This window comes from Diabrotica virgifera, chromosome 8 (genome assembly GCF_917563875.1).
Source record: "Diabrotica virgifera virgifera chromosome 8, PGI_DIABVI_V3a".
In the NCBI taxonomy this organism is placed as follows: Eukaryota; Metazoa; Arthropoda; class Insecta; order Coleoptera; family Chrysomelidae; genus Diabrotica; species Diabrotica virgifera.
The window spans coordinates 30,698,614-30,842,792 of NC_065450.1; the positions used below are offsets into that span (position 1 = coordinate 30,698,614).

Here is a 144,179-nt window from a genome sequence, read left to right on the forward strand (position 1 = left end):
ATACATTCGAGTCATTACTCCAGTGGAACTTAAATGGGTACTATACCCGTTTAAATATGCTACAGCATATCATAGCCCTCCATTCTCTGGACATATTGTGTCTACAAGAAACTCACTTCCGAGACGAAAATGTCCACAAAATGAGGGGATACAATGAATTCGTTAAAAACCGAAATGTACAAGTTGCGAGTGGCGGCGTAGCCATTTACGTCTCAAAGAATCTACAAGCAACACAAATTAGAATAAATACAAACCTAGAAGCGATAGCCGTAAAAATTAAAGCACAACTAAATTACACCATCTGCAACATATACATTCCTCCTGACCATTATTTAATTGAGGATGAACTGGAGTCTCTAGTTAATCAACTTCCAACTCCTTTCATTCTTCTAGGAGATTTTAATGCCCACAATTACTCCTGGGGTTCTCAAAAAACAGACAGAAGGGGACGAATTCTATCAAACATATTTAACACCATGAACATAAGTTTACTGAATGATGGCAGCAATACTAGATTCAATATAGCTACTGGCAATTCTTCTTGCATCGATCTTTGATTATGTAGCCCAACTATTAGTCCTTACCTTGAATGGAGAGTTATGGATGACTTACTAGGCAGTGACCACTTTCCTATAAAATTAACGAATTCAACTATAAAAGACAAAATATCAAACGGAAATAGTATCCATCAGAAATGGAAAATAAAGAAAGCCGACTGGAGCTCTTTCTCAAAAACCATTGAGAATAACATATACAAAATTAATGAGTGGAAGGACGCAAATACAGCAGTAACTCAACTTAACGAAATAATCATAAAAGCCGCTGAATTTTCAATAGGAAAAACAAAACATATCAAGAAATTTAAACCTGTGCCTTGGTGGAATGACGAATGTGCCGAAGCAATACAAAACAGCAAATCTGCTCTAAATAGATGTAGGAGGGAGAAAACCGCAACAAGTATAATTGAATACAAAAAACATAGGGCAAAAGCAAGATATATTACTAACAAAAGTAAAAAAGAGTCATGGAAGAAGTTCGTAGGAAGCATAAACAGAAACACTACAATATCATCGGCATGGAGGAAGATACAAGGTATTTATGGAAACAAAACTTACCATGTCATTAAAGCATTAGATTATGACGGCAAACGAGTAAACCAAACAAAAGAAATAGGTGAAGCATTCGCAGACTATTATCATAAGCTTTCCATAAACAGAAATATAACTAATGATAACATTGCCCTCCCTACGGAATTCAAAGAGCTGGAAAACCTTAATTCTCTAAACAAGCCACTGACAAAAGAAGAAATGGAGGAATCTCTCTCATCACTAAAAGACAGTTCTTCTGGTCCCGATGACATCCCTCCAGTTTTTCTAAAAAATCTCCCAGAAACGGCGAAACAAATCCTGCTTAATATCTTTAATCACATGTGGAATAATAGTGACTTCCCCTTAATCTGGAAGAAAGCAACAATCATCCCCATACTTAAATCTAACAAATCTTCACTCTTGCCTGAATCTTACAGGCCAATCTCCCTAACCTGCTCCATGAGTAAATTGCTAGAAAAAATAATCAACAAGAGACTAATATGGTTTTTGGAAACTCACAAATGATTAATTCCCGAACAATCCGGATTTCGACCATCTAGAAGCACACTTGATAACATTATTGACCTAGAAAGTCATATTCACGAAGCATTTGCTACTAAAGATAAATGTCTAGCAATTTATTTTGACATTAATAAAGCCTTTGATTCTACATGCCATAAAATCATCCTAAATAAACTACATCACTGGGGATTGAAAGGCAATATAATAAATTTCATACGCAATTTTTTATCTCAAAGAGAATTCCAAGTCCGAATTTCTGGAACAATATCATCAACCAAGAAACAATTAAACGGCACACCACAAGGATCAATTCTCAGCCCAACTTTATTTTTAATTGCTATGAATGATGTCTTAAAAGATTTAAAGAAACCAGTTGTAGCCAGACTTTACGCAGATGACATGATCGTGTTTATCAAGGGAAGATGTCTTAGCACCATGGCTCAAAGCCTTCAGCAATGCATAACATCCTTCGAACGTTGGTCTATAATGTCTGGGTACAATTTCTCCCCAAACAAAACAAATTGCGTATTATTCTCAAAAAGAAACATACCAGAGCAGCATCGACCATCAATATTCCTATACAACCAGAAACTAAGCTATACTCCACACATAAATTTTCTGGGCATGATATTCGACGAACGTCTGTCGTGGAAAAATCATATTAAAACACTAACTCTTTCTTGTCAAAAGGGCTTAAATTTATTAAGATGCTTAGCAAACAAGTCTTGGGGATCTGATGGTCTAATGCTGCTAAAAATATACAGAAGCCTTATTCGATCAAAAATTGATTATGGATGTATTGCATACACATCTGCTCGCCCTTCAATATTAAAATGCTTAGATACTATACACAACACCGCAATAAGAATAATTCTAGGGGCTTACAGGACAACGCCTGTAGAAAGCCTATACTGCGAACTGGGCGAACCAGCTCTATCTTTCAGACGACAAATTCTTAGTTTATCCTATGCCTCCAGAATAGCATCAATACCATCAATTCCTGCTCACAAAAACACGTTCTGTAATCGTTTCAAATCAACTTTTCAACATAGCACCTCTCCACCACCCTTTTATGTTAGAATTCACCGGTATATATCAACGTTAAATCTCCAAAATTTCCCTAGAACGTGGTTAATGAATGAACACAGCATTCCTCCATGGATTGTCAGAACCCCACATGTAAACACCCAATTGACGAAATATAATAAATACGATACCAATCCACGTCTTATATATCAAAATTATAAACAAATAGTCGCAAAATATAAAAATTATACCCACTTATTCACTGATTCGTCTAAGTCTTCCCAAGGTGTAGGAGCAGCAGTATACATAAACAATGAAACCAAATATTTATTTAAGCTTCCCAGCTCCTACAGCATCTTAAATGGTGAACTTTATGCCATATTACAAGCGTTGAAGCACATTTCCAATGCACAATCCAAACACTCCTTAATAATATCTGACTCACTCAATTCACTGAGACTCATACAAAAAACCTTCACGAAAAATCCTATAGTCATATTAATCAAAGAAATATTACACAGTCTGCATCAAACAGACTCAAAAATAGTTTTTCTATGGGTTCCCTCTCATTCTGGAATCGAGGGAAATGAAAACGCTGATCGTTGGGCTTACACAGCTGCGCAATTACCAACATTGGCAGAACAATCAATTCCAGCCGCAGATACAAAACAATTACTAAAATCAATGACTCTCAATTTATGGAGTGAAAAATGGAAAACATCCACGAGCAAGTTAAGAGACGTTAAAGAAGATACTGGTCCATGGAATCCACATACAACCAAGAGATCGAACCAAGTCATCTTATCTCGTCTTCGGTTAGGACACTGTAAACTTACTCATGAGCATCTCATTACCCATACCGAAGCACCAAAATGCAGAAGGTGTAATATACCAGTATCAGTAAAACATGTGCTAACAGAATGTGATGAATTTGCCGCTTACAAACAATCTATATCTGGTTATTCAAACAATATGAAAGACATTCTTAACCTGCAAACCGACTGTAAACCTCTTTTTCAATTCCTTAATAAATGTAACCTAGCAAGTAAGATTTAATTGTACACAATTTCATACTTTTGTAAACTTATTAATTGTATTCTCGTTACCCCGCTGATGACCTTCGTGGTTAATGCGGTTATTTCTAAATAAAAAAAAAAAAAGAACAGAAAGCTACATATTTTTTCCAGTTGTAGGCTTTTTTTAGATAAACTTACTACAAGTGTACCTTTTAAAGTTAAAAACATAAATATTCTCATTTGAAAGCTGTATAATTATTTAAACAATTTTTATTTAAACAAATTAAAATTTTGTGTTATAATAAATAAATTAATTTATTATAACAAAACAAAAGCAAGTCTGACATTTAATAATGCATTAGTTCGATGGCTCTACTCGAGTTACTTGGGAACAAAAAAAGAATGAAGGAAATTGCTCCATGGGAAGCCGACAAAATGCATTTTTTTAACGTATACCGATTTTGAACTTTGAGGGTTACATTTTCTCCAACCTAATTTTTGATTGGCATTTTGCTATTTTTGGCAATTTATCACACGTATTATCGATTTGGCACACGTATTATCGATAGTTTTTATTATAATAATATATGTTATGAGCATTTTAAGGATATGAAAATTGGTGTGGAGAAAGAGGACAAAAATAGAAAGGTGATGGTTTGAAAATTATGATCCTATTGTTTATATCTTTGCCGTAAATTCCGGTCAAATTTCACCGGTTGTATCTAAGGAACCACTCGTCGTAATCAATCGTTTTTCTTTTAAAAGAAGCGTCCTGCCGCTGTTTTTCGAATACCGTTTACACGATTTAATTTAGTTTAATAATTCCCGAGATATTTTATTTGTTTATAAGCCAAAAAATTGTTTATAATTTTAAAATATTCCTGAGGCCGCCTAAATAGTCCAATTTCAATTTTGTAAAGTATATTAGATAGGTATAGTGTCTTTTTATGAAAACTTTGTACAGAATATTTATTGAACACGTGTAAATATTTGTACTAAATTTAAATATAAATTTATTTGACTTCTTTTGGATAATTCTTTAAATCTTAATGAATAAATGGTAACAGCACTTCTTAGTAATTCTTTCAGATGCTGGTTAGTTCGTACTGATGAGTATTTGAATTTCAGGAAATTTAAAGGGGAATAAAATTATTCACACATGTCTTCTTCTTCATGTGCCGTGCTCGATTATCGAGTGTTGGCTATCAAAATTGGCTATAGTAATTTTGTTGGCGGCAGCTCGGAAAATGGAAGCTGGAGTTTCTCAAACCACTCTCTTAGGTTTCTAAGCCATGACGTTTTTCTTCGACCTGGCCCTTTTCTTCCGTCTCCTTTGCCTTTTATTATTAAATGGAGTATATTATAACTCTCTGGGTGGCGCATTCTTCTCTAGGTGCCGTCTCCGCTTCGAAGGTTGGCAATCATCAAAGCGATTTTTACTTTTGAGAGTGCGGCTCTAAATAATTCGTTGTTACTACTTCCAAACCATGCCCTAAGATTCTTCAGCCATGAGTTAAATCAGCTATCAGCTTCCTATAAATTTTTTTCCTGGATTTTCCTTACATAATGAACTGGAGTATTAGATATTTATCTCCTCTCATCACATGTCCCATATATCTCAGTTTTCTTCTCTTAATTGTTAGAAGTACTTCTCTTTCCTTATGCATAGGTCTGTCTCATTACCTCTACGTTGGTTATTCTATTTACCCATGAGATCTTCAGCACTCTTCGGTACATCCATATCTCGAATGTCTCCGGTCTTCTCACGTCAATTTTCTTCAGTGTCCACGCTTTCATCCCGTAGTATAATACGGATAGCACATAGCACCTAGCACTTTAGCACATAGCTAAAACGACCCTCAGTTCTAACTGCAAGACGCAAGAGTCTCGCAGGCTTAGTCTTGTTCTTGCTTAAGTCTTTCACGGTAAGTCTTGGTCTTGGTCTTGCTAAAATTAGGCGGTCTTGGTCTTGGTCTTGCGAAAACGCAAGAACAAGACCAAGACTGCAAGACCAAGACCGATTTTGGGCAACACTACACCGGAGGAACCGCAGACGTTCGGATACAATTAGCATCTCTTTGCAAAGACAATGACGTAGACTTTGCAAAGTAACAAGACACTTACTCAACACACACACTACACATGACACTAGGTACCTAACTGCAAAAATTCACCGTACCTACCATGTCAGTGGTCATTAGTTGTCGAAAATAAAAAAAAAATTAACAATCGACCTATGACGGGGTTTTTCCTTAAAGTCGCCGGTTTAGAAAATAAATTTATTGCTTTCATTTGCATCATACCATATAACTAAAAACAATTTATATTTTCTTGCAACTAGGTACCAACTTATAGTATGCCTAGCCAAATATTTACAATCAAGCAATCATATTTATTAAATCTGAGTACGGAACTACGTACACCAATAAAATATAGCACCTATTAAAAAAAGCGTGCGTCACACCGTACAAGCGGTAATTAATATTTATTTAGTTGTACCGTCTCTACCATCTATAAATCTTTATACTAATTAATTTTAAAAGACTGATTTACTACAGCGGAAGGCTTACATGCAAAAAATAATTTCGTATAAACAATTTTGCCGATAATTTTTGGTAAACATTAATTTATTTTATGGTATGCTACGAGAGGCTATTTACACCTTAGTCTTAAAAAGATGGAGTTAAGCTTTTAGTACTGGACTTAATTTATAGTGTTTATGCTGTCAAAACAATTATTAACAAGATTATACATCAAATATCGGTGGCACCCAAAATCCCGACAGCCAAAATCCCGACAGCCCAAATTCGACGGCCAAAATCCCGACACGCCAGAATTCCGACACGCCAGAATCTCGACACGCCAGAATCTCGACACGCCAAAATCCTTGCATAAGTAAAAATTTTGACCACTACATTTTGAATATCTATTGTTTTCTTTTCAAATGCAGTACCAAAACATATATAGAGTATTGACGATATTGAAAACATAATTACTTACTTACTAAAAACTACGGGTACTAATTATTATGTATTTTAAAAGAGAAAATTATTAAACACTTCATTTTATAATGTAAAAGCTGTACTTACTGAAATGGACGGTTGTAAGTGACTTGATGAAAGTAAACTTGAATTGTGGATTTGATTATAATATTAAACTATATTTGGCAAAAAAAGAAAAATAATTTAATTCATGTGCCTATGTTAAAAATTTTATTTAGAAAATTACTTCATATTAAATGGTAAACTAAATAAAATAATAACGTAACAAAAATAGATAACGATAAAATAGTAACGATTCTTCCATTAAATCTAAAATTGCCTCTTTTTGTATCTGGTTATTGTCAGAATTTCGTTTTGACTTTGATCTACTTTTGTTTCTACTACGTATAGGTCTGGATCCCGCGTATGAAAAGAAGTTGATTAAAATAGCAAGCTGAAAATTTGTTATTATCTTAAGGGTGTCTAATCGGACAAACTTTGATATATTGGAACACTGGAACAGCGGAAGTTTTAGTTGTGGAACAGGTTAAAAATTTGGAACGGTCAGAAGACGAAAACGGCACATGTATTTTGTCCGACAGAACAGACTTAAACTCTTTGAACAGAGATTAAACTCTCATGCAAAAATCAGACTGCTATTTATCACCAAATGGGCGTTTTAATGGGTGGAACATGTAGAATAAGTCAAGTGACACGAATTATGACAGGTGATAAATAGCAGTCTGATTTTTGCATGAGAGTTTAATCTCTGTTCGGAGAGTTTAAGTCTGTTCTGTCGGACAAAATAAATGTGCCGTTTTCATGGTGTGACCGTTCCAAATTTTTAACCTGTTCCACAATTAAAACTGCCCCTGTTCTAGTGTTCTTATACATCAAAGTTTATCCGACTAGACACCCTTAAGCTATTAACAAATTTTCAGCTTGCTATTAATCAACTTTTTTTTCATACGCGGGATCCAGACCTAGTACTCATTTGAGTATTATGCAAAATAATTTCTGTAACATTCGTTAATCGATTATCAATTTCAGGTGTCAAGCGTTGAATTATGTGTGCTCTCCATAGTTTACTTGTATCGATTTATGCTTCTGTTATTCTTCGTTTTATTATTTTCATTGTAATTTTGGTCACTACTGCGTGTTCAATTTGTCACACGCAAAAAATAATCATATTTTTTGTTGTATGAGTTCAATAATTTTAAACTTTTCCTTAATCCAGTCCTTAGTAATAACAAAATCAATGGGAAAATCCCAGTAGCTGGTTGTATACCATCATAGTTTAAAAACTCATACAGAAGTAAAAAACTTTAATTTGTATATTGGTATAAAATAGTTTATTAAAAAACTTCTTAAAACGCCATCCAAATGGATTGCAAAACGTTTTCGATCTAAATTAGACCATCATCAGTGCATTCTGCTGAGAAGATGAAACTAGCACGCTATTAAAAGTGGTAACCTCAAAATATATGGTTTACACAATATTATTTAACAAAATATAGTGACTCCAAGTCGATGTTAATATGGAATAAATTGTATATAATGGATTAAATTGTCATATAAATGCTCAAAGGCCAACATTGTTCCCTGCTCGAACAAATGCTAGGTACCTGCCAGTTCAATGGGCACAGACCAACTATTTTATACCAATATACAAATTGAAGTTTTCTACTTCTGTATGAGTTCTTAGTCATAACCTACTCGTAATTTTACCCCACTCCCTATCTCACTACAGACATTATGATCAGAGATAGCAGCGAGCTTTCTTTGGCAACCCATTTCGGCAAAATCAGACAGTAATTCGATATAAAATATCCGTTAAAACGTTAAGAACATTAAAACTCGTGCACGGAACAGTTGTGAAACCGCGTGAAAAACGGCATATGTGTTTGATCAAAACGCAAACAGTAAACAGTGACACAAAACTTGGTAAGATTTTTAAAACGTTACTGTTTATTATAACCCTCTCTTAATTTCACTTGAACCAGGAACTCATACAGTCCACAAAAACTGAAATTATATTAATAATTTCATACATTGCCTTTATTGTATACTGGATGATCTGAGCCTATGTCGGCACTCGGGTGCACTTTAGTGTGCAGGTACATCTTTATTATTAGTATCTATGTAGGATTTTAAGGTGTGAGTGGGAGATAGGTAAGTAGGAGGAGTTGATATTTTACAGTTGATGAGGTAATAAATAAAACAACGTATAATAAAAGTCAATATGACTAAGGGAAGAATGTAGTCGGCCCTTTTGTTTATTTAATTGAAAATATAAAGTGATAGACACAAATAATATAATATAATCGGTTCCATACAAATCTAGAAATTTTGTTTTTAATGCTCATATTATATAATACAAATATGTTTGCACAAGTTACAAACACTACGTCATTTTTAATTATAGAGATTGAACAAGGCACGCAAAAATAGTTTAGAAAAACTTCTTTTTTAAAAATTTATAAGAACGTTATAGCTAGACATTTAAATTTCTCAAAATCAACTAAAATACGATTTTTAATTTTTAATAACTTATCTACAAACGAAAATCTCCTGCCTGCAAAAGAAAAATAACAACAATAATTAATCAAAGTTCAGTAATTTTAGTTCACTACTTAGTTTACCCCTAAAGTTGTATTCGTGATTCCGTAATAAATCACGAGGAAAAAACAGGAAAAACCTCATGATACTATCCGGACATTCTAAGTATTTGGTGTTATATTCAGTTTACTCTCAAAACTACCACCAAACTCTCATTTTATATGTATGTTATTTTAAAATAAAAATAATATTAATAAAATCCACAAGGAAAAGAAAAAGTTTTCCTGTAGTTGGCTGTATACCATCAATCACAAAATTGGAAAGAAATCCTTTGTAAAAGGTATAAATTTTTTTTTATTAAAAATCCCTTAAAAGGGCTACATCACAACAAAACGTTTTCGATTTTTATAAAAAATCATCATCAGTGTTCGATAAACTGGATGCTAGCTGAGCCACAAAAGAAAAATATCTGGGTAAAAACCCTTTACATAAAATATAGATGCCTTAAAAGTGCATACTTCAATAAAAAGGCCTGTGATGGTCACATGGCAAACAGTTTGCTCCTGTTTGCCATGTGACCATCACAGGCCTTTTTATTGAAGTATGCACTTTTAAGGCATCTATATTTTATGTAAAGGGTTTTTACCCAGATATTTTTCTTTTGTGGCTCAGCTAGCATCCAGTTTATCGAACACTGATGATGATTTTTTATAAAAATCGAAAACGTTTTGTTGTGATGTAGCCCTTTTAAGGGATTTTTAATAAAACAAATTTATACCTTTTACAAAGGATTTCTTTCCAATTTTTTAATATTAATAATACATACATAAATATATAAATATTAATATTAAAATATAAATGATGTATCCTCGAAATGTTATTGACTTATTAATCGTGGTATTTCATTTCTATTGATTTCCTCTTTCAGTATGGTAACCACATCCTACTGCATTCTGCCGAGGAATTTGCGACACAATTGGTTTCATTAAACATAATTAGAGCCGCTTCTTTGATTTTCTTCCACTTTCCACTGATTGATTTTTCCACTTTCCACATATTTGAGATCTATTAAGTTCTCTATTTTTGATTTTCACTTATTTTAATATTTAATGGTCTTGATGTTTCACCTAAATAAAATTGTTCGCATTCAGAATGTATTTTATAAATACAATCCTTTGCTCTTCCTTGTTCATTGTTAGGTTTAGTTTTAGATAAAATATATCTCAATGTGAACATAGAATTCAGTGATGAATCAGATGGTAAAAAGAGAAAAATTAAAGAAGCTGCTAAAAATGTTAAATAAAACAAATTGTGTCGCAAATTCCTCGGAAGAATGCAGTAGGATGTGGTTACTCATATTAAACGAGGATAGTACGAAAATACTACGATTGGTAAGTCAATAACTTATCGTAGATACATAATTTATACTTTAAAATAACATACATATAAACTCATACAGTTTGGTGTTAATTTTGAGAGTAAACATAATCTAAGACCAAATGCTTTCCATGTAGGGATATTATCATAACGTTTTTTTCCCTGGTTTTTCTTCGTGATTTACTATGGAATCACTAACACGAGAATTTTACTGCACTAAAGTTGTGTTCGGTGTAATATCCCTAAGAATATTTCATCAAATTTAATTTAAATCCCTTAGTTTAAGGATTCAGTCCGTGTATTTTAACATAATGACAATAACTCAAATCAAACTCTTCAAATATGGGGCTAAAAGTATAGACCTGGATCCCGCGTACCAAAAAAAAGTTTATTAATGCTGAAAATTTGTTAATAGCTTAACGGTATCTAGTGGAGCAAACTTTGATGTACGAGAACACTGGAACAGGGGAAGTTTTAATTGTGGAACAGGTTACAGGTTTCGAACGTCAGACTACGAAAACCTTCCATGTATTTGGTCGGACAGTACTTCCAATTGATTTGTTACCCTTTCATTAAACTCCCATGAAAAATCAGACTGCTATTTATCACCAACATAATTCCTGTCATTTGACATGTTGTACGTGTCGGACTTATTACAATGCCCAACATATTTGTCCGACAAACATTTTTTCATATATTACACAGTATGTTCCTCTAAGTTGGGACCATATGGAAAACTTACTTATTATTATTTTACGAAAAAAAGTTATTCTTCATAAAAAGTTCTACATGATCTAAAACCTAAGATTCAACCATCAGATATCATATTTTATGAATATTATACGAGGTATGTCAAAAATTTTAAATTTCGCTCAAGAGTAAAGTCACGAGTTCACGAGTCTGCTGTCCTCCATTCTCTTTATATGTTGATTCCAATACCTTAGTCTCTGTCTGACCCACCTTCCTATGTCCTGTATTCCACACTTTTGTCTGATGTCCTCACTTCTTATTCTGTCACGTAGATTTTTGCCTTGTATACTTCTTAGTGTTCTCATCATTTGCAACGTTCTATTTTTGTCTGGTCTTGTTTCTGCTGCATATGTTAAAATAGGTCTTATTGTTGTTTTTTATATTTTAACTTTCCTTTCAGTATTTAGATATTTGTTCTTCCATACGATTTCTTTCAGGTATCCCGAGATTCAAGCTGCTTTCATTGTTTGTTCTCTGACCTCTTTCGAGAGATTTCCATAGCTTGTTATTGCCGCACCAAGATGTTTGAAGTGTTTCTCTCTTTTCCATGTATTTAAAGTCACCAGTCTTGTATTTTTGGGCTTTGACTATTGTTTTGCTTCAAGCGTTGACTTTTGTTTTAGACTATTCTGTTCAGCTTCACTGAAGTTCCGTTGGGTTGTACTAATTATCAAAAATAATTATTTTCACAGTATTTTGTATTTGAAGCTATATTTAAGGTGATAAATCTAGGAATTAACTACAAAGATTAGATGAAAATGTACCTTTTATGTGCCAATAAAATCTATTTAAAAGCAGAGAAAGAAAAATATATGAGCAGATATGCTCAGAACCTAATTTCAGAATAGCCTATTGTGTGGATAAAAAAAAGGACAAGAAAATTATATAACAATTGTAATCCTGAGACATGTATCCTTGTGGTACAGAAGTATGTTTAAAAACAATGTTTAAATTTTGAATATACAGTCGAACCCGCTTATTAGAGTACCGCTTATAGGAATATCCCGGTTTAAGGAATAGAATTTTGAGGTCCCGGAACGTTTCCATTTACTCCTTAATAAATTTAACTGCTTATAGGAATACGTGTTTGTAAAATGGTACCGCTTATTAGAATATATTTTTCAAGTAACCAAAAACTTTTTATGTTAAAAAATTTTTCCTAAAAAAATGTGTCCTGCAAGTTTAAATGATCTCTGGTTTATAGGACCTGTCGATAATAAACACTTTATTACTTACTTTATTATGGGCACCCTAATTCTACCCTCCGCCAAACATTTACCGATTATAAAATAGGTACGTTTTCATTTGTATAAATATTCGTATTGCTCACCCACCACCCACGTGGCTTTCTGTTTAGATTTTTAGAAACAGTTAATTTAGAAGTCATAACCGCTTGTATATATAATAACCGCTTTATAATATGTATTATAAGAAGTTTTCTGGAGGGTAAAACCAATGTCAACTTTTTAATTATGATATTTTAAAGCAACAAGGACTAATATTTTAGCTAACAAAAAAAAATTAGTCTCAGATTACGAATTATTTTTCCAGAAAAAAAGTAAGTCTGTTATAATATGTATGTTAATAAGAAAATATGTATTGTATACCTATATCTACATATTATTGAATACATTTCATACTAATTTGTGTATATATGCACAGATACTGTAGTCTGGTGTTTTAATAAAATAAGCAGTAGTTATACTAGGTACTGTATTATTGACATAAAAAGAAATAAAACCATATACATATGTACATCACGTATGTATGTACAGGTACAAAGTGGGTTGTACTATTATGACGTACATTCAGTACATTTATTTATACTAGCCACCACTGATCGGTTATTAGAATATCCCGGTTATAGGAATATTTTTGCTTGGCACGAAGGCTATTCCAATAAGCGGGTTCGACTGAAATGATCAAAATGTAGCGGTTAACTGAATTCTTAAGACAATCTACTTCTACTGACAACTAATGCAATGTGTTAAGCTATTAAACACATCTGGAAGACCTTGTCGATACATGTCAAAAGTCAAGCATTTTTCTTAAGAATCCATAATTCAAATTTGCTATTTGAATAATTTCTAGAATATCCATAAGATGGAACGTTCAAGGGAAATTGGACAGCAAATATAAAAAGACTATAACGAATCTGAAAAGTACCTAAATATGTAATATTTTATCCCAATGTAACTATAAAATTAGACTTTTTTTCACATTTTTTGGTCTGCTTCGAAAATACTATGAAAAATTACATTACAATAATATACAATTACATTATATATAATTACATTATATATAATTACATTATGTATAATTACATTACAATGTACATAATCTTAATATTTCAAAGTAGGTAATGTAAATGATTTAGGAAGAGTTTGATTTGTAATGCCATTGAAACCATATATGATCTAAAGAGGAATATTTGTTCAATTTTGCAAATTATTTGATTATTGGTTGCGTTTTCATTAACCTTACCAATTTTCGTAAAAAAACTACGTTAATATAAATTGTGCATCTTAAAAATTGTTGATTACATTCAACAGCAATGTACACGGGCACAATGTTATACTCATTAAAGCTTAGTAAAGCATCTCTAGTTGCTTTAGTTATGAGCGTAGGCGCAAAATTTCGGTTCAATGCTTTTTAAATGCAGTAATTTTTTTTGGAATCCTGAAAAAACTAATATATATTTTTGACAACGCAGACTGAAAGAATACATTATTACCGAGGGCCGAAAGTCCGTTAGAATAAACCAAAAGTTTATTTTGAATGAGATATTTGAAATTAAAAATCACACTAAATTTTCTATTTTTTTTTAACGTCTATAACTTATTAAACTAAACATTATAAGGGCTTTCAGGGACTTCTGGCTCTCGTTAATAATGTAATATTTCATTCTGCATTTAAATTTTTCAAAAATTCTTATTAGTTCTCTCAGAATTCTAAAAAAATGAATGCATTTAAAAAGCATTAGCCCGAAATTTTGAGCATACGCTCTTATGACGTAAGTACTGAAATTTAATTTAAATTACGAATAATGTACAGTCTACAAATATGACAAATGACAAGGTCTCGCTTATCCTCTTGTTTACTCTTTTACTTTGTGCTTTCCTGATTCAGCGAATAACTTGAAAACCTTTTCTACTTTTAAAATATGGCGCTTCAATAATAAGCACCAGGATTACCACCAAAAATCTTATACACATAGATTTGGCCAACTCCGAAAGATAGCGTAACGCGGAGCAGTTCGGGTCGGTGGTCTATCTATCTATCTCTACTGGCGCTTAGCTTTCTCTCTCTAGCATATGATGGCTTCCGCCTCTGTGTAACTGTCGTTCCATTACTCCCACCTCTTGGTAGATACGCTCACACTCGCACGACAGACAAAGATAGCTGGACCACCGTACTTGATATCGTCGTTACACCCCGATGCATTGTTTAGCATATCCCTAGCCAGATCTATTCTTGACATATCTCTGGTTACCACTTATGTGTATATTTTTCGTAAATGTTTCAGTAAGTACATTTAATCAAATAAAAATAAATTAGTTACTTTACACAGTTTCAGGAAACAAATTACACATTTTTAGCAAAAGCAACAACCAAAGATAATCTTTCAAACAAAAAATGGAAAATATACTCTTTTAGATATTAAATAACTATGTAGTTTTTGAAAAATTGTAAACATAACAATATCAGTGTATTTCTTCAATCCTATTCTGCAAATAGTGTTTATATAGTGTTATATATAGCAACCTTTTTTTGCTAGCATCTGATTTGGAAAGTCTCCAGATATACCCATTCTCTTTTTTGGCTTACTTTTTATTTAATGTAGTTGCCTTTTGATGTTACTTTGGTAGATCATGATATGTTTGCTACCCTTTCTTTATTCTCAGAAGTGGCCTAATCACTGTAATGGTTTTGAGTCTATTTCCCGTTATATTTATCACCTCATGGTCAGGACACACTGTCTTGAATTATAGTCGAAATATTGACATAAAATAAGACAAATGAGAACAGACGCTAGTGCAGACAATATCAATAGATTTGGAAAGGTCTTTGATAATACAAAAACGATAAGTTAATGAGACTAATGGAAAAGAGATGGAGATAGATAAAAACAGTGGAGCAATAAAAGTCTTTCAGATGAGTTAGAAGAAACGGATAAAATGAGAGCTAGAATGACAGAAAAAGTGGCATAAAGATATATGTTAAAGAAGACCGATGATTCCTTATGATGTTGATTGAACGGAGCGCTTACTAATGAAGAAACAGTTGATACACGGAAAATTTTAAGTTCAGTAGAGGAACTAAGATATAGCATTAATATTTCACTACTGTCTTTTCGCGAAACTCTTTATACCCTTCAGGGAAATAATATCAGTAATATTAATTAAAAACTAAATGAAAGCTTTCAAAATGAATTGTACAAAAACTGCAGTATCTAAGAAAGAAATAGATTTAACCAATTTGGAATGATCTTATCGAATTATCCAATGTTTTAAGATCCAAAAACTTCATAATTGCCTTCCTTCCATGAAAATGTAGCATTTATTAATACTCTGTAGGTACCTTTAAATTATTCCCTGAAACTGTTCCTTACAAAAATTTATAAATAAACATTTAAGTAGATATAAAAATAAATACATAGTAGTGTTATTGGTCATCAAGATTGCTGATGTATCTTAGATTTACAAGTAGATAAAAATTGTAAGTGAAATCATGTCCTAAGATATTGAAAATCATTGGCTATCTCCGATATCTATTGACATACTAAGTGCGTATGTATAAATATGTAAAATACAGTTGAGTCCGGGAATCTTTACCCGTTCGTCATCATTTAAAGCATACGAAATAAGTCGATGATTAGTCGGAAATTGAAATTTACCAAGTTCAACAGCAAGTCACTTACTGTCACTTGCTGTTGCGTTTAGTAAATTTCAGTTAGAAAGCCGACTTATTATCGACTTATTTCATATGCTTTAAATGATGACGCGCGGGTAAAGATTCCCGGACTCAACTGTATATAAAATTTTAAAGTAGCTAAAATTTTACCCTCATTGCTAATGTTGTTTACTATATTTACCTTCAATCTAGTTGTTTCACACTCGAGAGCTTTTCTCAGTATCTCTTCTGAGTAGGCATTAAACAGAATTGGCGATAACACATTGTCTTACACCACGTCTAATTTCAATTCCCTCTGTTCATTAACAAATACTATTGCTCGCTGCTTATAGTATGAATTCGATTTGATCCTGAGGTCATTGTAATGTATCTTCGTTGATTTCAGGACATTAATTGATAATTGTTTATGTCGTATTTTATCGAACGCTTTATTATAATCAATAAAATACGCATATACAACTTGATTGACGTCCACGCACCCTTGTAGCACGCGTTCGTAGGTCTTTGCTAAACCCAAATTGTGCATCATTAATGTCTATGTCCAGTTTATGTTATATTCGGTTGTTGATGACTTTTAACCTTCCGATGACCAACCTTTTTTTGTTACACGGATGACCAACTGGGGTAAAAAATGACCCCAGGTCAAAAATGACCATTAACAAAAAAATGAAGTTGTTTTAAGAAATAAAATAAGGTAATCATAATTTTAATGTTGGATTGTGTCAATAAATGATTAATAAACTTTAATAAAAAATATTTTTAATTAAAACTGATCAAAAATAGGAAACATCATTTTTATAATAATGACTTCAGAATATATTTTTTATTCGTAAAATATAGGGAATTTTTTTTATTTCAAAATATGAGGATATCTAGAATGATATTAAAGTCAAATAAAAAAATAATGAGTTAAAAATTGAAAATACTTTTGAATTTATTAAAGAAAAACATATGCTGGGGTCCAAATTTACCCCCCTTGGTCATCCGAAGGTATAATTGTAACTTTAGCACATGGGACATTCCCTTGTAATGTCCTTATGCATAGACAAATAAAGATCGACATTTACCAGTCTTTGCGTAATATATCTGAGCTATAAATTTGGTGTTTCAAGAGTCTAACTAAATCATCAATGTGCATGTCTGGTACAGAGCTCTTCCCGCCCTCTATTGTTTTTAATGCGTGTAAATCTTCTTAATCTGAGAAAGTGGTATAATTGCAGTTAAACCGACTTGTTCACAGCTGCAATCTCAAAAGTGAAAATAGCTCTGATGATTACCAACCTCTTTAGAGGAGACGTTACCAAAAGAAGAAGAAGAATACTTCTTCTTTTGGAATATCTGGATCTATTTCTTCTAAAGTAAATTCTATGTGTTCAAAGTCCCTTCATTCATCGTCGAACACTTCGTCGATGTATTTGTCGATTATTATTTATAGATTACCATATTATAAACTCTTCTATGCGATTGGCGTAGTGAACCTATTCTATATTCTGCGTTGACTATATTAATAAATTCATTGATACATTTGGTCCACGAACATGTTTAATTTAATAGCAGTAAGAACAACTTCTCCTCGTATTCCCGCAGTAATTTACAATCTCGTATGCCCGTAGTAATCAGATAGTCGTTTTTCTTCCGATAGTTACTTCACTTAAAAATCTGCTATTTTTGGAGTTACTATTCAATATTTTACATTATTTTAAATTTTAAAACTACATATACCTTTCTCAAATTTATTTGCTTTGTGCAAGTTCGGAAGTCACCACTTTTTAGCATATTTAATATGTTAGTTAAGTATAGTTCTTACTATTTAATAAAATCTGCAAATCAAATTACTTAAACTTGTTTATTTAATAATGGTTACTTGTCTAACTAGTGCGGAAAGTGATACTTTCACGCACGAGACTGCCGTTAATCCGAACGACGCGATAGCGGAGTTCGGGCACAGTATAAAGAGGGAACTCTATATAATATATTATATTATACATATACCTACTGGGGTTCGGGCAAGCAGTCGAGTGCGGGGAAGACACTTTCCGCATGAGTTAGGAACAATATTTTTTCTAGGGCCGTACGTTTGGAAAAAAGCCACAAAAAATAATTATTGTAATTTATATCAATAATTAACTTTGAAAAAAAATTAGTGAATTTTTTGACTGCAAAAATAGGTAAGTAAATTTTTTACGGTTAGATTACATCATTTGAACATTAAAGATAGTGGTTATTAAAAAAAAACAAACAATGTTTACATAAACGTAAATAAACCATGCTTATTATCATATCCACTGTGAGATACAACTAATTAATTAAATTCACTTTAATTGCATATTATATGAATATTTTGGAGCAATATTAAGAATGCAGAATTTAGGTTACCTATATTACTTCTTCTACGTTATCATTATATAAATCCACTTTTTTCTTTGCATTAATTTGTATTTATAATTTGGAAACGAATAGAACTTAGATTACTTCTTGTTGTATTTTTACATAATACTTATAAAATGTGCTAAACAATGTAAGGGTTCATCGTTTCACGCGCACGATCGTTTCTCGTATCTACTCCAAGTACTTGCATACAGCTAATAGACGCAATCTTCAAGACCAAAATTTTGCACTACGCTGTATGTTTTTTTCTAAAGGTTTTAAAGTAAGCTCAGAAATGTGGTGGTCGAAATAAGTTCAAATAGATCGCTTATATCAAATGTTAATAGGAAAGGTAAAAAATATTTTATTTTGTATAATTACTTGGACTTTCTTCGTAGGTAATACGTAAAAGTTTACATGTAAATGTAAAATTGCATACCTTAAAGATCTATATGAGAAAAACCGTTAATAGTATTCTATGTTTGACCGTACAGACTGAGTCATGAAAAACTTTATACATATTATGGCAAAAGAGATTTTAGCATTTTACAATGTATATTTACAACAATAGCTTGAAAGTGAAGTTTATGGAGTTGGTAGAATTTTGTCTATCTTTCACAGCCTCTATAACCAATCTATTCATTTTATCACATAGAGGTTGGCATTATACAATGAGGCGGTATGAAATCAATATTGGTAATAGAGTAACAATAGTTATTAAATAATTGGACAATAAAAAGAACACTAAAAATACACAGGTCTTCACAGATATTTGCAAAAATGTTTTGTTCTCTATTTATGAATGTTCCGGCTACTTTATGGAAATGTATGTTCAATGAAACAACATAATACATAAATCTATTTAATTTACATAATTATAAACAACTTAACAATGTCAAAGCATGTCATGTTTTTCTAAAACATCAGCTTCATCCGAATTAATTTAAAGTCAGTATTTTGTTTGCTCACAATCCATATACACCATACTTACATAGTGAAGAAGTTTACAATTTACCCAACTAAATACCGGTGGTATTTTCCAATATATATTTCTTCTTTGACAATCAATTCTGTTATTTCGTCTTCTCCTTACAGTGCCTATCCGTGTCTTCTTCTCTCTTGTCCTATCTTTCCAAATACCTTGCCATGAAGGATGGGTTGCAACAAGCCAGATCTCTGTTCATTTCACATATCATTTCCAAGATATTCCAATGTTGGCTCTTTGATTGTGTTATTAATATCGTATTAGTTGACCACTCTACGTAGGAACTCAACATTAATCACACAATCCATCCATAAAACTTAAGATATGTCTGTAACACCACATCTCGAAAGCTTCGAGCTTTCCTAAAAAGCTGCAGAAAGTGTCCAAGCCTCTATTCTTTATATGAAACGTTTCATAAATTTTCTGAAGATAATAGTAAATGGTAGAATAAATTCCATTTTAATGTATAAGAGGGTAAGACATTAACATATTAGTTTCAAACCCAAACGATACGTTTATTTTATCCTGAAGTACTATTGTTAAATCTTCTTCTTCTTCTAATGACGCTACAACTCTATGTGAGTCTTGGCCTGCTTCACAATGTTTTCCATTCTGCCTGTCGGATACTTTCCTTTGCTACAGCATGATGTTCATTGTTTTAAGATTCCCCTCTGCGTCTTCTATCTATCTATTACGGGGCCTTTCTCTTGTTCTATTTACTTGTAGCTTCCATCTTTGGATTACTTTCACAGCTCGATTATCTGTCATTCTTTCTGGTGACCAAGCCAGTTTAGTCTTTGTGACGTTAAAAATCTAAAAATATCTGTGCTCTACATTAGTTCATCCAGCTTACTAATAATTTTAATTCTCCACGAACCATCGCTGCAATGTGTTGGTCCATATCTCTTCTTAGTATTTTGCGCTCAAATATTCTTGGTTGATTTTCATCAGTGGTTAAGAGGGTCCACGTTTCACATCCATATGTGGTCACATACTGTCACATCCATATGTCACTGGTCTAATTACTCTTTTGTAGATTCTAAGCTTACACTCACGATTCACTAACTTACTTATTAAGCCTTTCTATGCATAAAAACACTTATTACCGCTAAGAATCCGTGTTTCTATTTCTTGACTGGTGTTGTTGTTGTCGTTTATGATTAAGCCTAGGTAGGGAAAACTGGAGGCATATTCGTAGGTATGGTTGTCTACTTTCAGATTCTCATGTTGATTTGACTTTGTGAACTCCATATTATACTTTGTTTTGCTTTCATTTATAGACCAAACGTAGCAGCTTTCCGTTTCAGCTCTGTAGCTTTTTCGCTCAACACCCATTTGTTGCGGTTTTTTATGGCAACATCATCCACATATGCGCATATTTCCATCCTACGCTATCTGTTCTCCTTCGTAAGGATGTCGTGGCGTCATGTAAGTCGTTTGACTATTTCTGTCCAATTCTCTCTCTCCTGTGCGTGTTGTTTTACTTCGGAGAATGAGTAACCAGTCATGTCCTTTATTTGGTCCGACCATCGTAATGGAGATCTTCCTCTGGATCTTCTGCCCTCTACGTTGCCTTCAACTATCATTCATTCCATGCCTTCTCTTCTTCTAGTTATATGTCCAAAATATCTCAGTATATTTTGGTTGATAGTTGTGCTGAGTCTAGTTTTTATGTTAAGTTCGGCTAATATTGAATTATTTGTGCGATGTGCTGTCCATGGTATGCGCAACATTCTCCGGTAGACCCACATTTCAAATGCCATTATACGTTTTGAATCTGCTTTTTTAATGGTCCAAGTCTCTGAAGCGTAGGTGGCAATAGGAAAATATTAACGCTCGAACAAGGCGTAATTTTGTGTTTTTTGTAATGTCAGTATTCTTCCATATTTTTATGAGTTTGGCTGTTGCCGATCTGGCCATTATGATGCGCCTACGGATCTCGTCTTCGCATGCTCCACTGTTAGTAATAACGGAGCCTAAGTAATTAAATTTTCTGACCACTTCGTAACCTGCCAAGTCTCTTATCTCCAGTTGGTTGTTTCTGATTCTATCGATAATCATTACTATGGTTTTCTGAAGAAGACGCCAATATAACAGTGTCATCAGCATAACGTAGGTTTTTTATTTTTCTTCCTCCTATAGTTGCTCCATCTTGCCATTCCTCAAAAACTTGACGCATAATGTGTTCACTATAAATATTGAATAGAATGGGGGATATTATACATCCCGGCCGCACTCCAGACTAATTTTAAGTTTTTCGAAACCACATTATTAACTCTTACATTAGCGGTGTTATTTACATAAAGTGCTTGTAATAGATTAGATGTTCTGGCGTACCCATTTCTCTAAGTATATGCCACATTTTATCCCATTTTACTTTATCGAAGGCCTTGGAGTAGTCAACAAAGCACAAATATGTTTCTATGTTAAACTCTCAAGATTTTTCGATAATTTGACGAATATTAAGAATGTGTTCTCTTGTTCCCCTACCTGGGACAAATTCGCATTGTTCTTGGGGAATTTGCGGTAAGAGAATTTATTTTAATCTTTCATTGATTATTGTTAGAAGTAATTTGCTCGCGTGAGATATCAACGCTACTGTACGGTAATTGCTGCAATCTGTCGGAGAACCTTTTTTGTATATGGGAATAAACGTGAGTTTACCCCAGTCATTTGGCCACTTTCCGGTATTCCAGATCTCATTGCAAATTTTAAGCATTACTTCCGTCCCTAATAGTATTTCCACTTTTATCTTTGATGTTCTGTGTCTGTGGTTTGAATTCTCTCGCTATATATGTGCCTTTTGAGAAAAGTTCTCTAGATTCTTGGCGGTCAGCATGTTCCTCTAGTTGTTCACATATGCTTTTTATATAATTATTTTTGTCCCTTCTGCACAAGTGTTTTATAGTTGTATTTATGGTGCTTATCTCTATTTCTTTTTGTATTGAATTTGACGTGCCGTTTCTAAGTGTTCGTCTTTCTTCTACAAGGTTGAGAGTTTCTTCAGTCATCCAATGTTTTTTCCTATCTATTTTTTTCTTTGGGGTTTGTGTTGTTGATGGCTTCAGTGATCAACTTATTTGTGTATTCCTACGTTTTGTCAGGATCTCCCCTGTATTGCATAGATATTGGTAAATAGGCATTTAAAATTTCCAAATTTTAATGAATTGAATACAACCAGATATACAGAGAGAGTCTGTAAAGTGGAATAAATTCAATATCTCAAATACTAATTGTTTTTTTGGAAAATGCTCAGACCCGTCGATTAGTATTTCAAATTGTCCTTTTTGACATTCAATAAAAATGTATACAGGGTGTCCCAATTTAGAGATATGACGTCATCGTCGATTTTCTTAAATGGCAACACTGTCATTTTGATAGCTAATTTGATAGGGTTTGTAAAGTTATACATAACTGCAAAATATCAAATTTTTATTCTCTACCATTTACAAGATAATAGAAAATAACAAAGTTATATCTGTAATTTGGAATATATTCCATAATTAAAATACTAACTGTTTTTTTGAAAAATGCTCAGACCCGTCGATTAGTATATCAAATTGTCATTTTTGACATATAATAATAATGTATACAGGGTGTCCCAATTTAGAGATATGACGTCATCGTTGATTTTCTTAAATGGCAACACTATCATTTTGATAGCTATTTTGATAGCGTGTGTAAAGTTATACACATCTGAAAAATTTCAAAATTTTATTCCCTACCATTTACAAGATAATAAAAAATAACAAAGTTATGAAGAACAAGAAGTAATCAAATAATAATTGAATTTATTTATTTCAATTAAGCAAATGCTCATAACGTTGCCCATTGACAATTTGACAATAATTGAGGGCAACATTATGAGTTTTTGCTTAATTTATTGAAATAATTAAATTCAATTATTAGTTGATTACTTCTTTTTCATAACTTTGTTATTTTTTAATATCATCTAAATGGTAGAGAATTCAAATTTGAAATTTTGCAGTTGTGTATAACTTTACACACCCTATCAAAATAGCTATCAAAATGACAGTGTTGCCATTTAAGAAAATCAACGATGACGTCATATCTCTAAATTGGGACACCCTGTATACATTATTATTATATGTCAAAAAGGACAATTTGATATACTAATCGACGGGTCTGAGCATTTTTCAAAAAAACAGTTAGTATTTTAATTATTGAATATACTCCAAATTACAGATATAACTTTGTTATTTTCTATTATCTTGTAAATGGTAGAGAATAAAAATTTGATATTTTGCAGTTATGTATAACTTTACAAACCCTATCAAATTAGCTATCAAAATGACAGTGTTGCCATTTAAGAAAATCGACGATGACGTCATATCTCTAAATTGGGACACCCTGTATACATTATTATTGAATGTCAAAAAGGACAATTTGAAATACTAATCGACGGGTCTGAGCATTTTCCAAAAAAACAATTAGTATTTGAGATATTGAATTTATTCCACTTTACAGACTCTCTCTGTATAGTAATTATTTTGCAAAATATTGATTCATATAAACAATATGTCTGTACATACAAAGAAATCACTCAATATTTTATAGCAACGGTGGCAACCCTGTAATGAAAGACACGAACGAGTTGTGCATCGTTGCTCTGGTTTGTGCACAGCTCAGGTCTATTGATATCTTGGGCGTACAGTATAAGATACATACTGCAAAAGATTGGGTATAATCGCTAACCAATTTCTAGGTACATTATCGCCATATAATTTGATCCAGATTTTATTTAAATAATAATTAAGTACACATTCTAAATATCACCAACCCCATAAACTTTAGTCTCAAATATTAAAGTACAATGATTTCCAAAAGTAAATTGTTATTATTAGATATGTTCCCTACAATTACAAAATTTATACAATTCTTAAGGAAGTTTATTTGTGCGACCAATTTTATCATCAAATTCTTCTTGCTGAATCCTTTCATTTGCAAGAATTGTCAAAAATTTGGAAATTTCTAACTTGCGAGTTGAAATGATGTTCTTTTCTTGTTTAGTTGTAAATATTTAGGCTTAGACTGAAAATGACAAAATTTACACTAATTGACGATTATTCAAACCATTTGTTATAGTTGAAATTATCTTAGGTTATTTTATGAATTTTAGTATAAAAAGTAATAAAACACAAATAATGGAAAGAAAACAATGAAAACTTACCATGTAGGTACTTTAGAGAATGAAAAAGAAAATCTTTTAACCGTATTATTTATTATAAAAAAAATAGAAATTAACCATCTTAAATACTTTTCGAATTCATCATCTTTCAATTTTTGCTCGTCCACTGTTGGACATTGATCTCCCTCATAATTTTCCATCTGTTTTGATCTTGTGAATCCTGCATCCAATTCCCATGGTAACGTTTTAGATCGTCAGTCCAATGTGTAGATGGAGGAGCTCTGCTTCAGTAGGCATCATCTCCTGGTCTCCATTCCAGTATCCGCTTTGTCCATCTACTACCTGTCATTCGAGCCACGTGACCTGTCCAGTTCCATTTCAGTGTTGTTTCTCTCTCTACTCCATCAGCCACTCCTGTTCTTTGTCGTAGCTGGAGGTTTGGGATCATAGCCTTTTGAGCTACACAGATCTTTTGTACTATTCTCCTTGTCATGGTTAGTTTACGATATATAAATATATACAAATAATCAGTACCAAAAATTAAGAAAGGTTTTTCATTTTTAAACGAATTATTTAAGTACATGGCAAAGTACTTAGCTGTGTTCCAGCATGGGATCACTTTGTTGTTTATTACTATATCTAACTGCTCATTTTTGAAATACATTAAATCGACATCAACTGATTTGACTTGATTAATCTTTATTTTTCACTTTCCGTTCTTTTGTTCATCTTGTTTCATGACTGTTGAAATTTTTCTCTAGTGTGACACTGTTATGCTCCGTCTGTCTATAGAGATCTCAGCATTACCACACTAGCTTAGAGTTTACTTCCTAAAGGAACTATGGAGGTTCCAGCACTTCACAATGTACAAGTTGTCATTGGTATGCTGAGACCAACGTTCAGTTTTTTTTAATCAAGAATATATTAATACACCTCTTGGGGCCGACGCACAAAGCTTTTGATACAAAGGTTTAAGTAGAATGAGCACTTGATCTAAGACAGCCTAATCCGCTCGTTAGTCACATATTGAAGAAGTTCCTATTTAGTGTAGAATATTGCAGAATAATATAGTAGTATTCCCATTTCACAATGAGATGGAACCTGGATAATGAGATGATAATTAACCTTCCTTTATTACATATATGGATGGAGAAGTAGGCGATGGTAGGAGTATACAGAAGGTGAATAAAACTCCAGGAAGCAGGACAAAAAGATACAGTATAGTATAGTATAGTATAGTATAGTATATGGCTTAAAACCCCATGTGGGATTTCGCCGCTTTCGCTTTCTAGATCCATTTTACGTGGTGGATCAGTCCCCATGATCATTGTATTTGTTCACTAATATGTGTCCATTTCATCCGGTCTATTGCCTTCTCTTTCCATTTACTAATTCCTGCCCCTCTTAGGTCCTCCTCTACTTCAGTCAACCATTTCGATCTGGGTAGACCACGTCTCCTTTTTCCTCCTGGTTGCCACAATACCATAGCTTTTGATACGTATTCTGGTCCTTGTCTCCATATATGACCCAGCCATTTGGTTCTTTGTACTTTTATTTTCTTTACTATATCTTCACCATTTAATTCTTCTAAAATTTCTTTATTCGTTCTCCTTCTATACTCTTTTTCTTAGATTCTCACTGGACCCAGTATTGTCCTTATTATCTTTCGTTCATTTATCCTTAATTTCTCTTCTTCTTTTTTTATCATAGTCATCGTTTCTGCTGCATATAGGACAAAAGGATACCGGAATCAAATCTGGAGAAAGAAAAGATCATCCAGAGTTAGAAATAGTACCAGATGTAACGCAACACCATTTCATATTAGATCAATAAAATTGCTTTAAAACAAATGAAGGTGTCTGATATGGAGTATACAAAGGGAAACCTAGGCTTGGCCTTAGTGCTAGACTAGGTAATCACTCCACTATCTTCCAAGTAGAAATGTATGCTACAGAGATACGTCTGCAGGAGCTAATACAGCGCCCGGGCGCATTAGTAATAATAATACTATCGTAAGCTATTTTTGGCACGGAAATCCTTTCAGATTGTTCTGGCATCAATTGCATTTTAACTCTGTTTCGGATAACCAAAGTCGAGCACACTATAACGAAAAAGGGGACCTACTTGTCAGGGGGAGGACAAAAGAAACATTCATAGACCCAGAATCGGTGGAACGGATAAAACATAGGTAACCAGTGACACGAACAAAGTGTCACCAAAAGCCATAATCGGCTTTGTTAGATAGGCTGAAGGAACAATTTGAATAGGCCACGACAGACCTTTTAAGTCTAGTGGAAAGGTGGTTAAGCGCTTACTCATCTGGAACATAACCTAATTCCATGCAGAATATTGGCTAGGTCGGAACTACGAGAAAGGACAATAATATATTTTCAGCAATCACCAAAATACTTATATCTAATCTACAGTCTGCTAAATTCTTTTATAATTTTCGGTAGTAGGTATACCGTATGTGACAAATACTCTGTACATTACAGAATTGAAGGTGCCTGGTAACATGATGATTGCAGCTACTAAACTTCTTTCTATTCTTCTTTTTTCAACAGCCCTATTTCATTGAATCTGCCTTTGTCTTATCTTATAATTGGGTTCATTCATGTTGTAAAAATATATCCAAAATGTTTTATATGATATTGAAGAACGTATTATGCACCTGCTACAGTATCACTACTTGCAAAATGTTGTTTTATACAGTGTTTAATTCACAAGTTAAACATAAAACAAACATAGAAGAGAACCAATATATTGGCAAATTAAAAATTTCCACAAAGATAACAAGAATAGACTAAAAAGTCTAATATAAATATTTATAAGCTAAAACTAAAATATACTTTGCTTTAAAATCTTACAATAACAAGTCAATTATAATAAAGTATTTTAATAATTGAAGTCTCGCTTTTTTACTAGAAGAAACCATTTTGTTGTGGTGATAGACCTTTTTGAAGATTCCAGATATGAAAGTCAGAAAAGGCTAGCGTAAATACGATTATGATCGTAGTTTAGCGTAAATGTATAAATATTTTGATATTACTACGTAAATTCCCAATGATTCTTTGTTACTTCTTTATAAATATAAAAAACTAGCTGTACACTTATTAAATTGTAACTCCAGACAAAACCACAATATTTCCATTGCTTTTGGAGTGTAGTTAGTTGAAGCTTTCAAAAGCTTTGGTTTCTACAGGTCTTCACATGCGCACTAGACCTTTCGTTTATCAATGAATCGTTAATTATGTTTCTTGTCATCTTATTATTTTATCTTGAAATACAAAAAAAGTAACTCTATATTATTACTTGGTTGTGTTAATTATAGTCCGTAGTACATCGTCCTTTTTGGAAGATGATTACAAAAGTCTTAAAAATGGTCTTAACTGTTTCGTTTGAGCGAGTCTTACCACTTTCTGAAAAATTTCAGGATGCAGATTAGACGCGTTTTCGCGTCCCGAGTCATTAACACATTTACGTTGTCGGACTAACGAACGCGGCTGTAAATTTGTCGGACAAGAGATCGACAATCTTTATTAATTAAATATAAGTACTTTAAATTGAAAAAACAAAATCGAGTGCGACACCCGTAAGATGTCACTCTAGCGCGGAAGTTTTGTTAAGTATTACAAAACTCTTAATTTTCAATTGAAAGTACTTATATTTAATTAATAAAGATTGTCGATCTCTTGTTCGACAAATTTACAGCCGCATTTCGTTAATCCGACAACGTAAATATGTTAATGACGCGGGACGCAAAAACGCGTCCAACCTGCACTATTAAATTTTTCAGAAAGTGGTAGACTCGCTCGAACGAAGCAGTTAAGACCATTTTTAAGACTTTTAAGGAATATGTACTATGGACTATTAGATTTTTATTCACTGTATAAGAAAATATCTAAATAAAAATTTAGATAATAAATAACGGTTTTGGCACTTTGGGAATGAAAATTTTCAGTTATTACTAGCATAATAATTATTATTTACATCCGCACTATATTGTTATTAGTCAATTTAACGTAGAATTGGTGCCTTGCTCCAATTTGCTACTAGTTTTCAAAAAAGTAGAACTTGTTAAGGACCTAACTAATTAATTTTTAATAATTAAAATTATATTTTAAGATGGTATTCAAAGTACTAGGAACCCAGATTTTTACTGAGTTATATGGTGTCTTCGATGGGTGCTAACTTTTGTGCTACAAAGTCTTGTTTATTGAATGTTGAAACTTTATTGACTTAATAGTCCAGTCATCAGAAACAAAAATGCCACTGCACCTCTCAAAACTATACGAGCAAACTGAATTTTGCTGGGAATATTAATTTTGGTACTCCTAAAAAAGCTGCCTTCGTATCCCCGAGTATTCCGCTAAAACTCCTACTTAATGGAAGAAATCAGAAAACATGGATTTACCAAGAATATGTAGGCCGTAGATAAAATATTTTAAATAAAAAATTGAGTTAATTTTGAATAAAAATATTTACTAACAGTGTTTGTATAGAAACAACGTTTTGTATAGATTCTCTCATAAACAACGCTTTAAGCCACTGGCTATATTGAATGTCAATTATGTGCGCGAAATCAATTTTTTAAATAAAACATATCAACTCGACGGTAAAAATGCGATATTCTTTTATTAAAGTGTCCTATGGACAAAAATAAAACTGCATTTTATAAGATAAAAAGTGCAGCTTTTGTATGTAATTTTGTATTTTTTGTGCATTTTCGGAAAAATTCAAAAATTTTATATGAAAACTGCACTTTTTACCTTTAAAACGCACTTTGTTTTTGTCATAGGACACTCTCATATCAATAGATAATACATTTTTACGTTTGAATTGATATGAATTTTATATAAAAAATTGATTTCGTGCACGTAACTGATATTCAAAATTGCCGGCCGCGTCAAGCGTTGTTTCTGAGAGAACGGTTCATTCTACACAAAATGTACTAACAAACATTTTTGCTTAAAATTATCTCAGCTATATTTCTTGTTTGAAATATTTTTTTCTAAGGCATAGATTCTTTTTAAATCAATGTTTATCATTCCCCTTCTACGAGGGGGTTTAGGGGGGAACCGGAGGTAGGGGTGGTAAACTTTTTTGCATCTTTTGAGGGCCTCAAAATTCACATTCTCAGCAAAATACAGCTGATTAGTATGATTTTTAAAGATCAAATTTCTGACGATTGGACTAAAAACCAATAATTTTTCTCTAAAAATAACAAAATGTTGGACAAAATACACAAAATTTTCGATTTATTCCTTTATTATAGACTGTATGAAAAATTCATTCTATAACAAATTTGAATACATTTACTTTCTGTCACAATATATTTCAATATTTGCGAGATATGGAAATATTTTTATAAAAATTTATAAAGTATTCTAATGCAAGAAGTTTTATAAAACTTTTCGTCTAAGAAAATATTTATAAAAATTGGTAGATACCTAAAATTGATGTACAAAAATTTAGACTAATAAAATCAATTTATATTTATACAATGTGTCTACTTAAATTAATAGGCAATATCAAACATTGTTAAATAATTAATATAAAACATAATTTGGTTTTGTCCACTTTGTCCAACTTTGTACGCAAAATATATTTGATAAATTTATATAAAAATTTTATAATCTCATAAGAATTTTATAAGAATTTTATAAGAGTTTCATAAATAGTTTATAAGAGTTTTATAAGAATTTTATAAGAATTTTATAAGAATTTTATAAGAATTTTATAAGAATTTTATAAGAATATTATAAGAATTTTATAAGAATTTTATAAAAATATAAGTTTGTTAGAAACTTGGTACAATCAACCAAAAAACCACAGGTAGATGTCGAACTCTCTTCAACAAAATTCTATCACCAACAACAACCAATAGTTTGTGAATAAATATTTGAAACAAAGAGTAAAAAAACGCGACTACCAGAAACATTTTTATAAAATCTGACAAAAAATCCAACAGCAAAAAATGTTCCCAAAACGGCACAGCATTTTTCTTATCCATAAAATATCACGCAATGGTTAACTAGACGTGACAGATCTGTACAACGAAAACCATAAACCAAATATACAGCATGTTTAGTTTTAAATTAGATATATGGGCTATAAATGTCAACAACGCGCGCTGTGGAGTATCAGACGGTCCCACTTCCCACGCTACTCGCCGATTCTAACTCCGTCGTTCGATTTTCCGCGGACAACGAGAGTGGACTGAGCAATGTTGCCAATTTTAGCGCTTCCTTCAGTCGCCTATACCTAATCGAAAACTAAACGTATAGTAGCTTGAAATATTTAACTAGGAGAAATATTGTGTGTGCTTGAAACCTTAAGATTATAATATTATATAGTGCCTGTATGCATTAAAATTTTTATAATTGATAAATCTTATTTAATTGATTGGTTCAAACCGAAAAGTTAATTACAGCATTTTTACCGAGTGGTGGCAATTGCCACCAAAATTCGAAACAATTTCGCTGTACAGATCTGCAACTGCCCACCGAAGCATGGCCCAAAATTGATGCTGTAAAAAATGTCTTTATTTGGTATATTGAAAACGTTTTAAACATGTTTTGTTCTCTAACTTGTCCCCTTGCGTCCATCGACGCTCAGCCTGTACTATGTCAGCAGCTTGAAGAACATAATGGCCAGGGAGATGTTGATGAAAAGAACTACAAGGACCAACTGTTGCCGCGAGAACCAGTCCTGCAAAATACGAGAGTTTTAATGTATAATTATGATAATTATGATAATTTAATATGTATATTTAATATAAATAAAAAAAAAACGAAATATGTACAGTTAATATTTCATTTTGTTTCAGAGGTAGACCTTATCCTCTTAGGTACGTTTCACTCTTTTGAGCTCTTCAGAGAGACTTATGGTCGGATCTGAATCAAAAAGAAAACGAACTGTCTTAATAAGCAAATGATAAATAATAATTAGCTCTTAGACGTTGTAGCGACATTTCATTAAAACAATTGGAAGTTATAAACCCGAAAATCTAAGGACTTCTCCTGAAACCATGTTCTGGTAACCATGATAACCCAAATTTGCGACTTCTAAAATTTTCAATGCAAACGAACGATAAATAAGAAGAAGACTAGAGGGAATATAAGACTGCATTCCACAACCTAGATAAATAGACGAATTCTAGAGTGCAATCCTAGATCCCCCTCGTATTATTTTTATTTATGGATATTTATCGATTGCCTTGCAAATTTTGCAAGGCACGAATTTGGGTTGTCACTAGAACTTGGTTCGAGTAGGAGCCTTTAAATTTTGGGATCTAAAACTTCGAATTATTTTAATATCAATAACTTGAGAATGAACTCAAAAATATCCTTTAATGCCAATTGTGTTTTTAAACTATGATTTAATGGTGACCAGCTAGAAAGAACCAACATTTTACGTCTTTCTAACCTCGGGAAATGAGTAAAAATACAGTTCTGAAACTACTTTCTTGTAGCAATTCTAGCTTAAATATTATGCTTATGTGGGATTGAGTTACAGTTATTGGTGTAATGAGCGGCCGTGGGTAACGGCATAAACGCTGGCCTCATACGCCAGTAGACGTGGGTTCGATCCCTGCCAAAGACAAACCATTTTCATTTCCAATAATGACACGAGCCGTCTCACCGTGCCTCGGAGAGTACGTTAAGCCGTCGGTCCCCCTGGGCTAGTGTACATCGACACTAGTTACTTGAAACAGGGTTAAAGATGTAATTGGCGCTGGAACTATCCGAAAGGATCTCCCCGGCAAAAATGCCATACGATATTATTATTATTATTATTGGTGTAATGAAAATTAAATTTTTAATTAATTATTATGAGGGCCAAACCAGACAAACCACTATGCAGCGCTACTCTGTGGATCCACAGAGTGGCTGACACAGGCGATATTCTCGCGCCGGCGACTACGCTGCGAAGTGGATCGTTTGGAAGGGTGCGGCGTTTAATGTAATGAGTGAGAGAAAAAAGTAAGTTTGTTCAAATGATTAAAAACGGCGAAGAATTTTTTTAAAAAGTGTGTTCGTCAAAGTCAGTGTTTGTAATGTCCATAGTTTTAAATATTTTATAAAATTTCAACCGTTTTAAAAAAATACCAATAAACTCTATAAATGGAATTAAGAAGAACCAGACAAAAACAGCTATATCACAGAAAGAAGCACATAAAAAATCAACCAGTACATCTAATATCCTACAGCCGTAAAATAGTTTGATACAATTTTTAACACAAAAAACACACACAAATAGTAAGATTCCCAACCTTACAACTAGGGTAACGAGGTCCAGTTTAAGGAGATGATGACATTAATTATATCTAAGTAAACATGTTAACTTACAACCCCCTTATAACTGATAACGTATCGTTTTGTTTTCTACAACAAACAATAAAACCTTTTTTGGCCTATGATGGGACCCCATTATTTAACATAAATAAACAAACAAGATTGTCAATATTTGTTTTGTTCAGTTTAATGATGGATTCAGACAAGAAAGGTCTCCTTCCTCTTCAAAATGTATAATAAAATGTAAATATAAATAGAGAAAATATTGCTTACCGGATTTATTCGTTTCGATAGAAGTTTCTACCTTCTTTAAAATCAGGAACAAATAATTCGAAGATCTCGTTTCACGCTTTTCCTTTCAATGCCTTATAACTATACCCTTGGGTTCTTGTATCCCATATAGCCGCTCTGTTTTGGACTCCAATTAAAAATCTTTCGGAATCAAAATTCATTTTACGTGCTCACCGTGTAAACTCTCGTCAATTTTTGCGGCAGCTACAAAAGTGGTCCGTCTGAATGGGTTTTGGCACTAGTGGACGTCACTAGCAGTGAGGCTCGGTAACTGTGGCTGCCCAGAGTCGCTCGTCTGGGGTGCAACGTCCACTTTACATAAGAACCCACGGCTAATCATCGAAAGCTGCTGTGCGGATTCACAAAGTAGCGCTTGATAGTGGTCTGTCTGGTTTGGCCCTTAATGTTTGACGTTTCGATTTCCACTTCGGAAATCGTTCCAAAAGAAGATTATCTAAAAATTCTGTGAACACTGTAATCTAGGTTACTAGATTTATTAGGTTATGTATGTCTTTTCAAAAGTTGACATTCTTGGCCTATATCTTACAGTCCACAGCAAATGTGTGGTTGAAAAAAAATGTTTGAGGATGATGTTATCTATTACCCTAGGTATATCAAATTCTGACTGTTTTTGTGTGTTATTTTGTGTTAATTTCTTTGTGTAATCTGTATCATAGACGTGGTTGTGTAAATTAAGTGTTTTAAAAGGTACCCTTTGTTAAGATAGGCAAAATGTCGTCACTCCCGGAGTTTAATTTTTTTCATTTTTTTACGTTCTATGTAATTAAAAATAATATCCAGCTCAATTTTAACCCTCCACCCCTTTCCTCACAACCACCACCAAAAAAGCCATTTTTATTTTTATTTTTTTGAGCTGGGATGCAGTAAATTTATTTTATCGCCAACCGTCACTAAAGTCATTCATTATTGTACTCATTTGCCCTCATTTGCGGCAGTAAAGTAACATTTTATTGTACTGAAAGAAGAATTTTACTTTACCTGTCGCGATTAAACGAGATTGAATGTAAGTGGCCGATGTCAGTAATTGATTATTTATTTGAGTAGCTTACAATTTATTTACTATTGCTATTTAAAAATATTTTACACTATTTGCGACATTATCAATTAAATTTTTGTTTAAAAGTGAAATTATGTAGTATTTTGCAATTATATTCATATAAAATAAATTAAAAGTTTACCGATTTAGTAATTATTCAATATTGATAACTATCGATTAAAAATCGAAAGCAGCCATCATGCAAAAGTTATCTGTCACCACTGGCATGAAATTATTATGACGTTTAAAATTTAAAAATTCTTAAATTGTAAATTGTAAGTAAGTGTTAAAACCAATATCAAATGCGATAAAATTTTGTATGCACCTCGTCAGTAAAAACTCTTTATCGAACTCATCTGTTATTCGCCTCGCTCGCTATGCTCGCTCTGCTCATAATATCAGACTCGTTAGATAAAGAGTAACTTTACTGACTTAGTACATAAATAACTATTAAATATTTCAAAATATTGACACATAGTCTTTTTTTGTCCCTTGCTTGTTTTTTTGTCCCTTTACACATTATTTAAGTTTAATAACATGTTTTTTTATTTTCCACAAAGTTAAGACTTAGTTATACTCTGGGCTAATTAGCAAAATACAAGGAAAAGTTATTTACCAGCAATTTTATTGCTGGAATCGAATCTTATTATTGTATGCATTAATAATATAGGTATGCAAAGTCCGCAGATAGTGTGCTATTTTTTTTATAAACAAAATGGCGCCCGAAAATCGTGTTTTTTTTTTTCAATTTTTGCTCTATAACTCCAAATATTTTAACTTTACACCAAAAACACCCAAATAAAAATTTACTGCAATTAAATTCTGCATAGAGACGTGTTTTTCCCGATTCACTTTGACGAAAACTTTCCCCGGAAAAAGCACAACAAAATCTTTAATTTTCAACTAAAATTTTAGATAAGTAATTGTTAATAAATAATTAAATATCTTGGTAATGTAAAAGCTCTTTTCGTATAAATTATAATTCCAGAAGCTGATGGAAATTGAATGAACAGTTTAGCAACAATTGAATTCTTAATTCAAAATTTACGGTCGCTATAATAACGACAATGATTATGATGCATAAGAATAACTATGATTTTTTCATAAAAAGACACTATACCTATCTAATGTATTTTACAGAATTGAAATTGGACTATTTAAGCGGCCTCAGGAATATTTTAAAATTATAAACAATTTTTTGGCTTATAAACAAATAGAATATCTCGAAAAATATTAAACTAAATTAAATTGTGAAAACGGTATTCGAAAAACAGCGGCAGGACGCTTCTTTCAAAAGAAAAAACGTTTAATTATGACGAGTGGTTCCTGAGATACAACTGGTCAAAGTTGACCGGAATTTACGGCAAAGATATAAACAATAAAATCATAATTTTCAAACCATCACCTTTTTATTTTTGTCCTCTTTCTCCACACCAATTTTAATATCTTTAAAATACTCATGACATATATTATTATAATAAAAACTATCGATAATACGTGTGAAAATTACCAAAAATAGCAAAATTCCAATCAAAAATTAGGTTGGAGAAAATGTAACCCTCAAAGTTCAAAATCGGTATACGTTAAAAAAATGCATTTTCTCGGCTTCCCATGGATCAATTTCCTTCATTCTTTTTTTGTTCCCTAATAACTCGAGTAGAGCCATCGCACTAACGTATTATTAAATGTCAAACTTGCTTTTGTTTTGTGCTATTTTAGAAGATTATTATTTATAATTTTTGAAATTTTACTGAACATTATACACATTATTTCGACTTATGACATTATTCAAAAAATAAATCCAGTTGGCATTATTTCAGATTATAAAAATGTTTCACGAATTTAGGGGTCACCTCATGCTAAAGTTGACTTCTGTAAAAATCAATGACGAGAGTCTAATACAAAAAGTTACAGGAGTAATTTTTAAATACAGAAATTGCGTCTTTGTTCTGGTTTTTGTGGCAAATATGCATTTGTAGAAAAACAAGTGAAACAATTCTAATAAAGAAGTGGATTATCTCCAAACATCTAATTATTGTTAATTCTAGAACATCCTTTTTTAAAAAGAACGATACAACTCAAAGATTTAATGGCCGAAAATAGAATTAATGAAGTATGAGATTGATTATATCCTTTTACAAGCTAATACACACCAAAGCCAAATGAGTGTTCACAGTTCTGGGTAAATTCATCGATTTTTTAAGCGACGATTTCTGAAAATTTTATTGTATCAAACACATAAAATGATTAATATGAACTTGACTTCTGCTATTGTTTACAAATACTGACACTGTCCCAATTCGTATAGTAAATATTATTGCAATTGCGTAGGTATTGAAAATATCACACAGGACCTTCCTCAACCTACATATTTACAATTTGCTGATCCATACATAAACTACTTTGTAGTAAAATATTAAACAAAACAACTTATTTCAAGTTCAAGTTTGGTCTTTGTACTTATTCATTGATAACAAAGGCGAACAAATGAAGCATGTTGGCTCGCAATTTTTTCGTCCAGCATGTATTTACTTGATATTTTCACAGAAGGTAGGGAATAGTCCAAGCATCATTTTCTATATCATGCCGCTGTACGCTTAGACCTTGGGGGTGGTTGCCACCCCATCTCGTGGGTGGGAATTTTTTATTACATTTTAACCACGTAAATCGATGTAGAAAGTAATTATTATAAGAAATTTTTTTTTACATTTTCTTCGTAAAACTACTATTTTTCGAGTTACTCGCGGTTGAAAGTATGTAACAGTTTTTCGACGAAAAAATCCACCTCTTTTGAGGGTTTTTTGAGAATTACTCGAAAAATATTCATTTAATAAAAAAACTGTAGATATCAAAATTGTATCTTTTAGTAACACAAACTAAATTCCTTTTCTATAATATTTTTACGACCAATACGAACCGCGATACGGCATGTTAAAGTTAGCTGTTTTCGTCAAATGCATAATTTGAAATATTCAAAGCCAAATAACGGGAAAACTTTACATTTTTCGAGGAAAACTTGGATAATCTTTTTTCAAGCATACAATTAGACTTTTCAAAAAAACCATAATAAAAAGTTTCTAGCATAAAAATTAAGCGACTTATGATCAAAAAAATATCGGTACCTGCTTTTCTCTACGAAAAAATCAGTGAAAACAACCCCCTAATTACCTTTAAGTTAAAAATTGGTCTTCATCTTTCTGTAATTCCATTTATATTTGCATTATAAATACACTCAAGAAGTTTGACCTATTTAAAAGGCCTAATTTTAGAAACATTTGAGTTTAAAGAAAAATAGATTTTTTGCAATTTCGTATTTTTCACTTTTTCTTCAAAAAATCTCCGAAAATATTGGAGATACGAAAAAAAATTAACTACTAAATTGTAGCTTTTGTTATAACTAAAATTTTCTTGTACATAGATTTTCACTACAGTGAATAGTTAGCAAGGTATAGCTATTTAAAACCTCTATTTACGAGCAAAGACCCCCTTATTCGAGCTCTTTAAACCCACCCCAATTAAAAACTAAGAGATTTTATAGAATTTAATTTACATAGTCTTATAGCTCTTTAAAAATCCTACAAAATTATTTTTGAAAAAACTTTTTATCGCCAAAAATAAAGGAGCTATATTTATAAAACGAATTTTTGTTTGCGAAAAATTTGAATACATAGTCTGCTTATATAGCATTTTCAATTTTTTTTGTAACATCACAGAACCGGTTCGTATACTGAAAGATGACTAAAAAACTATTGGTATTGGTATTTGTACATACATATTTGTAAATTCGTATTTTTGTGTAAATAAATATTTTTGTAATTGTTTTATTCTACTTTTTTTTGTATAGATCTATTAAATTATCTATTTATAAAAATTGCAATGTTATTAAGAGTGGTTTTTAAGGGTTGAAATATTATGATATATCCTTTAGCATAAAACAATCATTATTTAACCAATCAAAACCAAATTTTACCCATATTGAAGTTTACAATATTTTTATATAATTTTTGAAAATAAGGCGTAGTTTACACCACTAAAAATAATCAACGCCTTTGAGCATGATATATAATATGAAGGACAGGGTGAGATGATCCTAATCCCAAATTTTTATGAAAATCGATGCAAACCGAAATTTTTTTTTAGGATAAGTCAATTTTTTATATATCACTCCAACAAGGGTGGTTGTAAGGGTTAAAATATTATACATAAAACAGTCATTATGTAACTAATAAGAACCAAATATTGACAATATTAAAGTTAAAATTTTTTTTTATAATTTTTTAAAATTAGGGGTAGTTTTCACCCTTAAAAAACCAAAAGCGTAATACGGCTCAATATAGAAAATGAACTAGAGGGTGAAATGAGCCTAATCCCAAATTTTTGTACAAATCGATGATGGACGAAAAAATTGCGATGTTTTGCCATTTTGTCAATTTCATTTCCTCGACTAATAATGTCGTTTTAAAATAAAGGCATTTAATTTTGTGCAAAAAAACTGTTCTTAGAGTTAATATTAACAATAAGGGGTCTACCCCTATAATTTGAAAAAAAAAAGTGTGCGGAAATGTGACAAGTTAATAAATATATAAGAATGTTGGATGCATAAAAAACGCATCGAAGCAATTACATAACCCTGTCATCATTTACAATCTAAATGATGGTACTGATGACAGTTACTATGAGTATGGATCTAATTCTTGATTACACTGTAAGGTAAATATTTTCATTTTCTCATTATGAAAAATTTTGAGAGTTATTGTTATTATTTTATCAGTAAATGCGTACCACTACAGTTTAGAAACAATCAAACTTCTAGTTTTTCTGTATTTCTGCAATAATAATAGTATATTTCTGTGAATGAATGTAAAATAAATTATCACTTAAAACCGTATTTTAGCTTGTGTTAGAGAGTGCTTCCCTTGTTGGGAGAATCCAAGATAGTCGCAAATTCGTGGAATGTACTATACAAAAAATGCAAATAAGTCCCTATACGTTGAGTCCGCGAATCTTTACCCGTGTGTCATCATTTAAAGCAGGGATTCCCAACCTTCTAGCAACTACGTACCACTTGAAATATTTTGAAGATTTTGACGTATGTACCACCAAACATCGGGTGGCATGGAATGGAAGGAATCCCACCCCGATTCTAATTTTTTTAGAAACATGTTTACTATCAAAAACATGTCCATTGGCTTGTTTATTTTAATTAAATAACTAATATAACTTTAAATTTAATTATTCATTGACTTTTCAAGCTTTTTATCAAGACAACAATAAATATAATTATTTGTCTAGTGACAAATTTCTCTAACTGAAACGGTGTCTAGTCGGACAAATTTTGGTGCACGGGAACAATGGAACAGGGAAGGTTTAAATTGTGGAACAGGTTGCAGGTTTCGGACGTCAGACTACGAAAACGTCCCATGTATTTTGTGGGACATAACTTCCAATCGATTTGTTGTCCTTTCATTAAACTCTCATGCAAAAATCATACTGCCATTTACCACCAATATAATTCCTGTCATTTGATATGTTCTTTGTGTCGGACTTATTAAAATCTCCAACATATTTGTCGGACACACATTTTTTCATATATGATAATAAAGTTTGCTATTGAATAAACTTACAAACAACCTGCTAGTTTTAACAATCAGAAACTTGTCAGGATTACACGTTCCACAATTAAAATCACGTTCCACAAATAAAACTTCCCCTGTTCGCCTGTTCCAGTGTTTCCGTACATCAAAGTTTGTCCGACTAGGCACCGTTAAACTATTAACAAATTTTCAGCTTGCTATTAATCAACTTTTTTGGTACGCGGGATCCAGGCCTAATGGGGCATATTGATAGATTCGCAGCGCAGGTAAATTACCCTTTAGCTATTGCACTGTTCTGGGATTTATTCTAAAACAAGCTTTACGTTTTCTAATTGCCTTTACATAAATTTCGTACTGATATCGGTCAGCAACGGTCACGAGTTGGACATAACATATTCTGAGCTCCGTAATGAAACAACCTTTCATGTTCATATTTGATGATTAACTGAGTCGACATGCCTATGTGGTTTGTTATCAAAATTAAAAACTGAATTCTTTATTGGACCTCCAGCTCTAATTACGCTTTCACTGTCCATAAAGGGACTCAGAAATAATAATGTTATTGGATATTGGTCTATTTTGCTTGAAATCCACACGTTTGTATTATTTTGACTAAAGTACAGATAGACCAGGACGCATCTGTATAAATATTAGTACATTTGGACGTTGAGAGGTGACTCAAATTTTTTTGCAGAAATTGCTTGAAAATAGACCAAATAATAATATTTGAGTTATCCTCCCTCTCAAAAAGGTCCGGAACATTGTTTAAATAATCAAAATGTCAAAAAATTAAGGAAAAATTCGATTTTTTTCTTGGTATTTTGATTATAACTTTAAAAGTATTCATTTTCGGGAAAAGTTGTGATGACATAAAAGTTGCATAATTAAATTTTCTACAATATAGAATTGGTTAAAAATTTAAGAAATGGTCACCCTTGTTGCAAAATAGCAATAATTGTGAAAAAACATACAAAAACAAGTATTCGCATTTTACGTTTATCAACCATTTATGCTACACTTAGGACCTTCATATTTCACCATAAAAAACTTTATGATACAGTAAAACAACACTGTAAATTTCATTAAGATCAGTTCAATAGATTGTGCAAAATAAATTTTGCAATCCAGCTTTCGTAAAAAAAATTCATTTTTTCAAAATGTTACAGGACTGAAAATAAAGCAGATAGCAAGTTGAAAATTTTTTTGCATATAGAAGTGTGCTGTACCTTTCATTTGCCATTTTGCAAAATTAAAATATATTAACACCACGGTGTCAGGAATTTTTTTAAATAAACTCTAATTATTGGTGCTACGCGCAGGAGAGCGGATAGTTTGCTCTGATTGGGCATTCCAGTGACCTTTGATAATGATTGATACATTTTAATTTTTATGACATTTCGGTATAAATAAATAAATTTGTTTATTGCAAAATAAAAACACATTGAGTCCTTTTCATCACCATTTTTCAGTGCGTAACAGTTTTTCGATTTCTCTCTAACGCATTAAATTGTATGTGACAGAAAAAAACGCACGTCGTTGATTAGAGACATTTATAACATTTATTCTAGTTGTCGATAGATGGCGCCATAATCAAAAAGAATTATTTATTAAATAAAATAATAATATTATCAACATAATCTGTACAATTTATAAGACTATAAAAATCAAAGAGACCATTTTATAAATGCAATAGACGCAATTGATTTGTTTTTATTCCAAATTGAAAATAAAATGTGACAACAGTCAGATTTAACTAAAATGTCGTGTTAGAATAAATGTCATACATGTGTATTATCACGGACTTACTTTTTTTTCTATAATTTGTGACGCACTGAAAAATGGTCATGAAAAGGAGAATACTCTATCCTTTGGAATAACACTTTTATTAGCAAAAAATTTCTTTGTTCATATGTTTTAACTTAAATAATAAAAGTTTATTATTTTTAAACATATGCAATTTTTTATACAATATTTCACAAACAATAATAAAATTAGTTTGATTTTTGTGGAAGTAAAAAATTAAAATACAACAAAATATAGAGTAAGAAAATAATATATTAGATAAAGATTGGAAGAACTTTTGGTGGAAATCAACCTGTGTGAATCGAACACCGCTGTCCTGCGCGTAGCACCAAAAATTATTGTTTATTTAAAAAATTTCCTGACGCCGTGGTAATTAATCGATTTTAATTTTGAAAATTGCAAATGAAAAGTACAGTACACTTCTATAAAAAAAAAATTTCAACTTGCTATCTGCTTTATTTTCAGTCCTGTAACATTTTGAAAAAATGAATTTTTTTGCGAAAGCTGTATTGCAAAATTTATTTTGCAAAATCTATTGAACCGATCTTAATGAAATTTACAGTGTTATTTTACTGTATCATAAAGTTTTTCTGGGTGAAATATGAAGGTCCTAAGTGTAGCATAAATGGTTGAAAAACATAAAATGCAAATACTTGTTTTTGTATGGTTTTTTAGCAATTATTGCTATTTTGCAACTAGGGTGACTATTTTTTAAATTTTTAACCAATTCTATATTGTAGTAAATTTAATTATGCAACTTTTATGTCAGTACAGCTTTTCTCGGAAATGAATACTTTTAAAGTTATAATCAAAAAACGAAGAAAACAATCGAATTTTTCCTTCAATTCTTGACATTTTGATTATTTAAACAATGTTTCGGACCTTTTTGAGAGGGAGGATAACTCAAATATTATTATTTGATTTATTTTCAAGCAATTTCTGCAAAAAAATGTGAGTCACCTTTCAACGTCCATCTCAAAACAGATGCGCCCTGGACTAAGATAGCATGCTGTAGCTCTGTAGATGTTACTTTTTCTATTTTTCTTGTTTCTCTTATTTTTCTTGTTTCTATCTATTTTGCATTTTTTATATATTGTTTTTTTTCGTTGCTAGTGTATTATTAATAAACATTTGATGAATAATTTAAAATCTGAGTAATTGTTATCAGACGCTCAAAATTGGTATGATAACAAACGGTAAACATACTAATTATATGAGATTTGCAGACGATACCGTTCTGATAGCAGAAAGAATAAAAGACTTGCAAAATATACTAGATGGAGTTAAATGGGATAAATCTTCAAAGGGACAAATTTACAAAAAACTAAAGTAATCAGCAAAATCGAGGAAAGCTCTCACATTGACCAAGTTACTTAGTTATGAGTGGTACTAAAGGATAAATGGAATCCAGATACAGAAGTAAAAAATACGGATAGAACAGGTAGAAACGTGTATAATAAATGCAAGCGAATTATTTATAACCGAAAATTTAACTTAGGCATCCAAATAAGAGTTATTACCTGCTACATTTGTTCAGTCTGTATAAAGTTAAAGCCTCGACATTAGAATTAAATGAAACCATGACAATAACATGTCTAGAAGGCTTTAAAATGTGGCTTTATCGCAGAATTCTTTAAATATCATGGGCACAAGACACGACACAACATAACTAACCGAACAGTATTAAATACCATCAACAGAGAGTTAAAACTAATAAAAACGATTAAGAAAAGAAAAACTACGTATCTAGGCCATATGATGAGAAACGAAAAGTACCTTCTGAACTTTCATCAACTAAAGTGATGATCATCACTTTAGTTGATGACGAACTGAAAATTGCATTATTGAACAAGGAAAATGCATTTCGGGAAATGCCTTTTTCTTGTTCAATAATGCAATTTTCGTCATCATTACTTTAGTTCACAAAGTTTCCTAAGGCTTTAACGAATCAAATGCAAAAAGTTTCATCGAGATGAATGCTGCTAACAAAACTAAAATTTTTGTAAAGTTTCCAGAATTTTGACCATTAGTTTCGAATGTTTCAAAAAAAGGTAAAACCGTCTCTAGGTAGATAAAAAAACTGAAAAATAATTGGGGTTCGCTTAGTAAAAAATTTTTGTAACGCTAGCCATCTTGACGATACAGGGAGTTGAAGAAAAAAAATTCACAGTTTTTACGATTTTGCCGAAACTACTTTACTGGCAATATGGTAATGAAATTTGGTGGTTTTAAGAGGCAGTTATTGTGAATTTCTTGACATTATAAGTAAGAATGTTATATTCATCATTGGCGAATATTAATCGACACCGAAATATTTTAAATTAAAAATAATGTTTGTCTTTTTTTTTCATACGACCGACGCGAGGAGTCGTTTTTATACAAAAAATTAAACACCTTGACCCATACAAAGTTCATATTCGAAATAAGTTTCTATCTATCTATATTTTTTATTTTGTGAGTAAAAACGACTCGTATGAAAAAAAGAAAAGATATATAGAGGGTATATATGAAGATATGTACAGGGTGTTTCATTAATAATTGTCCATATTGTAACTGGAGAAACCTTAGCACAAAATACGAAGATTTAATCTAAAACACTTAAATAAAATGTGGTTCCTTACTGAGTTACAGGGTGTTTTATCTAAAAATTTAAAAATTATTTTTGCTCAGAAGTTTAAAACTGTTCGACTTATCCTTTTCATACTTGGCAGAAAGTGCGACTACTATACATCCTACTAAATTATGATAAACAAACGTTTTTAGCTACTACCAGAGGCGTACGACAGGGGATAGTGAAAGGTTGACCCTTCTCAAATTCTACGCCACTGGAGGAATTACTATTTTAGTACCATTTTTAGATTCTCCAATACTTTCTATGTAAATAATATGCTCTTCTTTGGTAACGATGAAGTTATTAGTTTTCGAGATATTTGAAGTTAAATATGAAACGGCACATTTATTTTGATTAATTTATGATACGATTCATATGACTAAAATTTAAAAATTATTTATACCCAGTACTTTAAAACTTTTTTTGCGTATCCTTATCATACTTGGCAAAAAGTGTAGGCACTGTACACCCTACTAAATTAAGATAAATAAACGTTTCTAGCTACTACCAGAGGCGTACGACAGGGGATAGTGGCTGGTTGACCCTTCCAAAATTCTACGCAACAGGCAAAATTGCTATTTTAGTGTAATTTTTTGATTTTCCAATACTTTTTATGTAAATAATATACTCTTCATTCGTAACGATAAAATTATTAGTTTTCGAGATATTTGAAATTAAAATTGAAGCGACACAATACATTAATTAGAATAACCGTGTCGTTTCATTTTTAACTTCAAAGATCTCGAAAACTAATGACTTTATCTTTACGAATAGTATATTATTTTCATAGAAAGTATTGGAGAATCCAAAAATTGAACTAAAATAGCAATTCCGCCAGTGGCGTAGAATTTGGAAAGGGTCAACCATTCACTTTCCCCCGTCGTACCCCTCTCTAAATAGCCAGAAACGTTTGTTTAACGTAATTTAGTAGCTTGTATAGTACCTATACTTTCTGCCAAGTACGAAAAGTATACGTCGAATAGTTTTAAAATGTTGAGCAAAAATATTTTTTAAATTTTTAGATAAAACACCCTGTAACTCAGTAAGGAACAACATTTTATTTAAGTGTTTTAGGTTAAATCTTCGTATTTTGTGCTAAGGTTTCTCCAGTTACTATATGGACAATTATTAATGAAACACCCTGTATATTTTGGCAATATAGAGGGTGTTAGTAAATAAGTATGAAACACTTTAAGGGGTAATTCTACATGAAATAATAATGGCAGTTTGCTGTATAAACCTATGTCCGCAAACGCTTCGTTTCCGCGATACGGGGTGTTGAAATTTTTATTTCAAACTGCCAATTTTTTTATTGCTCTAAGACCGGTTGAACTATGAAAATTAAATTTGGTGAGTTTTCAGAGGTAGTTATTGCGCACTTTTTGACAAACAAATAACAATTTTGTATTCATCATTGGAGGGCTTAGAGGTAATGGTCTGAATTTATTTAAAGAAAAAAATAGTACGCCACTGAGACACATATTTCAAATAAAAAATTATTTTTGTATTCCACGTTTAATTTATGAAAAAGAACCTTTCTTGTCTTTTTTTCATAAGGTGCACTGTTTTTATGCGAAAAAATAAAACATCCTCGCGCGTATTTTTCATTTCTTAATACATTATCAAGAACTCTCCAGTATAATAATACCAAAGTAGAACAATAACAGAAAATATAGAACAATAACTAAAAAGATTTTAACTAGGTGCAAAGCTACAACAAATGTTCAAAATTACCTCTTTTAAAGGTAATAGGATAATTTTATAGTCACCATTGGCGCGCGTACGGGTAATGGTCTGAATTTTGTAAAGAAAAAAAGAATACTCCACTGAGATATTCCAAATTAAAAATCGTTTTTGAATTACTCATTCAATTTACGACAAAAAATCATTCTTGCCTTTTTTTATATGCGATGCCGTTTTTTTATACAAAAATACCTACACCCGAGAGGGTAGAAGGTCTAAAGATTATATATATATATATATTTTATACAAAAAATAAAACATCTTAACGTTTGCTAATTATTCTAGGTAGATTCCATGTGCATAGAACCTTATTTCAAATACTTTGTAAACGTTAAGATGTTTTATTTTTTTTTAATAAAAACGGCGCCTCATATGAAAAAATAACAGTAAAGATTTTTATTGTAAATTGAACGAGGAATTCAAAAATTATTTTGAATTTGACATATCTCAGTGGCGTTTTATTTTCTTCTTTAAAAAATTCAGACCATTACCCGTACGCGCGCCAATGGTGAATATAAATTTACTCTGTCACCTTTAAATGAGGTAATTTTGAACATTTGTTATAGCCTTGCCCATAGTTAAAATCTTTTTAGAAATATTTTCTGTTATTAACTATTTATATGGGAAATAAGCCACAATTAAATTGAAAAAATAATTTTATTAACGCTTCGACGCCCAAATCGGGTGTCGTTGCCATAATACAAAATACTACTCAAAAAAACAAAAATGTTGTTGCTAAGTAAAATATTTTTCTAATAATTTACTTAATCTGACTGATTATATTGGCAATTCAGACATATATTTTACATTTTAAAGTATAAGACTTTAAAATGATATTGCCAATATTTATGAGTTGCGTTTCTGGGACGACTTTACTGAAAGATAGTTCATTCGATTACATGAAATCAACCCCAACTCAAGAATATCCGTCACAAAAAAATCATAGCATGTGATCTGTCTTTAAAAAGACAACCAAATGCAACGATGAGAGTAAAATTCTCGCGTTAGAGATTCCATGGTAAATCACGAAAATACACCATATTAAAGTCAGAATTTGGTATTAGTTTCTTGAGAGAAAAATTAAATGTAAGACCAAATACTTACCATGTCGGGATAGTATCACGAAGTTTTTTCCTGGTTTTCCCTCGTGATTTACTATGGAATCTCTAACGCGAGAATTTTAATGTCATCGTTGTATTTGGTTGTCTTTTTAAAGACAGATCACATGCTATGATTTTTTTGTGACGGATATTCTTGAGTTGGGGTTGATTTAATATAATCGAATGAACTATCTTTCAGTAAAGTCGTCCCAGGAACGCAACTCATAAATATTGGCAATATCATTTTAAAGTCTTCTACTTTAAAATGTATAATATATGTCTAAATTGCCAATATAAATGAGTCAGATTAAATACCTTATTGGAAGAATATTTTACTTAGCAACAACATTTTTGTTTCTTTTAGTAGTATTTTGTATTTTGACAACGACACCCGATTTGGGCGTCGAAACGTTAATAAAATTATTTTTTCAATTTAATTGTGGCTTATTTCCCATATAATTAGTTAATTATAAAAATGCCACAAGGAAATAGTTTCAGAACAACATATTTTCTGTTATTGTTCTAGTTTGGTTTTATTATATTGCAGAATTTTTGATAATGTAAAGAAATGAAAAATACGCGCGAAGATGTTTTATTTTTTTTGCATAAAAACTATAACTAACAAAAATAATTTTTAATCTGAAATATCTCAGTAGCGTACTATTTTTTTCTATAAAAAATTAAAACCATTACCCGTAGGCGCGCCAATGATGGATACAAAATTGATATTTGTATGTCAAAAAATGCGCAATAACTACCTCTTAAAATCCACCAAATTTAGCTTTAATAGCTCAAACGGTCTTAGAGCAATAAAAAAATTCGCAGTTTGAAATAAAAATTTCAACTCCCCGTATATCGGAAACGAAGCATTTGCGGACATACGTTTATAGAGCAAACTGTCATTATTTTTTTCATGTAGAATTACTCCTTAAAGTTTGTCATATTTATTTACTAACACCCTGTATATGGACATTATTCAGTCGCGTACTTTTTTTTTAATTCGTACCATTACCCGTATGCGCAATGATGAATATAAAATTCTGAGTTGTATGTCATAAAATGCACAATAATTACCTCTTAAAATCCACCAAATTTCATTACAATGTTGTCTGTCGGCAAAATCGTAAAATGTGTTTAATTTTTTTTTCTTCAATGCCCTGTATCTTGAAAACGGATGGCGTTACAAAATTTGTTTACTAAGGAAACCCAAATTATTTTTCAGTGTTTTACCTATCCCTGAGACGGTGTTATTTTTTTGAAACACCCGGTATATATAACACAGATTATGTAGTTCTTTATTATAACATATTAAAATGCATAAAAGTGCAAGGATATTAAAAAAACATCATAAAATTTACAATATTCTAAACATCATATTTACAAAGTACATCCTAGAACCATTTAAAAAATTCTATATACATAATAACTCTACAAATTTGGAATGCATAATATATTATTTAAAGCTTCTACGGTGTGCTTTCGCTTTACATTCAAGATTAAAAGCACATGCGTTACGATGCAGATCGTTACTGTGAAGCTGAAGCTGAAAGCTATGATGCCGTGCTATTTTACAGGATGTCTTTAAAATATATTTTATAGTTAGGATGTGAAATTTATCTAGTGTGGTCTATCAAATATTTAATATAGGGGATTATTGTAAAACGCTGAAAATGAGTTATAAAACATTACCGAAAACGAGAAAAATTTTCTATGACACATATTTAACAAATTCATAATCAAACATTTCGTTTCTAGTCAACCCGTCCAACTTTTTACATAAAGTCGGGATCCCACGAAACGTGGAGCGGTGCTCCTCGCCAGTTCACATTAGCAAAGAGAAATATAAAATAGATAATAGTGAAAATAAAAGAGAGGTTGGAGCGTCAGTCTACTGTGGAATTAATAAATAATTACTTTTTGATTGGTCGGGCTGTTCCGATAAAGTGTGACTACTTGAGTATCAAGTGTTTAGTGTAGTTTAGTCTGTTGTACGCCACCAGCGTTGTCGGTACAATATTTTAGTATATCTACGAGGGTATTACAGCCTCTGTCGCATCCCGCATTTAGATCTCCACCTTTTTCGGTCGGTCCATTCCTCCTCATTTATGGCTCTATTCATTATTCCTCTGATGTCTTCTCTCCATTCTAATGCTAGTCTGCCTTTCCTGCTTCTATTCCATTGAACATAGTTTAAGGCCTGTATTGACCACTGTCAATACAGGCACTGTCAATACCATAAACTATATAAGGAACTAAAATACCTGAAGAAGAAGAAGCAGGAAATGAAGACGAATCCAACATAGACACAGAACTAGAAATCACAAAAGAAGAAATAAGGAATAACATACGTAAATCAAAAAACAGAAAAGCCGCAGGACCCGGTCGCCGATGGGATACCAAATGAACTCCTAAAATACGGAGGAGAAACCTTAATCGAAAACATAGAGATCCTCTTCCAAGAAATAATATGTAGCCAGCGTGTACCAGACCAGTGGAGGACAAGTATAACAATACCTATACACAAGAGAGGAAACAGCAAAGACCCTAGCAACTACCGTAATACCTTGCTGAGCACAACTCTTAAACTTTTAACAAAAATACTTGCCAATAAAATAAATGAAGAATACACAATTAGTGAGGAACAACAAGGTTTTCGGAAAAATAGGTCCACAATAGAATCCATATTCATAGCCAGGCAAATTGCTGATAAAGCGCACTGGAATATAATAAACCTGCATTTATATGACTTATAGACCTGACTAAGGCCTCCGATTGTGTAAGATTGGAAGATGTGCTAAGATTGTTAAAGGAGAAAAATGAGCCCAACAAGATTAAAAGGATAATTAAAGACATTAATACGAAGAACAAAACCAGAATAAAAGTAGAAAATGAACTAACATCGGAAGTAGAAATCAACTCGGGAATCAGACAAAGGGATAGCTTGAGATCATTGATTTTTAATTTAGTAATGGAGAAAATCATAGAAAACATTAAAGGTACTGGAAAAGGATATAAGGTGTCAGAAAAACAAATAAAAATCCTCTGTTATGCTGACGACGCAATATTAATCTCCGATAACGTGGATAACCTACAGCAAATGGCACAAAATTTCAACACAGTGGCGAAGAACTACAACATGAAAATATCAACAGCTAAGACAAAATCCCTGGTAGTGTCAAGGGAACTCATATGATGCAAATTAGTAATTAACAACGAACTAATTGAACAAGGGGAGGGGGGAGGAGAAATCGGTAAATTCATAGTTTTTTAAGTTTTTCGTCAATATTTCTAAAACTATGCGGTTTAGCATGAACAACCTTTAATACAAAAATGTTCTACATTAAATTTGAAATAAAAAAGGCTCGATGCATAATCCTTCTAAAATGAACGGTTCCAAACTTACGGAGGGAGTATAGTATAATTGGTCCAAAAAAGGCCTAACCCAGACATCCAAAGTAAAAGTTTTCCTCCAACACCAAATTGTTCTATATGGTCCACATATTGTTCAGTAAAAAGTTACACCATTTTGAACTTCCGGTTTGGGGGGAAGATGGGGGAGAAGTCGGTAAATTAGTAGTTTTTGTAAGTTTTTTGTCAATATTTCTAAAACTATTCTCGTAAACAATGTTCTATACAAAAATGTTCTACATAAAATTTAAAACAAAAAAGTTCCAATACATAATTGTTATAAAATCAACGGTTCCAGAGTTACGGATGGTGAAAGGTGGAGGTTTTTGATACTTTTTATATTTTTTGGGCAATTGATGACGATTTTGGGTAGTGAGGTTGACGTTTCTTCAAAGGCTTATCACTAACATACCATCGGCCACTTAAATAGCAAATTTTTTATTTACAAAACACAATCCTGTTAAAGACAACTTCTTTCATCAGTAATAATATTATAAACTGCCCAAAAAATATAAAAAGTTATCGAAAACCTCCACTTTCCACCCTCCGTAACTTTGGAACCGTTGATTTTATAACAATTATGTATCGAACATTTTTTTGTTTTAAACTTTACGTAGAATATTTTTGTATAAAGCATTGTCTACACTAAAGCATAGTTTTAGAAATATTGACGAAAAACGTAAAAAACTACTAATTTGCCGACTTCTCCCCCATCTCCCCCAAACTGGACGCTCAAAATGGTGTAACTTTTTACTGAATAATATGTGGACCATTTAGAACAATTTGGTGTTGGAGGAAAACTTTTACTTTGGATGTTTGGATTAGGCCTTTTTTGGACCAATTGTACTACACTACCTCAGTAACTTTGGAACCATCCATTTTAGAAGGATTATGCATAGGACCTGTTTTATTTCAAATTTTATGTAGAACTTTTTTGTATAGAAGGTTGTTCATGTTAAACCGCATAGTTTCAGAAATATTGACGAAAAACCCAAAAAACTGCGAATCGACGCTCAAAATTGTGTGACTTTTTTCTGAACATTATGTGGACCATATAGAACAATTTGGTGTTGGAGGAGGATAACTTTCACTTTGGATGTCTGGGTTTGGGTCTAGTTATACCATAATAAGAAACCAAGAAGATACTGAGAACATCAGAAATGAGAACGTAGAGGTCAATAACTGGGAAAACACTGAGAGACAGAATACCGAACGATAGAATAAGAGATCTCTCTAACATACAAGATATGCTACGGTGGGCAAGACAGAGACGACGGGAGTGGAATCAGCATGTGACGAGAATGGGCAGCGAGAAAATAGCCCGTATAGCCAGGGATTCGAAGCCAACAGGCAAGAGACCAACAGGAAGGCCCTTTAAAAGGTGGCGAGATAGCTGTCAGTCAACATCACAGCTAGGAACACAAGCTCAAAATCGGTTAAGAACAGGCCAAGGGGCCTAATATAAGAAGAAGAAAGAAGAAGGGTGACCACTGTTTGGATTATATTGTATCTACGGTATTATAAATCCTTCTGTTCTTCTTATTTCAGAATATTTTAGTAAGTTGGTTAATTCATACAATGGTGAAAATTCCAACACAACTTCTTTAAACCACTCCATAGTAAAGTTACCACGCCACTAACCATACCAGCCCTTGCTACATCGGGTAAACAAAACACCTGTTGTGTATCAGCTTCTGACTGCCTTTGAATCATGTTGATTTACCGACAAATGATGGAACTGCCCGCACCGACCTTAAATCGAAGGGTTTTCCCCAGCCGACAGATCGTAAACCAAAAATATTGACGGAAATAACGGTATTCCTCGTTGCTTTGGTTCCCGTCTTTAAATTTTGTCTTTTACCATTACGTATTTGGTATTTCTTCGATATAAATCCACTGAAATTCGAAAGTTCTCATTTTAGTTTCCCTTACATAATACCACATTGCGTAAATCTCTTTCTATAGTAAAGAGGTACATATATTCTCCCAGTGAAATAGAATTGTTCGTGTATTTTGTGTACCAGGTATAATTCTTAAGCCTGGGTTCTGTCTTTCCTTTGCTCCACCCCAGATGAGCAGGGCAGATGATCACTTGTGTTAGGACTGGTTTAAGTCAGAAGAAGTTACAAGAAAATTTTTTTTTGTGTTTATTTTATACTAATGATATGGCGATACTAGAAATATGGAAAAGGAATTATTACAGAGACAATACTAGAACAACGTAACTCTCAAAAAAAAACGTCTAAATCTCTAAAATGCTCATTTATAGACAGATGTTTGAGCAAACAAGATAGAAGTTCAAAAGGGGAAATGATTATTATAATGTCCACTTTATACTTTATAGCATCCTGTGCCTTCCAGTTCTGTCTCCATTCACGTCTATCGACCCAGTCTTATGGTCATAGATCTCTCTCTGGCATGGTCTTTTCGACTCCATCAAGTCATGTTGTTTTCGGTCTTCCTCGTTTTTTCGCTCAGGTGGCTGCAAATTCATGCACATGTGTTTCGGTTTTGTTAAGTTAACATTAATTTAGACCCCATCGGAAGAAATTCTTTTGTATTCGAACTGATAACTCTAGGAATGCTAAAGGAAAGGCTGTTTTCATTATGTTGCAGGAGAAATGAGATAGGCTACTAATAATGTTTCCAATATAGAGAAAAATATATTATTTCACAAATTTTTCACCACTATAGTCGTCAATGGAGTTTTTATGAATGTTAAGAGTAATAAAAGAGAAGAGCCTAATGGCCCTGCTACACACTACGTCCTGTCTGAGAGCATACCTACAGAGACTAGTTTGTGCAGGTAAGAGCGTGTGTATGGACGGCAAGACTGTATCGCGCACAGTCCTCCAAGCGCGGACTGTACTCTAGTCGACATGCTGAAGATTTTACCTGTGCAGTTTTAGGTTCTACAGTTTTACTTGAACGTCTGGCCGGAAGTTCAGTCTGTTCTTCAGTTCCGCAAAAGTTTTCAAGATGGATAGCCCAAGACCAGACGAAATGAGCGACATAAGAAGTGTTTCAAAACAATTCTTAATTGAATTTCTAGACTTATACAAATCTTTGCCGGCATTATGGAAGGTGAAGAGTAGAGAATATTCCGACAGGAATAAGAAAAATGAATTGTTGATGAATTGAAAAATGAATGATCTTCAATAAAGTTAACAAGTGAATGTATGTTTCTCCGCAGGAGCCCCTTTTTACTCCACTTACTTTACAGCGTCGTTGCTTGTTTGTTTGTTGCTTTTTTTTATTAATAAACAATACAATAACGCTTCCGTTAAAACAACCTCTTCCGTGCTGCTCATCGTGTCGAGTTCTCGAAAGACTGAAGTTTGCGCAGTTCAGTTTTTACGTAGTCTTCACGTGTAGACAACGTACGGTGTACCGTCTTTTTGTTCCCTCATACCTGCAAAGTTTTGAACTGCACAGGCAAGACGTAGTGTGTAGCCGGACTATAAACACTTAAAAATATGCTTTCTAGTGTTATCTCACACAGACTTAAATAATTGTAAAATAAAAACAGGATACCCACTGAATTGTGTTAGACGCGAAATAAAGAAGTCAGTATTGATTGTTTATGATGTCGCTATGACAGACTTAACAGGTCACGCTGTATAGGGTGGTATAGGCATATATATAATAACACATAGGTTAGGCCAGGTCCGAAAAATAGCGTAAGGCGGAGCAGTTCGGGCCGGTGGTCTATCTATCTCTCTCTACCAGCGCTTAGCTTTCTCTCACTAGCATATTATGGCCGCCGCCTCTGTGTCTGTGTCGTTTCATTACTCCCACCTCTTGGTAGATACGCTCACACTCGCACGACACACAAATATATCTAGACCGCCGTAATTGATATTGGCGTTACACTCAGATGCATTGAGTGGCATATCCTTAGTCTGGTCTATTCTTAGATAACATCTCTCTGGGTATGGGCATGCTGCTGGTATTTACATGGTTAAATTTTATTAAATCGCTTCAGTTTGTATTTACTAATTTTTTTACCTATTTTTTATGTAAATGGCAACAAAAATAAAATCCGTACGAAAAGTTTTTGGAAAACGTCTTTTATTTGTAATGACCCATTGTTCTCAGAGTTCTTTTGTTCAAAAATCCAAGAAAAATAATTCCTGACCACAGTTTATAAATTCGAAAAATAATGTATTACGGGGGTCATTCATAAAAAAGGTTCCCTATGCCGCTGAGAAAAAGGGCAAGTGCTATAAGAAATCTGACAACACTGCCTTGCACATCAACTCTCCCTCTCTCTTCCTCAACAGTTTCGTCACGCTGCATTGCTCAGTGTCGGCCTAGCCGCCATCGATGTCTTCGAAGATGGAGGTCTCGGTGTGAAATTCATGCTGTGATACGTTTTTTAAATTCAAAATGGATTTCACTTATTGTCATTCATCGTCAGTTAATCGAAGATTAACCTTTGTCATGCGGTATAATTTTACGCAGGTAACAGACGGCATAGGTACAATTGTACCTGTGATATATTTTCTTAAAAATTCCTTAATCTTAAGGGAGATTTTTGTTAGTTTTAAGATAATATTATTTATTATTAGCATAATTGGTTAAAAATGTTTAATATTGCAATAAATAAATAATAATATTCGGTAATTTGTTCTTGTACGGATTTACAAATACAGATTAGAAGTCGATTTTAAGTGACCCCTGTAATCTATTGTAAATTATTGAAATTACTGCAATAATAAACTTGGAAATAGTGGTCGTAAACAAATTCTAGGAAGAGTAATATTGTGTTATATTTCAATTGGAGACACAATAGATTTCATCCATATTCAGTTAATTGGTGAATCATGAGTAATAATGATTCAAAATTTAGTTTACCGAAATGCCGACAAAAGAGGTATACATAGAATCAACAACAAAAAAACTTGTGAGAGATGTGGAATATGGAGTCTCTGCCACTAATACGTGCAGCAATGTCTCGTGATCGTTTCAAGACCATGAAGGTTTATAAGATTTGACAACGAAAACAACCGCCAATAACGCAAAAAAAGCCGATAAGGCTGCACTCATACGAGATATCTGGACAATGGTGAATAAAAATGTGCACCGAGGCTACAAACTATCCCAATGCATAACCATAGATGAACAACTGTTTCGGTTTAAAGGTCGCACACAAATTACACAATTTATATCTTCCAAACCCACTAAACACGGTATTTTGGGTTTGTAATGCATCAAATCCCATACAAATTCACCTTTATAGTTGAAAAATAGCATATGGTTCCCGACAAGTTAATGTTGGCGAACGAACAGTTTTGGATCTGGTCATGTTTTATAAAGGTTCTGAGCGGAATATTATCAGAGATAACTTTTTACCAGTTTTGAACTAGCTAAAGTCTAGAATTCACGTGACATGAGGTTAGTGGGCTCAATTAGAAAAAATAAGAGCTTTCTACTCATCAATATGCAAGCAAACAAGAAAATAGCTATTTTTCCACAAATCTTGCATACAATCATGAATGCTTATTTGCGAAATAAACACAAAGCAGTAGTGTTATTCTCGTCCATGCATATAACAGGACAAGTAGCCGGAAATGATGGAGTAGAGTAAAACTAAAGGGGTGTTGATACCATTAATAAAATGCTGCAAACGTCTAACATTGCTTTGGCTCTTGGCCTTTTTTATAATATGATTGACATCACTGGCTTAGCATCCTATATTATATCGAGATCGAGAGCACAATCCATTACAAAAAACCAAGGACAAACGCAAGAAGTTTTTGAACGATCTTTCTAAAGATCTTTGTCTTGCTGTAGATACTCCTCCTCAAGTATCTCACAGCATTCGTGGATCTACTCCAGTAACCGGAAGTTGCCATGTTTGTCAAAACGAACGGAAAAAACAACCTAAAACGAGAAAAAGTTGTGTAGTACGCTTTCTACCTATGTGTGACAAACATTCTTTGTCTAAAACGACATGTATATGTTGTGAAAATCCATACTAACATTCATTTTTGTATTTTGGTTCAAATAAACTATCATTTAAATACAAAATGTATTGATATTTTCTAACATTCATTTAAAAAAAATGCAAGGTACAAATGTACCTATACCGTCGTTTATGGGGGTAGGAACAAATTAAGCCCCCTGATGCGAACTGAATAAAGATTTCTTTGTTGTATTTGGCTGACATAATCTACTGGATAAATGTAAAGATGTCACAAAATTTCAAGTATCTATATCTTTAACAAAAAAAGTTATCACAATTTGAAAACTCAAAATTACAATTGTACCTATGCCTCCCGACGAAGGTTATGGGCCATTCCACGAACATACGCCTGTTTTGGATTACTTCGACAACGAATATTTTACTGTGCAACATAAGAAGTACGAAAGTAAATGGCGCTAATAATTATTCCAATAAACAACAATGTAATTTGCAATTTACTTTCGTTCGTCTTATTTTGCACAGTAAAATATTCGTTGTCGAAGTAATCCAAAACAGGCGTATGTTCGTGGAATAGGGTATAAGATCGGAGCGGAAGGCATTCAGATTTATCGTGAATTACCGTACGGCTCAAATGACGATGAATGTCAACAGGTGAAATCCATTTTGCATTTAAACAACGTATCACAACATTAATTTCACATTGACGCGAACAGCGACCAGGACCTCCAGCTTCGAATGCTGCTAGGCTGACACTGAGCAATACAGCGAGGCAAAACTGGAGGAAAAAGAAAGGGGGAGAATTGATATGCAAGGCGGTGTTGCCAGACTTCTCCCAGCATGTGCTCTTTCTCAGCGGCATATGGATCTTTTTTTACCAATGACCCTCGTATTGCAAAACTTCAGCTGTAAAAGCTTACACACCTAGAGAATATTATTGAGAATTATTGTTGTAGAAATAGTAATAATGGGAGTAAAATAGTGTTATTTCATATTATGTTGCAGTTTAAGCAGAAAAAGACATCCTGTAAGGTTAATACGAGAACTAAGACGAAAACTTTATACTAATACGTAGTGTTATCGTATTAAAACGTTAGACTCAACCTAGGTACATTACCAACAGAGACATTGAGGGTACACAATACTCTTGGAATATTCGTATTAAGAATGTACACTTTTAGTTACTTCTCACAAATAGTCTATTGGTTATTTAAATTTGTGAGTAGAAAAAGTTTGTCCTTATCTGTCAACATTTTTGGAACAAGATGAATATGTACTCAATTTTACGTAAAATTTAAAACATCGATAATAACATAGGATGTTCTCTTAAAATTCCACGGTCCTAACATCCTGTTTATCATGGTTCATACAAATAAATTCCTATTTATCGCGGTTATTAGGGACATCTTCAAATAATATAACTAATTAATAGAATAGTCTGTAATAAGGAGATAGTGGCTGTTTTCTTTGTCAGCACCATCACTATATGCACATATATTCAGTCATATTTAAGCCCTTGGGAATATTAAAAAAATATATTCAAAGTAGTTCTCGACTCCAAGAAGACTTTTACTGCCATCGTAATGACCAAAAAGGTTGATACCAAATTATCAATATCATGCTAGGCGGAATTTCCGCTATGCCTCTGGGGCTTGAGAAAATCATTCATGTATTGTTCAATACTAAGGGTAGTAGTATTAGCGAGTTTATATCAAATTGATTCCTGGATTCCGGACTAGTGATGAAAAGCTAGACTCCACGTAACAGGAATTATTTACAGAACAGTAACAGGAATCTTTTAAGAGTCTAACAGCACAAATCCTCCAATTTAATTTGAGAAGATGTTGCATGATGGTCGGCATATTCACTTGTCATTACAGGCTTAACCCTGTTCAACTCATATTAGTGAATAATCTACCATGTCGTCTATACCTAGTCCCATCAAAGATATCAAAGCTTTGGATCGGTGGTTATTCAGACAAACTCTGTTTTATTTTATTTATTATATAATTTTCCTTCTCTTTTAAAACGTTTAGTCCTTAATTTTATCTCCTATTGTTGTCGTTAGATGTTTCATCTACATAACGCTTTTCCATAACGCTTTGTCATAACGCTTTTCTACATAACGCTTTTACATAACGCTAACTGAACTCTTTTTCTGGAAATAAAAATTCCTTTGAAATTCAATTGCGATGTTCTGTTTTTCAAATTTAGTTTTTTTGTATACGTAAAATTAAATAGTTAATAATTAAGAAAATAGTTAAACATATTAAAATGTAAAGTATAACAAATGCAGACTATACAACCACTATTTCTATATTCTTCCATAATATTGTATGCAAATTTCAAAAGGTCCAGAAGAATAATTTAATTAACAATTTCAAAGAGATACAAATCAATTTTTCCTATATGAACTTATGATCTAAATACAACAAAATGATGTGGATTATTAATGCTTAATGCTATATAAACGCTAAAAGTGTACATTCTTATAAACATCAAATACTTTGAACAACCTACACAGAACAGTCAACAAAAAAACTTCCGAAAAAGTACACAAAAACTCTTTCAAGTTTTGTCCATTTTGTTTTTATGATACTGAATATTTACAAATGATACAAATTTCCTGAATGATTTTGTGTGGGTATTTTGCTGTTTTCCAAATATTCAATTGTAGGACTGCACATATTTAAATAGTCATACTCAGTAAACAAATCAGTAATCACGTCAAAAATAACTTTGCGAAATTTATTTAGATATTACAGTATGATGCATACATAGACTAAGGGCCGGGGTAGGTAAAATTTCCTAATCATTTTAGGCACCGTAAGACTTTATAACTTAAATAATAGCACCAAAAAGAAAACGTACTAGACTATACTATGCTGTCAATTTTCAGTGACACCCGCGTCGACAGTGGAAAATCAAACTTTCCCCTTTTGGACGGGATAAATAAATTAAGGGCATTCCTCGTTAAGACAGGCAAAATTCCTTTATACCCAGAATTCAATTTTTTGAGATTATATGTGATTAAAAAATAAGAGAGCGCAATTTTAACTCACGACCGCCCTTCCCCCCCCCCCCCCTCCATGTAAAACGTCATTTTTCGTTTTTATTTGTTTTAGGTCGAATTCAATTAATTTTAAAATTTCAAAAAATTCACACTCATAGTTCAAGCTTTTTTCTATTTCTATACGCAGAGTTCTATCTCTGAACGTAAGGTTGAGATTACTTTAAAACAATTGTATTTTTTTTTGGAAAAAAGCGTTTAAGGTTTTTGAAGATGGCTGCAGGTCTAATTTTTTATTTTGTGCACTTTATCAGACACCATATTTTATTTCCAATTTTTTTCAGATTTTTCCGTAAGGTTCGCCACCTTCAAAAATCCGAAAAACTGTTTTTTTAGAGGGTTTTATGGGGTCTGAACATGTTTCTCCAATTCTTGAATATATTAAAGGCCTCAGTTACTTAAATTTATATATGTATAATCTATAAAAAAAACCCTGATTTGATCTATTTTTAAATGTATAAAATAGGGAAAATCCCCAAAAACCCCATCAAAAACCGTTTTTCGGAGGTTTGAAGATGGCGAACCTTACGTAAAAATCTGCAAAAATTAGAAATATAGTGTCTGATAAAGTACACAAAATAAAAGAAAAGAGAGAACTTTAAAAAAATATTTTTGAGGTTATGTACCTACACTCAAAGTACGGGTCTATAAAAAATAGACACGTTTTGTAAAAGCCTCATCAATACGTGTGAATTTGTTAAAATACTCAAAAATTGATTATATACCACCTAAAAAAAAAAAATAAATAAAAACGAAAAATGACGATTTTGTTCGTGGGGGAGGTGGGTTAAAATTGAGCTGGATCTTAAAATGTAAAAAATTCAATTCTGAAAGTTAATGTATTTTGACTGTTTTAACGGGGGGTACCCATTAAATTTATTTATACCGTTCATAAGTGGAAAGTTTTTCACTGTCGAAGCATGTGCCACTGAAAATTGACGTCATAGTTTTCTTTTAGGTTTTACTATTCATAGGCCTGGATTCCGCGTACCAAAAAAAGTTTATTAATAGCAAGCTGAAAATTTGTTAATAGCTGAAAGGTGTCTAGTCGAACAAACTTTGATGTATGGGAACACTGGAACAGGGGAAGTTTTAATTGTGGAACGTGTCATTCTTACAAGTTTATGATTGTGAAAACTAGCAGGTTGTTTTTAAGTTTACTTAATAGCAAACTTTATATATTATATGAAAAACTGTTTGTCCGACAAATATGTCAGACATTTTATAAGTCCCACACGTAGAACATGTCAAATGACAGGAATCAGTGGCGTACTGATATATCAGCGGGCTCTGGTTCCAGTTGGGATACGAGCCCGCCTGCCCAATAAAACCACACATTGTATATCAAAGTTTTTAATAAACATTGAATATAAATCATCATATATCATAAAATGTATCATACATTTTTTGTAAAAACTCAAGCTAATTTATAGTTCATTTTACTTACGGTTTTTACTCCAGATTTTAAAGAACCGTTTGGATTGGCATGAAATTTGGCATAAACATAGCTAACATGTCAAAGAAAATAGTGATATTGTGCCGATGTGTGATTTATTTTGTCCGGCGGTGAGTTTCACCCCTTCTCAGGGATGAAAAAACACACGTTCCGGAATTGGATAAACTAACTAATTCTAAGCAACTTTAGTTCCATAAATTGTTTTCAATAAGTCAATACTTTTTGAGTTATTTGCGAGTGAATATGTTCATTATTTAACAAAAAAAAACTACGTTTCTAACGATTTTTCGGAAATAACTCAAAAAGTCCTCTGTAGACCCAGTAGGAGCAGAGTCGTAGGTAATGAAAACTAGGTTCTTATTCGTCAAATTCCAAATTGAATATTTTAACTTATCACACCCTTTAGTGTTTAAAAAAGCTGAATTTCTGTTTTTTTTTTTAAGTTTCTAGCATCAAAAGTAAACAATGTACGCTCAAAACAAAGTTGGTCCATTTTCTTGGTAAAAAAAATTGTAAAAATCACCACACAATTAGAATCTCAAATGAAACTAATCGTTACCGCTTCACAAGTTACTTGACTTACATATGTATTGTTTATATGATCTGTAAGTTTTATTGGTTCAGAGTTCTCATTTTTGAAAAAAATTGGTTGAGTAAAAATTGTATTTTTTAATTATGAAATTTTTTTTAAATAACATAAAATTTATTGGTAGCTACAAAAAATCTCAAGTAGTAAAAATATATAAGTTTTGCTATTGTAAATATTTTGGACTTTTTGTTTTCCTGAAGACAAAAATTTGTTAAGGTATGACCATTCAAAATTTGTGTACACTCGTGATTAGTGACTCGTTTAGCTCATTTAACTACAGCCTTTTCAATGATAAGCACTATTAACCAATTAATCTTACAGATCTTGTAAACAATAGATAAGTAAAGTTATTTGTGAAGCAGTTACGATTAATTTCATCTCACATTCCAAATTGAGGGTGATTTTCACGATTTTTGTTACTAACAAAAAAAGAGACCAATATTAATTTGATCGTAACTTACTTACTTTTCATGTTAGAAACTTTTTTAAGAAAGAAAAATAAAGCTTTTTTTAAATAAATTAAAAAATTTTGAAATTAGTCTTCCCGCGAAAATTGCTTGATTTTTTGGTTATTTCTCGTTGAAATATTCGATTTGAAAATTGACGAGTAAGAACTTACTTTTTATTAGCTACAATTCTGCTTCTATATATGGTTCTACAGACTTTGTATATATGTACTCCATTTTTTCACTTTTTGATAAGCTATATTTTTGCTAGTAGTATTTTTTAATCAAACAGTTACTTTTTGAGTTATTTGCAAAACAGCGCTTGAGAATGTGTTTTTTTTTTGTAGAAAAATAAACATTTTCGCTCGCAAATAACTCGAAAAGTATTGACTTAGTGAAAAATCAGTATAGAAAAAAAGATGCTTAGAATTAGTTAGTTCATCCAATTCATGACTTATTTTGAACGTATATTTTTTCACCCCGAGAAGGGCGAAAGTCACCCCCTGGGCAAAAGCACACATCGGCACAATATCGCTTTTTTTCTTTGACATATTAGCTACTTATGTGTATGCCAAATGTCATGTCTATCCAAGCCGTTCTTTAAATTTTTTTGATTTGAAGGTTTTGCAATATTTTACCGTGAGTGAGTGGACTATTAAAACAGTAAATTAATATTAATCCTATCGTTTTTCATACTGACATGACTGATCAACTTACGCCAGCCGTTTTTATAAATAATAAAACTCAAAATGTTTCTACATCTAAATCTCCAGTCATAAAAAATTAAAAACCAATATCGGAAAACTGCTACAGCTTTTAAAAAATGAACATTGGAATGAAATTTATATCAACAAAATAGATTCTCAAATTGGATGTGATACATTTATTAATAAGTTAAATAATTACATACAAATCTCTGGGGAGATAAAACCCTTAAATAAAAAAAAAATATAAAAAACCTTGGATCGGTGAGGTTGATATCAATCAAACGACGAGACTTTCTTAAAAATAAATTAGTGTCTATATTTTATCCTTATTATGCTTACCACTATAATTGTCTACATTTATGCAGTGTTATATGAGGGCGCTATAAATACAAACAAAAGATGCATCGAGCGTCTTGGGATTATTTTTATGAACTTGCATTGAATATCTGTTTCCGAACATTGCAGTTTACAACTTATGGATCATGCTAATATAAAAATTACAAAATTGTTTATGTAGCACGTGTTAAGGCAGGCACTGGCGGTTATTCTAACAAGTGTTGAGACAAGGGCTTTGTTTAGCAGGTAAAATGAAGGAACCTTAGCCTCACAATAGATAAAGGTTTTCAATTTTTTTTATGAATATATATTTTTCGTTTTTATTTATGAATACCTACACAAAAATTAAAATTTATTAATCAATTACATTTCGTAGTGTCTACTTATGTAGTTCAGAATGTCCCAAACAAATAAGAAACAAAAGAAGCAAAAAGCGCGTTAGAGGGGCCCCTGCGGGGCCCGGGCCCTCAGTACGCCACTGACAGGAATTATGTATGTTGGTGGTAAATAGCAGTCTGATTTTTCATGATAGTTTAATGAAAGGGTAACAAATCAATTGGAAGTTCTGTCCGACAAAATACATTGTACGTTTTCGTAGTCTGACGTTCGAAACCAGTAACCTGTACCACAATTAAAACTTCCCCTGTTCCAGTGTTCCCGTACATCAAAGTTGGTCCGACTAGACACCGTCAAGCTATTAACAAATTTTCACTCACTGCTATTAACCCTTTTCTTGACAATGTAACAAAGTAAAATTTTCATTTTAGGTCCTAGGCGAGTTCTAGGTAACTTGAGGTATATTTTGTTAGTCATATTTTGTACTAATAATAGCAATAGTTGGCTTATATTTTTATTACTACCGATTTCTGATAATTTCTAATTGATGCCATCTGTTGGATGTATTTAATCAATTTTTGAGGAGGTCCTCGACTGTTTTTAGAAACTTTTAATTTTTTCTAAGATATAGTTTTTTTATTTTGCTGATTGTTTTATATTATGCAATTATTCTATAAATAGAGAGTGTACATTTTAGTTTGTTGTTTGTTGTTTATTGAACTATCAAAAAACGTCGCATATTTGGAAATGTAACAAACTTGTAATAAATTCAAATTTGGTACTTAGCAATAAATTAAAGGTAAAATTTATATTTAATAAATTTTTAAATAATTCTAGAAGGGCACCAATAGAAAGAAAACACATTTTTCACATTTTTATTTTGGTTTGCCAAGAAAAGGTTTACTAAACTTTTTTTTACTACGCGGGATCCAGGTTTATTAAGTTTTAAACTCTTACGGAACCTAAAATAATTCGCAAATTTTTCCTATTCCGGCTCTTAGTCAAACAGTTTTGGCGACTCACAATAAGTAAGTCACGGATCAATGATTTTCTCAAACATTTTGCATCCGGAATTTTATTGTTATCTTTGTTTTAAAAATAAATATACCAGTCGTTATGTGTTTCCGACTGCTTGTAAAGTTCTATGGTAACAGGATGCATTATTCGTTTACATCGTTTTATATGGCTTTAATATAAGACGAGATAACTTTATTTTAGAAGAGAGTCCAAAAAATATTAAAATTAAACTATTAGCAAATAACTACCTGTACAGAATAGTATAGTAAGTGACTGGCACATCAAAGACTGACAAAACGTGCTCCTACAACATATTATATCATCATTATCATCTTGGTATCTACACTCCTTTCGGAGTAGTTGCCGCCCTATTTGAACTCTTCCGATTCATTTGTGGCTGGGAATCAGCCCGCATTAATATTTTGGTTCTACATACAGTGAGCACGTAAAGGTTGGAATAAATTCATTTTCTCATGAATGGGCAATTTTTGGAAACAAATCCAGAAACAAGTCAATTTTTATTTTTAATTTACGACTTTTTGGCATATATATCATACTAGTGGCGTCACCCATCTGGGTGTGATGACGTCATCGTTGATTTTTTTTAACGAGAATAGGGGTCGTGTAGTAGCTCATTTGAAAAGTAATTTAATTCTCTATTCAGTAATATAAACATTAACATAATTGTTTATACAGGGTGTCCAAAAACATTTTTTTGAATTCAATTTATTGACATAAAAAGAAGAATGTGTGTAATTTATTTAATTCAAAATAAATTTTACTGCTATCAAAAAACAGGAAAAAATGTTTATTTGATAAATAAATATTGTTTTTTACTAATATTCAATATTAAAGCAGCCATCCACCTGCCTCTTGACAGTTTGAACATTTAATTTAAGCGAAAAGCAATGATTATTTTTCAAATAAACATTTTTTTCTGTTTTCTGAGAGCAGTAAAATGTATTTTGAATTAAATAAATAACATACATTTTTCTTTATGTCAATAAATTTAATTAAAAAAAATTTTTTGGACCCCCTGTATAAACAATTAGGTTAATGTTTATATTACTGAATAGAGAATTGAATTACCTTTCAAGTGAGCCATCACACGACCCCTATTCTCATTTAAAAAATCATGGATTACGTCATCACGCCCAGATGGATGACGTCACTTGTGTGATATATATGCCGAAATATCATAATTTAAAAATCGTCCATTCTCGAGAAAATGAATTTATTCCAACCTTTACGTGCTCACTGTATAATTGGTTGTGTGACTTAATAGACCGGTCTAGTTAGACTCAACAATAGGAATGAGGCTACAATAATTACCATCAAGCTGAAAATTGGCAGGATTGTTCAAAATACCATCATAAATGAAATCTAAAAAGTCCTCATAAATCCGACCCGAGCTAAAAAAATTACGCGGGGTCAAATGTTACCAAATATGGTTTTTAGCGATTTTCAGCGAAACGGTAAGTTTTATCGTAAAATTAGTTCTAACAAAAAATGTAGATTATATAATTATCTATAAAAAATATCTTAATACTTTTTTTCCTAAGAGCCACCGTTTTTGAGATACAACGATTCAAAGAGTTGAAAGACTTCTAATCGTCATAATATGTGTACTATGTATTAGTACACCAGGTATATACATCACTGAAGCTACAAGTAAACATAATATTCTATCGGTCAACTTAACTTATATTACACATAATAATATAAGATTATAAATATGATAATGTTTCTACTATACAGCTTGCGGTCTACCGAGGGATGCAATGTATAAGCTGTATTATATTAGAATGCCAACAAAAAACTCTTTATTAACTTATAACTTAGAATTATTATTAACTTATAATAATTCTTTTTATTTATGCGCCTTAATTCAATTTGTAAAGATGGGGTTTCTCGGAATAAACAGGTTCGTTGGTTAATCTAATCACCCTACCTATTCTTTTCTCAGAAGGGTTTGAACATAATAATGAAAGACAACTTTCTAGGCAAAATGTTTATTGCTAAGTACTAATAAATATATCAATATACAATAAACTTTATGCAAGTTTAGTTTGTTTACTATTATGCAAATTACACAGTAATCTTCCTGGGTGGCGAAATCCTTCAGGTAGATGACAGCCTCGAGGTATTAATTAGTCTTGAGTACTACTCCGGAGTGAAAATACGTGTTAAACCTATATTTTTTTTACCTATTTCGTGTTATTTTTATTGTTATAACCAAAATGTCAGAATATTGTTGTATTTGCGCTAAAATCTTAACTGAAGGTGAAATTGTTACCGTTGAACGTGGTATAAAAACATGAATCAATGCAAGTACTGAAAGAGCTGATGAATTTTTAGAATTTCTTAAAGAGCAGAAATCTGTGACCATACATGTGAAGTGTCGTAAAAGTTATACTCGAAAGTGTTCTATTGCTGCAGCTATTAAAACACAACATGAAAAACAAGAAGCCAGTACATCGACCAAAAGTCCTCTTACTAGAGCACGTGTAAGTGAACCAGCTTTTTGTTTTAAACAACAATGTTTAATGCTTATTTTGCGGCCAGGAATGTAATGAAGAGCGCGAAAAAAAGCCATTGTTAAAAAAACACGTTAAAAAACCGCGCTAAGTACACTACCTCAAAGGTGGTGTGGAAACGTGTGCGCATATTATGACGATTACCCCTTTTTGAATCGTTACATCTCAAAAACGGTGGCTCTCAGGAAAAAAAGTAATAACACATTTTTTATGGAAAATTGTCTAATCTACATTTTTTGTTAAAACTAATTTTATGATAAAACTTACCGTTTCGCTGAAAATCGCTAAAAAGTATATTTGGTGACGTTTGACCCCGCGTAAATTTTTTAGCTCGGGTCGGATTTATGAGGACTTTTTAGATTTCATTTAGGATGGCATTTTGAACAATCCTGCTAATTTTCAGCTTGATGCTAATTTTTGTAGCCTCGGATGTGTAAGTTGACCGGAGTATATATCTACTTTTGTTCCTGTTCTTGCTTATGGTTATCCATTCTCTAACTCCCATCTTCTTAATATCCGCAATTATTTGTTTCTCCAATTCTGGTTCTCATATCTGGTTCTCGTTTTCGGTCTTCCTCGTGAGCTCCCTGATACCGGTCTCCATTTGGTGATCCTCCTGGTCCGCAGGAGATTACCCAACTGAATCGTTAACATTTTTGTACTCTAATACAGAGTAAGGTAACAAACAAAATGAAAATAAACGGTTTCGTTTTGATTCAAATCGGGTCTTTTGCCATCCCTCAATACGTGTTTCTAGGTTTACCCGTTACCAAGGAGACTTTGCAAGAAGACCGATCTGAATTTAAACGCCCGACTGCTCGGTATAAATAATGAAATGTAACATGTAAATGAAAAATATAACTCATACCAGTTATTCCGTGTTTCCATGTTTCTGAGGTCTTTCCCACTAACTGCGATTTAGTGTTATTCAATGCATGGTCAGTTTGGAAAGTCTGGTTTCATCCTTTCTTTTTGTTGCTAATGAGTTGCTCACTCCCATACACTGTCTGATGTCATAATTTCCAACTTGTCCCTCTTGAATAATATACTGAATATCTAAGCATTCTTTTGTTTTCTCTTATGAAGATTTCTTCTGTTTTTTTTTTCGCCATTATCCATGTCTTTTCAATACACCTAAGACTACTGTTGACCAGGATTTTTTATTATGATATATTTCCGATATTTTTATTATCCGTTTCTGGTTTCACTGTCGTCTTTACTGTTCTATCAAATCCACTTTTTAGTTCTTCTGCTTCGGACACAATGTTTTTGAGTTCAGCTCCTATTAGAAGGTATTCTGTTTCTTATTAATATTCGTTTTCAGACTCAATTTTTGTATTCTCATTTAGTTTCCTTGTTACATATTCAAGGTCTGCCTTCTCGGTCCCTAATGCAACTTGTTCATCTTGAAATGTAATCCCCATTTCACTGTTACAGTATTTCTGTATTTATTGATTTAACGCTTGTAAGATATATTTGGAACAGATATACTACCCGTGGCGCAGATCTTTGTTTACAATATTTTAAATAATATTACAAAAATTTAAGCAAAATGGACAATACTTGAAAATGAAAGAAACGGTAAGAACATTGTCTATGGCTAACATACCTATCGGATCTCTGTTATGCGATAGCAAAGGGAAACAGACAAGTTACATAAAAGATTTATTTACTTAAGAAACAGTCCATACATTCTAAAAGGGCTATTGTTAAATTTATTATTGTAAATCAGTTATGTTGTTGGTAAACGAAATTTAATAAAAGTAAATTTCCAAGTTCCATTTGGTCAATGACATTAAAATTTATGATTTGTTAATTTGCCAATTTTAAAATTGTGGATATTATGTACACAATCCTAATCAAGTCGGTAGATGTTAAGAGGAAACAGTAGCGATCAACAGGTAGCGAAAACGCGTTCCAAGATTACGGCTGTAATTTTGAATATTTTTTCGAGATATTTGGTACACGTATTCGTAATATAATAAATAATGGCGGTACAGAGCCCAATTTGAAAAATATATTAATATGTGGAAATTACTCTGTAATTAAGTACAATATTAAAAAAACGAGCCTGTACCGCCAAATACACTTCCTTCAAATAAATTTTTTATCCGATACCTAGATTTTGTGTCATTTTGGAACTACTAATGAAATAAAAAATTTTAGTAGTTCCAAAATGACACAAAATCTAGGCATCGGATAAAAAAATTTATTTGAAGAAAGTGTATTTTTTGTTCTTCTTAATGGCGGTACAGGCTCGTTTTTTTAATATTGTATTTAATTACAGAGTAATTTTCACATATTAATATATTTTTGAAATTGGGCCGCCATTCTTTATTATATTACGAATCATCATCATCATCAGGGCTTTTCATTCCAGGTGGAATGTTTGCCGCTCTTACTTAGAGCTCTCAGATTCGCTTATTGCGGTGAATCACTCCGCATTCCACTTGTATGTTGTCAAAGTTTGTTGTATGACTTGGCTTTCGTTACTATTTTCTTCCACTCATTTCGATATGTGCATAGTTCCCTCCAGTTTCTCACTTCCCGAATTTTGGTATCTCTCATGACCTGGTCCTCCCATCTCTCTCTGGGTCTTCCTCTTGGTCTTTCAGTTGCCGGTTTCCATCTGGTGATCTTCTTAATCAGTCGGTCGTTTTTCCTTCTTTCTATGTGTCCCAGCCATCTCAGCCTCTGTGATTTAATAAATCTAACTATATCTTCTCCCTTCATTATGTCTCTTAGTTCATGGTTCATTCTTCTTCTCATTTCTCCGTTGTCCATTCTTATCGGGCCCATGATGCGTCTGAGGATTTTTTATGTCTGAGGACAATTTTTCTTAATCTTTTTCCGTGAGGCACATTGTCTCAGCTGCGTACGTAACTACTGGTCTGATTGCAACTCTGTATATTTTCAGTTTTGTATTTCTGGATAAGTTCTTGTCCTTCATAAGCCTATGATATCTCCAGTATATTTTGTTGCCTGTTAGTATTCGTTCCGTTACTTCTTCACTTCTCTTGTTTTGGCCATTCACTATTATTCCCAAATATTTAAATTGTTGGACTCTTTCAAAAGTGTAGTTTTCTATTTTGATTTCTCTCATCCTGTTATCTTCTCTTCTAGAGCAGAGTAGATATTTTGTTTTCCTTCGTTAATTTCTAGACCTCTTTTCCGTGCTTCTTTTGCCAGGATTGTTACTGCTTCTTTTTCTCTTCCCATAAGAACTAAATCATCTGCATATGCAACTATTTGTGTTGAGGAGTGGGCTATAGTTCCTTTAATTTTGCTGGCCTTGACTGGTCCTTCTAGTGCTATGTTGAATAATGTGGTTGACAGGGAGTCGCCTTGTCGCACTCCTGTTTCTATTGCAATTGATTTTGTGCTACCTTCTTCTGTTGTTACTTTGGCTCGAGCTCCATCCATGGTCATTTTTGTTAATCTGATTAATTTTGCTGGTGTGTCTTGATTTTTCATTTCAATAAATAATTTATTTCTTCCAATACAGTCAAAGGCTTGTCTGAAGTCTACGAAGAGGATGTGAAGTTCTATGTTGTTGCGAATTGTCTATATTACGAATACGTGTGCCAAATATCTCGAAAAAATATTCAAAATTACAGCCGCAATCTTGTAACGCGTTTTTGCTACCTGTTGATCGCTACTGTTTCCTCTTAAAGAGTTTTGTTACATTCCAGACATCTGTCAGGTGTTTGGTGTTTTTAAACTTTGTTTATGTTGTAACGTTGTAATGTTTATCCAATACGTTGTTCGTTGTCTGAGCAGTGCGCAGTGGTGAGACCGTGGTGAGAGGTTGCTGCATGAAGTCTGCTATACTGAACTTTTTGTATGTAAGGTAATAATACATAGAAACACCAATGGTTATATTATACATTTTTTTGGTTAAAAAATAATAAACGACCGACTAAAATTTGCAAATTCGTCCTTATTAATTCTCTTTAACTAAGCAGCTCTTTTCTGCTCAAAAATTAAATCAGGTGCTGATATATACGTAGATACTTTTATAAAAATTTAACATGAAGTAAAACACTCCCTGGTGTAGTTGGTATATTTTAAGAAGTAAGTTTTAGGTAAGTTAAACATTTTTAGGTAAGTTTAGGTAAGTTAAATATGCCAACTACACCAGGGAGTGTTTTATTTCACGTTAAATTTTATTTAACTAGATGGTATACAGCCAACCTTCAAGTATTATCCCGTTTTATTTTTTATAATTAACCATTTTTAATGGGAAATAAGCCACAATTTTACGAAAAAAAATTGTTTTATTAACGTTTCGACGCGACGTCCAAATCGGATGCCGTTGTCAAAATATACTTTTGTAGTAAACAATAATCACTAATTTTCTTATAAACATAGTTTTAAAAGTTATGCATCGCCCCACGTATTCACAATTTTTACACTTTTATAATAGTCCAAGTAATGAAGCTTAAAATAGGACAAAACCTCGCAATTTTTACAGAATCGATTTGCTTAAAAATTTGAGAATAAGTAGTGGATAGTCCAAGGATCAAAATCTATATGATGCCGAAAGGCGATTTTACCATGGGGGTGGTTGCCACCCCATCTCGAGGGTGGAAATTTTATATTATATTTTGACCGAAAAAGTTGATCAAAATATTAATTCTAAGCAAAAAATGTTCTATACATTTTTTTGATAAAATTAATAGTTTTCGATTTATTCGCTATCGAAAGTGGTAGTTTTGTATCGAAAAAATCAATGTTTTCGATATAGGCTCATTTATGATTCACTAAATTTTTGCCGTAGAAAAAAATTTTTTAAACGAGCTGCTTATGGAATAAATATCTTACAATTTTATATTTAAACATTTTTTAGTAAGTCTGATGCTAATCTTTCAATTCTGAAGAAAATGGCATTTTTTACCAAACTACAAAAATTTGTTATTCGCTTTTAACTCCATTTTTTTTAAAAACTAATCATTCTAAGCCAGTCAAACTTCTCGAATCTATTAATAATAAATAAATAAAGAATAATGAATAAGGCCAATGACTAAAAACACCGCTAACTTACATTATTATGCTTCCAATTGGATTTCTCCTTTTTTTTTTCAAAAATATATATTGATTTTTTAACCGTAACTTTTTTATTTTTTATCTTAGAAAGTTTGGTAAAAAATAATTTTGTAGGTTTTTGTAAGATCTTTAAGCCTATTGATATTAAATCTTTCTAAAATCCTCAGTCGCAAAAAGAGGTGACTTTGAAAGGGTTGGTAAAGTTGGTTCTTGCATGTTATTACAAGTTTTAATTGTCAATAGCTCACTTAATTTTTGGCGTAGGAAAAAAATTTTCAAACTGTATTCTTGGGTATTAAATAAGCTACAATTTCGCATTCAAACATTTTTTCGTATCGCTGATTCTAATCTTTCTATTCTCAAGAAAAGGCCATTTTTTTCCAAATTACAAAAATTCGTTATTCGCTTTGAACTCCATTTTTTTTAACTAATCATTGTAAGCCGGTCAAACTTCTACAGTCTATCAATAATACATAAATAAAGAAGACCAAATAATTTAATTAGAGTGGTGATTAGGGGGTTGCTTCCGACCACTTTTTCGATGAAAAACATAGGGACTGACATTATTTTCATTATAAGTCACTTAATTTTTGAGTTAGAGACCTTTATTTTATTTCTAGCGATAGATATTTTTAAATACTTTAAATTAGCTTGAACAAGTTATCCTCGAAAAATGCATAGTTTTCCCCTCTTTTCACTTTGAAACTACAATATTTAGCATTTGACGAAGAAGAGCTAACATATAATAAAGTATAGCTTGATTACTATTGATATTAAAGAAAATTAAGAAAAACGGTTTTGTTTATTTTTTTAAAATGTATATTTTTGTTAAGTAAAGTTTTTTTGATAAAAAGAAAACTTGGAGTTACTAGCAGAAAACTCATTAAAAACATTGATTTTTTCGATATAAAACTAACATTTTCGATAGCGAATAAATCGAAAAATATTAATTTTATCAAAAAAATGTATGGAACGTTTTTGCTTAGAATGAATGTTTTTACCAATTTTTGTGGTCAGAATATAATACAAAAATTCCACCCCCGGATGGGGTGGCAACCACCCCCATGGTAAAAGCGCCTTTCGGCGCACTTTATTTGGACTATCTCTCTGGACTTATTCTCAAATTTTAAAGCAAATCGATCCATTCTGTAAAAATTGCGAGGTGAAAAGCTTCGGTTCCTAGACTATGAATCAGTATCCTTATCACATATTTAATACGCCTTGTTCATTTAAAATACACCTTTTTGGTTTTTTATTTTATTTATTCTCATTTAATTGATCTGGTTTTGCCAAGATGTAGACATTTGAAAAATTTATTCCGGTAAAATTTGTGAAAAGGTGATAATCAATCGTACTTTAATTTATATATTGGACCGTGCAAGAAATATTATTGCTTTAGTTGAAGGAGTCCTTTCACAGCGGTTCGTGGCGGAAAGAGTGGGTCTGGGTATATCTCAGAGTGATGTCTCACGGATATGGAATAGGTTTCTGGAAACAAATTTGATACAAAATTGAGCTTGCTTTGGTAGACCCCGAGTTACCAATGAGCTCCTCCTTCTCCTAAGTGCCTTCTCTATTGAGGTTGCCGATCAATATGGCAAATTTCTCTCTGTTCTGGGCTTGATGAATTAAGTCATTTCCTGTTGTGTGCTTCCAAACTCTGATGTTTCGTAGCCAAGATTTTTTCTTTCTTCCTATACCCCTTTTATCTTCGATCTTGCCTTCTAATATTACCTGTAGCTGTTCAAATTCCTTATGGCGCATTATGTGTCCTAGATATGACGTCTTTCTAATTTTGATAGCATTAACCAGATGAGGACGTGCGTTCATTCTGTTCAGTACTTCTTCATTCGTAATTCTGTTGGTCCAGCTTATTCTTAACATTCGGTGGTACATCCACATATCGAATGAATTCACTTTGTTGACGTCATACTATTTTAATGTCCAGGTCTCACAGACATATACTAATAGAGACCAGACATAACACTTTTGTGTTCTCAATCTTATTGTGACTGATAGCTTGGGCTTACAGAGCATTTTACGCAAGTTGATAAAACCAGACCTTACTATTTCAATGCGTCTTCTAATTTCTTTTGAGTGGTCTAGTTGACTATTTAGCTCTCTGCCCAGGTATATGAAGAGTTGGCAACTCTGAAGGGTGATACCATTTATTTGTATATTGGGTGTAATTTGCTCATGGTGGTTTTTGTGAAATACCTTAATTTTGGTCTGGAAAAGTTAATGTCTAAGTCCAGCCTGTGACTTTCTTCTGATAATATGTTCATCAGTATTTTTAGTTGTTCTTCTGTTTCCTATAATACTCCGGTGTCATCGGCATATCTTACACTGTTAATGATGATTCCATTGACTCTGGCACTTTCAGAGCGACCTGAAGGTGCCAGATTCGGAAACATTTTTCTATGTCTGTACCAGCCCTCCAAAGAGACTTGAGGCATGCTACAGGAGTCAGAGTATTGTTGGCTACAGTAAGAAGAAGAACTTTAGAGTCAGGTTTGAGGAGTCTTCGAACAATAAGAATTTCCCAGATACAATCTAGGTATGTTTTACATCCATTCCAGTGGGCTCAAGAACACATACAGCTACCTCAACAGTTTTGGAATGTTGTGCTTTTTTTAGACGTGACCAGAATCTGTTTAAATATTGATAGCCGGCGAATTCGTGTTTGGTGAGAGCTAAAAAGAACTGTGTTACTTGCACATGTCTCATACTTCATTTTGCTAGTGGCAGTGTTATGTTTTGGGTATTATGGCAGGTGGACACACGGAATTGGTGGTTATTGACGGGACTCTAACAGGAGTCATTTCAGTACCTATATTTCACAATTCACGGATTTTCCACGGCGAGGTTGTTAAATAAATGTTAATTAAAAATAATTTGTTTTGTTTTTATTTTTTTTAATATTAAAAAAAAACAGTATCTCTTTTCAAACAAAAAAAATCTGTCAAAATTATGATATTTTTTTATAAATGATAAACAGCAGTTTCTGAAAATAGTTAATAATAGCGAAAATTTTTGGTGATGCATAACTTTTGATACTATGTGTATATTGAACAACAGTTTTCATTACAGCACTATGCTGTTCTAAAAGGTGAGAATGTAACAAAATCTAAAAACTACCTTCAATATTAAAAAAAGTATTATCAATAACCCTTTTAAAACAGGACTGATCTATAACGACACTAATAGGTTTTTTGGCAGACTACAAGTCTCAGATAAACCTAGGTAAAGTCAAACTGGGGATTTGGTGCGATGCTTTAGATTGTTAATTATAACTCAAAGTGAAAAAATTCGACAGTGTCGTTGTGTTAGTAGGCAAGAAGTAAAATAGAGCCAATTTTTAGAGGCGTAGAAATTTCTAGAATATTTTTTGTAGGTGTAGAATGTAAGATTTGCATTTTTACTTAAAATCTGATCATCTCATGATACTAAATAATTAATAACTTGACTTTTACAATAATTATTTTAATTTACTTCATTTCTTCATTGATGTGTAAAATAACTACACTTTAGTGCGATAGCAATAAATTATAATTTCCTAAAATATCTCGATTTATCTATCAAATTTCTGTAGGTTTTGGACAAGCCTGTGATAAAATAAACAGGGATAAAAATATACTTAATTGCTTATACTTAATGCAAACATTTGGTATACCAAGAAAATTGGTAAAATTAGTTCAAGCCACCACGGCTCATACAGAAGCGCAAGTACGAGTTCAAAATCAATTGACAGATCCCTTCCAGATAACTAAAGGGTTAAAACAGGGACTCTGTTTAATATAAGTATGGAACAGGTTATACGAAAAATGTCCAAAAACCCCAAAAAATGTATTATTTAATAAGTCTCTGCACATTGTGATGTAGGCGAATGATGTAAATTTGATCGAACGAACCACAAGAGACATCATAGAACTTTATGTAGATCTTGAAGAAAATGCGAAAGAAATATGGCTAGCCGTTAATGTAGATAAAACTAAAGCCCTAATACAAGCAAGGAAATAACGAATCTTACAGAATTTGACAATAGACGACGCTAATATTGAGGTACTGCTCAGGTAAAATACAAGTACTTACATAGTAGTGAAACAGCTCGCATACCTGGGCGTACAGATAACAGAGGACAACAGCAAGGAGGAGGAAATACAGAAAATGATAATGAAAAAAGCATATATATGTAGTACGTTCTTTAAAGGTAAAATATTTCAGAACCTCTAAATTTTAAAGAACCGCTTGGATTGACATGAAATTTGGCATACACATAGCTAATAAGTCAAAAAAAGTGATATTGTGACGATATGTGCTTTTGCCCTAGGGGTGCGTTTCACGCCCTTTTGGAGGTGAAAGATATATGTTCGAAATAAGTCCGTAAATGGATAAAATGACTAAATCTTAGCAACTTTTGTTCTATAAAGTTTTTTCACCAAGTTAATACTTTTCGAGTTATTTGCGAGTGAATATGTTCATTTTTCTACAAAATAACCACGTTTTCAGACGGTTTTTCGCAAACAACTCAAAAAAGTAAGTATTTGGTCGAAAAACAATTCTCATCAAAGATATAGCACGTATAAAAGTGAAAAACGTGGTGTAAACATTAGGTCACTGTACCTAGTAGAAGCAGAGTTATAGCTAATGAAAAATAGGTTCATATTCGTCAAATTCCAAATCGAATATTTGAACGTGCCATAACCAAAAAACAAAGCACTTTTTTAGGGAAACCTAATTTTAAATTTTTTAAGGTGTTTAAAAAATGCTTATTTTTGTTTTTTAAAAAAAAATTTTAGCATGAAAAGTAAACAAGTTGCGCTCAAAATAAAGTTGGTCCCCTTTTTTGGTAAGAAATCGGGAAATCACCCCCTAATAAGCATTTCAAATGAACTTAATTGTTACCACTTCACAAGTTTTTTACTCGCGTATATATTGATCATATCATCTGTAAGTTTCACCTTTTCAAAGTCCTTATTTTTGAAAGAGCTCTAGTTAAAAAGGCTTAAACGAGTCACTTATCACGAGTGTATGCAAATTTAGAAACACCGAATCTTAACCAATTTTTGTCTTACAGAAAAACAAAAAAATACAAAATATTCAGAAAAGTAAAGCCAACTTTTATTATTGTTTAAGATTTTTGATATACATATCTAACAATTTTTATGTTATTTTGAAAAAAGCACTTTTTTCAAAATTAAAATTTTAAAAAATTTTACTTTAAAACCAAATTTTTTCAAAAATAAGTCGATGAAACTTACAGATCATATTTATTATAAACACAACCTAAATAAAGTAACTTGTGAAGCGGTAACGATTAATTTCATTTAAGTTGCTAATTGGGGGGTGATCTTCCTAATTTTTTTTGCCAAAACAAAAGGGACTAACTTTATTTTGAGCTTAACTTACTTACATTTGATGCTATAATTTTTTTTTATAAAAACAGAAATAAAGCTTTTTTTAGACACTTTAAAAAAGTTGTAATGTGTTTTCCCCATGAATGCTTCATTATTTGGATATTTCCCATTGAATTATTTTATTTGGAATTTTTCGAATATAAACCTATTTTTCATTAGCTGTAACTCTTTTGCTGTAACTCTTTCGCTGTAACTCCATCTTTTGCTAGGAATAGAGACCTAATAAATACACCGTTTTTTTTTACTTTGTTTTGCTGAGAATGTTTTTTTCGACAAAATGCTTACGCTTTGAGTTATTTGCGAAAAAGCGTCTAAAAACGTGGTTATTTTGTTGAAAAATGAACATATTCACTTGCAAATAACTCGAAAAGTATTGGTTTGGTGAAAAAACTCTATACAACAAAAGTTGCTTAAAATTAGTCAGTTTATCCATTTCGGGACTTACCTTGGACATATATTTTGTCATACCTGAGATGGGATGAAAGTCACCCCCAGGGCAAAAGCACACATCGGCACCATATCACTTTTTTTCTTTGACATGTTAGTTATGCGTACGCCAAATTTTATGTCAATCCAAGCGGTTCTTTAAGATTTACAGCAAAAACCTTGAAAGAATGTACTAATACTTCTCTCCGTTGCAGTCAGTGGCGTAACTAGTCTGACTGCGCCCCAATGCAAGTATTTCCCGTGAGCCCCTATTCGTAGACTCATTTTCCAGAATATCAGTTTTTTGCGCCCCTTAAGGCCTGCGCCGCAATGCACCGTATTGCCACTGTCGCAGATATTTAGATCCAAAAACATCCATAGGAAAGTAAAGTTCAAAGTATATAAAATTACCACACGACCAATAATTTCAACATATAAGACAATAAACCTTATCAACACTTTTGAAAAAGATATTGAGAAGGATATTATGACTTTTCTGGCACAATGGTATGTGGAGAATGAGGTTCAATGACGAGTTGTATCAATATTACAAACAACCTTCTATCTATAGTAAATGATGCAAAAATACAAAAATTGCGCTGGGCAGGTCACCTTATAAGAATGAAAAATGACAGAATACCTAGTAGAACGCTTAGCGGAACTATGGTGGGACGTCGGCCAGTAGACAGAACAAGAAAGTAGTGGATGGATGAAGTGAGAACCGATGCTAAAGAGATATTGAGGGTGGATAACTGGAGGAGAGCAGCCAGGGACAGAGATACTTGAAGAGAGATGCTGGGAGAGGCCAGTACCCAACTTGGGCTGTAGAGCTATAGGAGAGAGATAAAGTATATCGATGAGAAATATCAGATATTTATGTTTAAAAAAAGCAGAGAATTATAGAATCACAGAAAAAATTGATACTGGGAAACATGGATTAAAAAGATTCAAAGAAGAGGAAAATTTTCAAACAATTGCTGACCATACATCCGTTGAAGAAGAACGCGTCCAATGAAAAGAAAAAGGCGATTAAAAAGGAGATATTAAAAAGAGATGCTGAATAAATTTGAAAAGCAAAAGATAGAAACATTGGACAAAACTTTACCTTGCAAATAATAATTGCGAGGTAGCAAATAACTTAATAGATCTAGCCCCCCACGTCTAGACCAGCCCCCTACAACCTAGTAGGGAGCTGGTAAAAAATGGAATGCAAGGAGGATTGGCGCAGGAATTTGGCAGTAATTGTGATTGTCATTGAACAGAAACCACCAAAGAAAATTGGATAAGCGTTAAACCCTAATGATGATAATAAAAGAAAATTATGCAAGTGATCTATGACGTACTTTAGTTTTTCTGGCACAGGATTGCAGCCAATTGAAACAGCAAGCTAACAATATTAAATTTAGGGTCACCACGCAGTGGCAAGAGCTCAAGGAATAAGTAGAATGAGGTAATAATATTAAATATGACGTATTAAATTATATATTACTTTCATTTTATTTGTATTCACTTTTGTGGGTATAGAGGGAACTAGAGGCGAAATGAAACAAAGCAATTGGTAAGAAGAACAAAAAATGAACACTGGGAACAGTTTACAAAAAGGATGGAAAGCGACTTCTACGGAACACAAAAACAAATATGGAGATTCATAAGAAACCAACGGAAAGAAATGGCAGAATTGAAGGAATACAATAACATACCAGCAAACGAATGGGAAAGATACTTGACGGAACTGTTTAAAGGAAAGGAAAATCATAATCAAAATAATAACCTACCTGAATTAAGACAGGAAATTGAAATCAGTTTTCAGGAAGTAGGGGTAGCCATAAATTCACTCAAAAATAGGAAGTCACCAGGACCAGACGGAATAACCAACGAGCTTCTAAAATACGGAGGAGAAAGTATAACCCTAGAGATGACAAAACTTATACAAAAACTAATATTGCACTGCAAGATACCAGACGCATGGAGAAACAGCATAATGATACCAATGTTCAAAAAAGGAGACAAAGAAGACCCCAACAATTATAGAGGTATAAATCTACTAAACACCGCACTTAAGCTAACCACAAAAGTCCTAACCAACAAAATCAATAAACTAACAACTTTATCAGATGAACAACAAGGATTCAGATCCGGAAGATCCTGCGTAGACGCCATATTTGTACTGAGACAAATCACAGAAAAGGCCATTGAGTACAATAAACCAGCATATCTATGTTTTATAGACCTGACAAAGGCTTTCGATCGCATCCAAGTCGAAGACGTCTTACATTTAAAACATACCAATCAATATTATACAAACCATCGAAAACATCTACTTTCATAATCGAATACAGGCAAAGATAAATGGAAAACTAACGCAGTTTATACCAGTACAAAGTGGAGTCAGACAAGGTGACTCATTAAGCCCACTGCTCTTTAATATAATAATGGACGAAATAATAGAAGCAGTACGTAAAGGTCGTGGTTACAGAATGGGGAATAAAGAAATCAAAGTATTGTGTTATGCAGACGACGCCGCATTAATCGCCGAGACAGAAGACGATCTCCAAAGATTAACACACATCTTTAATACAACAACCAAGAAATACAATATGATAATATCAGCAGAAAAAACCAAATGAATGACAACATCTAAATACCCACTACGATGTAAAATCGAAATTGATGGGAAAATAATAAAGCAGGAAGCAAGGTTTAGATATCTGGGAATTGATATAACCAGTTACGGAGATGTTGAAGAGGAAGTACGACAACAAAGCTTAAAAGCAAGTAAAGCGGCGGGATCTCTTAATGACACAATCTGGAAGAACAAACACTTAAAACAAGACACAAAAGCAAGAATCTATAAAGCAGCAATTAGACCTATATTAACATACACGGCGGAGACAAGGCCTGACACATCTAAAACGAGACGACTACTAGAAACAACAAAGATGAAAATACTCCGACGAATATCAGGGAAAAGTCTGTTGGATTGGGAGAGGAGCGAATACATAAGAAGATCATGCAATATAGAAGACATAAATGGATGGGTGACAAAACGGAAACAGGAGTGGAACGAACACATTAGTAGAATGGCAGAGGATAGGATAGTACGAATAGCACGAGATAAGTCACCAAATGGACGAAGAAGTATTGCAGACCAAGAAAAAGGTGGTGCGATAACCTAAACAATTTAGGAGGATAATATTGAAGAAGAAACAGGCTTTAAAGCCTACATACAAGAAGGAAGAAGAAGAAGAAGAGGGAACTAGTTCGCTAAAGATTGTTATCACGGTGAACGACAAGTCGTGAATGCAATTATAGATCCCCTTGTCGACTAATTCACCACTTTGTTTTGCTTTGTATTTTCCATCTTAAAAAGCGCAGAGGATAACCATTCGAATTTTAGTTCCTCCCTCTTTTGACGACTAACTATTAACTATGTATTATTAACTTTTTATTTTTAGGTATATAAGAAAAGAGAAGTCGATAGAATATAACAAACCTGCTTATATTTGCTTCGTAGACATAACGAAAGCATTTGACAGAGTCAGACTTAGCGATATAATAAGGAAAATTAAGCAAAAAAGGATACCGGCAAGTCATAAAACAAGTGAACAATAACAACACGACAAAAATTAAAACAAACGACACCACTACTGCAAACATACCAACACCAGGAGGAATCAGGTAGGGAGACAGCCTCAGTACATTTCTATTCAATATGCTAATGGATGAAATAATAGATGTGGAATCGCTACAACTAGGATACAGACTCGGCCACAGTAGAATCACTATATTGTGCTATGCGGATGATGCAGCCCTGATTGCAGAGGACGAGGATGACCTACAAAAACAACTTTATCGATTCTATCAAGAATGTCGACGACTCAACATGAACATATCCACGCAGAAAACAAAATGCATTACCACTGTGAAAGACTCAATTAGATGCAAGCTAGTGGTAGAGGGGAAACCCATAGAACAGCTACACCAGTTCAAATATCTAGGTGTAGAGTTATCAAGTTATCATGACCCAGCCAGAGACCTAAAAGGACAAATTAACAAGGCCGCTGTCTTGTCCGGATGTTTAAGAGATGTGGTCTGGAATAACCCATATATGAGAATGGACAGCAAAGTTAGAATTTATAAAACTTGCATCAGACCTGCTATGACCTATCCTATGGCATTGAATCAAGAGAAGACACCAATAAAACCAAAAGAATGTTACGAACAGCCGAAATGAAGACACTAAGAGCAATAGCAGGGAAGACAAGACGAAATAGAATACGAAACAACATTATCAGGGAACAATGTAACGTGCAAGATGTAGTCAGATGGGGCAGGCAAAGACGAAGAGAATGGTTCAGTCATGTAAAAAAAAAATGGAGCAGCACAGACTAACAAAAATTGCTCTAGAAGGAAAACCAGCAGGCAAGCGTCCACCGGGGAGACCACCAAAAAGATGGAGAGATAGCTGGCAGTCTACCTCTCAAGAAATACTTCAACGTCGGAATTAACAGATCGACAGATCTACAACAAGTATAAAAAGAAGAACTTTTTGTTTTTTCTTCCAAGAGTTTGAAGACAATTAAAAAGCTGAGATATCTCTCCTAATTAGATCTCTGTCAGAAAGAAATTTACTTTGAATACATTTGGCTAAGACATGAAGTAAAGTGTAGTCGAATAGGTAAAATAATAGAGAGGTATTGTACACATTGTACAACTACTACGCAGAGTGAGATGGCAGTATAGGAGAAACCATCATGCTATTTACTATATACGAGATTCAATTCGGTCTTATCTCCAAAGCGCAACAATTGTTTCTTTTAAGTATTAGAAAGCTAATTTATGTCTTGGCATTTCCAGTCATTAAGAGGCAACATCAGCGCGCGAAAAACGCGTTTCAAGATTACAGCTTTAGTTTTTGAATATTTTGTTGAGATATTTGGCACACATATTCGTAATATAGTAAAGAATGACGGTACAGAACCCAAGTTAAGAAATATGTTAGTATATGGAAATTACTCTATAATTAAATAAAATATTAGAAAAACGAGCCTGTAACTCCATTAAGAAGAACCAAAAATGAACTTTCTTAAAAAATAAACTCTTTTATCCCATGCCTAGATTTTCTGTCTTGGCAACCTTTAGCGCGCCTATGAGTATAATAATTATTGTTATCACAATATTGTGCCTTCGTTTTTGATAGTATAGTGTCATTGTCGTACTGCCGACGCACTGTTGCCGTACACTCGAAGTTCGCAGAACTTGCGAAAAAACAAAATATTGATGAATAGCTGATGTAGCCTCTTAAGAACTGGTAACAAAAAGATAATATATATGTGTAATTTGAAAAAAAAACATTACTGATAATATTGTTATAGATTCATAAGGTAATAATTTTTTATGTATTCTACTAAGTTAATAGGAATCCAAATCTTACATTCTACTAAAAAACAAAACGACACAACACTGACTAAAAGTTGATCTAGTTCACACGGTAGAATTCAACTCGTCAAAACATTTCGAACAATCGACTGCGCCATTTCTGATTTGTTGATGCTTACCTTGACTTGGGGACTGACTAGATACAGAAGCGGATTGGCACGAAGTCTTTCGTATTCGTCTGCTTGTCTTCGAATCTCTTCTCGACGGGCCGAGCCCAAGTACGAAACCTCTTCCCTAGACATGGCACCTGTCGCCCGGGGCAGATCTTGGAAATCGGGCAGTGATTTCTTCCTTTGCAACGAAGTTTGAGGGGCTATGTTCTGGAAAATAAGATTTTGGGATGTAATGAAGATGGTTGATGGAATGACATTAATTTATGACATTTATTTAAATTATCAGTTTCCCAGTTTTTCTAAACGATTTCCGATCTGAGAATTAAAACATCAAATAAAGTAGTTCTATTTTCGTCAAGCTATTGTTAGTTTTATGAATTAATTTCAAAATCACAGCATTCTATATTGACTGAATTACTTCAGATACCGAACTTTTTCGTAGGTACTGAGTAGTTTTATTTATTTAAGAGCTTCGTATCTAAATAAAATACCAGGTGTTACCAGAAATAACATCATTCAGAAGCTCTGCGGCACAACATGGGGGGCATCGGCATCGACACTCAGGTGTTCGGCCTTAGCTCTTGTTTATTCTGTAGCTGAATATTGCGCACCAATGTGGAGAACAGTGCTGACACTCAAAAGATTGATATAAACACCTTGAGAATGATCGCTGTAGTAATAAAATCTACACCAACCCATTGGCTAACAGTGCTGAGCGACGTTGCACCACTACACCTTCGCCGACTCACTCTGCTGACCAAAGAATATAACAAGATTCTTAGCAACACTGCGCTTCCGATTCATAACTATATAGAAGATGCAACCAAAAACGACTGCGCCCCAAAAAATCTTCAATACACACCGTAGAATCAGTCTCAGCCCCTTGGTTCAACATGATCACCAAATGGATCCATGAATGGTCGCAAGTTCAACCAAATACAGTTATACCTTGCATCACAAAGACACCTCCTGAGAGACACGTAACACCCGGTGCACACTTAACCGCATCAGAGCTCAACATGGTTAATGTGCATATACGGGTGATTGATTAGTGTGATAAAGATCAGTAGATCCGCTATAGTAATAGATAGAAATAAAAGTTATAGTATGGTATAGTTAGACCCAAACCCAGCCATCCAAAGTGAAAGTTATCCTCCAACACCAAATTGTTCTATATGGTCCACATACTGTTCAGAAAAAAGCCACACCATTTTGAGCGTCGTGTTTGGGGGGGGGAGAGGTGGGAGAAATCTGCAAATTCGTAGTTTTTTAAGTTTTTCGTCAATATTTCTAAAACTAAGCGGTTTAGCATGAACAACCTTCTACAAAAAATTGTTCTACATTAAATTTGAAATAAAAAAGCCCTATGCATAACCCTCCTAAAATGAACGGTTTTAAAGTTACGGAGGTAGTATAGTATAATTGGTCCAAAAAAAGGCCTAACCCAGACATCCAAAGTAAAAGTTTTCCTTCAACACAAAATTGTTCTATATGGTCCACATATTGTTCAGTAAAAAGTTACACAATTTTGAGCGTCCGGTTTGGAGGGGAGATGGGGGAGAAGTCGGTAAATTAGTAGTTTTTTTAAGTTTTTTGTCAATATTTCTAAAACTATGCTTTAGCGTTAGGAATGTTCTATAGAAAAATGTTCTACATAAAATTTAAAACAAAAAAGGTTCTATACATAATTGTTACAAAATCAACGGTTCCAGAGTTACGAAGGGGGAAAAGGTGGAGGTGGAGGTTTTCGATACTTTTTATATTAACCGATTTCTCCTCCCTCTCCCCCCAAACCCGACGCTCAAAATGGTGTGACTTTTTTCTGAACATTATGTGGACCATATAGAACAATTTGGTGTTGGAGGATAACTTTCACTTTGGATGTCTGGGTTTTTGGTATAGTTGATAAATATTGCCCAAAAAATATAAAAAGTATCGAAAATCTCGACTTTCACCCTCCGTAACTCTGGAACCGTTAATTTTATAAGAAGTATATGTCGAACATTTTTTGTTTTAAATTTCATGTAGAACCTTTTTGTATATAACATTGTTTACGCTAAATCATAGTTTTAGAAATATTGACGAAAAACGTAAAAAAACTTCTAATTTACCGGCTTCTCTCCCATCTCCCTCCCAAACGGGACGCTCAAAATGGTGTAACTTTTTACTGAACAATATGTGGACCATATAGAACATTTTGGTGTTGGAGGAAAACTTTTACTTTGGATGTTTGGGCTAGGCCTTTTTTTGGACCAGTTATACTATACTACCTCCGGAAGTTTGGAACCATTCATTTTAGAAAAATTATGCATAGGGCCTTTTTTATTTCAAATTTAATGTAGAACAATTTTGTATAGAGGGTTGTTCATGCTAAACCGCATAGTTTTAGAAATATTGGCGAAAAATTAAAAAAAAACTACGAATTTACCGATTTCTCCTCCCTCTCCCACCCAAACCCGACGCTCAAAATGGTGTGACTTTTTTCTGGACATTGTGTGGACAATATAGAACAATTTGGTGTTGAAGGATAACTTTCACTTTGGATGTCTGGGTTATGCCATCTTTTGGATCAACTATACTATACTATTAATAATAAAAATTGTAGCCAACTTTGAGTTTCACATTAAAAAATTAATTAGAATGTTACAGGGTGTTCGATAACATAGTGGAAGACCAAACATATCTTTTTTTAAATGGAACACACTGTATTTTGTAAGTTTGTTATGTTATACAGGGGTTTGTTATGTTATACAAGTTATAACTTTGTAAATAAGTTATTTATTGTCAAAATTTTCAAAAGTCATAATGGTAAGTACATTATTTTTTCCGTAAAAAGTGTGAGATTGTTTAACGCGTATTACGGCGAAGATTCCAATACTACTACAATACATAGAGTGCTGTATTTAAAAAGCAAAAGTGACTAATGTTATCAGATAAATCTGGCAACTTTTCAAGCATCAAATATGAAATCTTCATATTGCAGAATGGGCGTATCCTGGTTTCTACCATTCAGGCCATCCATTTAAGGATTAATTGATCGTTTACAGACTTTTTTTCCATTTACTATGATTGTTTGATCACATATCAAAATGTTGGACCATCCAGTAAAAATTTTATTTTATAACATAAACTTTTAATACTATTGGTTATGAAAAAAAAGGTCAATACTCACAATCTTACAATATTTGCCTCATCGTCAGGCTTCAGTCCAAAGTCTATCCAAATGAGATGAAACTAAGTTCAAACATTTTTTTATCTTGTAATTTTGTTTTCCGAAGACTTCGTACTGGGGCCTGATGATGAGGCAAATATTGTAGCCCAACCTTTTGCCAACAATAAACTACTTAAGATTGTGATGAATGACCTTTTTTATAACCAATACTGTTATGGACTCACATTGGCAACTTTTTATAATTTTAGGTATAAACTTTTAATTCTTGGGACAAATTTTCTAAAATTTGAGAAAAATGTCAAATGAAAATCTAAACATCAAATAAACTTATTTTAAAGTAAAATAAGTTTTTTCCACGAGCGTGCAAAAATGTCTACTTTCGCGCACGTATTTTAGTTTAGAAAGTTTTACTTTTCCGCACGCGTTTTACTTTTCCACACGCGTTTTACTTTTCCGCACGCGTTTTACTTTTGCGCACGCGTTTAGATATTTTAATATGGCCTTAAAATAATTATAATACATGCAATAAACTAATATGTAGATATTATTTACTATTTTATTTTAAATGTATCTTATTGTGTTCCTGTTTTAATGAAATTAACGCGACAATTCTATGAAATATAATTATTTTGACACAATATTCGAAAGTCAAATTGGTAGACAATAACAGTCGTTTTGAATCATCGTCATGGAAACCAAGATCGTCGTCATGCTAACTAATTATATTGAAAGTTTGGTTTTGACAACCTTGTCAAAGAATTAATTTGTGTATGTATTTTCATATTAATTAAATTACTTGATTAAGATTTGGTCATTTTTTAAAGACTCGTAGAAAAAATATTGTTCCTAACTCTTGCAGAAAGTCTCTTTTCCGCACTCGACTGCTTGCCGAACTCCCGCTTCGCGTCGTTCGGCAAACTGCAGTCGCGTGCGGAAAAGTATGACTTTCTGCACTTGTTAGGAAATAGTATATTGTGCAACAAGTGCAGAAAGGTACTAATTTCTCACGAGTTTGAAAAGTTGCGGTACGAGCGCAAGCGAGTGCCGCAATTCAAAGGAGTGAGAAATTACCTTTCTGCACGTGTTTCACACTATACTTTTTCTACAAGCACAGTTTTTCCTAAAAATAAAAATCACAATTTCCAAACGACGATTAATTATAATAGGTACCTATGTGATAAAGGGTACCCCCCGTTAAGATAGGCAAACTGCCCTCACTCCCAGAATGCACTTTTATTAATTTTTTTACGTTCTATGCAACTAAAAAATGAGATAACGCGGATTTTTAGCTCGCCACCCCCCTTACCCCTCCCACCACAGCCAAAAACGTAGATTTTTAGATTTAATTTTTTTTAGTTGGGTTGCAATTGATTTAAAAATTTCAAAAAATTCACACGTATAGCTGAGGCTTTTATAAAACATGTCCATTTTTTATGGACCCATAGGTCGAGTGTACATAACCTCAAATTTTTTTTTTAACTTTTTTAAAACCTATAACTTTTTCTCGGAGGCGGCTGCAGGTCCAATTTTTTTTGAGTTGTGTGTATTTTATCGAAAGCTATCTTTCTGATTTTTTTCAGATTTTTCCGTCAGGTGCGCCATCTTGAAAAATCAAGAAAACTGTTTTTTTAGGGGGTTTTTGGGGATTTTATAGACTGCAACATAGATCAACTCAAGGTTTTGTTAATAGATTATGTATATTTTAAAATAACTGAGTATATCAGGATATTCAAAAATTGGGCGAAACCCTTTTAAACCCCCCAAAAACGATGTTTTTTTTAAATTTTGTAAGGATTTTTGCGGGTCTAATTATATTTTTTGTTGTCGATACAGCCTGAATATTTTTTTTTATTTTTTTTTACGTTCCATATGATTTTAAAAAATTAGGACTCACCGCAACTTTAAGCTCACTTCCTCTCTTCCCCCTCCCCCAGAGCCAAAAATGTCAATTTTTCGATTTAATTTTTTTTCTAAGTTGGTTTGCAATTAAATTATGAATGTTATTCTGAAGCTATTTCTTTGTGGCATTTTTGTGATTAACTATTCTAAATGGTCATTTTTTAGTTAAATTGTGGCTTATTTCCCATTTAGAATAGTTAATAATTATTAAATTATAAATTACAAAAAATTCACACGCACAGCTGAGGCTTTTACAGAACATCTATTTTTATGGACCCGAAGGTTGAGTGTACATATTATAATCTCTTTTTTTTTGTTTTTTAACAGGTACGTATAATTTTTTGGTGATGGATGCATGTCTATTTTTTTTGTGTTTGATGTATTTTATCAAAAACTATATTTCTGACTTTTTTCAGATTTTTCCGTAAGGTGCGCCATCTTCAAAGATCCGCAAAACTGGTTTGTTCGGTGGTTTTTAGGGATTTTCTCCATGTTATAGACTTCAAAATAGATTAACTCAAGGATTTTTATAGGTTATGTAGGTATAATCTGAAATAACTGAGTTTTTAGAGATATTTTATATAATCTGCTATTGAATAAACTTAAAAACGACCTGCTAGTTTTCACAATCATAAACTTGTCAGTTTCCCCTGTTTCCATACCTACATCAAAGTTTGTCCGACTAGACACCGTTAAACTATTCACATATTTACAACTTGCTATTAATAAACTTTTTTTGGTACGCGAGATCCAGGCCTAATATTTTTTGAGATCAATACAGCCTGAATATTTTTTCATTTTTTTACGTTTGATGTGTTTAAAAAATAAGCCTTAGACCAATTTTAGCCCTCCTCCCTCTTAACCTGCCCAATAAATCATCATTCGTTTTATTTTTTTTTCTCAGTATATCTGTTGCTCAGTTTGTCCTCAAGTAAACTACATTTTAACAAAATAATTTCAAATTTTTGCAATATTTTTATATAAAGTAAAGATTTTTACAGTAGGAAAAATGAAAGAATACCCATGAACGAACATATAAAACACGCTGTATTTTCCTGTCACCGTGTGACCCAAAAAATTGGCCAGCGCAAGTACATGTAATAATTATTATTACATGTACTTGCGCTGGCCAATTTTTTGTGTGACACGGTGACAGGAAAATACACCGTTTTTTATATGTTCGTTCATGGGTATTCTTTCATTTTTCCGACTGTATATAAAGTAAAGATGTCATTGTGATATCTTCTGGGTAGGATACAAAAAACAAAAATAAAACAGAATAATCAATTTAAGAAAAATACATTATTTTAATATATCCTACTTCTTGTCGTTTTGTGAATCAAAACATTTTGTTCTTTGTTCATTAGTTTGTATTTAGTAGGTACCCTAATATTACCTTCCATTATACATTATTCTAATTATTCAAACATGTGCTTGTACCATCTACATAACCTATATCTCTGCTCAGCCTATTATAATGTCATTTTGCTTCACGTTTACTGCAACGTAAAACACCATAAAAAGAATAAGGAAAGTATTACCGAAGAATATATAGCTCCGTATATACTCGTAGAGTATTCGGAGAGTATATTCGTTGGTATTACACTTTACAGTTCTAAAGTCTTCATCGCTGTCTTCGTCTATTACAGGTATAACATCTGCATTGTCAAAGAGTTTTGTAAGATATTCTGCTGGCTTGACGATTTTTGTAAAATATCTTCCATGCGATAAATATTATATTATGGCAGCTACATGCGAACAACAGCCTATGCCTATGGTTATGTTGCCGTTTGCGCAACTCGCATCTACAGCAGTATCTATCGTTTAATGTTTTCCAAACCATCTTCGTTTGGCTCATAATGCAAATAGTACATACTGTATGCTTTTCCCCATTAGATAAATTATTCCAATTCATTTTTTTGCACAAACTTATTCAAAAACAGGTCCTTATAACAAATCCGCATGGTGCCAGGCAGTACAGCGGTCGGAAAATTGAAACAATTTTTTAAACGAATTCAAAAAATCAATTTTTTCACTTAGGACAAATTTGTTGTAGATTCTCTGGATCAACCTGAGCAAAAAAGGTCTCCTGTGATTTTTCTATAAAATTGACTGTTGTCAAGTTACATGCAATTTAAAATGTGAAAAACGCGAAAATGGCCATTTTCAAGGCTTAATAACTCGATTAAAAATTATTATTATGAAAGTCATAAAGTGACCAACTCAAAGTTTAAAGCCCCCCCCCCCCTGCAAGAGCCTGAAGAAATTTTTGTCATTATTTTATTACTATTATTTTTAGTAATTAAAAATGAGCGCTAAGCACGTATTGAACCGACCGTCCGCGAGAGAGATGTACATTGGACATTTTAAAAAATATCGATTGGAAGTCAAAAATACGTTTTAAAAAAATAAAAAAGGAATTTTGATGTTATATATATTGTACACTCGACCTACGGGTCTATAAAAAATAGATATGTTTTGTAGAAGCCTCATAAAATTTTTAAATTAATTGCAACTTAACTAAACAAAAAAAAAATAGAAAAATTGGCGTTTTTGTGGGGGGCAGGGGGAGGGGGTGGTGAGCTAAAAGTGCAATTAGTCTTATTTTTTAATCACATATAACGTAAAAAAATGAAAAAAAAAATATTCAGGCTGTATCAATCTCAAAAAATATAATTAGGTCCGCAAAAATCCTGACAAAACTTTAAAAAAACATGGTTTTTGGGGGGGTTTAAAAGTGTTCCGCCCAATTTTTGAATATCCTTATATACTCAATTATTTTAAATTATACATAATCTATTAACAAAACCTTGAGTTGATCTATGTTGCAGTCTATAAAATGGAGAAAATCCCCAAAAACCCCCTAAAAAAACAGTTTTCTTGATTTTTCAAGATGGTGCACCTGACGGAAAAATCTGAAAAAAATCAGAAAGATAGCTTTCGATAAAATACACATAATGCAAAAAAAATTGGACCTGCAGCCCCCTCCGAGAAAAAGTTATAGGTTTTAAAAAAGTTAAAACATTTTTTGAGGTTATGTACACTCGACCTATGGATCCATAAAAAATGAACATGTTTTGTAAAAGCCTCAGCTATACGTGTGAATTTTTTGAAATTTTTAAATCAATTGCAACCCAACTAAAAAAAAATTAAATCTAAAAATCTATGTTTTTGGCTGTGGGGGGAGGGGTAAGGGGGGTGGCGAGCTAAAAATTCGCGTTATCTCATTTTTTAGTTGCATAGAACGTAAAAAAATTAATAAAATTGAATTCTGGGAGTGAGGGCATTTTGCCTATCTTAACCCTTTTAAACTGTATTTAATTAATACCTACTAATCAATTTAAATTCCTTATACCTAAATAAATTGCACAGAAATCAGTTAAAAAATTAATGCACTGCCTTAATTTGTTTAAATTTAAACAATTATTACACATTATTGACATTATATTTATGCAGTCACGGATTTACACAAAACCTTCTTCATTCGACGTCTCTTGCACAGGTTGCTAAATCCTTATTGGTTATTTGATAATTATAAAATGTTTAATAAGAATAAAATTGTAAAATAAAACAGTTGTAACATCCATAATTTAGTTTCTGTGCTATAGTTAAATATAATAATTGTATTATAAGTTATATATTTGTCTAAAGTTTAACCACGGATGTAAACAAAATATAACGTTACTCAGAATGCGGTAGTCCACGGATGTAAACAGAATATAACGTTACTCAGAATGAGGTAGTCAACTGTGCAGAAAAGAACTTTGCGGCACAGAAACGTCACTTTGCGGCACAGAAACGTCACTTTTCTGCACACTAATGTCAAATATCTTATACTGTGAGAAAATATCAAGTTTGATAACATAAAACCGTGCAGAAAAGTGCACTTTGAATAGTGGTTGTAGAAAAATAACTATTTTCTACAACCGTGTTAAAAATGAAATTTTTAGCACTCCATACGAGCGTTAAAAATGCCACTTTAAAGCACTAGTGCTTTAAAATTTTTATGGCACTGCAATTCGTATTGATAGGATAGACAATTTTGATGTAATGTCAAAAAAATATAGGTTGTATGTATATAGTATGTCGACACAACAATAGGTTGATTTGGAGAGGATATAATAAACGATAACGGGGAGAGAGTGATTGAACGCGAAATAAACCAGTTCAAAGACATACACAAATATACATAGACACAAAAATCAAGAAAATTGAGGTCTCTGATTGATTATGTTACAGTAAACCAATAAAGCTTGATAAAAAGAAAGGATGTTAGAGTAAAACGAGGCACAGAATCCGGCACATATCACAATCTAGTAATCGCTTAGATAAAATTCCCCTTTATATGGCGGTATCGGAAAGTTAGTCGAGAACACTTCGTCGACGGAAAATTAGTCGAAAACATTTGGTCGACAAACAGTTAATCGAATGCACAATTCATCGAATGTACAATTCGTCGACGAACATTTGATCGAATGAATTTTTCGTCGAAAAAGACCCAAAGGTGGCGGAAACACGCCAATATATAAAGTTTCTTTGTACCATAAAGTTATATAATTTCTTTGTACCATATCAAAAAAAATATATTTTATAGACTTCCAGCCCTAAGCCTTGGATAAAGTGCGAAGGGAAGTTTATTCTCACGATTTCTTTACTTTTTATTGATATTGACTGATTATTGCAGTCTAAAACATTGTACGGGAATGCCTCGATTCCCTAACAATTTATTTACCTCAGCATCTCGCATATTTCGTCTTATTCGCAAGTGCCCCCAAATTTGACTTGTCCGGAAATGCTCCGTTCGCAAGTGCGGCGACACCAAAAAGAAGAACGGTACAACATCACTAATTAAAATATCGGTTTATATTTGCTGTCTACTCTCCCACCGCAGCCAATTTTTTCATTAAATTTAAAAATAATTAAGATTTAGAAAAAAATTAACAAAACCCAAAAAAAATAAATTCAGATATGTATAATAAGATTTAGAAGAAAAAATTAACAAAACCCAAAAAAAAATAAATTCAGATATGTATAGTACAATATTCCAGTTAACAAAATAAAAACCAATAAACCGTCGTTTGTCACCATTAATCCCTTTATCCTAAACATAAATAACAGTTTGTCGACGAAAAATCCATTCGAACAAATGTTCGTCGACGAATTGTACATTCGATGAATTGTGCATTTGACCAACTGTTTGTCGACCAAATGTTGTCGACTAATTTTCCGCCGACGAAGTGTTCTCGACCAACTTTCCTAGACCCTTTATATGGACCCAACAGAAACCGACCTTGGGAGATACTGACGAATCGACGACTCCGGAAACACCTGTCAATGTGTGCAGAAAAAAAGAAAAGAAATTCAAAATAAACCTATAACAAGAAGATTCCATAAAAGACTTATATAAAATGAAGATTGATCAGGCAGGATTCACAGCGGGGAAAGCATGCTTAGATCACATTTGCATGGTCGAATAACTAATAGAAAAAAGAATGGCCAAAAATAGATCCATTCATATGGCTTTTGTGGATCTTAAGAAGGCATATGACTTGATACTTACAACCAAGCTTTGGGAAGCAATGGAAGACATCGAAGTTCTACGAAGATTAGTAACAGCAATAAAAGCTCTTTACAAGAATAACACAGTAGCTATCAAAATGAGCAATAGAAGATGCAGTCCATTTAAGACGACAAAGGGACTACTACAGGGCTGCTCCACATCCCCTATTCTGTTCAAAATATTCCTGGAAAAAAAACCTGAAACCATATCAAACAAAGAAACAACCGAACAAGATATAAAAAATAGAGTAGGATAAACAAGAGACTGCATACGAAAATTGAACCCAGTACTGAGGGATAAGTATATATTTAAAAATGGTGATAAAAAATATGTCAAAAATTATAGACCAATTGCGGTCCTAAATTGTATAGCGAAAATTTTTGAATTCATTTTACATGATAAGTTGTACAACAGTTTTAAACATTTGATCTCAGCTGAACAACACGGCTTGTGTAAAAGGAGATCAGTTGAAACAAATCTCTTGACATTCGTTAATAAAGTAAGGGAGAATATAGACAATAAAATACAGGTAGATTGTATATATATACAGACTTTGCAAAAGCTTTTGATAAAGTAAGTCACGACAGTTTGTTATGTAAACTAAAGTACTATGGAATTAGCGAACATTTATTAAATTTTTTTTATCTCGTATCTAAGATTACGAACTCAGGTAGTATCATATAAAAGTGAATTGTCACACATATTTTTAAGTGGATCAGGAGTTCCTCAGGGATCTAATTTGGGACCACTCCTTTTTTCAATATTTATAAACGATTTACCTTCACAAGTAACATCCGATTGCTTGTTATACGCAGACGACTTCAAACTATTTCGTAAAATTGAAAACATAAATGATTACTTAGAGCTTCAAAATGATATAGATAATATTTGTGAGTGGTCCTTACGGAATAAGTTGTTATTTAACTTATCAACATGTAAAGTATTAACATTTTACACAAATAAAAACCCTTATCATTATATATATTTTATGCAAAATTCACAGTTAGAAAGAGTGACTTCTGTATGTGACCTCGGCATTTGTTTTCAAAATGATTTGAAATTTAATCAGCACATAAATAATATTGCTAAAAAATCGCACCAGTTACTAGGTTTTTTAAAGAGGACAACATATGCATTTACAAACACTGAAATAATACAATATTTATATTTTTCTCTAGTGCGTAGTAAACTTGAATTTGCTAATGTAATATGGAATCCTACACAGCTAAATTTAAACCGTTCTATAGAAGTAGTCCAAAACAAATTTTTAAAATATTTGTACTTTAAAAAACATAGAACCAATCCCGAATATGCTTCATATGATCCTATCAGAAAAGAATTTGGTATAATAAAACTTGAGTATAGAAGAAGAGTTTTTGCCATTACGTTTCTTTTTAAAATATTGAATTATTTAATCGATAGCTCCTATCTTATGTCTCAAATAAACCTTTATGTAAAACCACGTAGTATACGCCCTCGTCAACAGACTTTTTTGGTAAATGATGATAGACCGATAACTCGACTATGTCATATACACAATGACTTCTTTTTTTCTGTAAATATATTTGACACAAATCTACCAAAATTTAAGCGTGAAATCAAAGGGATATACACTAATGATTAAATGTTGTCACATTAGTACCTCACTCTTAATATTATCACATACTTATGTTGAATATTTTATTTTAAGTTTATGTTAACATCTATATATACTTTCAAAAACAAAACATCAAAAACCAACCAAATATGTAGTTAAATACTTGCTGTCTTAGTGAGCTCCCTATGCACGAATAGGTATACGCAGACGCAGGTTATTTCTGTTCTTGATATAAATGCACTTTTTTTGTCTTTTTTTTTTATTATTAAACGTTTTTTTTTGTTTTTTTTATATGTATACGTTTACACCTTATAATATTTATAATATTTAAGTTCTTTACGTTTTTTCTTTTTTTTTTGTTATTTGATTTCAATATAATCGTTGTAATAATGTATAGAAACATGTAATTAGGCTTTGCCTGTTTGTTTCTTAAATAAATAAATAAATAAGAACACTAGCATAAAAACAAAACGAAGAATATATCTATAATACCATGACAAGAAGTATCCTCACTTGTGTGAAAATTGGACAATAAATAAGAAAACCAAAAAGAAAAAAAAGAGCAACAGAGATGGAATTCCTAAGGATAAGCTGCAGAGTAACAAGAAAAGATAGAATAAATAACAGAGATTAAGAGAAGAATGAGAGTGAACTCAGACATAATAGACTACATGGAACCCAGAAGAGATTACCCTGGTATGGACATGTCAGAAGAGCAGACCAAAATCGTTGGATAAACAGAATAACAGAGTGAAGCCCGATAGAAAGAAGCAAGAGGGGCAGACCCCGAAGATCCTTCAGAGATGAAGTGGACGAAGCAATGGAGAGAAAAAATCTACAGGAAGGGGACTGGCAAGACAGAAAGAGCTGGAGAGAACGGTTGAGTGAAGGAGTACAGTGAAAACTGTGAAAATCCTTAGTATATATGTACATAAAGTAAAATTCTGGCTTATCTTCAAAAAAATAGTGAATTGCATTAAAATCCCACAAGAAAATAGTTTCAGAACATTATTAAAAATATAATACCTATACGTTTTGTCTTCACATTAATTATTTAAATTGTTCAAATGAAGATGCCAGTAACCGCTATTTATTAATAACTTAATACACAGATAAGTAAAGTCCACAGATTTATGGAATGGGTCCAAATTTTTTTCAGTATCGCATAATAGATAAATAGCGATATATCTAAAAATAAACTATTGCAAAAGCTTGCTATTCGCAAGAGACAACAGCACTGTGGTTATTTTTTATTTGTAAATTGGGGAATAAATTTGTCATCATAAATTTTTAGACTTTTTTTTTAATATAAATAAAAGTAAATGGCTTATAAAATCTGACAAAAATGAAAATTCATTTCAGGCGAGTAAAATAGTTTAAAGTTGGAAACTAAAGTTCACTAAACCGGGATGAAACTTTCCAACAAAAATATTAACTTCAATAAAACAGGAATAATGCAGTTACGAGAGTTCAGAATGTGATATCTTCTTCCTAATTTATAAGTAGGCTCAGTGCCTGTTTTACTTCGGTTTTTAGCCTCACTTGACGTTGTCTGACCATCTTTTCCTCGGTCGTCCCAATCATCTTCTTCCATTTGCCAATTTGTCTCTTGCTATTCTTACTATTCTATTTTCTGTCATTCTTTCTATCTTTTGGTCCACATGTTTATTTTTTCTATACCACATCTCGCTCGTATTTGCTCACTTCTTACTCTGTCTTCTAGAGTTTGATTTGTTATTTTTCGTAAGACTTTCATTTCTGCTGTTTCCAGTAGTATTTGTGTCTTCGCCGTATCTGCTCTTGTTTCCGCTGTGTACGTCATTATCGGTCTTATTGTTGATTTATATATCCTAGTTTTCGTTTCGATTGTGAGGTAGTTGTTTCTCCAGATTGTGTTGTTGGGACATCCTGTTTGCCATGTTTACTTGTTTTTTTTTACTTCTTCTTCCACTTTTCCGTAGCTTGACAGTTTTATTCCCAATTATTCCGTTAAGAATGTAATATAACAAAATATTATACAGAATTAATACCAACGGCACATTAAAAAATTTAAAATTCACAGTAAAAAATTGATATAATCTCGAAATTACACATTTTTAAAAGAGAGGTGATAAGAAATTATAAAAAACTTTTGTAAACAGCTATAGAATAAACGCTGTTAAAGCTCACATTTTTCCCCATAATTATACTCACACTTAAAAACATTAAAACATTTTAAAAAATCCTACAATAGACACAAGCAACGTAAAAGAATGCCTCTAATATGAATTGCAATTGAACTGTAGCAAACTGAACATAGACACCAATGATATTGCCTAGAACTGGGATCGACTATAACAGCGGTTCTCAATCTTTTTGAGTCATGTACCATCTAAAGTTTCTTTTATTATATTTCTATATTTATATATTCTATACTATTTTAAGTTTTTGTGTGTTTTGTGTACCACCGCAAATAATGATATGTACCACCAGTGGTACATGTACCACAGATTGAGAACCGCTGGACTATAACATTGTCTACTTAAACCCTTTAAAGAAATACTAAAAACTTATGCAATGAGAAAAAAAACGGAATGGATAAATGATGAGATACTCAATATGATGGAACAACGGAGATAATGTAAGAACAAAGATAACAATAAATAAAAGGAGATTAAAAACGACATCATGAAGATGATCTCTTCTCTTAGGCAAAAACAGGCTTCTCTTAGGCAAAAGCTTCTCTTAGGTAAGCAAAAGAAAAACAATTTGAAGAGAGATACAAAGAGATCGAAGACCTTCTAAAAATTACGATCTATTAATCTACAGAAGAAATTTAAAGAAATGGCAGGACTAAGAAAACAAAATCTCACTGGTGCACGGACTGTTGCACTGATTTGACACGGGATTGATATAACACAGATGAATGAGAAAGTAAAATGAGGACAGAATACATCGACGAACTAACTGTTCGATGATGGAAAATGTGACCTGGAACACATAGAACTTACTTCAAAAGAAAATAGGTCCAAATATTAGAAAAGAAGAAATATTACACGCATTAAAAATAACGAAGAGTGAGAAAACCGTGGACCTAAAATGCTTCCTATACAAATATAAAAAAATTATAGATGAGAAGCACATTGATGTTTTAAAAACAACACTCTTAAATCAACATTATAGCTGAGGCGTATTATAGTATAAGAGCCAGGATTATGTGAAATTTGCTAATAATTTTAGTCACGATAAGAGCCTATAACTTAAATATATTATAGTAAAATAAATTATAGTAAAACCTAAAAGAAAACGTATGGACACTCTGCCGTCACTTTTTAGTGGCACATGTGACGATAGTCCCGACACATAACAGCATTTCTGTGTCTGGTTGTCCTGAAGAAAGCATTTGATAGAGTAAAACTCAAAGATGTAATCCATCATCTGTATAATTGAGAAGTTTCCATAAATATAAAAAATTTTGAAAATATCTACAAAAACAACAGAATGGAAGACAGAATAGATGGGCAACTTACAGAACCTATAGACATAGGCAGCGGCATAAGATAGGGAGACTCATTGAGCTTTATGGTGTTAAATCATGGATGAAATTATCAAAAGCATCAACAAAGAAAGATGATAGAGTGTGTGAAACAAAGAAGGTAAAATACTCTGTTACGCAGACGACGTAATATTGATAGTCCAAGATAAAGATAGACTGCAAAGACTAGTTCACAGATTTAATATAAAAGCAAAAGAATTTAATATGACAATCTCAAATTATAAAACTAAAACAAGAGTAATCAGCAATGAACCAATCAGAGTAAAAAAAATTATGGCATCAGTATTAAAAAAGTAATGGTAATAAACTACCTTAGAATTACACTGCCCAGCTATGGAGACATGAAAAAAGAAATGAGAGATCAAGTAAAAGCAAATAGACTGACAGGATGCCTTTTAGTGATGAGCAAAACAAGAACAAGACCAAGACCAAGCTAGTCTTGGTCTTGTTCTTGCAAGCTTGGTCTTGGTCTTGGTCTTGCAGCTAAAACGCATTCTTGGTCTTGGTCTTGATTTTGGTCTTGCACTAGCTATAAACGCTTAATTCTGTAATTTGTTATCTTACCGTTCTTTAATTTTATTTAAACTACATTGCTGTCGTACCACGAGTTATTCGCACTTTTTATTTTCACATATTTTTGGATTGAATACCCATTATGACATTTAAAAAGTTGAAAATATTCGGATGTGGCTAGTAAAAACTAGAATTTAAAACACACTGAAATGATTCGCATGCATTTCAAGTGCGGCACATACTATTTGTAGTACTGGACCTTTCTGGGGAAAACCTAGATTCTTCCAAATAGTTTTCAACTATGAAATCAGTAAAACTCTTAACGCGTTTGTCATCCGGGATTTTCACAAATAATTCAACTTCCAACTTTCGTTGACTGTAAAAAATTAATCCAAAAAATAATTTTAAAAATTTCCCAGTATCGGAATTTTTGTCATTATATTCAGAAACTGAACCTAAGTTTTGGATTTTGCGATACCAAGCTTGACACATTACAATCGACAACCAATTATTTTTTATTCAGGCCACAATGCTTGCACAGCATTGTGAATCCCTTTTCAAAATCTATTATGATATTTTTTGGTATTAATTTTAAATTTAACGACCTACATTTTTCCTCGATTATGCGAAAAGAATTGAAATAAGTGTCACTATTTTTATTAGACGAAAAAGCGAAAACTACTGGTACATAAAAACCGTTTTTAATGGCATTTTTTATAAATGGATTACCCTATCTATAAATTATATCTTTTTGTCTTACAAGTAATTTCAATTGTCCTTTAACTGTCGCCGTTTGAAAACTTGCCTTCTGGACACTTTGAAGGTTGAGAAAATGCAAACCGTTTGACTTAATCAAAACGACTTAAAAATATAACCAAAATATTATGTATTTTAAAAATTCGATATTGTTTAAGGTTTATTACAATGTCAGTATGTATTATTGATCTATAAAAATAAAGTTAAATAATAAAAAACCAATTTCGCAAAAAAGTGCGAGAGTCTTGCAGGTTGGTCTTGGTCTTGCGTAGTCTTGCAAGGTTCGGTCTTGGTCTTGGTCTTGGTCTTGAATACCTGGTCTTGGTCTTGGTCTTGCAAACCAAAAGGCGGTCTTGGACTTGGTCTTGGTCTTGGTCTTGGTCTTGCTGCAAGACCAAGACCAAGACCGCAAGACCAAGACCAGTCTCGCTCATCACTAATGCCTTTATAACAATATATTTCCAAACCGGCATATTAACACTGAGATGAATTCAAAAATGTATAAAGCCAGTTTAAGACTAAGATTGACAGGAATCAGAAATAATACCTGATACAGCTACAACATAAAAACTACCTACTGGAAACGGCAGAGATGAGAGTTAAGAAGATTTACAGGAAATACGCTGAGAGATCGAAAGAGGAGTGTAATCATTAGAAAAAATTGTAACATATATAGAAGTAAATAATCGATTAAATACGTTAAGCATAATGCGGCAGACCCGTGTGGTTAAAATAGGCATAGATAAATCACAAATCGGCAGAAGAAGCATCGGATGACCTACAACCGTCCATAGAGGTATCAATCCGCCAATAAACAAGCAGAATTACTTATAAAGAAGAAGAAGAAGAAGAAGAAGAGGATCAATTTATTCAGGAAAGCAAAGTGTCAAACGTATAAACCTCTTATAAAGCCAGACTTAACATATAAGAATTAAAAACACCAAGGATCATTGAGCCAAAATAATAATAATGACAAAAGAGATTTCTATACTAAAATCACAATCAAGATGCAGTAAAAGTTAACAAACAAAGACACGTTAACTGTTACAAGGAGTACTCCTGAATCATGATTTACAATGTATGAAATTTGTAAATCATCATTTGGGATTTACAATGACTGGGGGCATCCATAAACTACGTCGTAAAAAATTTGGACTTTTTAATACCCTCCCCCCCTTCCGTCGTAATTCGTCAATTACAGACGAACCCCCCCCCCCCCATGTCGACGTCGTCATTGCAGTACACGACCCCCCTTTCAGTGATTTAAAAAAATTCAATGTTATTTCTGTTTTTTTTAATCAACCTTGAAACTTTATTTGCGAATGTATCACAACAAGAACAATTAAGGGGGTAGGCGCAAAATCTTGGTCCAATGCTATTTAAATGCATTCTTTTTTCGAATCCTGAGAAATCTAATAAATATATTTGAAGAATGTAAACGCAGAATGAAAGATTACATTATTACCGAGGGCTGAAAGTCCCTTAGAATAAACAAAAGGTTTCTTTTGAATGAAATTTTTGAACTTAAAAATCAGACTAAATATTTTTTTATCCCTGTAACTTATTAAAATAAACATTATAGATGTTTTCAGAAACTTTTGATCCTCGGTAATAATGTAATCTCTCAATCTGCGTTTAAATTTTTCAAAAATTTTTATTAGTTTTCTGAGCATTCGAAAAAAATGAATGCATTTAAATAGCATTGGATCAAGATTTTGCTTATAAATCTTCTCTAAGTATAAATACGACTTACTACTAAATATAACACAATATTTTATTTCCATTCATTCTTTCAGAACTATTTTTCCACACACAGTATGCAGCACATAAATAAACTAACAATTGAATATTGTTTGCTTCCAAACATTTTTCTGTATATAAAAGCGCTTGTTTAAACTCAAAGAACAATGTCTTACTGTTTGTTGTCCTGTGCTAAACTTTTGCAAAAGTGCTACCTAATATTATTTTAATGTGACTGTGACTGATAAATACGAAATTTATGTGATAAAAGTATCTATAAGAGAATTCTTTTTAATTTTAACAAAGGTGTATTTATTCGTAAACGTTTTGTTTTATTTTCAATTTCATTTCAAAAACTATAGGTACGTTTTTATATGAATATCTGATACTTTAATGCTGGTAAAAGCTAGTAAAAAATTATATTTATAGAGACAATAGCGACAAATTTAAATATACCAATATATTAAACGACGTCGAATGTGCACTCATACCCCCCACCCCCTGTCGTATATCGTCGAAATAAGCAAGCCCCCTTCCCTCCCTCTTCTCAACGACGTAGTTTATGGATGACCCCTGTATACATATCATTGTAAATAATGATTCAGGAGTGCTCCTTGTAATAGTTAATGTGTCTTGGTTTGTTTACTTCTACTGCATCTGGATTGTGAATTTAGATTAAAAAGAATGTATTGAAAGTACTACTAAAATATTTTCAAGTCGGGCAAGCATACATAGTCAACTCCAATGGAAACGTAAAAGTTATCAATGACCAGAGAAATAACAAGTGTAGAGATAATAAATAAAACGACATAAAAAGGGAACAAAGTATAAAAAGAAATTAGACAAGCAAGAAACTTAAAAATCAGTACCGATTTTTAATTTATTTTTCATTAACAAAAAAATTTAAACGTAAAATACTATTTAATAAAGATGTATATCAGACAAAAGTAGCAAAAACAGGCAAATAATATGACTAGGATGTTGCAATATTATTTAATATAATTCAACCATAAAAATGAAAGAATTTCGGGTGAAAATGTAAGTGACAGGTCCAGAAATGATAGGAAGAAGAATGGGAATATGCAAGTTAGGAGCATAAAAGCAAAATGGAAGAAATCACAGTAAAAAGAGATTAAAAATTGAAAAAAAATAGAACAGTAATCCAGAAGTAACAGCGGTAATTCTTAACTAACATATTTACTTATAACAGAAAAAATCTTCAGACAGTTTGAAAATATTTTAGAAAATTATAAGTAGGTAGACAAAACCAGTTACACGGAAAAGTCTAAGAAACAAAAAGGAACAAAATAAAGGTTGATTGTGGCGCTAAAAGATATTGTTATGTCAAAGCAAAAATACTGGTAAATACTACAAACACCTTACGGTGAACGGATAACAGAAGTCAAAAAAATATGAGAAAAATATGTAAATAATTGATTTGTATCAGGCATAATAAAAAAGCAAATAATTACAGAAATTTTGCAGGAAGTTTATAAATGTACGTTATAAAAAACTTAAACTATTAAATTTGTCAAGAAATGCGAAAGCAAAACGAAAAAGGGTTAAAACATTATCACCCGGATCAGGTTAGAGACTCGTTAATAAACACATCCTGTATAGAAAATATAGGGGAAGAACTGTCTTATAAAGTCACAAAATTGTTTAAATAATGAATGTTTTAGTAAAAATTCGAAGTTGTGCAAGAACAAAAGGCTAATGGTGTATCTTCACAGTCTAAGACAAATATTCAAACAAATAACAATAATTCGCTTGACAAAGCGTAATCATCAAGTGCGCCGATGCAAAGAATTGTGAATGTAATAGTAGATAATAACCTCAACAGGTGGCGTCTCAATCCAACTTTCCGAGGCACGTCTCGCCAGAAAAGCGGGGGAACACATAAGGTCTTCTTCTTCATCGTCATCACCTTGAAACCACTTCATTTTTTTACCAACCCACCAATCACATTGACAAAAAGTCCGCGGAAACTTTCGGACCGAACCGATTTTGTGCACTGTTTTCACATGTCGCGAATATTTTCAATATTAGCTACTTCACTTAGATTCGGTAGAGGTCTGCAGTTACATAAAAACGGTTGGAACTGTTACTTGCGATTTATTATTAAAAAATAATTACTTACATATTGAAAACTATTAATAAACATGCAATGCAATAAATATTTGTAAGGATAAAATCTGTAGATATGTTTTAGCTGATAGCATTGAAAAAAGTATTTAAATAATAGTACATTGTTTACCGGGTAGGAAAAGCTTAACATTCCTGGACGACTGTGAAAATTGCTAAGTCGAGGCGCAAGCCGAGACTTAGCAACACAGAGTCCAGGAATGTGGCTTTTCCTACGAGGTAAACATACTATTTTTCCGCAAATCGTTTAAAATTCGACAGATATTGATTGATTTAAAAAAAAACGCGATAATTTTATTCCCAAATAAATGGTGCTTTGAAATTCCTAATAAAATTACTTGGGTTACTATGGAAACGTATTGAGATTGAATTGTCAAACTTGACGCTTATAAATTTAATTGCTGGTGTTCTCGAAAGTAAAATGATAAGTGATGATGAAATTTCCATTCCTGGGACTCCTCCAGAGCTGGTTGAGGCAGTGAATACTGCTTCATTAGAATTATTGCCAAAGAAATCAAGAGAAAAGTACGAAAATGCATACAGACGTTTTATGGATTATTAATAATTTTCTATCATTTATGTAGAACACTAACAACTGTACGGAAATATCATTTCCTTACAGTAAGGAAATGACATTTCCTTACAGTAAGGAAGTCCTGACTTTTTCTTCAAGAAATTTTGACAGGAATGTCAAAATTTCCTGGCGATTTGCGGAAAAAATACATTTTCCAAATGTTACATGACGCCACCGCATCCTTACGAAGGAGAAAATACAGAGGAGGAGGACGATGATGATGGAGAAAATATAGTCTTTTCCTTCTGCTTTCCTTCTGCTCGTCTAAAATGTTTGGCAATCATTAAAATTTAAGCAGATTTCTAAACTTGTTTCATCAAACTATGCGACTGTCTATGATTACTTCTGTGCTTGCTACCATACAAAATTATTTGAAGCAAGTTATAATATACTTAACTTTCGTGTCATAAATATTGTTTCTTTTTTTGGTTTTTTCATAATTCAAAAGCTTTTAATTTGCGATCAGTGAGATTTTTACTTGCGTCATGACATCAATTTTGACATGACAGCTGACAAATGAGACGTACATTATGCTTTTTATATTGTAAGATAAGATATTTACTAATATATTAATTTATCGTTGCAAAACTAGGTTGCCAAAAAATGTACCTACATGAAAAGATCTGAAACATCACATACAGTCGGAAAAATTAAAGAATACCCATGAACGATCACATCAATCACTTATTTTGTATTTGCTGTCTTTTTCTATAAATAACAAACGTTTGTTATAGAAAAAGATAGCAAATACAAAATAAGTGATTGATGTGATCGTTCATGGGTATTTTTTGATCGTTCTAAATAACAAACGTTTGTTATAGAAAAAGACAGCAAATACAAAAATAAGTGATTGATGTGATCGTTCATGGGTATTCTTTAATTTTTCCGACTGTAGATCTTCTGCTATTAATGTCTTGTCTTGTCACCTGTCATTTCAATAATAACGTAAGTGGATAAAATCCAATGTTTTGTGATTGCAATACCTACTTCGTGGAATTTGAAAGTGGAAATAAAACATGATAATTATTTGATCGTTGAGATTTAAATAAACACTAATAAAGAGATGCCACAAGAAGATCAAACTAGGCAAAGAGAGACAAACAGCAGGGATAACTAGAATAATCCGAATTACTTGGACAGCAATAAGAAGACAGAGGGCTCAGTGTTGTGTTAAAAAAATTAAAAGATAACAATAAATCTAAAGAAAAAGGTATTCAAGAGTTGTATTTTACCAGTTATGACCTATGGACTGGAGACCATGATACTTACAGACTTCGCTCTCCAGTTGCTTATACAGCGATGTAGAGACGTTGATAAGGATGTGTATTTGTGCTTTGGAAATTTTAGAAACGCATTTGACAATGTCAATCATGAAAAATTAATAGATATTCTGCGAAAGACAGGTAATGATGACAAGGATATTCGGATTGGGGCAAACTTATACTGGGGTCAAACAGCAAGAGCACAAATTGGCAACGAACTTACTGAAAGCGTGGAGATCAAAAGAGGTGTCCGGCAGGGGTGTGTCTTATCCTCACTCCTATTCAATATTTATTCCGAGGAAATATTTTAAAAAAATGTATGGAAAATTCAAATGAGGGCATAAAAATAAACGGTGAGTTAACTGACAATATAAGATATGCCGATAACACGGTGACCCTTGTCAGTAGCATAGATAAATTACAACAGGCAATGGAAAGGGTTAATTCAGTTAGTGATGAATACGGCTTGAGCCTCAACTTCAAAGAGATAAAATGGATGCTGATAAGCAAAAAGCAACAACCTGCTCGACAGTTGCGGATAAACAACATACTAATTATTGATCATGTAGAATCTTATATATACCTTGGCACCAACGTAAATGCAAAATGGGAATAGGGCACAGAAATTAAGGCGAGAATAGAACGAGCTCGAGCAGCATTTAACAGCATGAAAGAGCTCCTCATAAATAAAGATTCATCTCTTCCCCTAAAACTACCTCTAGTTAAATGCTACCATTTTCCGATCTTACTATATGGTGATAATAGGTGTATATGCAGTTAAAGACGATGCACTGGTTAACAAGAAAAAAGAATTCTACGAGAAACTAAACCGAGAAATAACATCAATAGGAAATACGAGGGAATTAATCTTACTTGGAGATTTTAATGGCAGGGTCAGAAAAAAACAAAATGATAAAATAGTTGGTCCTTACGGAGAAAACATAACAAATGACAATGGGACCAGACTCATCGCAATATGCGAACAGAACCAGCTCCGTATTACAAATGGATTTTATCAACATCGAGAAGTACATAAATACACCTGGGGACAGAGAACAAGGAATCTAAAATCTCTAATAGATTACTTGATTGTACGCCAAAGATCAAATCTTAATATCTACAACGTAAGAGCTTATAGAGGTGCAGTTTGTGGAAGCGATCACCATTTCTTAAAAGCAAAAATAATGTTTTCAAGAAGATGCCAGAAGGAACAACCAGTAGTTCGCTCAGAGATGGCAGAAGATGTGAGATATAATCTTATAAGCCTAGAACAAGATAGTGTAAAAATATTGTATCAAAACAGACTGAACGAGAAACTTGAAAACATAAATTTCAATAATATCGAAGACCACTACAATTACATTAAAGAAAGTATTCACTCTGCAACAAAAGAAGCCCTTGGATATTACGAAAAGAAAAACAAAAATACTCCATACTGGTGGGATGAAGAAATAGACACAGCGATAAAACAAGAGAAACAAAAATATGAACAATATTTAAGTGCAAAAACAGATACCAATTGGTCTAATTACAAAAACCATCAAGCTAAGGTGAGACAAATGATAAGACAGAAAAAAAATGAATCCTGAGACCAAAACTGTCAAAAAATAAATACGTACATAGGAGGAACCAGAAGTACACAAAGCTGGAAACTTATTAAATCTCTTAGGACCAACGACAAGAAAAAAGGTTTAATCTCACCAATTTCATCAGAAACATGGGACATGTACTTCAGTAAACTGTTACAAGAAGATGGAGTGGAATTCAAAATAAAAGAAAAATACCAAAAGATACGCATTGAAGTATCTCCTATAAGAATCACGAAAAAGGAAGTAAAGGATATCTGTACTTCACTCAAAAACAAAAATGCACCCGGACCTGGCAATATACCCTCAGAACTAATAAAATATGGAATTTAAAAATTATATGAGCACCTGACAATACTCTTTCAAAACTGCATAAACAAAGTAGAGGTTCCAGCCGAATTTAAAACCTCTACCATTTCAACTTTACATAAAAAAGGAAACAAACAAAATTGCGACAGTTACCGTGGAATAGCAGTTACTAGTACCATTAGTAAAATCTATGGGAAAATGATCAAAAATATAATAGAAAGAGAATACACTGATATGGAGGCAGAAGAACAGGCGGGTTTTAGAGCTGGTAGATCGACCATAGACCACATTTTTTGTATCACTCAACTTATAGAAAAAAAGGTTGCTGTAAATCAAGAAGTCTACTTTTTGTTTGTTGATCTAAAAAAGGCCTACGATAACATCCCCCAAAATAAGTTATGGAACACACTAAGACAAACGAACATCAACTCAAATCTCATAACAGCAGTGGAAAAACTATATGATGACGCCAACGCCAAAGTTAAAATAGGAACGAATGTTTCCAAAGGTTTTGCAGTAGACAAAGGACTGAAGCAGGGATGCTGCCTATCGCCGACACTTTTCAAAATATATCTGGAACAAGCATTGAAACTTTGGAAGCGGAAGTGCAGCGGCATGGGTATACAATTAAATAATAACAACCTGTACACTCTATGTTTTGCTGATAATCAAATTGTGATTGCTAACGAATATGACGATCTGGAATAGATGACTCGAAAATTAATCGAAGAATACAAAAAATGGGGATTATAGGTTAACATAGATAAAACAAAATACATGAACATCGGTGGCAACGAACAGAATCTGGTTTTAAACGACGGACAACACATTAAGTACAACAATAAATATTCTTATTTCGGAGTAGAAATCACGGACGACGGCAAATCGAATCAGGCTATAAAAAAACGTAACATTCAAGCTAGAATACCTCAACTAAATAGTATTATTTGGGATCAACATATATCCAAAAAAAATAAAACATCGAATATACAACACTATTATAAAGAGCATAGTAATGTATGGAAGTGACGTGTGGCAGTTAAAGACAACTACTGAAATAACACTACAAGCCACGGAGATGGACTACTGGAGACGTGCCGTAGGAAAATCAATACTCGAAAGAATTAATAACCAACGTATACGAGAGATTATGGGAGTCACACATACGATTGTCGAAGATATAAGAGTACAACAACTAAAGTGGTATAGACATGTGCAGAGAATGCCAGAACACCGGCTGCCCAAACAGATTCTAGATTGGTCACCACATGGAAAGAGAAAAAGAGGCCGACCCAGAACGAGCTGGAGAGAAGGAATAGACAGAGAGATCCGAGAGAGTGGTTTAGATGAAGACTTTAGGAAGATAGAGATGCATGGAGATTGGGCATCGGAAGAAGACGGAGGACGTTTTAAACCGATTATATATATACTATATGGTATGGAGGCCTAGACGCTGACAGAGACGCTCACGAAAAATCTAGAAGCATTCGAAATGTGGATGTACCGACACATTCTTCGTATATCCTGGACCGAACTTGTCACCAACATAGAGGTAATCCACGGAATCGGAAAAGAGAAAGAAATCGTGAGCACAATTAAACAAAAAAACTTATCTCGGTCGCATATTCAGACACGGTAAGTACCGCCTACTGCAATTTATTGTCCAGGCGAAAATAGACAGTAAACGAGGGCCAGGCATGAGTAGATACTCGTGGCTCCAAAATTTGCGGAAGTAGTTCGGGCTCACATCAGTCGAACTATTCAGAAGTGCCGCAAGCAAGATCAGAATTGCCATGTTAATAGCCAACGTTCGCAACGGACAGGGCATTTGAAGAAGAAGATACTTACAGAGTTATCAGTCAATAGATTAAGAATAAGACAAAAGTGGGGAGAAACTAGAACCAAATAACACAAAATAGAGAAGAGTGGAGATTTCATGGGGAGGCCTTTATCCAGGGGTGGATGCAAACGAGCTATTTATAGCCTGGATATATCATCACCTAAAATATTATATTGCAACCCCGTGAATTATATATTTTTTAATTTTAAAGTTGTAGTGACACTCTGAGTTCTTCCACCTCTAGCCAAGGCATGCTAGGATTCGTTTTTAGACGCTCTTGGCCCCCACATCCAAAGGACGCGGCGAGCGCCTCGTGTTCCCGTCCGGTGCGACACGTCGCGATGTTACAAGGAGACGCCGACGACCCGTCATTTAAAGCTAAAGCCAACTATAAAAATTTCAGTTTGTAGGCCAGTTGTTTGAATTGTAAGAAATGAGTGAGTTAATGCTTTCTATAGATCTTTTTTTATATTTCAGCTTTATAATTTTCCAATTTATATAATTTTAACCCTTATCCGGGCAACACATTTTACTTACGTAACCGGGCAACTCGGGTCCGTTGGGCCCACTACTCTCCTTGAATGTACTATTCATATTTACCCATATATTTCCAATATTCTTTTTGATCTTTTATTAAAAAAGTTAAATTTAAATTATCTAGATTAAAAAAAGGTGCTACTATAGTATGCGGTCTACCTCGAGGGTGCGATCTATCTGAAGGATTTGCACAAAATAATGAAATGCAAGAAAATATTTGTAGAAAAAATATTTATTCACAAGTAATAAACATTTATCCAGGAGCCAAATAAAGACTACCTCGATACGGAACAAGTTGCTCACCTACCGTTATTTGTTTTCCTGCTAAAAAGCATTTCTGAAAGTTTTGGTTGACTTGATTCAACACATCGCGTATTGCTGCTAATTTGTCGTTCCTTCTTCGTTCAGACGTCGTGTCATTATCGTCAAATCGAACAAATCTTAGCAAGTTTTTGAATCGTTTTAACCCCATGGTAGCTTTAAATATAGTAGGTCTATAAAACTTACTCCAAAGTATATCTACATTATGGATGTTTGCACTCAGGTGCCTTGCAGTTAGTAGTAGTCCAATAGAGTCATATAGCTCTGTAGAGTTGCAATATTTCCAGTTCTATATCCCCAGGACTTCTTAGGCTTCTTTATTTGTACACTTCACTTTTTCGTTCACAATTTTTTCGTCCACAAACAAACAAAAGGAATCAACAGGATAATCTACACTTTGACCAGGGACTAATATTACTTTGTGCACTTTGCTTTTTATTATGTCGAAGTATTGCATACGTCCTGTCGGTTGTGGTTAACTCTTCCAGTTAATTCCATCCTTAGTTTCAAAAATTACACACTCTGAAATCTGGGAACTTGTAGCTACACATTCGTCTTCATTAGCACTCAATACTACTTGCTGATCATCCTCTTCATTTGCTTCCGAAAGATGATCCTCAATTTCAGAGTCACTTTCAATGCCACCTACTTTGGGAGATTCTTTATCATAGGAATCCCATAAATTATATATTGCAGTTCTGAAGCTGATAATTGTTTTCGGGACATTTTGTTGGCACTATCTACTTTCACTGTAGTTCAATATAATTTTAGGAACTTAGTTGTCAACACTAAAATCGATATCAAGCGACTGATAGCAGATGCAATATTTATTTCAAAATATGTATAGGTACCTACCTAACAATATTATTGCATTCCAACAATGATTATCAGTTTTTAAAATTCATTTAGAATAGATAAAACACCTATTGTAAGCATTTGATGTTCACATCAAAGAGATGCTTACATTGTTTGTGAGACGTTTAGACTTTATTATTGGATTTCCGGAATCATAAAAGTCGTTTAGATAATCTACAAAAACAATACCTGACTGCCAGTTTAACTTCTGTAACAAAGATTTAGACTTTAGGTATAAATACAAACAGGTTCCGACGGGCCCGTGTTGCCCCTTTACGTGACAAAATTCTTTCGACGCAATAATTTCAGAAATCATAATGAATATTTTGAATATCTCATGACTATGTTGAAGGAAACATACTTCTAAACAAATTCAGTGATGCATAAAATTCAATAAAAAATTTTGGGCCCGTTGAACCCACCTTGCCCGGATAAGGGTTAAGACAATAATATTCTTTAGCATCTTTTTGAAAAGTCAATATTTTGGAGTTATTTGCCACTGAAAGTTCACAAAATTACGGTAGGGGAGCCCAAGCAGGGATTTTTGCAGTTACTCGAGCGCGTCAGATTATCACACGGGGAGAAACCTTGTACCCTGTAAATGTACCCCTACCATATATTGGATCTTAACACACAGGAGTTCGTTAACGGGGGTCCGAAACAAAAATCTATCCTTAGAAAAACTCGAAATCGTCAGATTAAGATAAGGTAAGTTAAGTCCATGAAAAACAGTGTATATTTCAAAAATGGGCGAGTCACAAAGTTTCACACAAAAAAGCGAATATTTCGCGGAATGAGCGTCAGATTGAAAAATTTAAAAATACGTTTCAATATTTTTCAAAAATCTATCAAATGATACCAAACACGACCCACGGAGAGGGGGGAAAATTTTAAATACGAATCCCGCAATATTTCGCGAAATGAATATCAGATCGAATAACTGCAAAATAAACGTAGGTATTCAATATTTTTTTAAATTCTATCGAATGACACCGAATACGACCTCCCACGGAGCTGGGGTGGGGGTTACTTTAAAATGTTAAATTTGAGCCCTCGATTTTAATTGCAGATTTGGATTCTTTACGTAAAAATAAGCAACTTTTATTCGAGACATTTTTGCGAATTATGGATAGATGGCGCTATAATTGGAAAAAACGATTGTTGGAAATGGAAAATTAAATTAAAAAATGTTAAGTCCTCTACTTTGTTGGTCCTTTCTTCATTTATTATGGTGCCGAGTAGTTGTAGTACGTCACTCTTTCTACTGGCTGTTGGTAAGTGTAGAGCTGTCCTTTTTTTATTTTTCTTGCTAACTATTATCATAAGCTTTGTCTTTTTTACGTTTATATTGAGTATATTATATTTTTGACTGTAATATGTGAATATGTGTCACCTGCATTTTATCTGATGTTGTTCAGGCGGTACCCGTTTGCATATTTACAGATGCTAGCGTGTGTTGGCACCAGGGTGTTGAAATCTGTGAGGTTTTGGAAAAACAATACATTTGCAAATACTAACAGATTTGGACACCAGAGTGTTGAAACCAGTGAGCTTTTGTAGTGGATATAGATACACATATGCTAACGGCTATTGACACTGATTCTAAATGTGACGGCAAGGCGGTTGTCAAAAGATATTGGGAGGATATAAAATATACAGTTTACATAAATGAGTATAGAAAATTAGTTAATAAACAAAATTAATCAATAAGCGAGCTAAAAATTTTAGACTTTACTACTTTATCCTTATTACTCAATTTTGTTATTATTAAAAGCAATTCCAAATTAAGATAAGGTAATTAATATCCACCAATGTATTATGCCGAATTCCATTTGACTGCACTGAATGTACTCAGTGTATTTCTACTATTTTTATCTTAATTTAAAGGAGAAGGATATAAATCAGTTAAAAATGCACTAATGCGAAACTGGCAGAAAAACCAGACATTCATGAGTCCTTTTTTAAAACCATGACCGATTTAAGTAACACAGATACCAATATACAGTGCAATACACCAATATACAATATACAATATACAATAACAATTAACCGGCTCAATAACGAAAAAGATGGAAAACATATTAAGAGGAAACAGTAGCGATCAACAGGTAGCAAAAACACGTTCCAAGATTGCGGCTGTAATTTTGAATATTTTTTCGAGATATTTGGCACACGTATTCGTAATATAATAAAGAATGGCGGCCCAATTTAAAAAATATATTAATATGTGGAAATTACTCTGTAATTAAATACAATATTAAAAAAACGAGCCTGTACCGCCATTAAGAAGAACAAAAAAATACACTTTCTTCAAATAAACTTTTTTATCCGATGCCTAGATTTTGTGTCATTTTGGAACTACTAAAATTTTTTATTTCATTAGTAGTTCCAAAATGACACAAAATCTAGGCATCGGATAAAAAAGTTTATTTGAAAAAAGTTTATTTTTTTGTTCTTCTTAATGGCGGTACAGGCTCATTTTTTTTTTAATTTTGTATTTAATTACAGAGTAATTTCCACATATTAAAATATTTTTCAAATTGGGCTCTGTACCGCCATTCTTTATTACATTACGAATACCTGTGCCAAATATCTCGAAAAAATATTGAAAATTACAGCCGCAATCTTGGAACGCGTTTTCGCTACCTGTTGATCGCTACTCTTTCCTCTTAAGTTGTGAGATAAAAAGAACTGAAACTAGTGGAGGTGGGAGATTTAGCGGTAAAAACCTATAAATTTACATTTTACCTATTGTTTCCCACCTTTAGACGTATCAGAGGAGTATGTCAACTAAAACTGTCACTATGACAGTGGCAGTTGCCAAACTCGTTCGATACGTCTAAAGGTGAGAAACAATAAGTAAAATGTAAATTTATAAGTTTTTATCGCTAAATCTCCCAGCTTCACTGGTTTCATTTATTTTTATCTCACAACTTTATACGTTTTCCATTTTTGCGTGATTTTGACGGTTATTAGCGCGCTTATCACTGTATGTAAATACATCTGAGCAGCCAACAGAATCCAATAAAAGTTTCAATAATTGAAAAAAAAACACGATTTGGGGGCGCCATTTTCTTTATAAAGAAAGTAGCACACTATCTGCGGACTTTGCATACCTATATTATTAATATATACATAAAATCATAGTATTCGATTCCAGCAATAAAATTGCTGATAAATAACTTTTTCTTGTATTTTGGTAATTTGCCCAGAGTATTGTGCCATTGCAGAATATGAATGCAGTGTTTATACATTATAATAATCATAAATAAATTTTACCAAAAGACGTAATGTTGTTCAGTGACGGACATTAATGTTCTGAGAACAGGCCTATTTTGTAAAAAAAAAATATTTTCAACATCTACAGCTAAATAAGAAATTATTTGCTTTTGCTCACTGACTCATACCAAAGCGACGGACGTTGAGTTATGCAAGGTTGGGAGTATAAGGAAAAAATCACTTTTGGCAGCTCCATTCGCTTGTTTTTAATAATAGGACCGACCATTTTAAATTCGTACTATTATCTCGTGCTCATAGTGTGATCTTGTATTTTGCAAAATGTAAAATAGAAAGATAATTGATATTTATAAAGGTATAAAAATAATAACTTTTCATTAATTGAATGAATATGCCAAGAATATAAATATAGCCAATTTTACTTTAAAATATAACAATTAACGTCTGCTAATAGGCCATGACTTCTATTTAATGTAGTGACTTAATTAAAATTAAACCTGCACTTAATGCATAATAGAGAAAAAATATTAAATTACATAATAAATACAGTAAAACCTCTATATAAGGGACTTCGGATATAAGGGACAAAAAATCGAATCAAATAAAGTAAAAAATTTAAAAACAATATTTTAATATATGCAACTCGTCCCATACCAAGTCTATATTATCGGGGTCCCCGTGGATCTCAAACTCTGTGTTTTACAAAGAATTTTGAGGAATCGAATTCTGAAAAAAAATCAGCAAGGACATGATCTCGGCATTGCTTTGTGTTAAACGATGGATCGCATAGATTGACTCCTGTAATTGAGGGAAATCTCGTCAACCTAGAGTTTTAGAACATATAATGCATCATCTGCCCTTTTCATATTATGGATCTAATAAGGCATGGTCTACCTCAGATATTTTAGAAATTGATTTTTTAAAGAATTTGTACCTGCATGGAGAAAATTTTAAGAGGAGAAACTGGGAATACCACCACAAGGGGTGAAATGCTTATTGATTCAACAACGCTCCGGCTCATCCATTTGAAAATAGTCTACGTTCAGAAGATGGCAACTATAGTCTATAGTTGTATGTTTTTGCCAAAACATACAACATCGCTTATTCAATCTCAGGGAATCATTTTTGCAACCAAAAAAATATATTGCAAAAAGTTTTTAGATGAAGTAATGGTGGTATTGGATGATGAAGATAGCAGAAGATACAAGAGGGCAGCGTATCTTAAGTGTTACAATTTAAAGTCAACAATTTTAATTTTAATGCAGCATGGAAAGAGGTGAAAGAGCAAACATTAAAAAACGGTTGGAAGATTTTGTTATGTAAACAAGATGAAGACATCGATTTAAAAGGGTTGGAAGTTCCTGATTCCTGTAGGACAATACATAATCATACGGAGAAGTAGCTAAGGAATATGTTTTACAATGGCTAGCTAGAAGTAGATGAAGGTGACCTTGGGTATAAATAACTAACTATATTGAATGGGAAATGGTTCGAACATTACCATCCTATTGTTTATAACTTCGTCGCAAATCCTGGCCAAATTTGACCGGCCCCAGGAGCCACTCCTCGGAGTTCAACTTTTTTCTTATAAAATAAATATCATACCGCTTCCATCCAATACCGTTTTTTTTTTATTTCCTTTAATCTAATAATTTCTGAGATATTCTATTTTATATGAGCCTTAAAATTGTTTATATCTTTAAAACATTCCAGAGGCCGCTCAAATAGTCCAATTTCAATTCTGTGAAGTACGTCTGATAGGTATAGTGCCTTTTTATAAGAAAATCATAATTATTAATTTATTAATTTAGTAAATTTTTAACTAACAACTTAATTGTTGCTAAACTATTTGTTAGATTTTATCGGCGGCTTCCGGAAATAAATCTACTATTGGGACCGCGCAAGTTCGGAAGAGGAACACCTGGTTTCATAGCTCAGCAACATTTTTAGCACTTTTAATTATATTGGCCAATTATATTAGTCCTGGGTACTGGATAATTGTCAAGGCCATGCCATAGCCCAAAAAACGAATAAGAAGAAAAAGTAGGGTTGACGTTATGTTACTAAAATGTAAACATTGTACTTATGTAGTAAATAAAATTAATTATTAAACTGCAGTATTACAAGCAAAATACAATTAAGAGCACACAGTAGCGATCAACAGGTAGCAACAAACGCGGTCCAAGGTTGCGAAAGTTCTGCGAACTTTCAGAAGTGCGGCAATAGTGCGTCGGTAATTCGACACTGACAGTGACGTTTATACTATCAAAATCAATAATTTTTATACACATACGCGCGAACTGTTGCCAAGTCAGTGACGTTCGATTTCTTGTTATAAAAAAATCGATTCTTAGTAGTTCCAATGTGACACAAAATGTAGGCACGGGATAAAAAAGTTTATTTAAAGAAAGTGTATTTTTTTGTCTTTCTTAATGGCGGTAAAGGCTCCTTTTTTCAATATTTTATTTAGTTATAGAGTAATTTCCACATACTAACATATTTCTGAAATTGGGCTCTGTACCGCCATTCTTTATTATATTACGAATATGTGTGCCAAATATCTCGACAAAATATTTAAAATTAGAGCCGCAATCTTGGAACCCGTTTGTTGCTACCTGTTGATCGCTACTGTTTGCTCTTCAGTAAATTCACTTTAATAACTGCATATCATATCAATATTGTAGAGATACATATTATATAATTTACAGTTAGTATGAAATATACGTCAATTTGACAATTTCATTTGACAATATGAATTATTTAAGAAATAGGTTAAGAAAGTTGCAGAATTTCTCCGTTACTCGCGCACGATCGTTTCTCGTATCCCCTCCAAATACTTGCACACAGCGAATATAAAAGTTTTTTGTCACCAAGCTATTTAATTGCCCATAAAAAGTACTTCCCTAAACTTTTAGTTAAAAATTAAAGATTTTGTTGGACACTGGGGAAGGTGTCGAAGGACACCGGGAAAAAAATTGTTTGGGTGGTTTTGGTTGTGTAATCTTCGTAGTTACAAAGCAATAATTGGAAAGAAGAAGTCGGATCACTTTTTGTAAACAAAATAGAACACTTTCTGCGGACTTTGCATACCTTTATTACTTACATATTATAAGCAATCTTAAGATTCGATTCCAGCAATAAAATAGCTAGTAAATAACTTTTCCTTGCTTTTTCCTAATTTGTTCAGAGTATTAGTAAACATATCAACAGATCACTGAAGATCTGGGTGAAGCAAAACAAATGCTATAAGAATTAGAAAACGTATATTCAATAATACGATACAGCCATTCTTGCTGAAAATTTACAAGATCTTCAGACACTACTAAATCTAGTCAGTGAAGCAAGCTATCGGAGAGGCCTTAAAATCAACATTTCAAAAACAAAGTGGATGACAGTTGGAAAGATTAATATAGATCAAGGTCAGCTTTCTCTTGATGGAGAGAAGTTAGAACGGGTAAATCATTTCAAGTACCTTGGCAGCTGGTTAAATGTAAATTGTGACTCTGATGAAGAAATAATAACTAGGATCGAAATATCACGGAAGGCTTTTATGACCTGGAAACCAGTTTTATGTAATAGAAACCTGTCAATGAATATTCGAAAGAAGGTGCTGAAATGTTATGTGTGGTCTATCCTATTGTATGGTTGTGAAACATGGACGTTAAAAACCACAATGCTAAACAAAATAGAAGCATTCGAATTGTGGTGCTATCGACGAATCCTAAAGATATCGTGGGTTTCGCACACTTCCAATGAAGATGTTCTTCAAATGATGAATTCGGAACGTCTGCTCATAAGCATCATAAAGAGGAGAAAAACAGAACACTTCGGCCATATAATTAGAGGACCTAAATACCATCTGCTTCGCCTAATAATACAAGGAAAAGTGGAGGGAAAGAGATGGATTGGTCGAAAGAAGCTTTCATGGCTGCGTAATATTAGACAATGGTGTGGCTGCACAGTAGAAGAATTATTTCGCGCAGCAGCCGATAGAGAGAGATTTCAGGAAATTGTAAACATGATGACGGCCAACGTCTGAATACAGACACGGCACCTAAAAAAGAAGAAGAAGATATTCAATAATAGGTCTAAAAATAAACATCTCTCTCTCTCTCTCCTATGGCGCTAGAGCCCAAGTCGGGCCCTGGCCTCCCCCAGTATCCGCCTTCAAGTATCTCTGTCTCTGTCTGCTCTTCTCCAGTTGTCCACTCTTAATATCTCTTTAGGATCTGTTCTCACTTCGTCTATCCACCTCTTCCTTGGTCTTCTTACTGACCGACATCCCACCATAGTTCCGTTAAGCGTTCTGCTAGGTGTTCTGTTGTCATCCATTCTTATAAGGTGACCTGCCCAGCGCAATCTTTGTATTGTTGCATAATTTGCTACAGAAGGCTCTCTGTAATATTATTATAGCTCGTGGTTGAACCTTATTCTCCATATACCACATGACATTGTCACAAATGGGTCCCAGTATTCTCCTTAATATCTTTCTTTCAAAAGTATGAATACGGTTTGTTGTCTTTTCTGTTATGATCCACGTTTCTACACCATATGTTGCTATTGGCCGTATGATGGTTTTATATATTTTAAACTTAACTTCCCTATGGATGTCTTTGGAACCAAACATCTGCGAAAAAGAGAAGTATGCTTTGTTAGCAAGAATTATCCGTTTCCGTATTTCTTCCTCCTCGCTGCCATTCTCTGTTATCTGTACACCCAAGTATGTGAGCTGTTCTACCATTTCTATATTAGCGTCGTTTATTGTTAAATTCTGCAAGTTTCGTTGGTTCCTTGCTTGTATTAGGGATTTAGTTTGATCTATGTTGACGGCCAGCCCTATTTCTTTCGCATTTTCTTCAAGCTCCACATATAGTTCTGTGACGTCTCTTGCGGTTCTTCCCATCAATTTTACATCATCTGAGTACACCGCAATTTGCTTAGACTTATTAAACAATACATTTTTTGGGTTTATGGACATTTTTCTGATGACATATTCCATACATATATTAAACAGAGTTGGTGCTAGCCCATATCCTTGTTTTAGCTCTTTAGTTATTTAAAAGATAGTTTTAGTTATCTAAAAATGAACCTCAGTAAGACCAAATTTATGACAAATTTAGTTCCCAGCGAACACCTGACCATCCAAAATCGAGTGGTTGAATTTGCAGAGAAGTACATACATATATCTCGGTCATGAAATCAGAATAAGCAAGGATAATCAGACCTGTGAATTTCAATGACGAATAACGCTTGGGCGGCGTATGATTGACTAAGAGCAACATCCCGATAGCTATGAAATGGAAGACATTTGACTAAGGCCCAAACCAGACGGGCCACTCTGCAGCGCTACTCTGTGGATCCACAAAGCAGCTTCAGATGATTTACCGTGGGTTCTTATGTAGAGTGGCCGTCGCACCCCAGACGAGCGAGTGTAGCCGGCCACAGTTGCCGAGCGTCACTGCTAGTGGCAAACCCAATTCAGACGGACCACTTTTGAAGCTGCCGCAGATGTTTACGAGAGATTATAGGGTGAGCACCTAAAATGAATTTAGATTCGGAACGGTTTTTAATCGAAGTGCAAAATAGACCCGCTATATGGGATACAAGAACCCGAGGGCAGATTATAGGGCATTAAAAGGATAAGCGTGGGACGTCATCTTTGAATTATTTGTTTCTGATTTTAAAGAAGATAGCCCTATCGAAAAGAATAATAAATCCCTTAAGCAATGCTTTCTCTATATTATCATTTTATTATACATTGGATGCATTTGAACTGAACAAAACAAATATGTAATCACAATTTTGTTTGTTTATTTATGTTAAATAGTGGGGTCCCATCCTAGACCAAGAAAGGTTTTATTGTTTGTTGTTAAAAATAAAACAATAAAATAATATCAGTTAAAAGGGGGTTGCAAAACATATTTAGATATACAATTGGATATGGTAATTGAGTCAATACTCGCAATCTTAAGTTTGTATTTTTATTAGTTGTTATATAATCATGGGGCAACCGGTTTCGAGTCTTACAATATATGACTCATCATCAGGCCCAGTACAAAAAGTCTTCTCAATACAAACTACAAGCTAAAAACACAAAACGAGAGACATGTACGTATACATATATAAAACATAAAAAACAACTTTGTCTTGGTTTTAATCACACACAATAAAGCCAAACAACTGTATAGTTTTGAACTCAACAGTCTATAGCATGTAAAAATGACATAAAATAGACATTTTGTCATTGGGAGCGACCAATCTGATGAAAATTGCTTGGTATATAATTTAATATATACTACCATCAATCCTTAACTAGTTAAGGGTTGATTGAGTCCTGACAAGATGGTATGCGATCAAACGACATAATATAAAGTTATTAGTAATCGGTATGTACTTACATAACAGCCATTGAAACTGTTCCACAGCTAAAGATGTACCTGGAAGTCACCAGCCCCACAAGAAAAGTTGACCAATCAAACAGCCCTTAGTCTCTTAAATTGTTTGTTGTGTTCAATGTGGAACCTGGCAAAAATTCCTGTGTTCCCAGTGGTGTATGTTTTTTATCATTAACAGTTGGTTTTTGTCTGATTTAAATCAGGCCAGACAAGGTTCCACATTGAACATAACAAACAATTTAAGAGACTAAGGGCTGTTTGATTGGTCAACTCTTCTTATGGGGCTGGTGACTTCCAGGTACATCTTTAGCTGTGGAACAGTTTCAATGGCTGTTATGTAAGTACATACCGATTACTAATAACTTTATATTATGTCGTTTGATCGCATACCATCTTGTCAGGACTCCATCAACCCTTAACTAGTTAAGGATTGATGGTAGTATATATTAAATTATATACCAAGCAATTTTCATCAAATTGGTCGCTCCCAATGACAAAATGTCTCATTTTTACATGCTATAGACTGTTGAGTTCAAAACTATATAGTTGTTTGGCTTTATTGTGTGTGATTAAAACCAAGACAAAGTTGTTTTTTTATATATGTATATGTACATGTCTCTCGTTTTGTGTTTTTAGCTTGTAGTTTGTATTGAGAAGACTTTTTTTACTGGGCATGATGATGAGTCATATATTGTAAGACTCGAAACCAGTTGCCCCATGATTATATAACAACTAATAAAAATACAAACTTAAGATTGCGAGTATTGACTCAATTACTATATCCAATTGTATAATGGACTCTCATTGGCAACCCTTTCATCATATTTAGATATATTCAATGTCATCAGGCCTCTTTAACTCAGTTGTCATGTTGCATCAAACTATTTTACGCCTGTAGGATACCAGATGTACTGGTTGATTTTTTATGGGCTTCTTTCTGTAATATAGCTATTTTTGTCTGGTTCTTCTTGATTCCATTTATGGAGTTTATTGGTATTTTCTCAAAAGCGTTGAAATTTTATAAAATATTTAAAACTATGGACATTACAAACACTGATTTTGACGAACACACCTTTTAACAAAATATTAACCGGCAAGTGTTTAATCATTTGAACACACTTACTTTTTTTTTCTCACCCATTACATTAAAAGCCGCACCCTTCCAAAAGATCCACTTCGCAGCGTCGCCGGCGTTAGAAAATCGCCTGTTTCAGCCACTTTGTGGATCCACAGAGTAGCGCTGCAGAGTGGCCCGTCTGGTTTGGGCCTAATGCGTTCTTCCTATTATGACATACGGGGCAGAAACTCTACTCACAAAAACAACAGCACTAAGAATGCGAATGGTACAAAGGCGCATGGAAAGATGGATTCTCGGCGTGACAAACAAAGACAAAATAAGGAACCAAGACCTAAGGAAGAGAAGAGGTATGTATCACTGATGTCGTCGAACGCATAGCCAAGCTGAAATGGAATTGGGCAGGTCATGCAGCGAGACTGAAAGACTCAAGATGGACCAGAATACTAATTGACTGGCGCCCAAGAGAAGACAAACGCAGCAGAGGACGACCACAAACACTTTGGATGGTGGACATTAAACGAATGTCCAAGAAATGCCGACAAAACTTACAGAACCGTGTAGAGTGGCGAAAAATGGGAGAGAGCTATGTCCAGCAGTGGACGGAAGAGGTTGATGATGATTATTAAATATAACTGATTTCAAAGTTGCAAATCCACAGAGAACGGCAGTTCTCACCAGTGGCGCACGACACCCCTACAAGCGACACTATATATACACGAAATTTTCGACTTTCTAAACCTGACTGAATTGAAAATTGGGCCAAATCCCATCTTAAAGTTTAGGAAAAGACTCGTCCATCTATATGTTACTTCTCCATTTTGGTCCAAGGGTGTGGATTTTGCGGCCCTTCGCATTTAAACCGGTTTTTCGTTCTCGTCCCCAAAACTCCCAAAAATTTCAAAAATTTAGGCCCGACCTTTGCGGCTTCTGATAGCATAGATCATTACCTTTCCAACGCATGTTTAATTTTGAAAATCGGTTTTACCATTCAAAAGTTATCGAGCTCAGAAATATGACTCAATTTTTATTTAAAAAATGGAAAGTGTGTGGATATGTATGTATGTATGTATGTGTGTGGAAAAGTTAAACCGATCTGAATTTTTTTTTCTGTGTTTCAAGAGGGTGTGAGGGCCGATTCAGAACCGGTCTAATTTTTGACTTCTGACTACCCGTAAGTTAGCTAGAGGACTAGGTAAATACAAAATAGCATATTTTTTGGGCGTGTATATCTTAGGTTAAAGGAAAGACAGGAAAACCGCCAATACACCAAATCAATAGGGTTGAGTTAAGCTTTCAAATTGTGCCTAAGCGATTAAGCTGAGACATACGCAGTGCTCACCATAGCCAAAAAACTGAAAAATTAAACTTTGAAAATTTTGGTTTTTCGACAATTATTCAAAATTTCAACCTACGAATTTCGCCAATAACTGAGCGTTTGTAGAAGGACTCAGGACGCGTCTAATGGTGTATACCTTATATCTGGGAAAATTCTGATTTTTAAGTTATGGGCTTCATAAATATGATCAAATCTATTTCTTATGGTAAAAAACTGTTTTTCAAGCTCAATAATTCCTGTAATACGTTCAGTTATCATACTCGATCTTAGATGCATCAGATACTACTTGTCAATACGTTTCAAATTCATGTTTAGTGATCAACATCAGTTAAGTCGTTCAGAAGTTATAGAGCTCCAAAAGTATAATTAGTCCAGGAACTGAAATTTTTCACTTCGCAATTTTTACAGAATGGATCGATTTGCTTAAAAATTTGACAATAAGTAGTGGATAGTCCAAGGATCAAAATCTATATGATGCCAAAAGACGCTTTTACCATGGGGTGGTTGCCACCTTATCTCGAGGGTGGAAATTTTTTTTTATATTTTGACCGCAAATGCTGGTAAAAATATTAATTATAAGCAAAACATGTTCATTATACATTTTTTTGATAAAATTAATAGTTTTCGATTTATTAGTTATCGAAGCTGTTAGTTTTATATCGGAAAGATTACCAGATAACGGCAGTTCTCGCCAGTGGCGCAGAAATACACCCCCTACACACGACACTATTATATATACGAAATTTTCAGTTTTCTAAATCTGACTGAATTGAAAATTTTGCCAACTCTTATCTTCAAGTTCAGAAAAATACTCACCCATTCATATGTCAACCATCCATTTTGGTCCAAGGGTGTCGATTTTACGGCCCTTCCTACTTAGGGTCTGTTTTTCGTTCTGGTCCCCAAAACTCCCAAAAACTTCGAAAATTTAAGTCCGACTTTTGCCGCTTCTAACAGTACTGATCATTACCTTTCCAACGCATGCCTAATTTTGAACATTACCAGAGAACGGCAGTTCTCGCCAGTGGCGCACACCCACACCACCCTACATGCGACACTATATATACACAAAATTTTCGATTTTCTAAATCTGACTGAATTGAAAATTGGGCCAACTCCCATCTTAAAGTTCAGAAAAGACTCACCCATTTATATGTCAACCATCGATTTTGGTCCAAGGGTGTAGATTTTACGGCCCTTCCTATTTAGGGCCTCTTTTTCGTTCTCGTCACCAAAACTACCAAAAAGTTTAAAAATTTGTCCAACCTTTGCGGCTTCTAATAGAACTGATCATTACCTTTCCAGCGCATGTCTAATTTTGAAAATCGGTTATACCATTCAAAAGTTATAGAGCTTAGAAATGTGACTCAATTTTTATTTAAAAAAGGGAAAATATTTGTGGATATGTATGTATGTGTGTTTGAAAGTTAAACCGATTTGATATTTTTCTCTGTGTTTAAAGAGGGGGTCAGGGCCGATTTAGAACCGGTGTAGTTTGTTACTTTTGACCACCCATAAGCCAGCTATAGGACTTTGTAGGTACAAAACGGCATATTTTTTGGGGGTATATATATATTCGGATCACGAAGAGGCAGGAGAACCGCAAATACATCAAATCAATAGTGTTGACTTAAGCTTTCAAATGGTATTTAAGCCGTCAGGATCAGACATATACACGGCTCAGTATAGCCGAAAAACTGAAAAACTAAACTTTGAAAATTTTGGTTTTTCGACAACTACTCAACATTTCAACGTACGAATTGCGCCAATAACTTAGCGTTTGTAGAAGAACTCAAGACGAATCTAACGATAACTCATATCCGGAAAAATTCGAATTTTTAGGTTATAGGCTTCATAAATATGATAAAATCTATTTCCTGTGGGAAAAACAATTTCGAAAGCTCAATAATTCCTGTAATAGCTTCAGTTATCATACTTGACCTTAGATCCATCAGATACTACTGGTTAATACGTTTCAAACTCATGTTTACTGATCAAAATCGGTTAAGCCGTTTAGAAGTTATTAAGATACAAAAGTGTAATCCAATTAACGATTATTCCCCAAATGGTTTATGTAGTTGTAGTGGTTACGACGCTAAATTTGATCTGGCAACGGGCAATCCGACTTAATTTACCGGCCATCTCAATATTTTTTTTTCAATCTATTTCGAATAGAAAAAAATCTAGTGTACATTCGATAGACACTAGATCATTTGGGAGATAATGCAACAAAGGTGACAATTTATGACGTGTAATAGAGGAACATTGCATTCAACTTCATACATTTAATTTATAAATACCTTTGAAAAACTCCTGATACAAGAATAAAAATCCGCTAAACGCCGTAAAAATGAGTGGCGCATAAATTATTCCAGCTACAAAAGATCTGATATGAATGTTACGTGGCGCGAAAATGGATTATCATTTGATGCAAAACAAAATTTTAGTTTTATTTTAAAATATTTTTCCATAATATTTGCTAAATTTGAAGTAAACGCGCCACAAAAGAGTTTCAAAATACAAACTGTATCAAAGTTACTCTTTTGTGGCGCGTTTACTTCAAATTTAGCAAATATTATTGAAAAATATTTTAAAATAAAACTAAAATTTTGTTTTGCATCAAATGAAAATCCATTTTCGCTCCACGTAACATTCATATCAGATCTTTTGTAGCTGGAATAATTTATGCGCCACTCATTTTTACGGCGTTTAGCGGTTTTTTATTCTTGTATCCTATATACGCCAGTCAATGGGAGCAAGAATAGGCCGAATTCTATCCTACTGCATGGATTTTAATGAAATTTTGGGCCTAGCCTCTACCTATCTCCTAATTCAAAGTCTACCCTATGCCGATGTGTGCTTTTACCTTAGGGGTGTTTCCCACCCTTTCTTAGGGGTGAAAAAATTTTTGGTTAAAACTACCAAGGAATTCGCTAGAGAACCTAATTCTAAGCAAAAACTGTTCTATAATTTTTTTTGAAAACTCAATATTTTTGAGATATTCGTGGTTGAAAATTGGCAATTTTCATTGAAACATAATAGGTACGGTTTTTTGCGAAAATCTTAAAAACTATGCATCTAACTAAAACAACTATATTAAACGGTTTTGTAGGTTTAAAAAAAAACAAAGGGACTCTTGCCTTCATAAATCTTTTAGTTATATGTAATACAAAAAGAGATATGGCAGGTGAAAATAGTTTGTTTTTTGGTACATTCTCAAATTGGTGTATTCAACTTGAAATAACAGAGAAACGGTCAATTTTAGGTGTATAATGCCACTAATATCTTTTGTAGCGCATAAAAAGACCTTTAAGATAAGCTGCATTAAAGGTCCATTACATTAAAACTAAGCGAGATATGCTGCAAACAAAATTGATGACTAATGTATTTTAAGAAAAAATGAGAAATAATTTTAACCCCTATCCACCAAAATGTAAATGCATCGTTTTCCTTTCACAATACCTTTTATTATAGTGTTATTTCTATGTTCAAAAAGTTGTACGGGTTTAAAATGAATGGTTTTTGAACATAAAGATCAAATTATAGAAAGAATTTTTAAATTTTCTTAAAAATCTTCCTTTTTCTCCATGTAACTTGAAAATGATATGAGATACAGTAATGAAAAATAAAAAGGAAATTTTTATCTGAAAAAGCCCTACATTTTTGTGTGGTATCTTTTTTTCCTATCTCTTATCTTTTTCGAGTTACAGGGAGGAAAAGGAAGATTTTTTAGAAAATTTAAAAAAGCGCTCTATAATTTGATCTTATTTTTTTCAAAAACCATTCATTTTAATCCAGTCCAACTTTTTTAACATAGAAATAACACTATAGTAAAAAGTATTGTAGAAGGAAAACGATGTATTTAAATTCTGATGGACGAGGGGTTAAATATACTTCTCATTTCTTCTTAAAATACATTAGTCATCAATTTTTTTGCAGATATCTTACTTAGTTTGAATGTAATCGACATTTAGTATTACACATTTTAAAGGTCTTTTCAAGTACTACAAAAGTTATTAGTATCATTATACACCTAAAATCGACAGTTTCTCTGTTATTTCAAGTTGAATACACCGATTTGAGCATGCAGCAAAAAGCAAATTCTTCTTACCTACCATATCCCTCTTTGTATTTTAACTAGCAGATTTATGAAGGAACGAATCTCTTTGTTTTTTTATAACCCACAGAAATATTTTATATAGTTTTTTTGTTAGATGCATATTTTTTAAAGTATTCGCAAAAATCCGTCCGAAAAGGTGTCATTTTTCAATGAAAATGGCCAATTTTCAACCACGAATAACTCAAAAAGTATTGAATTTTCAAAAAATAATTATAGAACAGTTTTTGTTTAAAACTAGGTTCTCTAGCCTCTTCCGTGGCTAGTTTAACCAAAACATTTTTCACCCCCGAGAAGGGGTGGGAACCACCCCCAAGATAAAAGCGCAAATCGGCATAGGGTAGATTTTGTTTCTTGAGCTATTCCCTACTTACTGTGAAAATATCAAGTAAATCGATGTAGTAGGATGGAATTCGGAGTCAAATACCCTCATTGACTGCCCTAATAATAAATACTGTCTTAATAATTTCTACTTGTTCTTTTACATTTACAAGAGGGGATTCAAATATGACAATAATACTTTTGTAAAGAGCTTATCATAAAAAAAACGAGAAAACTAGAAACTGTTTACCGTTTTATATGAGTATTTTAAATGCACGTTTTGAAGTATCAGTCGCTTTCATTGAATATGAAAAATATATGTTTGATGGATTGTTTGTTTACTGGAACATGCTTTTCAGAAAATGCCAATCACATATAACTATTTGTCCTTCAATCCGTCCTATATTTTATGTAAATAATCAATACCTCCCGTGAATTATATAAAAGATAAAAACTGGGTATATCCTTCACTCAGGGACATCTTCAGGAATAAATTCTATATTTACTCTTAAAGAAGTCCCAGATATTATGTAGCTTATCGGTAATAAGTTTATTTTACATGTCTCGTAAAATATGTATTTACTTAAATCAAAAGTATATTTTAGCTAGGGTATTTACAGTGCACTAGAATAAGTGTTACCCCCCTCCCATATTAACTTATTTATTTTTAGCACATAAGCCAAAAGGCTCAGACAGGTCGATTTTTAAAATGACCATAGTATATTATAGCATCAATGTTTCGAATTACGCGAACTTTCGAATTACGCGATCCCTCTTCAGGTAACAGGCATAACATTGATTTTTTTGGAAAAGTACATCTTGTGACACCTCGTTTAAAAGCTCTTGAAATACCGATTAAAAAAATGTATAATACTTTAATACTTTTTGAGAGCGTAGGCGCAAACTTTCGGTCGAATTATCTTTAAACGCAGAATTAAAGATTACATTATTACCGAGGCCCGATAGTCCCTGAAAATTTCTATAATGTTTATTTTTAATAAATAACAGGGGTGAAAAAAAAAAAAGAAAATTTAGTTCGACTTTAAATTTAAGATTTTTTTAAAAATAGAAAATTTTAAATATATCATTCAAACTTTTTGTTTATTCTAAGGAATTTTCAGCCTTCAGTATTAATGTAGTCTTTCATTCTGCGTTTTTATTTTTTTTCAAAAATACTTATTAGTTTTCTTAGAATTCGAAAAAAAATTTATGCATTTGTAAAAAATTCGACAGAAATTTTGCGCCTACGCTCTCAAAAACGATTAAATTATTATACATTTTTGCAATCACTATTTCAAATGCTTTTAAATGATTTGTTAGAAGATATACTTTCCCATTAAAAAAAAAATTGAAGTTATGCCTGTCATCTGAAGAGGAATCGCGTAAAATTTGAAACATTGATGCTATAATATACTATGATTATTTTAAAAATCGACCTGTCCGAGCGTTTTGCTTATGTGCTAAAAAATAAATAAGTTAATAGGGTGAGGGGGTAAACTTATTCCAGTGCACTGTATAAACCGAAAACACACGATCTAGCATTCTGTCTTTTGCGCTAAATTAAATGTGTAAAATAAACGGGGTGTTTCAGTAGGAATTGTACATATAATAACTGGAGATAAAAAGGGTGATAAAAAAAATTGTGAAAATTACCGAGGGCTAGATGTAACCGGATCTATGAGTCGAATATATAGAAAGGTTTTAAAGAATCGCATCGAGAGAAAATGACTTAGGGAAGCCGCACACCAAAGAAACATGAATCGTAAAACATAAAACATGAAACGTGAAACACGTTTTATAAAAATAAAACAATGCTAAACAAATACAACACCGCATACCAATGAAACCAATGTGATTCATGCATGTGAAACATTTTTATCTTCGGAAGGCCCACACCAAAGAAACATGAAACGTGAAACATGAAACATGAAACGTGAAACACGTTTCATGGAAATAAAACACTGCTAAACAAACAGACGTCCGCCCATCTATGAAACGAATGTGATTCCTGCCCACGAAACATTTTTATCTTCTTGAAACGTGTTTCATGAAATAGGACGTGTTCTATTTTTCGATTTCAGTTTCATTGTTTTGAATAATTAATTACGTGCGTAATATGAATGCTGACCAAGAATTTAATATTGCATTGGTTTCTGTGGTGGAGCACAACGAAGAGTTGTACAATTATAACCTGGAGTGTTTCTAGAATAGACAATAACAAGAAAATATCGTTTTTTTTAACCAGGACCCACAATAAAACAATGTAAATGTTTAAATATTCATTCTATAAAATGATTGAAATTTAGCAAGATGATTATTTAATTCGTTTGCAACCAAATATTATGTACTGTGGTTTAACAATGAAGATGATTATTTAATTCGTTTGCAACCAAATATTATGTACTGTGGTTTAACAATGGTTATGATTTTTTGACAGTAATAAAAGAGTTGCCACAACAGCAAAGACCTCGTCGTCATCACTTTCCAATATTTACTATACAAATTTTGTTTTTGTTTCTTTGATTAATATATTAGTCTAGGAAACAGAGGTTGAACTTCGCAAACTCGACACAAGTCCGGTTTTATTTTTTTTCTGTTATATCAAGGGGTGCTTATTATGATACTAACTTTTTCTTAAAAGATTTCGGCCCGGAACACCCATTTTCATCCCTTTAAAGAGGGATGGCTTTTCATTTCCTCAGGTAGCCTTACCTCCTTGGCAGTGTTAGTTGTCGCCCTAAGATGACAGAGTCTTCTAACAATATGACCAAAAATGGTAACATATGGTAATGGTAAAATATATAGAGGTTCACAATAATGGAATAATTTCATTTTTTCGAGAACAAGTTATTTTGAAGAAAAATCACGAGACGTCACTGGTATGATATATATTATGCAAAAATGAATTTATTCCATACTTTTGAAACTCTGTGCAAAAAAAATATTTTTTATTAAATTTCACTGTCAGTGTAAAAGTGACTCAACAAATAAATTTAAAAAATGTAAAAGAACTCAAAATAACCTCTGGCGTCACTGGGTCGACGAAATCTCACGAATTTACATTAAAAATAGTAATAAAAATATTAATGAATCCCGAAGCCTAGGTTAACAGATGTGTTAAGTCATAGATCAACTTTTAGTTATTTTAAATCAATGCTCATATGTAAAAAATGTCATCACTCTTAGCTAAGTTGCCAAACGCTACAAAAAAATAATAAGGTTTCACAATATCACACTTTACTTCAACTGGGTAAATTAAGCGGCAAATCCATTATAGTTCAGCCGTAAAGCAAGCGTAGGGTTCATAAATTATGTTTGATAGGTGTTTTTACAAGAGTTCAAACTACCTATACAGGGTGGTCCTTAAGTAAATTGTACACAAATGGGCAGTCGATTCTACACTTTAATATATGACTAGGGCCCCGCAACACTCCTTATGGAGAAGAGGCCCCGGTCAAATTTAACGAAAGTTAGGTAGATGATAGTTCTCAGTGCGTAGATTAAAAAATTCAATGGGACCTAGGTCTGAAATTACAGCCTTCAGAAGTTGTTGGATTCAGGTGCTCGGTTTACGTTAAGTGCAATAATTTACGGTCAAGTGAACGAAATATTTATTATTGAAAGAAGAGAGACTCATTTTCTTTATGCTTATTTACGTGTTACATACGAATTCGTGGTCAGAAATAGATGCATCGTATTTTAGTCTTCAGAAAACCTCCGAATAGTCATCAGAAAACTGAAGAAGTGTGACAGAAAATGTCCGGCTAGAGCGACATAAGAATTATCATGTTTTCATGAATGCTTCACACTTATCCAATATCAGCATAGCTGCAGTTACGCCTTTAGAAAACTACTGGCAGTGGCAGATCTACGGGGGAGAAATAGATTCGATTCAATGTTTTGTACAATAAACCTTATTTGAATGGATGATATTCTAACACGATCTACTATTGTACTAAAAAATTGCTGTTATAGTCGGTTCGCTAAACTCAGACACGACTGACTAGTGATTTTAGTAAGTAATTTTGCCAATTTGGTAAAATTGGCAAAAAAAATAAATACTAAATAGGTAATAAATACTAAATAGTTAGTAATTTTGCCAATTTTGGAAAAATTGGCCAAAAACAAAAAAATTACCTACTAAAATCACTAGCTAGTTGTGTCTAAGTTTAGCGAACCGACTATATTATTATGTCGAACAAAACCATGAGAAAACAGTTACTTAACCAATTAATAAATATTATCCTTTACAGAACATCTAAGCTATTTGAAAGTACTTATACTTTGTCGGCATATCTACTGTTTTTTAAACGCACTCTATTCTGCAATCGTGAAAATGTGAGATGTCTTTTGCTGCTCTCGTTGTATTTGTTCCTTAGTTTTCTGAAGGCCCTTCAGTGTCAGTGAAGGGAGGGGGGAATTAAAAAATTAAATAAAAAATGTAAATACATTAGCTGACATGATGACAGACAAATTCAACCCAATAAACTCGATAGTTAAGAAAATTAAGTAAACTTATTGCATACATATAAGATCTATGACTTTTACTATGACTATGACTATGTAGTTTGCGTTTATCTGTTATATATCTCTTGGTTGGTATTTTATTGGAAATCCTCCCTCTTCCGCCCAAGGCGTATATTCTACCACTTATACTGAAGCGCCTTCAGATTTTCAAAAATAAGCATCTTGAACTGGTAAAACTTACATATCATATAAATAAGACATAAGTAAAGCAATTTGTGAAGCTATACTGATTAATTTCATTTGAGATGCTAATTAGCGGGTGATTTTCCCGATTTTTTTTACCAAAAAACGGACCAACTTTGTTTTGAGCGTAACTTGCTTACTTTGATGCTAGATACTTAAAAAAATAAAGCTTTTTTTCTACGAGCGTACAAAAATGTCTACTTTCGCGCACGCATTTTAGTTTAGAAAGTCTCACTTTTCCGCACGCGTGTTACTTTTCCGCACGCGTGTTACTTTTCCGCACGCGGTTTTTACTTTTTCGCACGCGTGTTAATTTAGATATGTTAATATGGCCTTAAAGTAATTATACTTAATACATGCAATAAACTAATATTTAGATACTATTTACTAATTTATTTCAAATATATCTTATTATGTTCCTGTTTTAATTAAATTAACGCGACAATTCAATGAAATTAAATTATTTTGACATAATATTCGAAAGTCAAATCGGTAGACAATAACAGTCGTTTTGAATGATCGTCATGGAAACCAAGATCGTCGTCATGCTAACTAATTATATTGAAAGTTTGGTTTTGACAACCTTGTCAAAGAATTAATTTGTGTATGTATTTTCATATTAATTGATTAAGATTTGGTAATTTTTTAAAGACTCTTAGAAAAAATATTGTTCCTAACTCTTGCAGAAAGTCTCTTTTCCGCACTCGACTGCTTGCCGAACTCCCGCTTCGCGTCATTCGGCAAACTGCAGTCGCGTGCGGAAAAGAATGACTTTCTGCACTTGTTAGGAAAATAACTATTTTAGGCACTAAACAAATTGAAGTGAGTTTTCCCAATATGTGCTTAATTTTGTTATTTCTCGTTGAAATATTCGATTTGGAATTTGACGCACATGAATTTATATTTCATTATTTTCTGCTTCTATTGGGTCTAGAGATCTCGTGCATATACCATTTTTTACACTAATTTATAAGCTAAATTTTTGGTAACAATATTTTTTCGATAAAATACTCACTTTTTATTTGCAAGTTATTTGCGAAAAACTTTCTAAAAACGTGTTTTTTTTTTATTGAAAAAGTATTGACTAAAAAAGTCAAATAACTTAAAAAGTATTGACTTAGTGAAAAACGCTATAGAACAAAAACTTTTTATAATCAGTCAGTTTATCCACTTCCGGACTTAAGTTCTTCTTCTTCTTCTTTTTGTATGGACATGACTCTGTATGTTTTTCAATGTGCCTCTAGTAAGTTGTCGTTCCATCGTTTTCGTGGTCTTCCCACTGATCGTCTTCCTATTGGAGAACCGTCTCTCGCTGTCCTGACTACCCTATTTGTTGTCATTCGGCTTATGTGGCCATTCTACTCTTCTGTTTCTTACCCAGTTGTTATTAATGTTATCCACCTTGCATCTCCGTCGTATATCTGTACTTCTAGCTCTGTCCCATAGAGTCTTACCATCGAGTTTTCGAAGGGTTTTCATCTCCGCTGTTTCGAGCAATCTTTTTGTTCTCTCTGTGTCGGGTCGTGTTTCTGCCGCGTATGTCATTATTGGTCTGATAACTGTTTTGTAAATTCTGCCTTTCATTTCTTCAACCTGCGGCTCTGTTTGCTCTATTCACTTGATCTTCCACTTCTGTTTCGAGCCTTCCGTAGCTAGATAATGTGATGCCTAGATATTTAAACTCCATCACTTGTTCTATTATCTGACCTTCCAGCTCCAATTTACATCTTATTGGATCTGCTGTTATAACCATGCATTTTGTCTTTTTTGAGGAAATTAACATGTTAAATTTTCTGGCGATTATGTTGAATTGGTGCAGCATACGTTGTAAATCATCTTCACTTTGAGAGATTAGTATTGCATTGTCCGCATAGCAGATTATTTTAAGTTTATTTTCTCCCATTTGGTATCCTTTTTATTTCTTACTTTTTTTATTATTTCGTCCATGATCTGGTTGAACAATAAAGGACTCAAGGAATCCCACTGTCTTATCCCATTGCCGGCTTCAATTGGATCAGTTAGTTCATCTACCACTTTTACTTTTATTGTGTTGTTCTGGTAGATGTTTTCTATCGTTTTAATTATTCCCAGAGGTGCCTCTCTTGAGTATAACAAGTGGATAACGTCCTTTAATGTGACCCTGTCAAATGCTTTCTTAAGGTCCACGAAACATAAATATGACGGTTTGTTGTATTCCAACGATTTCTCTTGAACTTGCCTCATTATAAATATAGCGTCGGTACATGATATTTCCGACCTAACACTTTGTTGTTCTTCTGCTAATGTTTTAATTTCATTCAATTTGTTTGTTATCACTTTTGTTGTTAATTTTAATGTTGTGTTTAATAAGTTAATCCCTCTGTAACTCTCCGGGTCTGATTTGTCTCCTTTTTTGAAGAGAGGTATTAGGATACTTGATCTCCATTCTTGTGGTATTCTGTTTTGTTCTATTATTTTTTGTATTATTAGTTTTAATAGTTGTTTAGTTAGATCTTGTCCTCCGTACTTTAGGAGTTCCTTCGATATTCTGTCCTCTCCTGGAGATATTCTATTTTTTAATTTTCTTAATGCTTACTTTACCTCTCCCTACTGGATGTTTATTTCTTCGTTTGTCATAACTTCAGGTGTTGGTGGTTCATTATCGTCGCCTTTAGCAAATAGAGATCGGAAGTAGTCTGCCCATGTTTCCTTCTGAATGTGTTTCGCTTTTATGAATTCGTTCATCTCCTTTCTTTGCCCTCTGATCATTATCCATACTTCTTTTTGTGTTCCGTAGAAGTCGTGTTCCATCTGTTTTGAGAAACTCTGCCAGTGCTTCCTTTTTATTTGTCTCACTAAAATATTCGTTTAGTTTCTTATTCGTTTGTAGTGGTTGTATGCCTGTTGTATTTGTTTTGTTCTGTATTGTAAAAAGGCTTTCTTCTTTTCTTCGCACTTTAACTTAACTTCCTCTCTAAACCACGGGGTTTTCTTCTTTAATATGTGAGTATTCGTTACTTTTCTCTCTCCAAGTGATTCTGTTGCAGCGTCGGCTTTAGTTGAACGTATATTTTTTACCCCCGAGAAGGTGTGAAACTCACCCCCCGGGCAAAATCAGACATCAGCACAACAGGACTTTTTTTCTTTGACTTGTTAGCTATGTGTACGCCAAATTTCATGTCAATTCAAGCGGTTCTTTAAAATCTAAAGCACTAACCGTGAGTAAATGGTTATTTTATTTGCTCTATAAAATAATCCCTCTTACTTAAAAGTATATAATAAAATAAAAAAAACGTTTCTTTTAATCTAAAAATATCTCTAATAACATGTAAATATCATGCGAGATGGAAGTCGAAACGTCCAATGAAACCTTTCTGAGAGCATCTTTGGTTAATTCCCAAAAATACAATAGTAATTCAAAGAATCATGCGATGCAAAATATGTTTCATATAATTAACCACTGATATTTCAGTATATTTTTATGTATTGAAATATTAATGAAAGGCGTAAACACGATAGAAATAAAAAACCTTATTATTTTTTCAGTTATCTGTAAGCCAAACTAAACTAAGGTTCGTACAGTATAAATCCTGATACACGTCATTTTCTACGTCAGAGATCTAAGTTAATATTGTTGCCAGATTAAAATAAAAATTCCTGAATTCATTTTAAAACCAATATATCACTTAATTATTGCTGAAGTGAATTATACAAAAAAAAACCAATTAATATTCAATGTAAATACGAGTAGATAAGTACACTCCTAAATAATACACTCCTGATCAAAAAGATCCGGACACCTTCATTTTGTATGTTTGTTTTTAAATCTTGTCAGCGTATAGTGGTTTTAATTGGAAGGAAGTAAACATTAATTATAAAAAACGTTCATTCAGAACAATAAAAATGGTTTTGTAATGTTTTTAAATGACCTCATCACAATAGAAACAAAATTTAGGCATTTGTCAAAAATGACGCTTTTTTCTTTTCAGGCATTTGTCAAAAAACCGCCTTTAACGTCAAATTTTCTCGCTAGTCATTTGTTAGAAGCTCTAGCAACTCATATTTCTGCACGAACTGTAAGAAGAGTCCTGCATGAAAGTGGTTTACGTTCTCATAAGCCAGTAGCATGCCCTAAATTAACAGCAACTCATCGAGCTAAGAGGATCAGATTTACGAATGATCACAGAGACTTGCCTGTTCAGCAATGGAGTGTTATAATGTTGTAATGCAGTGGTTCCCAACCTTTTATGTCTAGCGACCCACCTTCTGATGTTTTTTCATATTCGCTACCCATCCCTCACCCATGATGATACGCTATTCTGTACTCTGTACGCCACTTAGCTACTGTAAGAGCCACGCCGCGACCCACCTGAAATCTGTCCGAGACCCACTAGTGGGTTGCGACCCACTGGTTGGGAAACGCTGTGTAATGTAATGCGAACGTGTATGGAGAAAACCCGGAGAACGATTTGCGCCTTGCTGTGTTTCACCTAGAACTTTGGTGGCGGAGGTGTTATGATATAGGCGGGTATTTCTTTCCACGGACGCACCAAATTAATTTTAATGGAACATGGAACTCTAACAACAGATGGATACATACGACAATGTCTAGAGGACAATGTTGTACGCTACGCCCCTTTTTTGGGGATAATTTCTTATTTATGCAGACTAATACGCGTCCACATACTGCGCGAATCGTCATGAACTACCTAAATATTGTCAGAATTCACATTTTGAATTAGCCCGCTTGTAGTTCTGAGTTGAATCCATTAGAACATTTATGGGGACATTTTAGGGAAAAAGGTTTGAAAGATGCAACCATTGCCAGAATCAATTCAAGAGCTGAAAATACCGTTGAATGAAGAATGGGAACATATTACCGCAAGAACAAATTCAGCAACTTATTGCAAGTATACCTAGGCGCGGATTGAAATCCTCTACAGATGCGGGGAGGTAATACCCGATACTATACCGAAAGAACAGCTAACTGTTTTTTTTATTTAACCTCCCAATTTATTTACAATCTGTAAAACAAGTTACAATGGGTAAATGTTGTGACCACTAGTGTAGGTGACTTGGAGAAAATGATTCATTAATCATTTTCTTTACAAATATTTTACATAGATATAAAATTGTTTGCCTCTGGGAATTACGGCACATATAACTAAAATCGCGATGGTAAATCACTAGGTGTATTTCGTCTAAGTCTTCGTCTGACTGGTTGTCTCATCAGGTTTCTGGCTAGTACATTTGGATGTTGTATCAATCTGTCTTCGTATTTTTGTGCGAAGTTAGTAATTCCTTCTGTTACTGTTGTAATTTCTAGATCGCGTCTAATAATATTATTTGCAACATACCATGGGGCATTTGTGATTATTCGTAGAACCTTCGACTGGAACCTCTCCAAGATTTCGATATTGGAGTTTGATGCAGTACCCCAAAGTTGGATCCCGTAACTTCATATTGGCTTCAAAATTGCTTTGTAGACAAGTACTTTATTTTTAATTGAAAGTGATGATTTGTGACCAATCAGCCAGTAAAGATTGTGTAATTTGAGACCAAGTTGTTTACTCTTCATAAAAATGTGTGTTCTCCAGTTTAATCTTTGGTCCAGGTGCATTCCAGGGTATTTGACTGTTGCTTGCTGTTTTAGTTGGTGGTTGTTGATATATACAGGCGGGCAGTGACCTTTACGGTTTGTGAAGGTAATATGAACCGACTTTGTTTCATTTGTTTGAAAACGCCACCGTTTTAGCCAAGTTTGCATTTTGTTGAGGCTGGTTTGCAAAAGTTGAGAAGCTATCCGTGGGTCCTGATGTACTGACATCACTGCTGTGACATCTGCATATGTAGCTGTTGTGGTTTGAAAGTTTGTTGGTAAGTCCGCTATGTACAATAGGTATAACACTGGTCCCAGAACACTGCCCTGTGGAACTCCGGATCCAACTAGAAATAGAGACGTGCGCTCATCTCTATGTTGTAGCTAACTGTGGGCAATTAAAATGCTATTTTTTCATCTGTTTAATTTTTTGAACAATGTTAATTTTTTGCGTTACTTATTACTTTCTTTTGAGTTATTTATTTTTCCTATTATTACTTTTTTAGTGTTAAAAAAAATAAACGATTTCTATTATTAATGTTTACTTCCTAACATTTAAACCAGTTAACACATACAGAATTAAAAAAAAGCATACAAAATGCAAATGTCTGGATTTTTGCTGGAGTATAGAAAACAAGAATTAAGTTATAATATTACGTTAAAGTAAATAATGACAATAAATCTGGAGTGTCTTCTTCTTCTTCTTACTCCCTTTCTTGGCTTGCATACTTGTCCATCTGCCAGTATAGTTGATTGTAAATCTGGAGTGTCAACTTTGCAACTGACTGTCAAATAAGTGTTACCACTTTATGCTCAAATATCACATTCGTTAGATCGCAGTTAAAGTGTGATCCGGAGAAATATGCTTCATAAAAACGCTTCATTTATAATCCTCTTATACAAATTAAATGAAACAAGTTATGGTATATTAATTTCTTTAAATTTTTAACAGAAATCTTCAAATATATAATATGCCAAATATGGCATAGCAGGCCGAGGCGAGTTTCTTACTTAACAAATCGATATGAAGGGACCATTTGAGGTTGCTGTCTAAAAGAATACCAAGAAATTTTACAGAATCAACGGTAGAGATCTGGCTGCTATTCACAAGCAGGGGTTGAAGAGCACCTTTATATAATAATGCTACCATTTTATCCACGTTAAAGGAGAGTAAATTAGAGTCAGACCAGGATTTTATCGTAAGAAGATCAGAAGTTATAGTTGCATGAAGAGTTGCAATAGTTGAGTTGCTCCAAGTGATACTGGTATCATCAGCAAAAAGAAAATTTTTTCCATCGATTTTTAAATTAGTGATGTCATTTATAAAGATCAGGAAAAGTAGAGGACCCAATACTGAACCTTGTGGTACTCCACATATAATGTTTTTGAGACTAGAGTCAGTATCATTTGCTCTAACCAATTGTTTCCTATTATCTAAGTAAGATTTGAACCAATTCAAAGAAATACCTCGAATTCCATAGTAATTAAGTTTTTTAATCAAAATGTTGTGATTTACACAATCAAAAGCTTTGGAATAGTCACAGAAAACAGTGGCAGTATAAAGATTATTGTTTAGTGCTTGGTAAACCTCGTGAAGTACAGAAAACATGGCATCAGTTGTACATTTATTAGTTAAGAAGCCGAACTGATTTTGTGATAAAGAGAAAGAACATAAGTCGGGATTTTATGAGCCTCTCAATAATTTTGGAGAGTACAGGTAGTAGGGCAATTGGTCTATAGTTGCAGGCATTAGATTTTTCGCCACCTTTATGAAGAGGAATAATAATGGCTGTCTTTAGGCACTCTGGAAATTTACCGTTTTCAAAGGAATCATTAATTAGTGACACGAGGAGTTCTAACACATTATCTGTGAGATTTGAGAAGATTTTTATGGATAGTCCATCAGTACTACAATATGATTTGCTTTTGATACTATTGATCGTTTGGATCAATTCAGATTTATAGATTGGTCTTATAAAGAATGAATTCGAGACAATTTTTGAATTAGAGAGATAGGAAATGGGATCTTGTTGAGACTGAATAGTTGATGTTATATTTTTACTCACGTTAATGAAGTATTCGTTTAGATTTTCAGGGTTTGGAAGGGCAAATGTTTGAGCTGCGTGGGTTTTATTTCGAAGATCGTTTATTATGGACCAAGTTTCTTTTGCAACACTTTTGGAGCTTCCCAGACGATTTTGATAGTAGGCTTTTTTAGCTGATTTGATGAGTTTTAGGTATGTGACTCTGTAATTGGTGATATATTGAGTGACAGAGACGTTGGTAGTAAATTTCTTGATATAAAGTAGTGAACGCATATTTTTTGCTGATATGCGGATACCTTTGGTAGTCCAGGGTTTGCGACGTTTTGGCTTAATTGTAATTAAAGGAAATGCCTTATTGAAGATACAGACAAGTTTCTCCAAAAAATCACTGAAATTATAGTCCACGTCCGTAGAAGGAAAATGCCAGTCAGAAGTTAAACATAAATTTTGAAATTTATGAAAATTCCGAGCGGAAAAAATCCTACCTAAACGTCGGGTTTTCGAGGAGGGTTTGCTGAAGATGTTAAATTTCGTATATACTGCTTAAAAAAGGTATACTTCATTAATCTCGGTAAACTCAACTGCTTTCGAGATAAACGCATTTTAAATATGCGATACAACATATTTTCGGGCATAATAGTAGTTAGACCCGAAAAATAAACTTGAAACCATAATAATTGTGCTAGTTCTCATATTTATGTCATTGCATCGCAATTTCAATTTGAAGAAATTTGCGATAGATTTTTGTAAATTTTTATTGTTTTAAGTTATTTTTCCGGTGTAACTACAATGATAATATGTAATAATGTAAAAAATTATGTTGCCTCGCATATTTAAAATGCGTTTATCTCAAAAACGGTTGAGTTTAGCGAGATAAATGTAGTTACCTGTTTTAAGTAAAAATATTAAGAGAATAAAAATTTTGATTTAAAAAGTATGTAGAGTGGGGGATAAAAAAACTGAACGGATTTAATGAGCAGTGAAAAACGTATGTGGCGCCCTCTGGGTAATACATCATTTTTGGTGGCGAATTTAGATTTCTCGTCCCAAAAAACCCCCGCTTACCAAATTTCGTGTTGGTATCCCATGCCTGTCAGGAAATATTCAAAAATAAATAAAATAAAAGTTTACTTTTGACACCCTGTATTTCGGTTATTATTAACTTTTGTACTAAGGTAAGTTAGCTTAAATCGACCTATTTTAACCTCAGGAATCTAAAGTTAAGCTATGGTCCATTTCCTCACTCGACTGCTTGCCGAACGACGCGAAGCTAGGCGAAACTGCAGTCGCGTGCGGAAAAGAATGACTTTCTGCACTTGTTAGGAAAATAACTATAGTGTCTAATTCCAGTGTACTTTGCTAATCGAGTCTATAAAGGAACAGGCCTACTACCTAAATATTGTGTGTTGATATCATATGACGTCCCTTGCTATGACGCGGATGACGTGCAAGGGCATTTATACTGTACGAACCATATGTAAACTAAACGTGCAACCATCCGATACGCACCTGAGGAACACTGACTTTAGCAGCAGCAACTGGCGCGGCTTGTTGTCCAGGGATAAACAAGCTCTCCGTCCTCTTAGGCTGATTAGGAGATGGCACGATGTCTTGACCCAATCCTCGCTTTCTCATAATAATATCTTCAAAAGGTGGAACAGGAGAAGTACTGTTTCCTGTCAGTTTGGTGTTATTGCCGGTCATCTTCGCAGCATTTCCAGTCATCACAGATCCGTTTTTGGCTGCAGGGGAGGGGTTAGTCATACTGGGTGGGGCTGGAGTACTACCTCGGGCTGTCGAAGGTGCTCGAAGTGTTCGATCAGGAGTTTCGGTGGTTCTGTTTGCCGGCGCTCGATCTACTGATGGTTGCCTTGAGCTCATTGTGTTACTTAATCTACCTGTTGCTCGAGAATACCTGAAACATAATAAATAAAATAATTATTTATGAACATATACGAGCCCCTTCCCATTTCAGTTGGCCCACCTTTGGAATTTGCAGTTTATGACGATTATCATAAACAGGTGATAATCAACATATTTTTATAAGTTCCCATATGAATTATTATTGCATTTTTTACTAATATTTATTGAAAATATTACCCTTATGGTTTTTTTATTTATTTCAAATAATAATAAAAGAAATCGCTAATTCGTGGCTTTTGATTCATTTACATCAACATACATTGATTTTTCCATAATTATCTTAAAATCAGAGTTAGGCTATGGAAAATGATATCAAAACAATTGTCAATTAATGTCAAATACATTTTGTGATATTATAAAGCCTATTGCCGTTTGTCGGGATAAAGTCATCGATGGGAATGAGTGAAGGTAAAGTTATGGATGAGAACATTTGTTCAATCATCAATAGTTTTGTTAATTCTCGAAAATCAATTCGAAAATCGCGAATATGTTTCAATTGTCACAGTATAGTGTAAGAAATAATAGTTAAGAGATACAAAGCCTCAGGTTTTATCATCACAAAACCTATAAATGTAGGAAAAAGTAAAATAAGCGAAGCAGATAGAAGGGGATTAAGACGCATTATAGTGAAAAACCGACGTGCAACTTATCTAGATTTAACTAGTTTTTGGAGTAATCTGGTTGGAACACACGTGTCTAGATCGACATGTCACTGAGGATCCACAAATTAAGATTTTCTACTTACAAAGTGATTGATAAAGCTAAAAAATCAATGCGAATTCTTTGTGAACATTTTAATTTGATCTCAGACTAACGAAAATCCAGTCTTAACATTACAATACAAGAAAAAGAAGTTAAAATGGTCAAAAGAGCATTGAAGTTGGACAAATTCACTAAGGGATACAATACAATGGAGTGATGAATCCAGATTTGAAGTTTGTGTTGGAGTCGAGTTGGATACAGTAGGAGTCGAGTTATACGCAGGAAAAGTAAAGCTCTTCAGCTTAATGTTTTAACAGAAAAGTCAAATTTCCTACGTTTATCATGGTCTCGGGCAGCGTGTCATCGAATAGTTTGGAAAAATTGCATTCTATCGATGGAATTTTAAATACGGCCAAATATTATTTGAAGGTTTTAAATAATTTCTTACCGATTGTGGAACAAAATCGTTTCGATAAGTTTAAATTAGCGAAATATTTTGTCTTCCAACGAGATGGCGTAGGTTGCCATACCTCAAAAAGAGTTTAAACTGGATTGGTGACCACGGTATCCTACTTCTGGAATACGTTTCTAACAGTTCCGACTTATCAACGAGAAAAACTTTTGCGCCTCCTTTTTAAGCGAAATAAAAAAAACATTGAGGAAACATCCTGCTAGATCCGTCAAAGAATTGAAGCAAAACTTGCAAAAAATATGGGATCCATTTACACCAGAGTGTTGTCAGAACTTTATAAAAACTATGCCTCGAAGAATTTTGAATCTAATTAAAGATAAAAAAGATGTTACTTAGTTGTAAACTTCCACATTTGTTTTGTTAAAATTAGATATTTTTTGCGTTTTTTTTAATTTGATATTATTCTGTTTAATTAATCGTTCTTATTAATTTAAAACATATTTTGTATCTATACTTCTGGAAATCCAAAAATTATCGATGAATTAAAACTTTCAAAGTTTAGGTATGCTGGACTTTTGTTTTTGTTTTACAAAATTGGATTTTCTTTTAAATCTACATTGGGCCA

The 144,179-nt window shown here is 33.0% G+C and overlaps 1 protein-coding gene across 1 annotated transcript; it reads right to left on the reverse strand.

Annotated features, from left to right (window-relative positions):
- Positions 1-27,479: 27,479 nt before the first annotated feature.
- On the reverse strand, positions 27,480-104,295 carry LOC126890441 (uncharacterized). Its single transcript, XM_050659385.1, has 3 exons — positions 104,107-104,295; positions 83,506-83,706; positions 27,480-31,445 (listed from the first exon to the last, which is right to left on the reverse strand). The coding sequence occupies exons 1-3, from the start codon at positions 104,212-104,214 to the stop codon at positions 31,359-31,361; spliced, it is 396 nt and encodes a 131-aa protein (XP_050515342.1). The 5' UTR covers positions 104,215-104,295; the 3' UTR covers positions 27,480-31,358.
- Between the last annotated feature and the right edge of the window lie 39,884 nt (positions 104,296-144,179).

Bases quoted from the DNA above. Each gene is read 5' to 3' on its own strand.
- LOC126890441 (XM_050659385.1), bottom strand. From the start codon at position 104,214: ATGAAGTGGTTTCAAGGTGATGACGATGAAGAAGAAGACCTTATGTGT. The intron at 83,707-104,106 runs GTTATTATCTAC...CTTATTTTCCAG, and splicing joins TTGAGACGCCACCTGTTGAG to AACATAGCCCCTCAAACTTC. The intron at 31,446-83,505 runs GTAAGCATCAAC...CGTATTTTGCAG, and splicing joins TAGTCAGTCCCCAAGTCAAG to GACTGGTTCTCGCGGCAACA.